At 46.1% G+C, this 132,870-nt stretch overlaps 78 non-coding genes and 20 pseudogenes across 78 annotated transcripts; 1 reads left to right on the plus strand and 97 right to left on the minus strand.

Moving 5' to 3' along the window:
* The first annotated feature begins 24,395 nt into the window (after nt 1–24,395).
* TRNAS-GCU (transfer RNA serine (anticodon GCU)) lies at nt 24,396–24,469 on the plus strand. Its single transcript has one exon. It is a non-coding gene; the product is annotated as a tRNA-Ser (tRNA).
* Nucleotides 24,470–41,794: 17,325 nt separating this feature from the next.
* Nucleotides 41,795–41,957, minus strand: LOC135036468 (U1 spliceosomal RNA). Its single transcript, XR_010231209.1, has one exon. It is a non-coding gene; the product is annotated as a U1 spliceosomal RNA (small nuclear RNA).
* A 152-nt stretch (nt 41,958–42,109) lies between these two features.
* Nucleotides 42,110–42,273, minus strand: LOC135036527 (U1 spliceosomal RNA). The gene has a single exon (XR_010231245.1). It is a non-coding gene; the product is annotated as a U1 spliceosomal RNA (small nuclear RNA).
* A 673-nt stretch (nt 42,274–42,946) lies between these two features.
* On the minus strand, nt 42,947–43,088 carry LOC135036486 (U1 spliceosomal RNA; annotated as a pseudogene).
* A 152-nt stretch (nt 43,089–43,240) lies between these two features.
* Nucleotides 43,241–43,404, minus strand: LOC135036553 (U1 spliceosomal RNA). Its single transcript, XR_010231270.1, has one exon. It is a non-coding gene; the product is annotated as a U1 spliceosomal RNA (small nuclear RNA).
* A 670-nt stretch (nt 43,405–44,074) lies between these two features.
* LOC135036467 (U1 spliceosomal RNA) lies at nt 44,075–44,237 on the minus strand. The gene has a single exon (XR_010231208.1). It is a non-coding gene; the product is annotated as a U1 spliceosomal RNA (small nuclear RNA).
* A 152-nt stretch (nt 44,238–44,389) lies between these two features.
* LOC135036524 (U1 spliceosomal RNA) lies at nt 44,390–44,553 on the minus strand. Its single transcript, XR_010231242.1, has one exon. It is a non-coding gene; the product is annotated as a U1 spliceosomal RNA (small nuclear RNA).
* A 671-nt stretch (nt 44,554–45,224) lies between these two features.
* Nucleotides 45,225–45,387, minus strand: LOC135036462 (U1 spliceosomal RNA). Its single transcript, XR_010231204.1, has one exon. It is a non-coding gene; the product is annotated as a U1 spliceosomal RNA (small nuclear RNA).
* Nucleotides 45,388–45,539: 152 nt separating this feature from the next.
* On the minus strand, nt 45,540–45,704 carry LOC135036519 (U1 spliceosomal RNA). Its single transcript, XR_010231237.1, has one exon. It is a non-coding gene; the product is annotated as a U1 spliceosomal RNA (small nuclear RNA).
* A 695-nt stretch (nt 45,705–46,399) lies between these two features.
* LOC135036498 (U1 spliceosomal RNA) lies at nt 46,400–46,541 on the minus strand (annotated as a pseudogene).
* Nucleotides 46,542–46,693: 152 nt separating this feature from the next.
* On the minus strand, nt 46,694–46,857 carry LOC135036550 (U1 spliceosomal RNA). Its single transcript, XR_010231267.1, has one exon. It is a non-coding gene; the product is annotated as a U1 spliceosomal RNA (small nuclear RNA).
* A 671-nt stretch (nt 46,858–47,528) lies between these two features.
* Nucleotides 47,529–47,691, minus strand: LOC135036499 (U1 spliceosomal RNA). The gene has a single exon (XR_010231222.1). It is a non-coding gene; the product is annotated as a U1 spliceosomal RNA (small nuclear RNA).
* A 152-nt stretch (nt 47,692–47,843) lies between these two features.
* LOC135036532 (U1 spliceosomal RNA) lies at nt 47,844–48,007 on the minus strand. Its single transcript, XR_010231249.1, has one exon. It is a non-coding gene; the product is annotated as a U1 spliceosomal RNA (small nuclear RNA).
* Nucleotides 48,008–48,709: 702 nt separating this feature from the next.
* On the minus strand, nt 48,710–48,844 carry LOC135036506 (U1 spliceosomal RNA; annotated as a pseudogene).
* Nucleotides 48,845–48,996: 152 nt separating this feature from the next.
* On the minus strand, nt 48,997–49,160 carry LOC135036543 (U1 spliceosomal RNA). Its single transcript, XR_010231260.1, has one exon. It is a non-coding gene; the product is annotated as a U1 spliceosomal RNA (small nuclear RNA).
* A 152-nt stretch (nt 49,161–49,312) lies between these two features.
* LOC135036562 (U1 spliceosomal RNA) lies at nt 49,313–49,476 on the minus strand. Its single transcript, XR_010231279.1, has one exon. It is a non-coding gene; the product is annotated as a U1 spliceosomal RNA (small nuclear RNA).
* Nucleotides 49,477–50,146: 670 nt separating this feature from the next.
* Nucleotides 50,147–50,309, minus strand: LOC135036465 (U1 spliceosomal RNA). Its single transcript, XR_010231206.1, has one exon. It is a non-coding gene; the product is annotated as a U1 spliceosomal RNA (small nuclear RNA).
* Nucleotides 50,310–50,462: 153 nt separating this feature from the next.
* Nucleotides 50,463–50,626, minus strand: LOC135036552 (U1 spliceosomal RNA). Its single transcript, XR_010231269.1, has one exon. It is a non-coding gene; the product is annotated as a U1 spliceosomal RNA (small nuclear RNA).
* Nucleotides 50,627–51,297: 671 nt separating this feature from the next.
* Nucleotides 51,298–51,460, minus strand: LOC135036501 (U1 spliceosomal RNA). The gene has a single exon (XR_010231223.1). It is a non-coding gene; the product is annotated as a U1 spliceosomal RNA (small nuclear RNA).
* Nucleotides 51,461–51,612: 152 nt separating this feature from the next.
* On the minus strand, nt 51,613–51,776 carry LOC135036530 (U1 spliceosomal RNA). The gene has a single exon (XR_010231247.1). It is a non-coding gene; the product is annotated as a U1 spliceosomal RNA (small nuclear RNA).
* A 668-nt stretch (nt 51,777–52,444) lies between these two features.
* On the minus strand, nt 52,445–52,607 carry LOC135036488 (U1 spliceosomal RNA). The gene has a single exon (XR_010231217.1). It is a non-coding gene; the product is annotated as a U1 spliceosomal RNA (small nuclear RNA).
* Nucleotides 52,608–52,759: 152 nt separating this feature from the next.
* LOC135036490 (U1 spliceosomal RNA) lies at nt 52,760–52,923 on the minus strand. The gene has a single exon (XR_010231219.1). It is a non-coding gene; the product is annotated as a U1 spliceosomal RNA (small nuclear RNA).
* Nucleotides 52,924–53,614: 691 nt separating this feature from the next.
* LOC135036463 (U1 spliceosomal RNA) lies at nt 53,615–53,756 on the minus strand (annotated as a pseudogene).
* A 152-nt stretch (nt 53,757–53,908) lies between these two features.
* Nucleotides 53,909–54,072, minus strand: LOC135036466 (U1 spliceosomal RNA). The gene has a single exon (XR_010231207.1). It is a non-coding gene; the product is annotated as a U1 spliceosomal RNA (small nuclear RNA).
* A 674-nt stretch (nt 54,073–54,746) lies between these two features.
* LOC135036516 (U1 spliceosomal RNA) lies at nt 54,747–54,909 on the minus strand. The gene has a single exon (XR_010231234.1). It is a non-coding gene; the product is annotated as a U1 spliceosomal RNA (small nuclear RNA).
* A 152-nt stretch (nt 54,910–55,061) lies between these two features.
* On the minus strand, nt 55,062–55,225 carry LOC135036461 (U1 spliceosomal RNA). The gene has a single exon (XR_010231203.1). It is a non-coding gene; the product is annotated as a U1 spliceosomal RNA (small nuclear RNA).
* Nucleotides 55,226–55,917: 692 nt separating this feature from the next.
* On the minus strand, nt 55,918–56,059 carry LOC135036476 (U1 spliceosomal RNA; annotated as a pseudogene).
* Nucleotides 56,060–56,211: 152 nt separating this feature from the next.
* LOC135036548 (U1 spliceosomal RNA) lies at nt 56,212–56,375 on the minus strand. Its single transcript, XR_010231265.1, has one exon. It is a non-coding gene; the product is annotated as a U1 spliceosomal RNA (small nuclear RNA).
* Nucleotides 56,376–57,076: 701 nt separating this feature from the next.
* LOC135036515 (U1 spliceosomal RNA) lies at nt 57,077–57,212 on the minus strand (annotated as a pseudogene).
* Nucleotides 57,213–57,364: 152 nt separating this feature from the next.
* On the minus strand, nt 57,365–57,528 carry LOC135036520 (U1 spliceosomal RNA). The gene has a single exon (XR_010231238.1). It is a non-coding gene; the product is annotated as a U1 spliceosomal RNA (small nuclear RNA).
* A 674-nt stretch (nt 57,529–58,202) lies between these two features.
* On the minus strand, nt 58,203–58,365 carry LOC135036508 (U1 spliceosomal RNA). The gene has a single exon (XR_010231228.1). It is a non-coding gene; the product is annotated as a U1 spliceosomal RNA (small nuclear RNA).
* Nucleotides 58,366–58,517: 152 nt separating this feature from the next.
* On the minus strand, nt 58,518–58,681 carry LOC135036554 (U1 spliceosomal RNA). Its single transcript, XR_010231271.1, has one exon. It is a non-coding gene; the product is annotated as a U1 spliceosomal RNA (small nuclear RNA).
* Nucleotides 58,682–59,373: 692 nt separating this feature from the next.
* On the minus strand, nt 59,374–59,515 carry LOC135036477 (U1 spliceosomal RNA; annotated as a pseudogene).
* Nucleotides 59,516–59,667: 152 nt separating this feature from the next.
* LOC135036536 (U1 spliceosomal RNA) lies at nt 59,668–59,831 on the minus strand. The gene has a single exon (XR_010231253.1). It is a non-coding gene; the product is annotated as a U1 spliceosomal RNA (small nuclear RNA).
* A 674-nt stretch (nt 59,832–60,505) lies between these two features.
* LOC135036509 (U1 spliceosomal RNA) lies at nt 60,506–60,668 on the minus strand. Its single transcript, XR_010231229.1, has one exon. It is a non-coding gene; the product is annotated as a U1 spliceosomal RNA (small nuclear RNA).
* Nucleotides 60,669–60,820: 152 nt separating this feature from the next.
* LOC135036555 (U1 spliceosomal RNA) lies at nt 60,821–60,984 on the minus strand. Its single transcript, XR_010231272.1, has one exon. It is a non-coding gene; the product is annotated as a U1 spliceosomal RNA (small nuclear RNA).
* Nucleotides 60,985–61,676: 692 nt separating this feature from the next.
* Nucleotides 61,677–61,818, minus strand: LOC135036479 (U1 spliceosomal RNA; annotated as a pseudogene).
* Nucleotides 61,819–61,970: 152 nt separating this feature from the next.
* Nucleotides 61,971–62,134, minus strand: LOC135036537 (U1 spliceosomal RNA). Its single transcript, XR_010231254.1, has one exon. It is a non-coding gene; the product is annotated as a U1 spliceosomal RNA (small nuclear RNA).
* A 671-nt stretch (nt 62,135–62,805) lies between these two features.
* LOC135036470 (U1 spliceosomal RNA) lies at nt 62,806–62,968 on the minus strand. Its single transcript, XR_010231211.1, has one exon. It is a non-coding gene; the product is annotated as a U1 spliceosomal RNA (small nuclear RNA).
* Nucleotides 62,969–63,120: 152 nt separating this feature from the next.
* Nucleotides 63,121–63,284, minus strand: LOC135036535 (U1 spliceosomal RNA). The gene has a single exon (XR_010231252.1). It is a non-coding gene; the product is annotated as a U1 spliceosomal RNA (small nuclear RNA).
* A 660-nt stretch (nt 63,285–63,944) lies between these two features.
* Nucleotides 63,945–64,107, minus strand: LOC135036489 (U1 spliceosomal RNA). Its single transcript, XR_010231218.1, has one exon. It is a non-coding gene; the product is annotated as a U1 spliceosomal RNA (small nuclear RNA).
* A 152-nt stretch (nt 64,108–64,259) lies between these two features.
* Nucleotides 64,260–64,423, minus strand: LOC135036502 (U1 spliceosomal RNA). Its single transcript, XR_010231224.1, has one exon. It is a non-coding gene; the product is annotated as a U1 spliceosomal RNA (small nuclear RNA).
* Nucleotides 64,424–65,115: 692 nt separating this feature from the next.
* LOC135036480 (U1 spliceosomal RNA) lies at nt 65,116–65,257 on the minus strand (annotated as a pseudogene).
* Nucleotides 65,258–65,409: 152 nt separating this feature from the next.
* LOC135036538 (U1 spliceosomal RNA) lies at nt 65,410–65,573 on the minus strand. Its single transcript, XR_010231255.1, has one exon. It is a non-coding gene; the product is annotated as a U1 spliceosomal RNA (small nuclear RNA).
* Nucleotides 65,574–66,244: 671 nt separating this feature from the next.
* On the minus strand, nt 66,245–66,407 carry LOC135036471 (U1 spliceosomal RNA). Its single transcript, XR_010231212.1, has one exon. It is a non-coding gene; the product is annotated as a U1 spliceosomal RNA (small nuclear RNA).
* A 152-nt stretch (nt 66,408–66,559) lies between these two features.
* LOC135036546 (U1 spliceosomal RNA) lies at nt 66,560–66,723 on the minus strand. Its single transcript, XR_010231263.1, has one exon. It is a non-coding gene; the product is annotated as a U1 spliceosomal RNA (small nuclear RNA).
* Nucleotides 66,724–67,375: 652 nt separating this feature from the next.
* LOC135036505 (U1 spliceosomal RNA) lies at nt 67,376–67,538 on the minus strand. Its single transcript, XR_010231226.1, has one exon. It is a non-coding gene; the product is annotated as a U1 spliceosomal RNA (small nuclear RNA).
* A 152-nt stretch (nt 67,539–67,690) lies between these two features.
* On the minus strand, nt 67,691–67,854 carry LOC135036531 (U1 spliceosomal RNA). Its single transcript, XR_010231248.1, has one exon. It is a non-coding gene; the product is annotated as a U1 spliceosomal RNA (small nuclear RNA).
* A 693-nt stretch (nt 67,855–68,547) lies between these two features.
* On the minus strand, nt 68,548–68,689 carry LOC135036504 (U1 spliceosomal RNA; annotated as a pseudogene).
* Nucleotides 68,690–68,841: 152 nt separating this feature from the next.
* On the minus strand, nt 68,842–69,005 carry LOC135036514 (U1 spliceosomal RNA). Its single transcript, XR_010231233.1, has one exon. It is a non-coding gene; the product is annotated as a U1 spliceosomal RNA (small nuclear RNA).
* Nucleotides 69,006–69,679: 674 nt separating this feature from the next.
* LOC135036512 (U1 spliceosomal RNA) lies at nt 69,680–69,842 on the minus strand. The gene has a single exon (XR_010231232.1). It is a non-coding gene; the product is annotated as a U1 spliceosomal RNA (small nuclear RNA).
* A 693-nt stretch (nt 69,843–70,535) lies between these two features.
* Nucleotides 70,536–70,677, minus strand: LOC135036473 (U1 spliceosomal RNA; annotated as a pseudogene).
* Nucleotides 70,678–70,829: 152 nt separating this feature from the next.
* LOC135036478 (U1 spliceosomal RNA) lies at nt 70,830–70,993 on the minus strand. The gene has a single exon (XR_010231215.1). It is a non-coding gene; the product is annotated as a U1 spliceosomal RNA (small nuclear RNA).
* Nucleotides 70,994–71,694: 701 nt separating this feature from the next.
* On the minus strand, nt 71,695–71,830 carry LOC135036492 (U1 spliceosomal RNA; annotated as a pseudogene).
* A 152-nt stretch (nt 71,831–71,982) lies between these two features.
* Nucleotides 71,983–72,146, minus strand: LOC135036545 (U1 spliceosomal RNA). The gene has a single exon (XR_010231262.1). It is a non-coding gene; the product is annotated as a U1 spliceosomal RNA (small nuclear RNA).
* Nucleotides 72,147–72,820: 674 nt separating this feature from the next.
* Nucleotides 72,821–72,983, minus strand: LOC135036517 (U1 spliceosomal RNA). Its single transcript, XR_010231235.1, has one exon. It is a non-coding gene; the product is annotated as a U1 spliceosomal RNA (small nuclear RNA).
* Nucleotides 72,984–73,135: 152 nt separating this feature from the next.
* LOC135036561 (U1 spliceosomal RNA) lies at nt 73,136–73,299 on the minus strand. The gene has a single exon (XR_010231278.1). It is a non-coding gene; the product is annotated as a U1 spliceosomal RNA (small nuclear RNA).
* A 692-nt stretch (nt 73,300–73,991) lies between these two features.
* Nucleotides 73,992–74,133, minus strand: LOC135036494 (U1 spliceosomal RNA; annotated as a pseudogene).
* A 152-nt stretch (nt 74,134–74,285) lies between these two features.
* On the minus strand, nt 74,286–74,449 carry LOC135036539 (U1 spliceosomal RNA). The gene has a single exon (XR_010231256.1). It is a non-coding gene; the product is annotated as a U1 spliceosomal RNA (small nuclear RNA).
* Nucleotides 74,450–75,150: 701 nt separating this feature from the next.
* Nucleotides 75,151–75,286, minus strand: LOC135036500 (U1 spliceosomal RNA; annotated as a pseudogene).
* A 152-nt stretch (nt 75,287–75,438) lies between these two features.
* LOC135036521 (U1 spliceosomal RNA) lies at nt 75,439–75,602 on the minus strand. Its single transcript, XR_010231239.1, has one exon. It is a non-coding gene; the product is annotated as a U1 spliceosomal RNA (small nuclear RNA).
* A 674-nt stretch (nt 75,603–76,276) lies between these two features.
* LOC135036496 (U1 spliceosomal RNA) lies at nt 76,277–76,439 on the minus strand. The gene has a single exon (XR_010231221.1). It is a non-coding gene; the product is annotated as a U1 spliceosomal RNA (small nuclear RNA).
* A 152-nt stretch (nt 76,440–76,591) lies between these two features.
* On the minus strand, nt 76,592–76,755 carry LOC135036556 (U1 spliceosomal RNA). The gene has a single exon (XR_010231273.1). It is a non-coding gene; the product is annotated as a U1 spliceosomal RNA (small nuclear RNA).
* A 692-nt stretch (nt 76,756–77,447) lies between these two features.
* On the minus strand, nt 77,448–77,589 carry LOC135036482 (U1 spliceosomal RNA; annotated as a pseudogene).
* A 152-nt stretch (nt 77,590–77,741) lies between these two features.
* On the minus strand, nt 77,742–77,905 carry LOC135036540 (U1 spliceosomal RNA). The gene has a single exon (XR_010231257.1). It is a non-coding gene; the product is annotated as a U1 spliceosomal RNA (small nuclear RNA).
* A 674-nt stretch (nt 77,906–78,579) lies between these two features.
* Nucleotides 78,580–78,742, minus strand: LOC135036518 (U1 spliceosomal RNA). The gene has a single exon (XR_010231236.1). It is a non-coding gene; the product is annotated as a U1 spliceosomal RNA (small nuclear RNA).
* A 152-nt stretch (nt 78,743–78,894) lies between these two features.
* Nucleotides 78,895–79,058, minus strand: LOC135036558 (U1 spliceosomal RNA). The gene has a single exon (XR_010231275.1). It is a non-coding gene; the product is annotated as a U1 spliceosomal RNA (small nuclear RNA).
* A 692-nt stretch (nt 79,059–79,750) lies between these two features.
* On the minus strand, nt 79,751–79,892 carry LOC135036483 (U1 spliceosomal RNA; annotated as a pseudogene).
* Nucleotides 79,893–80,044: 152 nt separating this feature from the next.
* On the minus strand, nt 80,045–80,208 carry LOC135036533 (U1 spliceosomal RNA). Its single transcript, XR_010231250.1, has one exon. It is a non-coding gene; the product is annotated as a U1 spliceosomal RNA (small nuclear RNA).
* Nucleotides 80,209–80,909: 701 nt separating this feature from the next.
* Nucleotides 80,910–81,045, minus strand: LOC135036493 (U1 spliceosomal RNA; annotated as a pseudogene).
* Nucleotides 81,046–81,197: 152 nt separating this feature from the next.
* On the minus strand, nt 81,198–81,361 carry LOC135036522 (U1 spliceosomal RNA). The gene has a single exon (XR_010231240.1). It is a non-coding gene; the product is annotated as a U1 spliceosomal RNA (small nuclear RNA).
* Nucleotides 81,362–82,035: 674 nt separating this feature from the next.
* Nucleotides 82,036–82,198, minus strand: LOC135036510 (U1 spliceosomal RNA). Its single transcript, XR_010231230.1, has one exon. It is a non-coding gene; the product is annotated as a U1 spliceosomal RNA (small nuclear RNA).
* A 152-nt stretch (nt 82,199–82,350) lies between these two features.
* Nucleotides 82,351–82,514, minus strand: LOC135036559 (U1 spliceosomal RNA). The gene has a single exon (XR_010231276.1). It is a non-coding gene; the product is annotated as a U1 spliceosomal RNA (small nuclear RNA).
* A 692-nt stretch (nt 82,515–83,206) lies between these two features.
* LOC135036484 (U1 spliceosomal RNA) lies at nt 83,207–83,348 on the minus strand (annotated as a pseudogene).
* Nucleotides 83,349–83,500: 152 nt separating this feature from the next.
* LOC135036541 (U1 spliceosomal RNA) lies at nt 83,501–83,664 on the minus strand. Its single transcript, XR_010231258.1, has one exon. It is a non-coding gene; the product is annotated as a U1 spliceosomal RNA (small nuclear RNA).
* Nucleotides 83,665–84,338: 674 nt separating this feature from the next.
* LOC135036511 (U1 spliceosomal RNA) lies at nt 84,339–84,501 on the minus strand. The gene has a single exon (XR_010231231.1). It is a non-coding gene; the product is annotated as a U1 spliceosomal RNA (small nuclear RNA).
* Nucleotides 84,502–84,653: 152 nt separating this feature from the next.
* LOC135036560 (U1 spliceosomal RNA) lies at nt 84,654–84,817 on the minus strand. Its single transcript, XR_010231277.1, has one exon. It is a non-coding gene; the product is annotated as a U1 spliceosomal RNA (small nuclear RNA).
* Nucleotides 84,818–85,509: 692 nt separating this feature from the next.
* On the minus strand, nt 85,510–85,651 carry LOC135036485 (U1 spliceosomal RNA; annotated as a pseudogene).
* A 152-nt stretch (nt 85,652–85,803) lies between these two features.
* On the minus strand, nt 85,804–85,967 carry LOC135036542 (U1 spliceosomal RNA). The gene has a single exon (XR_010231259.1). It is a non-coding gene; the product is annotated as a U1 spliceosomal RNA (small nuclear RNA).
* A 671-nt stretch (nt 85,968–86,638) lies between these two features.
* LOC135036472 (U1 spliceosomal RNA) lies at nt 86,639–86,801 on the minus strand. Its single transcript, XR_010231213.1, has one exon. It is a non-coding gene; the product is annotated as a U1 spliceosomal RNA (small nuclear RNA).
* A 152-nt stretch (nt 86,802–86,953) lies between these two features.
* LOC135036557 (U1 spliceosomal RNA) lies at nt 86,954–87,117 on the minus strand. The gene has a single exon (XR_010231274.1). It is a non-coding gene; the product is annotated as a U1 spliceosomal RNA (small nuclear RNA).
* Nucleotides 87,118–87,777: 660 nt separating this feature from the next.
* LOC135036507 (U1 spliceosomal RNA) lies at nt 87,778–87,940 on the minus strand. The gene has a single exon (XR_010231227.1). It is a non-coding gene; the product is annotated as a U1 spliceosomal RNA (small nuclear RNA).
* Nucleotides 87,941–88,092: 152 nt separating this feature from the next.
* LOC135036551 (U1 spliceosomal RNA) lies at nt 88,093–88,256 on the minus strand. Its single transcript, XR_010231268.1, has one exon. It is a non-coding gene; the product is annotated as a U1 spliceosomal RNA (small nuclear RNA).
* A 692-nt stretch (nt 88,257–88,948) lies between these two features.
* Nucleotides 88,949–89,090, minus strand: LOC135036495 (U1 spliceosomal RNA; annotated as a pseudogene).
* Nucleotides 89,091–89,232: 142 nt separating this feature from the next.
* LOC135036523 (U1 spliceosomal RNA) lies at nt 89,233–89,396 on the minus strand. Its single transcript, XR_010231241.1, has one exon. It is a non-coding gene; the product is annotated as a U1 spliceosomal RNA (small nuclear RNA).
* A 661-nt stretch (nt 89,397–90,057) lies between these two features.
* Nucleotides 90,058–90,220, minus strand: LOC135036503 (U1 spliceosomal RNA). The gene has a single exon (XR_010231225.1). It is a non-coding gene; the product is annotated as a U1 spliceosomal RNA (small nuclear RNA).
* Nucleotides 90,221–90,372: 152 nt separating this feature from the next.
* Nucleotides 90,373–90,535, minus strand: LOC135036528 (U1 spliceosomal RNA). The gene has a single exon (XR_010231246.1). It is a non-coding gene; the product is annotated as a U1 spliceosomal RNA (small nuclear RNA).
* Nucleotides 90,536–93,162: 2,627 nt separating this feature from the next.
* Nucleotides 93,163–93,325, minus strand: LOC135036491 (U1 spliceosomal RNA). The gene has a single exon (XR_010231220.1). It is a non-coding gene; the product is annotated as a U1 spliceosomal RNA (small nuclear RNA).
* A 152-nt stretch (nt 93,326–93,477) lies between these two features.
* Nucleotides 93,478–93,641, minus strand: LOC135036549 (U1 spliceosomal RNA). The gene has a single exon (XR_010231266.1). It is a non-coding gene; the product is annotated as a U1 spliceosomal RNA (small nuclear RNA).
* Nucleotides 93,642–94,311: 670 nt separating this feature from the next.
* Nucleotides 94,312–94,474, minus strand: LOC135036487 (U1 spliceosomal RNA). Its single transcript, XR_010231216.1, has one exon. It is a non-coding gene; the product is annotated as a U1 spliceosomal RNA (small nuclear RNA).
* A 152-nt stretch (nt 94,475–94,626) lies between these two features.
* Nucleotides 94,627–94,790, minus strand: LOC135036547 (U1 spliceosomal RNA). The gene has a single exon (XR_010231264.1). It is a non-coding gene; the product is annotated as a U1 spliceosomal RNA (small nuclear RNA).
* Nucleotides 94,791–95,459: 669 nt separating this feature from the next.
* On the minus strand, nt 95,460–95,622 carry LOC135036469 (U1 spliceosomal RNA). Its single transcript, XR_010231210.1, has one exon. It is a non-coding gene; the product is annotated as a U1 spliceosomal RNA (small nuclear RNA).
* A 152-nt stretch (nt 95,623–95,774) lies between these two features.
* Nucleotides 95,775–95,938, minus strand: LOC135036526 (U1 spliceosomal RNA). The gene has a single exon (XR_010231244.1). It is a non-coding gene; the product is annotated as a U1 spliceosomal RNA (small nuclear RNA).
* A 671-nt stretch (nt 95,939–96,609) lies between these two features.
* LOC135036474 (U1 spliceosomal RNA) lies at nt 96,610–96,772 on the minus strand. Its single transcript, XR_010231214.1, has one exon. It is a non-coding gene; the product is annotated as a U1 spliceosomal RNA (small nuclear RNA).
* A 152-nt stretch (nt 96,773–96,924) lies between these two features.
* Nucleotides 96,925–97,087, minus strand: LOC135036534 (U1 spliceosomal RNA). The gene has a single exon (XR_010231251.1). It is a non-coding gene; the product is annotated as a U1 spliceosomal RNA (small nuclear RNA).
* A 152-nt stretch (nt 97,088–97,239) lies between these two features.
* Nucleotides 97,240–97,403, minus strand: LOC135036525 (U1 spliceosomal RNA). The gene has a single exon (XR_010231243.1). It is a non-coding gene; the product is annotated as a U1 spliceosomal RNA (small nuclear RNA).
* A 671-nt stretch (nt 97,404–98,074) lies between these two features.
* Nucleotides 98,075–98,237, minus strand: LOC135036464 (U1 spliceosomal RNA). Its single transcript, XR_010231205.1, has one exon. It is a non-coding gene; the product is annotated as a U1 spliceosomal RNA (small nuclear RNA).
* A 152-nt stretch (nt 98,238–98,389) lies between these two features.
* On the minus strand, nt 98,390–98,553 carry LOC135036544 (U1 spliceosomal RNA). The gene has a single exon (XR_010231261.1). It is a non-coding gene; the product is annotated as a U1 spliceosomal RNA (small nuclear RNA).
* Between the last annotated feature and the right edge of the window lie 34,317 nt (nt 98,554–132,870).

Below are 132,870 nucleotides of genomic sequence, written 5' to 3' on the forward strand. Positions count from 1 at the left end.
AAGAGCTGCGCATTGGAAAATTCAGGGCTATGTCGTGTAGATGATGGTCTAACAGGAGGCTTTAAAATTTTCTTTCTAGTGTCCTTCGTTTGGGAGAAAAATGCAATGGTACAAGAAAGCTTTTCCTTGCCAATATCTCTCTTTTGCAAAGAGCTACGCATTGGAAAATTCAGGGCTATGTCGTGTAGATGATGGTCTAACAGGAGGCTTTAAAATTTTCTTTCTAGTGTCCTTCGTTTGGGAGAAAAATGCAATGGTACAAGACAGCTTTTCCTTGCCAATATCTCTCTTTTGCAAAGAGCTGCGCATTGGAAAATTCAGGGCTATGTCGTGTAGATGATGGTCTAACAGGGGGCTTTAAAATTTTCTTTCTAGTGTCCTTCGTTTGGGAGAAAAATGCAATGGTACAAGACAGCTTTTCCTTGCCAATATCTCTCTTTTGCAAAGAGCTGCGCATTGGAAAATTCAGGGCTATGTCGTGTAGATGATGGCCTAACAGGAGGCTTTAAAATTTTCTTTCTAGTGTCCTTCGATTGGGAGAAAAATGCAAAGGTACAAGACAGCTTTTCCTTGCCAATATCTCTCGTTTGCAAAGAGCTGCGCATTGGAAAATTCAGGGCTATATCGTGTAGATGATGGCCTAACAGGAGGCTTTAAAATTTTAATTCTAGTGTCCTTCGTTTGGGAGAAAAATGCAATGGTACAAGACAGCTTTTCCTTGCCAATATCTCTCTTTTGCAAAGAGCTGCGCATTGGAAAATTCAGGGCTATGTCGTGTAGATGATGGTCTAACAGGAGGCTTTAAAATTTTCTTTCTAGTGTCCTTCGTTTGGGAGAAAAATGCAATGGTACAAGACCGCTTTTCCTTGCCAATATCTCTCTTTTGCAAAGAGCTGCGCATTGGAAAATTCAGGGCTATGTCGTGTAGATGATGGCCTAACAGGAGGCTTTAAAATTTTCTTTCTAGTGTCCTTCGTTTGGGAGAAAAATGCAAAGGTACAAGACAGCTTTTCCTTGCCAATATCTCTCTTTTGCAAAGAGCTGCGCATTGGAAAATTCAGGGCTATATCGTGTAGATGATGGCCTAACAGGAGGCTTTAAAATTTTAATTCTAGTGTCCTTCGTTTGGGAGAAAAATGCAAAGGTACAAGACAGCTTTTCCTTGCCAATATCTCTCTTTTGCAAAGAGCTGCGCATTGGAAAATTCAGGGCTATGTCGTGTAGATGATGGCCTAACAGGAGGCTTTAAAATTTTCTTTCTAGTGTCCTTCGTTTGGGAGAAAAATGCAAAGGTACAAGACAGCTTTTCCTTGCCAATATCTCTCTTTTGCAAAGAGCTGCGCATTGGAAAATTCAGGGCTATATCGTGTAGATGATGGCCTAACAGGAGGCTTTAAAATTTTAATTCTAGTGTCCTTCGTTTGGGAGAAAAATGCAATGGTAGAAGACAGCTTTTCCTTGCCAATATCTCTCTTTTGCAAAGAGCTGCGCATTGGAAAATTCAGGGCTATGTCGTGTAGATGATGGCCTAACAGGAGGCTTTAAAATTTTCTTTCTAGTGTCCTTCGTTTGGGAGAAAAATGCAAGGGTACAAGACAGCTTTTCCTTGCCAATATCTCTCTTTAGCAAAGAGCTGCGCATTGGAAAATTCAGGGCTATATCGTGTAGATGATGGCCTAACAGGAGGCTTTAAAATTTTAATTCTAGTGTCCTTCGTTTGGGAGAAAAATGCAATGGTACAAGACAGCTTTTCCTTGCCAATATCTCTCTTTTGCAAAGAGCTGCGCATTGGAAAATTCAGGGCTATGTCGTGCAGATGATGGTCTAACAGGAGGCTTTAAAATTTTCTTTCTAGTGTCCTTCGTTTGGGAGAAAAATGCAATGGTACAAGACAGCTTTTCCTTGCCAATATCTCTCTTTTGCAAAGAGCTGCGCATTGGAAAATTCAGGGCTATGTCGTGTAGATGATGGCCTAACAGGAGGCTTTAAAATTTTATTTCTAGTGTCCTTCGTTTGGGAGAAAAATGCAAAGGTACAAGACAGCTTTTCCTTGCCAATATCTCTCTTTTGCAAAGAGCTGCGCATTGGAAAATTCAGGGCTATATCGTGTAGATGATGGCCTAACAGGAGGCTTTAAAATTTTAATTCTAGTGTCCTTCGTTTGGGAGAAAAATGCAAAGGTACAAGACAGCTTTTCCTTGCCAATATCTCTCGTTTGCAAAGAGCTGCGCATTGGAAAATTCAGGGCTATATCGTGTAGATGATGGCCTAACAGGAGGCTTTAAAATTTTAATTCTAGTGTCCTTCGTTTGGGAGAAAAATGCAATGGTACAAGACAGCTTTTCCTTGCCAATATCTCTCTTTTGCAAAGAGCTGCGCATTGGAAAATTCAGGGCTATGTCGTGTAGATGATGGTCTAACAGGAGGCTTTAAAATTTTCTTTCTAGTGTCCTTCGTTTGGGAGAAAAATGCAATGGTACAAGACAGCTTTTCCTTGCCAATATCTCTCTTTTGCAAAGAGCTGCGCATTGGAAAATTCAGGGCTATGTCGTGTAGATGATGGCCTAACAGGAGGCTTTAAAATTTTCTTTCTAGTGTCCTTCGTTTGGGAGAAAAATGCAAAGGTACAAGACAGCTTTTCCTTGCCAATATCTCTCTTTTGCAAAGAGCTGCGCATTGGAAAATTCAGGGCTATATCGTGTAGATGATGGCCTAACAGGAGGCTTTAAAATTTTAATTCTAGTGTCCTTCGTTTGCGAGAAAAATGCAATGGTACAAGACAGCTTTTCCTTGCCAATATCTCTCTTTTGCAAAGAGCTGCGCATTGGAAAATTCAGGGCTATGTCGTGTAGATGATGGTCTAACAGGAGGCTTTAAAATTTTCTTTCTAGTGTCCTTCGTTTGGGAGAAAAATGCAATGGTACAAGACAGCTTTTCCTTGCCAATATCTCTCTTTTGCAAAGAGCTGCGCATTGGAAAATTCAGGGCTATGTCGTGTAGATGATGGCCTAACAGGAGGCTTTAAAATTTTCATCTAGTGTCCTTCGTTTGGGAGAAAAATGCAAAGGTACAAGACAGCTTTTCCTTGCCAATATCTCTCTTTTGCAAAGAGCTGCGCATTGGAAAATTCAGGGCTATATCGTGTAGATGATGGCCTAACAGGAGGCTTTAAAATTTTAATTCTAGTGTCCTTCGTTTGGGAGAAAAATGCAAAGGTACAAGACAGCTTTTCCTTGCCAATATCTCTCGTTTGCAAAGAGCTGCGCATTGGAAAATTCAGGGCTATGTCGTGTAGATGATGGCCTAACAGGAGGCTTTAAAATTTTAATTCTAGTGTCCTTCGTTTGGGAGAAAAATGCAATGGTACAAGACAGCTTTTCCTTGCCAATATCTCTCTTTTGCAAAGAGCTGCGCATTGGAAAATTCAGGGCTATGTCGTGTAGATGATGGTCTAACAGGAGGCTTTAAAATTTTATTTCTAGTGTCCTTCGTTTGGGAGAAAAATGCAATGGTACAAGACAGCTTTTCCTTGCCAATATCTCTCTTTTGCAAAGAGCTGCGCATTGGAAAATTCAGGGCTATGTCGTGTAGATGATGGCCTAACAGGAGGCTTTAAAATTTTCTTTCTAGTGTCCTTCGTTTGGGAGAAAAATGCAAAGGTACAAGACAGCTTTTCCTTGCCAATATCTCTCTTTTGCAAAGAGCTGCGCATTGGAAAATTCTGGGCTATGTCGTGTAGATGATGGCCTAACAGGAGGCTTTAAAATTTTCTTTCTAGTGTCCTTCGTTTGGGAGAAAAATGCAAAGGTACAAGACAGCTTTTCCTTGCCAATATCTCTCTTTTGCAAAGACCTGCGCATTGGAAAATTCAGGGCTATATCGTGTAGATGATGGCCTAACAGGAGGATTTAAAATTTTAATTCTAGTGTCCTTCGTTTGGGAGAAAAATGCAATGGTACAAGAAAGCTTTTCCTTGCCAATATCTCTCTTTTGCAAAGAGCTGCGCATTGGAAAATTCAGGGCTATGTCGTGTAGATGATGGCCTAACAGGAGGCTTTAAAATTTTCTTTCTAGTATCCTTCGTTTGGGAGAAAAATGCAAAGGTACAAGACAGCTTTTCCTTGCCAATATCTCTCTTTTGCAAAGAGCTACGCATTGGAAAATTCAGGGCTATGTCGTGTAGATGATGGTCTAACAGGAGGCTTTAAAATTTTCTTTCTAGTGTCCTTCGTTTGGGAGAAAAATGCAATGGTACAAGATAGCTTTTCCTTGCCAATATCTCTCTTTTGCAAAGAGCTGCGCATTGGAAAATTCAGGGCTATGTCGTGTAGATGATGGCCTAACAGGAGGCTTTAAAATTTTCTTTCTAGTGTCCTTCGTTTGGGAGAAAAATGCAAAGGTACAAGACAGCTTTTCCTTGCCAATATCTCTCGTTTGCAAGGAGCTGCGCATTGGAAAATTCAGGGCTATGTCGTGTAGATGATGGTCTAACAGGAGGCTTTAACATTTTCTTTCTAGTGTCCTTCGTTTGGGAGAAAAATGCAATGGTACAAGACAGCTTTTCCTTGCCAATATCTCTCTTTTGCAAAGAGCTGCGCATTGGAAAATTCAGGGCTATGTCGTGTAGATGATGGCCTAACAGGAGGCTTTAAAATTTTCTTTCTAGTGTCCTTCGTTTGGGAGAAAAATGCAAAGGTACAAGACAGCTTTTTCTTGCCAATATCTCTCTTTTGCAAAGAGCTGCGCATTGGAAAATTCAGGGCTATATCGTGTAGATGATGGCCTAACAGGAGGCTTTAAAATTTTAATTCTAGTGTCCTTCGTTTGGGAGAAAAATGCAAAGGTACAAGACAGCTTTTCCTTGCCAATATCTCTCTTTTGCAAAGAGCTGCGCATTGGAAAATTCATGGCTATGCCGTGTAGATGATGGTCTAACAGGAGGCTTTAAAATGTTCTTTCTAGTGTCCTTCGTTTGGGAGAAAAATGCAAAGGTACAAGACAGCTTTTCCTTGCCAATATCTCTCGTTTGCAAAGAGCTGCGCATTGGAAAATTCAGGGCTATATCGTGTAGATGATGGCCTAACAGGAGGCTTTAAAATTTTCTTTCTAGTGTACTTCGTTTGGGAGAAAAATGCAAAGGTACAAGACAGCTTTTCCTTGCCAATATCTCTCTTTTGCAAAGAGATGCGCATTGGAAAATTCAGGGCTATATCGTGTAGATGATGGCCTAACAGGAGGCTTTAAAATTTTAATTCTAGTGTCCTTCGTTTGGGAGAAAAATGCAATGGTACAAGAAAGCTTTTCCTTGCCAATATCTCTCTTTTGCAAAGAGCTGCGCATTGGAAAATTCAGGGCTATGTCGTGTAGATGATGGCCTAACAGGAGGCTTTACAAATTTCTTTCTAGTGTCCTTCGTTTGGGAGAAAAATGCAAAGGTACAAGACAGCTTTTCCTTGCCAATATCTCTCTTTTGCAAAGAGCTACGCATTGGAAAATTCAGGGCTATGTCGTGTAGATGATGGTCTAACAGGAGGCTTTAAAATTTTCTTTCTAGTGTCCTTCGTTTGGGAGAAAAATGCAATGGTACAAGACAGCTTTTCCTTGCCAATATCTCTCTTTTGCAAAGAGCTGCGCATTGGAAAATTCAGGGCTATGTCGTGTAGATGATGGTCTAACAGGGGGCTTTAAAATTTTCTTTCTAGTGTCCTTCGTTTGGGAGAAAAATGCAATGGTACAAGACAGCTTTTCCTTGCCAATATCTCTCTTTTGCAAAGAGCTGCGCATTGGAAAATTCAGGGCTATGTCGTGTAGATGATGGCCTAACAGGAGGCTTTAAAATTTTCTTTCTAGTGTCCTTCGATTGGGAGAAAAATGCAAAGGTACAAGACAGCTTTTCCTTGCCAATATCTCTCGTTTGCAAAGAGCTGCGCATTGGAAAATTCAGGGCTATATCGTGTAGATGATGGCCTAACAGGAGGCTTTAAAATTTTAATTCTAGTGTCCTTCGTTTGGGAGAAAAATGCAATGGTACAAGACAGCTTTTCCTTGCCAATATCTCTCTTTTGCAAAGAGCTGCGCATTGGAAAATTCAGGGCTATGTCGTGTAGATGATGGTCTAACAGGAGGCTTTAAAATTTTCTTTCTAGTGTCCTTCGTTTGGGAGAAAAATGCAATGGTACAAGACCGCTTTTCCTTGCCAATATCTCTCTTTTGCAAAGAGCTGCGCATTGGAAAATTCAGGGCTATGTCGTGTAGATGATGGCCTAACAGGAGGCTTTAAAATTTTCTTTCTAGTGTCCTTCGTTTGGGAGAAAAATGCAAAGGTACAAGACAGCTTTTCCTTGCCAATATCTCTCTTTTGCAAAGAGCTGCGCATTGGAAAATTCAGGGCTATATCGTGTAGATGATGGCCTAACAGGAGGCTTTAAAATTTTAATTCTAGTGTCCTTCGTTTGGGAGAAAAATGCAAAGGTACAAGACAGCTTTTCCTTGCCAATATCTCTCTTTTGCAAAGAGCTGCGCATTGGAAAATTCAGGGCTATGTCGTGTAGATGATGGCCTAACAGGAGGCTTTAAAATTTTCTTTCTAGTGTCCTTCGTTTGGGAGAAAAATGCAAAGGTACAAGACAGCTTTTCCTTGCCAATATCTCTCTTTTGCAAAGAGCTGCGCATTGGAAAATTCAGGGCTATATCGTGTAGATGATGGCCTAACAGGAGGCTTTAAAATTTTAATTCTAGTGTCCTTCGTTTGGGAGAAAAATGCAATGGTAGAAGACAGCTTTTCCTTGCCAATATCTCTCTTTTGCAAAGAGCTGCGCATTGGAAAATTCAGGGCTATGTCGTGTAGATGATGGCCTAACAGGAGGCTTTAAAATTTTCTTTCTAGTGTCCTTCGTTTGGGAGAAAAATGCAAGGGTACAAGACAGCTTTTCCTTGCCAATATCTCTCTTTTGCAAAGAGCTGCGCATTGGAAAATTCAAGGCTATATCGTGTAGATGATGGCCTAACAGGAGGCTTTAAAATTTTAATTCTAGTGTCCTTCGTTTGGGAGAAAAATGCAATGGTACAAGACAGCTTTTCCTTGCCAATATCTCTCTTTTGCAAAGAGCTGCGCATTGGAAAATTCAGGGCTATGTCGTGCAGATGATGGTCTAACAGGAGGCTTTAAAATTTTCTTTCTAGTGTCCTTCGTTTGGGAGAAAAATGCAATGGTACAAGACAGCTTTTCCTTGCCAATATCTCTCTTTTGCAAAGAGCTGCGCATTGGAAAATTCAGGGCTATGTCGTGTAGATGATGGCCTAACAGGAGGCTTTAAAATTTTATTTCTAGTGTCCTTCGTTTGGGAGAAAAATGCAAAGGTACAAGACAGCTTTTCCTTGCCAATATCTCTCTTTTGCAAAGAGCTGCGCATTGGAAAATTCAGGGCTATATCGTGTAGATGATGGCCTAACAGGAGGCTTTAAAATTTTAATTCTAGTGTCCTTCGTTTGGGAGAAAAATGCAAAGGTACAAGACAGCTTTTCCTTGCCAATATCTCTCGTTTGCAAAGAGCTGCGCATTGGAAAATTCAGGGCTATATCGTGTAGATGATGGCCTAACAGGAGGCTTTAAAATTTTAATTCTAGTGTCCTTCGTTTGGGAGAAAAATGCAATGGTACAAGACAGCTTTTCCTTGCCAATATCTCTCTTTTGCAAAGAGCTGCGCATTGGAAAATTCAGGGCTATGTCGTGTAGATGATGGTCTAACAGGAGGCTTTAAAATTTTATTTCTAGTGTCCTTCGTTTGGGAGAAAAATGCAATGGTACAAGACAGCTTTTCCTTGCCAATATCTCTCTTTTGCAAAGAGCTGCGCATTGGAAAATTCAGGGCTATGTCGTGTAGATGATGGCCTAACAGGAGGCTTTAAAATTTTCTTTCTTGTGTCCTTCGTTTGGGAGAAAAATGCAAAGGTACAAGACAGCTTTTCCTTGCCAATATCTCTCGTTTGCAAAGAGCTGCGCATTGGAAAATTCAGGGCTATATCGTGTAGATGATGGCCTAACAGGAGGCTTTAAAATTTTAATTCTAGTGTCCTTCGTTTGGGAGAAAAATTCAATGGTACAAGACAGCTTTTCCTTGCCAATATCTCTCTTTTGCAAAGAGCTGCGCATTGGAAAATTCAGGGCTATGTCGTGTAGATGATGGTCTAACAGGAGGCTTTAAAATTTTCTTTCTAGTGTCCTTCGTTTGGGAGAAAAATGCAATGGTACAATACAGCTTTTCCTTGCCAATATCTCTCTTTTGCAAAGAGCTGCGCATTGGAAAATTCAGGGCTATGTCGTGTAGATGATGGCCTAACAGGAGGCTTTAAAATTTTCTTTCTAGTGTCCTTCGTTTGGGAGAAAAATGCAATGGTACAAGACAGCTTTTCCTTGCCAATATCTCTCTTTTGCAAAGAGCTGCGCATTGGAAAATTCAGGGCTATATCGTGTAGATGATGGCCTAACAGGAGGCTTTAAAATTTTAATTCTAGTGTCCTTCGTTTGGGAGCAAAATGCAAAGGTACAAGACAGCTTTTCCTTGCCAATATCTCTCTTTTGCAAAGAGCTGCGCATTGGAAAATTCAGGGCTATGTCGTGTAGATGATGGCCTAACAGGAGGCTTTAAAATTTTCTTTCTAGTTTCCTTCGTTTGGGAGAAAAATGCAATGGTACAAGAAAGCTTTTCCTTGCCAATATCTCTCTTTTGCAAAGAGCTGCGCATTGGAAAATTCAGGGCTATGTCGTGTAGATGATGGCCTAACAGGAGGCTTTAAAATTTTCTTTCTAGTGTCCTTCGTTTGGGAGAAAAATGCAAAGGTACAAGACAGCTTTTCCTTGCCAATATCTCTCTTTTGCAAAGAGCTACGCATTGGAAAATTCAGGGCTATGTCGTGTAGATGATGGCCTAACAGGAGGCTTTAAAATTTTCTTTCTAGTGTCCTTCGTTTGGGAGAAAAATGCAAAGGTACAAGACAGCTTTTCCTTGCCAATATCTCTCGTTTGCAAAGAGCTGCGCATTGGAAAATTCAGGGCTATGTCGTGTAGATGATGGCCTAACAGGAGGCTTTAAAATTTTCTTTCTAGTGTCCTTCGTTTGGGAGAAAAATGCAAAGGTACAAGACAGCTTTTCCTTGCCAATATCTCTCGTTTGCAAAGAGCTGCGCATTGGAAAATTCAGGGCTATGTCGTGTAGATGATGGCCTAACAGGAGGCTTTAAAATTTTCTTTCTAGTGTCCTTCGTTTGGGAGAAAAATGCAAAGGTACAAGACAGCTTTTCCTTGCCAATATCTCTCTTTTGCAAAGAGCTACGCATTGGAAAATTCAGGGCTATGTCGTGTAGATGATGGCCTAACAGGAGGCTTTACAATTTTCTTTCTAGTGTCCTTCGTTTGGGAGAAAAATGCAAAGGTACAAGACAGCTTTTCCTTGCCAATATCTCTCTTTTGCAAAGAGCTGCGCATTGGAAAATTCAGGGCTATGTCGTGTAGATGATGGCCTAACAGGAGGCTTTAAAATTTTAATTCTAGTGTCCTTCGTTGGGGAGAAAAATGCAAAGGTACAAGACAGCTTTTCCTTGCCAATATCTCTCTTTTGCAAAGAGCTGCGCATTGGAAAATTCAGGGCTATGTCGTGTAGATGATGGCCTAACAGGAGGCTTTAAAATTTTCTTTCTAGTGTCCTTCGTTTGGGAGAAAAATGCAATGGTACAAGACAGCTTTTCCTTGCCAATATCTCTCTTTTGCAAAGAGCTGCGCATTGGAAAATTCAGGGCTATGTCGTGTAGTGATGGTCTAACAGGCGGCTTTAAAATTTTCTTTCTAGTGTCCTTCGTTTGGGAGAAAAATGCAATGGTACAAGACAGCTTTTCCTTGCCAATATCTCTCTTTTGCAAAGAGCTGCGCATTGGAAAATTCAGGGCTATGTCGTGTAGATGATGGCCTAACAGGAGGCTTTAAAATGTTCTTTCTAGTGTCCTTCGTTTGGGAGAAAAATGCAAAGGTACAAGACAGCTTTTCCTTGCCAATATCTCTCGTTTGCAAAGAGCTGCGCATTGGAAAATTCAGGGCTATATCGTGTAGATGATGGCCTGACAGGAGGCTTTAAAATTTTAATTCTAGTGTCCTTCGTTTGGGAGAAAAATGCAATGGTACAAGACAGCTTTTCCTTGCCAATATCTCTCTTTTGCAAAGAGCTGCGCATTGGAAAATTCAGGGCTATGTCGTGTAGATGATGGTCTAACAGGAGGCTTTAAAATTTTCTTTCTAGTGTCCTTCGTTTGGGAGAAAAATGCAAAGGTACAAGACAGCTTTTCCTTGCCAATATCTCTCTTTTGCAAAGAGCTGCGCATTGGAAAATTCAGGGCTATGTCGTGTAGATGATGGCCTAACAGGAGGCTTTAACATTTTCTTTCTAGTGTCCTTCGTTTGGGAGAAAAATGCAATGGTACAAGACAGCTTTTCCTTGCCAATATCTCTCTTTTGCAAAGAGCTGCGCATTGGAAAATTCAGGGCTATGTCGTGTAGATGATGGTCTAACAGGAGGCTTTAAAATTTTCTTTCTAGTGTCCTTCGTTTGGGAGAAAAATGCAATGGTACATGACAGCTTTTCCTTGCCAATATCTCTCTTTTGCAAAGAGCTGCGCATTGGAAAATTCAGGGCTATGTCGTGTAGATGATGGCCTAACAGGAGGCTTTAAAATTTTCTTTCTAGTGTCCTTCGTTTGGGAGAAAAATGCAAAGGTACAAGACAGCTTTTCCTTGCCAATATCTCTCGTTTGCAAAGAGCTGCGCATTGGAAAATTCAGGGCTATATCGTGTAGATGATGGCCTAACAGGAGGCTTTAAAATTTTAATTCTAGTGTCCTTCGTTTGGGAGAAAAATGCAAAGGTACAAGACAGCTTTTCCTTGCCAATATCTCTCTTTTGCAAAGAGCTGCGCATTGGAAAATTCATGGCTATGCCGTGTAGATGATGGTCTAACAGGAGGCTTTAAAATTTTAATTCTAGTGTCCTTCGTTTGGGAGAAAAATGCAATGGTACAAGAATGAAAATTAGACACTAGAATGAAAATTTTAAAGCCTCCTGTTAGTGCTTCATCTACACGGCATAGCCCTGAATTTTGCTATGCGTAGCTCTTTGCAAAAGAGAGATATTGGCAAGGAAAAGCTGTCTTGTACCTTTGCATTTTTCTCCCAAACGAAGGACACTAGAATAAAAATTTTAAAGCCTCCTGTTAGTGCTTCATCTACACGGCATAGCCCTAAATTTTCCAATGCGTAGCTCTTTGCAAAAGAGAGATATTGGCAAGGAAAAGCTGTCTTGTACCTTTGCAGTTTTCTCCCAAACGAAGGACACTAGAATTAAAATTTTAAAGCCTCCTGTTAGGCCATCATCTACACGACATAGCCCTGAATTTTCCAATGCGTAGCTCTTTGCAAAAGAGAGATATTGGCAAGGAAAAGCTGTCTTTTACCTTTGCATTTTTCTCCCAACGAAGGTCACTAGAAAGAAAATTTTAAAGTCTCCTGTTAAGCCATCATCTACACGACATAGCACTGAATTTTCCAATGCGTAGCTCTTTGCAAAAGAGAGATATTGGCAAGGAAAAGCTGTCTTGTACCTTTGCATTTTTCTCCCAAACGAAGGACACTAGAATTAAAATTTTAAAGCCTCCTGTTAGGCCATCATCTACACGACATAGCCCTGAATTTTCCAATGCGCAGCTCTTTGCAAAAGAGAGATATTGGCAAGGAAAAGCTGTCTTGTACCTTTGCATTTTTCTCCCAAACGAAGGTCACTAGAAAGAAAATTTTAAAGCCTCCTGTTAGGCCATCATCTACACGACATAGCCCTGAATTTTCCAATGCGTAGCTCTTTGCAAAAGAGAGATATTGGCAAGGAAAAGCTGTCTTGTACCTTTGCATTTTTCTCCCAAACGAAGGACACTAGAAAGAAAATTTTAAAGCCTCCTGTTAGGCCATCATCTACACGACATAGCCCTGAATTTTCCAATGCGCAGCTCTTTGCAAAAGAGAGATATTGTCAAGGAAAAGCTGTCTTGTACCTTTGCATTTTTCTCCCAAACGAAGGACACTAGAAAGAAAATTTTAAAGTCTCCTGTTAGGCCATCATCTACACGACATAGCTCTGAATTTTCCAATGCGCAGCTCTTTGCAAAAGAGAGATATTGGCAAGGAAAAGCTGTCTTGTACCATTGCATTTTTCTCCCAAACGAAGGACACTAGAATTAAAATTTTAAAGCCTCCTGTTAGGCCATCATCTACACGATATAGCCCTGAATTTTCCAATGCGCAGCTCTTTGCAAACGAGAGATATTGGCAAGGAAAAGCTGTCTTGTACCTTTGCATTTTTCTCCCAAACGAAGGACACAAGAAAGAAAATTTTAAAGCCTCCTGTTAGGCCATCATCTACACGACATAGCCCTGAATTTTCCAATGCGCAGCTCTTTGCAAAAGAGAGATATTGGCAAGGAAAAGCTGTCTTGTACCATTGCATTTTTCTCCCAAACGAAGGACACTAGAAATAAAATTTTAAAGCCTCCTGTTAGACCATCATCTACACGACATAGCCCTGAATTTTCCAATGCGCAGCTCTTTGCAAAAGAGAGATATTGGCAAGGAAAAGCTGTCTTGTACCATTGCATTTTTCTCCCAAACGAAGGACACTAGAATTAAAATTTTAAAGCCTCCTGTTAGGCCATCATCTACACGATATAGCCCTGAATTTTCCAATGCGCAGCTCTTTGCAAACGAGAGATATTGGCAAGGAAAAGCTGTCTTGTACCTTTGCATTTTTCTCCCAAACGAAGGACACTAGAAAGAACATTATAAAGCCTCCTGTTAGACCATCATCTACACGGCATAGCCATGAATTTTCCAATGCGCAGCTCTTTGCAAAAGAGAGATATTGGCAAGGAAAAGCTGTCTTGTACCTTTGCATTTTTCTCCCAAACGAAGGACACTAGAATTAAAATTTTAAAGCCTCCTGTTAGGCCATCATCTACACGATATAGCCCTGAATTTTCCAATGCGCAGCTCTTTGCAAAAGAGAGATATTGGCAAGGAAAAGCTGTCTTGTACCTTTGCATTTTTCTCCCAAACGAAGGACACTAGAAAGAAAATTTTAAAGCCTCCTGTTAGGCCATCATCTACACGACATAGCCCTGAATTTTCCAATGCGCAGCTCTTTGCAAAAGAGAGATATTGGCAAGGAAAAGCTGTCTTGTACCAGTGCATTTTTCTCCCAAACGAAGGACACTAGAAAGAAAATTTTAAAGCCTCCTGTTAGACCATCATCTACACGACATAGCCCTGAATTTTCCAATGCGCAGCTCTTTGCAAAAGAGAGATATTGGCAAGGAAAAGCTGTCTTGTACCATTGCATTTTTCTCCCAAACGAAGGACACTAGAATTAAAATTTTAAAGCCTCCTGTTAGGCCATCATCTACACGATATAGCCCTGAATTTTCCAATGCGCAGCTCTTTGCAAACGAGAGATATTGGCAAGGAAAAGCTGTCTTGTACCTTTGCATTTTTCTCCCAAACGAAGGACACTAGAAAGAAAATTTTAAAGCCTCCTGTTAGGCCATCATCTACACGACATAGCCCTGAATTTTCCAATGCGCAGCTCTTTGCAAAAAAGAGATATTGGCAAGGAAAAGCTGTCTTGTACCATTGCATTTTTCTCCCAAACGAAGGACACTAGAAAGAAAATTTTAAAGCCTCCTGTTAGACCATCATCTACACGACATAGCCCTGAATTTTCCAATGCGCAGCTCTTTGCAAAAGAGAGATATTGGCAAGGAAAAGCTGTCTTGTACCATTGCATTTTTCTCCCAAACGAAGGACACTTGAAAGAAAATTTTAAAGCCTCCTGTTAGGCCATCATCTACACGACATAGCCCTGAATTTTCCAATGCGCAGCTCTTTGCAAAAGAGAGATATTGGCAAGGAAAAGCTGTCTTGTACCTTTGCATTTTTCTCCCAAACGAAGGACACTAGAATTAAAATTTTAAAGCCTCCTGTTAGGCCATCATCTACACGACATAGCCCTGAATTTTCCAATGCGCAGCTCTTTGCAAAAGAGAGATATTGGCAAGGAAAAGCTGTCTTGTACCATTGCATTTTTCTCCCAAACGAGGGTCACTAGAAAGAAAATTTTAAAGCCTCCTGTTAAGCCATCATCTACACGACATAGCCCTGAATTTTCCAATGCGCAGCTCTTTGCAAAAGAGAGATATTGGCAAGGAAAAGCAGTCTTGTACCTTTGCATTTTTCTCCCAAACGAAGGACACTAGAAAGAAAATTTTAAAGCCTCCTGTTAGGCCATCATCTACACGACATAGCCCTGAATTTTCCAATGCGCAGCTCTTTGCAAACGAGAGATATTTGCAAGGAAAAGCTGTCTTGTACCTTTGCATTTTTCTCCCAAACGAAGGACACTAGAAAGAAAATTTTAAAGCCTCCTGTTAGGCCATCATCTACACGACATAGCCCTGAATTTTCCAAAGCGCAGCTCTTTGCAAAAGAGAGATATTGGCAAGGAAAAGCTGTCTTGTACCATTGCATTTTTCTCCCAAACGAAGGACACTAGAAAGAAAATTTTAAAGCCTCCTGTTAGACCATCATCTACACGGCATAGCCATGAATTTTCCAATGCGAAGCTCTTTGCAAAAGAGAGATATTGGCAAGGAAAAGCTATCTTGTACCTTTGCATTTTTCTCCCAAACGAAGGACACTAGAATTAAAATTTTAAAGCCTCCTATTAGGCCATCATCTACACGACATAGCCCTGAATTTTCCAATGCGCAGCTCTTTGCAAAAGAGAGATATTGGCAAGGAAAAGCTGTCTTGTACCTTTGCATTTTTCTCCCAAACGAAGGTCACTAGAAAGAAAATTTTAAAGCCTCCTGTTAGGCCATCATCTACACGACATAGCCCTGAATTTTCCAATGCGTAGCTCTTTGCAAAAGAGAGATATTGGCAAGGAAAAGCTGTCTTGTACCTTTGCATTTTTCTCCCAAACGAAGGACACTAGAAAGAAAATTTTAAAGCCTCCTGTTAGTGCTTTATCTACACGGCATAGCCCTGAATTTTCCAATGCGTAGCTCTTTGCAAAAGAGAGATATTGGCAAGGAAAAGCTGTCTTGCACCTTTGCATTTTTCTCCCAAACAAAGGACACTAGAAAGAAAATTTTAAAGCCTCCTGTTAGGCCATCATCTACACGACATAGCCCTGAATTTTCCAAAGCGCAGCTCTTTGCAAAAGAGAGATATTGGCAAGGAAAAGCTGTCTTGTACCATTGCATTTTTCTCCCAAACGAAGGACACTAGAAAGAAAATTTTAAAGCCTCCTGTTAGGCCATCATCTACACGACATAGCCCTGAATTTTCCAATGCGCAGCTCTTTGCAAAAGAGAGATATTGGCAAGGAAAAGCTGTCTTGTACCATTGCATTTTTCTCCCAAACGAGGGTCACTAGAAAGAAAATTTTAAAGCCTCCTGTTAAGCCATCATCTACACGACATAGCCCTGAATTTTCCAATGCGCAGCTCTTTGCAAAAGAGAGATATTGGCAAGGAAAAGCTGTCTTGTACCTTTGCATTTTTCTCCCAAACGAAGGACACTAGAAAGAAAATTTTAAAGCCTCCTGTTAGGCCATCATCTACACGACATAGCCCTGAATTTTCCAATGCGCAGCTCTTTGCAAACGATAGATATTTGCAAGGAAAAGCTGTCTTGTACCTTTGCATTTTTCTCCCAAACGAAGGACACTAGAAAGAAAATTTTAAAGTCTCCTGTTAGGCCATCATCTACACGACATAGCCCTGAATTTTCCAAAGCGCAGCTCTTTGCAAAAGAGAGATATTGGCAAGGAAAAGCTGTCTTGTACCATTGCATTTTTCTCCCAAACGAAGGACACTAGAAAGAAAATTTTAAAGCCTCCTGTTAGACCATCATCTACACGGCATAGCCATGAATTTTCCAATGCGAAGCTCTTTGCAAAAGAGAGATATTGGCAAGGAAAAGCTATCTTGTACCTTTGCATTTTTCTCCCAAACGAAGGACACTAGAATTAAAATTTTAAAGCCTCCTATTAGGCCATCATCTACACGACATAGCCCTGAATTTTCCAATGCGCAGCTCTTTGCAAAAGAGAGATATTGGCAAGGAAAAGCTGTCTTGTACCATTGCATTTTTCTCCCAAACGAAGGACACTAGAAAGAAAATTTTAAAGCCTCCTGTTATACCATCATCTACACGGCATAGCCATGAATTTTCCAATGCGAAGCTCTTTGCAAAAGAGAGATATTGGCAAGGAAAAGCTATCTTGTACCTTTGCATTTTTCTCCCAAACGAAGTACACTAGAATTAAAATTTTAAAGCCTCCTATTAGGCCATCATCTACACGACATAGCCCTGAATTTTCCAATGCGCAGCTCTTTGCAAAAGAGAGATATTGGCAAGGAAAAGCTGTCTTGTACCTTTGCATTTTGCTCCCAAACGAAGGTCACTAGAAAGAAAATTTTAAAGCCTCCTGTTAGGCCATCATCTACACGACATAGCCCTGAATTTTCCAATGCGTAGCTCTTTGCAAAAGAGAGATATTGGCAAGGAAAAGCTGTCTTGTACCTTTGCATTTTTCTCCCAAACGAAGGACACTAGAAAGAAAATTTTAAAGCCTCCTGTTAGTGCTTTATCTACACGGCATAGCCCTGAATTTTCCAATGCGTAGCTCTTTGCAAAAGAGAGATATTGGCAAGGAAAAGCTGTCTTGCACCTTTGCATTTTTCTCCCAAACGAAGGACACTAGAATTAAAATTTTAAAGCCTCCTGTTAGGCCATCATCTACACGACATAGCCCTGAATTTTCCAATGCGCAGCTCTATGCAAAAGAGAGATATTGGCAAGGAAAAGCTGTCTTGTACCTTTGCATTTTTCTCCCAAACGAAGGTCACTAGAAAGAAAATTTTAAAGCCTCCTGTTAGGCCATCATCTACACGATATAGCCCTGAATTTTCCAATGCGCAGCTCTTTGCAAAAGAGAGATATTGGCAAGGAAAAGCTGTCTTGTACCTTTGCATTTTTCTCCCAAACGAAGGTCACTAGAAAGAAAATTTTAAAGCCTCCTGTTAAGCCATCATCTACACGACATAGCCCTGAATTTTCCAATGCGCAGCTCTTTGCAAAAGAGAGATATTGGCAAGGAAAAGCTGTCTTGTACCTTTGCATTTTTCTCCCAAACGAAGGACACTAGAAAGAAAATTTTAAAGCCTCCTGTTAGGCCATCATCTACACGACATAGCCCTGAATTTTCCAATGCGCAGCTCTTTGCAAACGAGAGATATTGGCAAGGAAAAGCTGTCTTGTACCTTTGCATTTTTCTCCCAAACGAAGGACACTAGAAAGAAAATTTTAAAACCTCCTGTTAGGCCATCATCTACACGACATAGCCCTGATTTTTCCAAAGCGCAGCTCTTTGCAAAAGAGAGATATTGGCAAGGAAAAGCTGTCTTGTACCAAAGCATTTTTCTCCCAAATGAAGGACACTAGAAAGAAAATTGTAAAGCCTCCTGTTAGACCATCATCTACACGGCATAGCCATGAATTTTCCAATGCGCAGCTTTTTGCAAAAGAGAGATATTGTCAAGGAAAAGCTATCTTGTACCTTTGCATTTTTCTCCCAAACGAAGGACACTAGAATTAAAATTTTAAAGCCTCCTGTTAGGCCATCATCTACACGACATAGCCCTGAATTTTCCAATGCGCAGCTCTTTGCAAAAGAGAGATATTGGCAAGGAAAAGCTGTCTTGTACCTTTGCATTTTTCTCCCAAACGAAGGACACTAGAAAGAAAATTTTAAAGCCTCCTGTTTAGACCATCATCTAAACGGCATAGCCATGAATTTTCCAATGCGCAGCTCTTTGCAAAAGAGAGATATTGGCAAGGAAAAGCTGTCTTGCACCTTTGCATTTTTCTCCCAAACGAAGGACACTAGAATTAAAATGTTAAAGCCTCCTGTTAGGCCATCATCTACACGACATAGCCCTGAATTTTCCAATGCGCAGCTCTTTGCAAAAGAGAGATATTGGCAAGGAAAAGCTCTCTTGTACCTTTGCATTTTTCTCCCAAACGAAGGTCACTAGAAAGAATATTTTAAAGCCTCCTGTTAGGCCATCATCTACACGACATAGCCCTGAATTTTCCAATGCATAGCTCTTTGCAAAAGAGAGATATTGGCAAGGAAAAGCTGTCTTGTACCTTTGCATTTTTCTCCCAAACGAAGGACACTAGAAAGAAAATTTTAAAGCCTCCTGTTAGGCCATCATCTACACGACATAGCCCTGAATTTTCCAATGCGCAGCTCTTTGCAAAAGAGAGATATTGGCAAGGAAAAGCTTTCTTGTACCTTTGCATTTTTCTCCCAAACGAAGGACACTAGAATGAAAATTTTAAAGCCTCCTGTTAGTGCTTCATCTACACGGTAACAAAGCAGAATTCCTTTATGTATTTACAACCCTTTATGAAGTCTAAGAACACTGTACGCTGTTTACTTAAGAAGTACCGTAAGGGTACGCTGGTTGCGTAACGATCGCTCAGCCGTAGGCGAGACGCTCAAGCGTCACGTTCGCTCACGGCCCAGAGATTACAGGACAGAATGATTCGCTATGGCGTAGCGGTTCGCTCGAGACCACGAGGAGATCACCAGCGGCGCAGACGCTCACAACGCTATACCTTTATGTCTAAACCTTATACCAATGAAATACACAGAATACCTTAATGTGAATACAGGGTGTAAGTGCAACCTTGTGTAACCTGACTAACTACAAAGCTGCTTGAGCGTTACCGACGCTCAAGTGAACACTTAACACTATAGGAAATACACAGATGCTGGTTTAGGGTCCAAAGCCTATTAACTGTATTATGTCTAATATACTTGTAAAAAGAGAATAACAGTACAAATGATACACTACAATATAACAGAGACTTCCTAACCAAAATACAATACTATCTAATACAATACAATACTAGTCTAGGGGAGATGTGAGAGAAAAGAGAAAGGAGAGAGAGAGAGAGAGAGAAATTGGCTCACAGTAAGACAATGATTACGGAGAGAAACTTACGCACAAGGGGAAACGATCGCAAGCGCCTCTGGACATCCAGCTTCCTGATTATCAGCAATGAGAACCATTTGAAGAGAAGTGAAAGCTGGATGTCACAGACCCGTCTTTTATGCTACTCACACAATGCAATCTAATGGTCCCTACAGTCTCACTGTCCATTGGACGCAGGAACTCGGCTTCGCATTATAACAAAGGTCATAGGTTGATTCATACAGGTAAACTGTATCAGTGGTCTTGGTTATGCAAAACAATGGGTGATAACTAACACATTCCTGTCTTCTGGAGAGCTATTGTTTGGCGAATATAAAACAGAATCCTGTCTGGGTTCTGTTCTATATTCATGATGTCCACTTTCAGTTGAGACAATGACGTCTCAGCCCTTATTTTCCTGTATACAAATCCAGCCCCATTTGTAAACACAGGTGTTGGCCTTCTTCATTGAGTCTCAAAGCTCAGTGTAATTAAAGGCTATTGCACTCCGTCTGCGGGAAAGATACTGATTTGGAGTACAATTGATCTTCAATTACTATTCCTGTGTTTACCTTATGCATGTGTAGATATGAGGCCCTCTTAACATGCAAACTATTGTTTGGGGGATCTCTGAGGTCAAAGAGCCATTTGAGACCCACTGATGCCTGTCTCCAACTGTTCAGATGCATGACTAAGTAAGAACAAATAAAATGGACATAACTTCTTATGTCCATAACTATTCGCACGAGCGATTAATACGCTCCAAACCAACACCGGAATATCGCTAATTAAATACTCTTCCGATGGGTACCAAACACTGCTGTATGATTCCTGTTAGACCCTTCGTACAATACAAAGAGGGATTCCTCTGCTCAGGGACATTCTATATTAACCAAACTTTCAGAATCTATCAAAGGGACCATGATCTACAAACTACATTAATTGTGAAAATATGTAACGAATGAGTCGCACGCTACGACTACATAAACTCTACCGTAAATACGCATACCGTGCGCCCGCGGGTGCACGCTATTGCGGGTATGCGTCTTCACGGGAGAGCGTACGCATGCGCAGCGCGGACCAGTGTGCGGTGCAAATATGGCAACGTGCATAGAGACATTTTTCTGACTTTGACAACGGCATAGCCCTGAATTTTCCAATGCGTAGCTCTTTGCAAAAGAGAGATATTGGCAAGGAAAAGCTGTCTTGTACCTTTGCATTTTTCTCCCAAACGAAGGACACTAGAATTAAAATTTTAAAGCCTCCTGTTAGGCCATCATCTACACGACATAGCCCTGAATTTTCCAATGCGCAGCTCTTTGCAAAAGAGAGATATTGGCAAGGAAAAGCTGTCTTGTACCATTGCATTTTTCTCCCAAACGAAGGACACTAGAAAGAAAATTTTAAAGCCTCCTGTTAGGCCATCATCTACACGACATAGCCCTGAATTTTCCAATGCGCAGCTCTTTGCAAAAGAGAGATATTGGCAAGGAAAAGCTGTCTTGTACCTTTGCATTTTTCTCCCAAACGAAGGACACTAGAATTAAAATTTTAAAGCCTCCTGTTAGGCCATCATCTACATGACATAGCCCTGAATTTTCCAATGCGCAGCTCTTTGCAAAAGAGAGATATTGGCAAGGAAAAGCTGTCTTGTACCATTGCATTTTTCTCCCAAACGAAGGACACTAGAAAGAAAATTTTAAAGCCTCCTGTTAGACCATCATCTACACGGCATAGCCATGAATTTTCCAATGCGTAGCTCTTTGCAAAAGAGAGATATTGGCAAGGAAAAGCTGTCTTGTACCTTTGCATTTTTCTCCCAAACGAAGGACACTAGAATTAAAATTTTAAAGCCTCCTGTTAGGCCATCATCTACACGACATAGCCCTGAATTTTCCAATGCGCAGCTCTTTGCAAAAGAGAGATATTGGCAAGGACAAGCTGTCTTGTACCTTTGCATTTTTCTCCCAAACGAAGGTCACTAGAAAGAAAATTTTAAAGCCTCCTGTTAGTCCATCATCTACACGACATAGTCCTGAATTTTCCAATGCGTATCTCTTTGCAAAAGAGAGATATTGGCAAGGAAAAGCTGTCTTGTACCTTTGCATTTTTCTCCCAAACGAAGGTCACTAGAAAGAAAATTTTAAAGCCTCCTGTTAGGCCATCATCTACACGACATAGCCCTGAATTTTCCAATGCGTAGCTCTTTGCAAAAGAGAGATATTGGCAAGGAAAAGCTGTCTTGTACCTTTGCATTTTTCTCCCAAACGAAGGACACTAGAAAGAAAATTTTAAAGCCTCCTGTTAGGCCATCATCTACACGACATAGCCCTGAATTTTCCAATGCGCAGCTCTTTGCAAAAGAGATATTGGCAAGGAAAAGCTGTCTTGTACCATTGCATTTTTCTCCCAAACGAAGGACACTAGAAATAAAATTTTAAAGCCTCCTGTTAGACCATCATCTACACGACATAGCCCTGCATTTTCCAATGCGCAGCTCTTTGCAAAAGAGAGATATTGGCAAGGAAAAGCTGTCTTGTACCATTGCATTTTTCTCCCAAACGAAGGACACTAGAATTAAAATTTTAAAGCCTCCTGTTAGGCCATCATCTACACGATATAGCCCTGAATTTTCCAATGCGCTGCTCTTTGCAAACGAGAGATATTGGCAAGGAAAAGCTGTCTTGTACCTTTGCATTTTTCTCCCAAACGAAGGACACTAGAAAGAACATTTTAAAGCCTCCTGTTAGACCATCATCTACACGGCATAGCCATGAATTTTCCAATGCGCAGCTCTTTGCAAAAGAGAGATATTGGCAAGGAAAAGCTGTCTTGTACCTTTGCATTTTTCTCCCAAACGAAGGACACTAGAATTAAAATTTTAAAGCCTCCTGTTAGGCCATCATCTACACGATATAGCCCTGAATTTTCCAATGCGCAGCTCTTTGCAAAAGAGAGATATTGGCAAGGAAAAGCTGTCTTGTACCTTTGCATTTTTCTCCCAAACGAAGGACACTAGAAAGAAAATTTTAAAGCCTCCTGTTAGGCCATCATCTACACGACATAGCCCTGAATTTTCCAATGCGCAGCTCTTTGCAAAAGAGAGATATTGGCAAGGAAAAGCTGTCTTGTACCATTGCATTTTTCTCCCAAACGAAGGACACTAGAAAGAAAATTTTAAAGCCTCCTGTTAGACCATCATCTACACGACATAGCCCTGAATTTTCCAATGCGCAGCTCTTTGCAAAAGAGAGATATTGGCAAGGAAAAGCTGTCTTGTTCCATTGCATTTTTCTCCCAAACGAAGGACATCAGAATTAAAATTTTAAAGCCTCCTGTTAGGCCATCATCTACACGATATAGCCCTGAATTTTCCAATGCGCAGCTCTTTGCAAACGAGAGATATTGGCAAGGAAAAGCTGTCTTGTACCTTTGCATTTTTCTCCCAAACGAAGGACACTAGAAAGAAAATTTTAAAGCCTCCTGTTAGGCCATCATCTACACGACATAGCCCTGAATTTTCCAATGCGCAGCTCTTTGCAAAAGAGAGATATTGGCAAGGAAAAGCTGTCTTGTACCATTGCATTTTTCTCCCAAACGAAGGACACTAGAATTAAAATTTTAAAGCCTCCTGTTAGACCATCATCTACACGACATAGCCCAGAATTTTCCAATGCGCAGCTCTTTGCAATAGAGAGATATTGGCAAGGAAAAGCTGTCTTGTACCATTGCATTTTTCTCCCAAACGAAGGACACTAGAAAGAAAATTTTAAAGCCTCCTGTTAGGCCATCATCTACACGACATAGCCCTGAATTTTCCAATGCGCAGCTCTTTGCAAAAGAGAGATATTGGCAAGGAAAAGCTGTCTTGTACCTTTGCATTTTTCTCCCAAACGTAGGACACTAGAATTAAAATTTTAAAGCGTCCTGTTAGGCCATCATCTACACGACATAGCCCTGAATTTTCCAATGCGCAGCTCTTTGCAAAAGAGAGATATTGGCAAGGAAAAGCTGTCTTGTACCTTTGCATTTTGCTCCCAAACGAAGGACACTAGAATTACAATTTTAAAGCCTCCTGTTAGGCCATCATCTACACGATATAGCCCTGAATTTTCCAATGCGCAGCTCTTTGCAAAAGAGAGATATTGGCAAGGAAAAGCTGTCTTGTACCATTGCATTTTTCTCCCAAACGAAGGACACTAGAAAGAAAATTTTAAAGCCTCCTGTTAGACCATCATCTACACGACATAGCCCAGAATTTTCCAATGCGCCGCTCTTTGCAAAAGAGAGATATTGGCAAGGAAAAGCTGTCTTGTACCATTGCATTTTTCTCCCAAACGAAGGACACTAGAAAGAAAATTTTAAAGCCTCCTGTTAGGCCATCATCTACACGACATAGCCCTGAATTTTCCAATGCGCAGCTCTTTGCAAAAGAGAGATATTGGCAAGGAAAAGCTGTCTTGTACCTTTGCATTTTTCTCCCAAACGAAGGACACTAGAATTAAAATTTTAAAGCCTCCTGTTAGGCCATCATCTACACGACATAGCCCTGAATTTTCCAATGCGCAGCTCTTTGCAAAAGAGAGATATTGGCAAGGAAAAGCTGTCTTGTACCATTGCATTTTTCTCCCAAACGAAGGTCACTAGAAAGAAAATTTTAAAGCCTCCTGTTAAGCCATCATCTACACGACATAGCCCTGAATTTCTCACAAAATCGTTGCCCCAATGCATCATTGAAATTCAAGCTGGAAAGATGATTTTAATATATCACTTGTACATTTTGTATTGCTCTTCTGGTGACAATGTAGTTTGTTTTTGTCAATTACCATTTTAATAATAGGGTAAAGAAAATTAAGTGGATTTTTGAAAGAAAACTATACTGTCAATATACTATTAAAACAAATTAAAATGGTAAAAGTTATTGTACTTTAAGTAAAAATAAAAGAGCAAAAATATCAATCCCAGTTTTTATTACTTAAATTAACAAAAAAAAAACTGCATATAGCAAAGGATAGTTTCAATCTGCCTACCTCTGGGTTATGGCCAGCATGCTTCCATTGCAGTACTCTGCTGCACATGTAAGTGCAAGAGATCCTGAAGCACTCACTCTTCATGGGAAAGTACCAATGTGTTTCTTCGTTGGTTTATGGAAGAAACATCTTTCAAAAACTCTCCAGATTATTAACTTTTTAAAGTTTTTTTAATAAACGTTCTAGATGAATGCTTATTAGCCTTTGTCAGTATGCACTTTTGCAAAGTGTCTCTGTGGCGCAATCAGTTAGTGTGTTTGGCTGCTAACCAAAAGGTTGGTGGTTCAATCCCACCCAGGGACGTAATTGACCTTGTGATAAGATTTTGGTGATCTTTAAGTAGTCAAGTCAAAATTTCAAACCCCCTCTTATGGTGTAGGGTACCTGGCCTTCTCTGATTTAATCAGAGTTAGATTTGATTAAGTGATTTTATAAAAAACAGCTAGGAAGCACAATTTAGCAGTGGGTTGCAGAGAAAAAAAAATATGCTTGCAGAAAAATCAAATTGAGTGATTAAACAGCTCTTCATTTTCTGGCTTTATTTTTATGCTAACAAATCTGTTCTCTGAAAAGTGTCCACAAAGCCAAGTCTCTGATTAACACCTTTGTAAGGATGGTTTTTCACCTATTACTAAATTAAACTTGCTTCATTGGAAAGGCAGCAAGATGTATCCTCATTTCAATGTCTACTGAAATAATACGGGTTGACACCAGGAAACATTAACGCCAATGCATCCTTGCTGCTTTCTCATGTGGAAGTCTGTTTAATGTGAAAACAAGGTGATATCTAATTAGCACACAGGTAAGGAATTAAGAAAATCTTTATTTAAGGGGGAAGATGTTTCTCACAAAATCGTTGCCCCAATGCATCATTGAAATTCAAGCTGGAAAGATGATTTTAATATATCACTTGTACATTTTGTATTGCTCTTCTGGTGACAATGTAGTTTGTTTTTGTCAATTACCATTTTAATAATAGGGTAAAGAAAATTAAGTGGATTTTTGAAAGAAAACTATACTGTCAATATACTATTAAAACAAATTAAAATGGTAAAAGTTATTGTACTTTAAGTAAAAATAAAAGAGCAAAAATATCAATCCCAGTTTTTATTACTTAAATTAACAAAAAAAAAACTGCATATAGCAAAGGATAGTTTCAATCTGCCTACCTCTGGGTTATGGGCCCAGCATGCTTCCATTGCAGTACTCTGCTGCACATGTAAGTGCAAGAGATCCTGAAGCACTCACTCATCATGGGAAAGTACCAATGTGTTTCTTCGTTGGTTGATGGAAGAAACATCTTACAAAAACTCTCCAGATTATTGACTTTTTAAAGTTTTTCTAGGAAACGTTTTAGATGAATGCTTATTAGCCTTTGTCAGTATAGACTTTTGCAAAGAGTCTCTGTGGTGCAATCAGTTAGTGTGTACGGCTATTAACCAAAAGGTTGGTGGTTCAATCCCACCCAGGGACGTAATTGACCTTGTTATCAGATTTTGGTGATCTTTAAGTAGACAAGTCAAAATTTCAAACCCCCTGTTATGGTGTAGGGTACCTGGCCTTTTCTGATGTAATCAGTTAGATTTGATTCAGTGATTTTATAAAAACAGCTAGGAAGCACAATTTAGCAGTGGGTTGCAGAGAAAAAGAAATATGCTGGCAAAAAAATCCAATTGAGTGAATAAACAGCTCTTCATTTTCTGGCTTTATTTTTATGCTAACAAATTTGTTCTCTGAAAAGTGTCCACAAAGCCAAGTCTCTGATTAACACCTTTGTAGGGATGGTTTTTCACCTATTACTAAATTAAACTTGCTTCATTGGAAAGGCAGCAAGATGCATCCTCATTTCAATGTCTACTGAAATAATACAGGTTGACACCAGGAAACATTAACGCCAATGCATCCTTGCTGCTTTCTCATGTGGAAGTCTGTTTAATGTGAAAACAAGGTGATATCTAATAAGCACACAGGTAAGGAATTAAGAAAATCTTTATTTAAGGGTGAAGATGTTTCTCACAAAATCGTTGCCCCAATGCATCATTGAAATTCAAGCTGGAAAGATGATTTTAATATATCACTTGTACATTTTGTATTGCTCTTTTGGTGACAATGTAGTTTGTTTTTGTCAATTACCATTTTAATAATAGGGTAAAGAAAATTAAGTGGATTTTTGAAAGAAAACAATACTGTCAATATACTATTAAAACAAATTAAAATGGTAAAAGTTATTGTACTTTAAGTAAAAATAAAAGAGCCAAAATATCAATCCCAGTTTTGGATTACTTTAATTAACAAAAAAAAATGCATATAGCAGAGGATAGTTTCAATCTGCCTACCTCTGGGTTATGGGCCCAGCATGCTTCCATTGCTGTACTCTGCTGCACATGTAAGTGCAAGAGATCCTGAAGCACTCACTCATCATGGGAAAGTACCAATGTGTTTCTTCGTTGGTTGATGGAAGAAACATCTTACAAAAACTCTCCAGATTATTGACTTTTTAAAGTTTTTTTAGGAAACGTTTTAGATGAATGCTTATTAGCCTTTGTCAGTATGGACTTTTGCAAAGTGTCTCTGTGGCGCAATCAGTTAGTGTGTACGGCTATTAACCAAAAGGTTGGTGGTTCAATCCCACCCAGGGACGTAATTGACCTTGTTATCAGATTTTGGTGATCTTTAAGTAGACAAGTCAAAATTTCAAACCCCCTGTTATGGTGTAGGGTACCTGGCCTTCTCTGATGTAATCAGAGTTAGATTTGATTCAGTGATTTTATAAAAACACCTAGGAAGCACAATTTAGCAATGGGTTGCAGAGAAAAAGAAATATGCTGGCAAAAAAATCCAATTGAGTGATTAAACAGCTCTTCATTTTCTGGCTTTACTTCTATGCTAACAAAGTTGTTCTCTGAAAAGTGTCCACAAAGCCAAGTCTCTGATTAACACCTTTGTAGGGATGGTTTTTCACCTATTACTAAATTAAACTTGCTTCATTGGAAAGGCAGCAAGAAATACTAGACTAATTGGAGGTGCGCCCTAAAGCAAATTACAATGTTAGGATTAGGGGGTTCGGAAAGACCTCTAGTGTATACTGTCACGATCCGGGTATCTGGACGCCATTACTTACCTTTTAGATGCCTCCTAAGGCTTGCTCAGCGCTCCAGGACCGGATCCCATCTGTTATTCAGATGTCCTTATTCCTGCCTCCTCTCCTGTCACTCTGAGACGCTGTCACAGCGGCGCCATGTTACATCTTGAATGGCATCTCCCGCGGCCTCCGCCGCCGTCCCTGAGTTTCTGCATGCAGGATGTCAGAGTGGCGCTTATGTCAGCTGCGGCCTCCGCTGTTGCCCGCGTGGTTCAAATGTGCACTCATCAGTCTGGCGTCTCCTGTTTACTGTGGCCGGCGCCGCCATTGCTGTTAAAGTTCCCACATGGATTATCAAACCAATTTTCCCTCCAAGTGTCTGCATGGGCGCAGCCATGTTGGATTCTGTCACCTGTTTATTTCCACCAATCCGCTGTTTCCATTGTAATCTGCATAATTGCCTAGCCAATCCCTTCCTTGCTGCAGGTATAAGTATTCTGTGCCTGAGCAAGGAAGGCGTCAGTGCTTTGGTTGTCAAACCTAGTTCCAGTTTGTCTCTCTCCCGTGGTTGTTTTCCAGGTTCCAGTTACCATCTCCAAACCTCCACTAAAGAGACCCGCTCTAGTCTACCACCTGTGGTGCAGCCTGACTCTCCAGTCCTCTGGGACTCATCTGTTTCCAGTTACAGATTTACCTGCTTCCAGCCTAGCTTCCAGCAGAGATCAGCTCTTCTTAAAGTGCCGGTATCATTTCCGCAGATTACCACTCACCACCGGTACTATTATTTCACCGCTCTCAAACTCCATATATCAATCATATTTCATAGCTCTCAAGCTTCATTTATTATTTGGCTGGTTCCATCCAGCAATCCACTCCGTGCTTACATCAGTCTGGTTTCAGCCAGTACCCACAGCAGCCATTTTATCCACAGCAGCCCAGCTTTTCCTGGAACACCAGCTAGTACGATCCTGGGCTATCTCCATTGCTACAGTCGGGCCTGTTAAGGACTTTCCAACTAGAAGATAAGAACTGTCTCATACTACCAGAGCCCTGTGGTCCTTGCCCTCCTGTAGTACCCAGGAACTGTATTATTTCTCTGCTGATTTTATGTTTCTCTTTTATTACTGCTGTGATGCATGGAGTTTGTCAAAATAAACATCATTGACTTTTATCCTGGTTGTCGTGGGCACGCCTTCGGGCAATTCTTCTTCATTTAACTTACATGTCCAGGGGTCTGATACAACCTCCCAGGTTCCACTACACCTCAGCCCCTACAACTGAGGCTGCCTCCAGTCAGCTCAGGCCCTCAGTTGTAACATATACACTGTATATACATTTTAAGATAGGAAGGTACAAAAAACATATTCACATTGCATCTATGGGCTGGATTCATATGTCCCTTTCCTCCCTCAATCGTGCCCGTCAGCAGCTATTCTATTCTATATAAGGAGCCACGCGTCACCGCCATTTTCACTTGTGCATTGGAGATGATAGGGAGAGGACGTGCAGCGTTTTCTCAGTTTCTGTGTTCAGTGTGCTGCAAATATCTGTGCTCAGTGTGCTTGCAAATATCTGTGCTCAGTGTGCTGAAAATATCTACGTTCTCTGCCTGAAAAATGCTCCATATCTGTGCTGCATTGTAGTATATAGTAGGAGGACAGGGCAGAATTTTGCTGACCACCAGTATATAATATATAGCAGTACGGTACAGTAGGCCACTGCTCTACCTACCTCCGTGTCGTCAAGTATACTATCCATCCATACCTGTGGTGTATTTTAGTAGTTGTGCGCACTATATATAGTAGGAGGACAGTGCAACATTTTGCTGACCACCAGACTTCTACTTAAGTCCAATGGTGTAGGATGTGCAAAGCCGTTTGGCTGTGCATTTATTGATCTAAGCATGCATTTTTATCAAAGCGTGATAAAATTGACACATAACGCAGCGTTCATTCAGCGTTAATTTATCTTCAGCTGATATCGATTGTGAATTGACGTTTCTTCTCTTCTTGTCACCTACAGGTAATTACAATTGACTACAACCACCAATCTATTCTGCTGCACTATATCTATATATGCAAAGCTAATTCTGCTGGGTAATTACAATTGACTACAACCACCAATCTATTCTGCTGCACTATATCTATATATGCAAAGCTAATTCTTATCTTCAGCTGATATCGATTGTGAATTGACGTTTCTTCTCTTCTTGTCGCCTACAGGTAATTACAATTGACTACAACCACCAATATATTCTGCTGCACTATATCTATATATGCAAAGCTAATTCTGCTGGGTAATGCAAATTGAAACATTATTGCATAGTATGTGATTTTGAAGTACTTTTTTAAAGTTTTGAATGATATAGACCCAGTTTAATCTTTGTGGAATGCCTGGTTGTTGTTTTTAAGGTAATTCATTGCCTGGCATTTGAGGGGGTGGGGTGTGGTTACAGATTTCAATTATTGGTTTCACTTGTAATAGTCTTCTACTTAAGTCCAATGGTGTAGGCTGTGCAAAGCCATTTGGCTGTGCATTTATTGATCTAAGCGTGCATTTTTATAAAAGCGTGATAAAATTGACACATAACAGCAGTGTTCAATTAGCGTTCAATCGAAGTGAAAAAGAAGGAAAACAGAAGCACACCAATCTAACAAAACAAAGAAAACTGAAGAACTAATAACAAATGTGAGTCACTTACTCCTCAGATCACTCACCTCCTGATTGTTGCATCTGATTACATAGCACAGAACTACCTTACTTGGACATTTCATAAACCATCCATTTCACCTACAAATGCCTGTATCTGTATTATTGTAATTTTGTTTTTTAAGCACAGCTGCACCAATGCAATTTTACCTGCAAACACTTAAAACATCTAACATAATTACTAGAGATGAGCGGGTTCGGTTTCTCTGAATACGAACCCGCCCGAACTTCATGGTTTTTTTCACGGGTCCGAGCAGACTCGGATCCTCCCGCCTTGCTCGGTTAACCCGAGCGCGCCCGAACGTCATCATGACGCTGTCGGATTCTCGCGAGACTCGGATTCTATATAAGGAGCCGCGCGTCGCCGCCATTTTCACACGTGCATTGAGATTGATAGTGAGAGGACGTGGCAGGCGTCCTCTCCATTTAGATTATAAGAGAGAGAGATTTACTGGAGCTTAGGACTAGGAGGAGTACTGTAGAAGTGTAGAGAGTGCAGAGAGTTTACTAGTGAGTGACCACCAGACAGTGCAGTTTATTTAATATATCCGTTCTCTGCCTGAAAAAAGCGATACACACAGTGACTCAGTCACATACCATATCTGTGTGCACTGCTCAGGCTCAGCCCAGTGTGCTGCATCATCTATATATATTATATATCTGTCTGACTGCTCAGCTCACACAGCTTATAATTGTGGGGGAGACTGGGGAGCACTGCAGTGCCAGTTAAAGGTTATAGCAGGAGCCAGGAGTACATAATATTATATAGTGAGTGACCACCAGACAGTGCAGTTTATTTAATATATCCGTTCTCTGCCTGAAAAAAGCGATACACACAGTGACTCAGTCACATACCATATCTGTGTGCACTGCTCAGGCTCAGCCCAGTGTGCTGCATCATCTATATATATTATATATCTGTCTGACTGCTCAGCTCACACAGCTTATAATTGTGGGGGAGACTGGGGAGCACTGCAGTGCCAGTTATAGGTTATAGCAGGAGCCAGGAGTACATAATATTATATTAAAATTAAACAGTGCACACTTTTGCTGCAGGAGTGCCACTGCCAGTGTGACTGACCAGTGACCTGACCACACTGACTACCAGTATAGTTAGTAGTATACTTATATTGTGATTGCCTGAAAAAGTTAAACACTCGTCGTGTGACTTCACTTGTGTGTTGTTGTTTTTTTTATTCTATAAAAATAAAACTCATTCTGCTGACAGACAGTGTCCAGCAGGTCCGTCATTATATAATATATAATATATACCTGTCCGGCTGCAGTAGTGATATATATATATTTTTTATATCATTTATCATCCAGTCGCAGCAGACACAGTACGGTAGTTCACGGCTGTGGCTACCTCTGTGTCTGCACTCGGCAGGCAGTCCGTCCATAATTGTATACCACCTAACCGTGGTTTTTTTTTCTTCTTTATACATACATACTACTACGACATCTCTTTATCAACCAGTCTATATTAGCAGCAGACACAGTACAGTACGGTAGTTCACGGCTGTGGCTACCTCTGTGTCTGCACTCGGCAGGCAGTCCGTCCATAATTGTATACCACCTAACCTTTTTCTTTGCATCATGTGCTGATTGGGGAGGGTTTTTTGGAAGGGACATCCTGCGTGACACTGCAGTGCCACTCCTAAATGGGCCCGGTGTTTGTGTCGGCCACTAGGGTCGCTAATCTTACTCACACAGTCAGCTACCTCATTGCGCCTCTTTTTTTCTTTGCGTCATGTGCTGTTTGGGGAGGGTTTTTTGGAAGGGACATCCTGCGTGACACTGCAGTGCCACTCCTAGATGGGCCCGGTGTTTGTGTCGGCCACTAGGGTCGCTAATCTTACTCACACAGCTACCTCATTGCGCCTCTTTTTTTCTTTGCGTCATGTGCTGTTTGGGGAGGGTTTTTTGGAAGGGCCATCCTGCGTGACACTGCAGTGCCACTCCTAGATGGGCCCGGTGTTTGTGTCGGCCACTAGGGTCGCTAATCTTACTCACACAGCTACCTCATTGCGCCTCTTTTTTTCTTTGCGTCATGTGCTGTTTGGGGAGGGTTTTTTGGAAGGGACATCCTGCGTGACACTGCAGTGCCACTCCTAGATGGGCCCGGTGTTTGTGTCGGCCACTAGGGTCGCTTATCTTACTCACACAGCGACCTCGGTGCAAATTTTAGGACTAAAAATAATATTGTGAGGTGTGAGGTATTCAGAATAGACTGAAAATGAGTGTAAATTATGGTTTTTGAGGTTAATAATACTTTGGGATCAAAATGACCCCCAAATTCTATGATTTAAGCTGTTTTTTAGTGTTTTTTGAAAAAAACACCCGAATCCAAAACACACCCGAATCCGACAAAAAAAATTCGGTGAGGTTTTGCCAAAACGCGTTCGAACCCAAAACACGGCCGCGGAACCGAACCCAAAACCAAAACACAAAACCCGAAAAATTTCAGGCGCTCATCTCTAATAATTACCATTGCTTCTTAAACCTCTCACAATCCTTTCATTTCTTACACTCCAAATACATTTCTGCACCCACTTTATCTACGCTTTTGACTCATTTCATACTAAATCTACACCCCTTGAGCCTACACTGCTTTTCTCACCTGCATTTCTACAATTCTTCTGCTCGGATTCCCTTACAGTCTCCTCTCCTACTTCCACTTTCCCTCAACCTGTTTACCTACTTAACACTATGTCAATGCTTTCTTATACTCCCCACATCACTCAGTGTATACCTAATAATGTATCTTTATCCTTCCCCCCTAGTCTCCTCCACCTCCTCCTCTGTCTCCCCTCCATCCCTCTGTTTCCTTCCCCCACCTTTCCTGTTACCCCACTTTCATTCACCTCTGCCCCATGGTCCTGCTACCCCACAACTCAGCCCTGCTCCCTCTCTCCCTTCCCTGTCACCTCCCCACACCCCCATCCACATCACACTGACCTCCCTCCCTGCCCACCTCCTGCAGTTTCCCCTCCTAGCTCAGGCACCCGTACCATCACTACTCTCTCATCCCTGCCCTCAAAGTTAATCCCACCTCATCGCTACAGCAACCCTGAAAATCTAATTCACATCTCTCCCACAAACTCATACCCCCTATCCTGCGCCCTCTGGAATGCCAGATCCGTTTGTAACAAACTGGTCCCCACTCATGACCTTTTCATTTCCAACTCCCTACACCTACTAGCCATTACTGAAACTTGGATTACGCCCTCTGACACTACTACTGCTGCTGCTTTCTCTGCTGGGGGCCTTACATTCACACACACCCCCCGACCTGGGGGTCGCCATGGGGGTGGTGTTGGGGTCCTTTTACCTTCTAGTTACTCCTACCAACTCATACCACCAGAACCATCCCTTATATTCTCTACATTTGAGGTCCACTCCATATGTCTCTTCCAACCAGTCCATCTTAGAGTAGCTGTCATTTACCGCCCCCCTGGCACTGCTTCCAAATTCATCGACAACTTTGCTTCCTCACTTCCTCTCTTCTGACATTCCCACCATTATCCTAGGCGATTTCAACATCCCTATTGACATCCCCACACAATCCCCTGCCTCTAAACTCCTTAACCTCACCTCTTCACTTGGTCTCTCCCAGTGGACCTCCTCACCCTCCCATGTGAATGGGAGCTCACTGGATCTGGTCTTCACTCACCGCTGTGATATTTCTGATTTTTCCAACTCCCCATTTCCCCTCTCTGACCACCACCTGCTCTCCTTAAACCTATCTCTCTCGACTTCCCCATCTCTACCTCCTAAGGCTACCATCACTAAGCGTAACATTGAAGCTATTGACACCACATTCCTTTCCTCCCTGTTTGACTCACTTCTCTCTCCTATTCTCTCTCTCTCTCATGCCCTGAACAAGCCACTTCCACATACAATGCTTCCCTTACTTCTGCTCTTGACTCTGTTGCTCCACCAACCACTATTCACCCTCGCAAATTAACACCTCAAACCTGGCACACCAAATGCATCAGATATCTGCAAAAATGCTCACGTACTGCTGAGCGACACTGGAGGAAATCACGCTCTAAGGCAGACTTCCTCCATTTCAAACTTATGCTCTCATCCTTCAGTGCTGCCCTTTCTCTTGCTAAACAGTCATACTTCAAGAACCTCATCTCCTCCCAGTCTTCCAACCCCTGGCGCCTCTTTGCCACTCTCAACTCACTCCTCTGCCCACCTCCACCTCGTCTCCCTTCCTCACTCTCTGCTCTTGACTTTGCCACTTACTTCACATCCAAAATTGACTCCATACGTCAGGACATCACATCACACCAGACTATCAGTAACCAGCCTTCTCCCATCCCTTACCAACCCTCCCCATCCCTCGCACCAACTCTGTCATCTTTCTCCCATGCATCTGGAGAGGAAGTCATGGCCCTCATTCGTTCCTGTCCCCTCACCACCTCCCCACTTGACCCTATCCCCTCCCGCCTCCTCTGCCACATCTCTTCTTCTGCTTGTTCCCAACTTTCCCACCTTCTCAATCTCTCCCTCTCATCAGGCACTGTCCCCTCTGCCTTCAAGCGCGCTCTCATCTCTCCTATTCTTAAAAAACCTACCCTTGATCCAAACACTCTCTCCAACTACCGACCCATCTCTCTTCTCCCTTTTGCCTCCAAACTCCTTGAGCGTATTGTCTACAACCGCCTTACTTCCTTTCTTTCCTCACACTCACTGCTTGACCCATTCCAGTCTGGCTTCCGTCCTCTCCACTCCACTGAAACTGCCCTTACAAAAGTATGCAATGACCTCCATGCTGCTAAATCTAAGGGACACTACTCTCTACTTATTCTACTTGATCTCTCTGCTGCTTTTGACACTGTGGACCACCCTCTCCTACTGCAAATCCTTCACTCCATTGGTCTGCGTAACACTGCCCTCTCTTGGTTGTCGTCCTACCTTTCTGACCGTTCATTCTCTGTCTCCTCTCATGACTCCACCTCCCCCTCACTTCCACTAACTGTAGGGGTACCCCAAGGTTCTGTCCTTGGTCCTCTTCTCTCTCTATACGTCCTCACTAGGTAAGCTCATTAGTTCTTTTGGTTTCCAATATCATCTCTATGCTGATGACACTCAAATCTATCTTTCCTCTCCAGACCTCTCCCCTACTCTCCTCACTCGTATCTCCAACTGTCTCTCTGCTATCTCTTCCTGGATGTCCCAGCGCTTTCTTAAACTTAACATGTCTAAGACCGAGCTGATCATCTTCCCTCCCTCCCGCATAACCTCACCTCCTACAATCTCATTATCTATTGATGGCACTACTATCTCCTCTACCCCCCAAATGTGCTGTCTTGGAGTAATCCTTGACTCCTCCCTCTCCTTCAAACCACACATTCAGCACCTCTCACAAACCTGCCGTTTTCATCTAAAAAATATTTCCAGGATCAGACCCTTTCTGACCCAGGATGCTACTAAGACTCTTATCCACTCACTGGTCATCTCCAGACTGGACTACTGTAATCTCCTCCTGACTGGCATTCCTGACAAATACCTCTCTCCACTCCAATCTATCCTCAATGCTGCTGCCCGGCTCATTTTCCTCACCAAATGCACTACGTCCACCTCTCCTCTCTTACTAGTCCTTCACTGGCTCCCCTTCCCTTTCAGAATCCATTTCAAGCTTCTCACACTTGCTTACAAAACCCTCACCTACTCCTCTCCCATCTACATCTCTGATCTTATCTCGCTTTACACTCCCACCCGTCCTCTTCGCTCTGCTAATGCACGCCGACTCTCCTGCCTACGGATTACTTCCTCCCACTCCTACCTCCAAGATTTTTCACGTGCTGCACCACTTCTCTGGAATTCCCTACCTCTCCCCCTCAGACTCTCCACCTCTCTACAAAATTTCAAATGGGCTCTCAAGACCCACTTCTTCACCAAACCCAGCCAAATCTCATCCTAAACCTCTGTTCCACACTCTCTATGTACCCCATCTGTCTCACCCCTGTCTGTCTACCCCTCCCCTTTAGAATGTAAGCTCTCATGAGCAGGGCCCTCTTCCCTCATGTGCTTACTCTTTTCTTACTTTAATAATCTTCAGCTGCACCAAATCCAGCAGTCTTCTGCCACCTGATACTTATTCCAGTGTCATCTGCTGATGTAGCTATGTTTATTTACCCTGTACTTGTCCTATATTGTCATCAACTGTAAGTTGCTGTTTTCCTGTTTGATTATTTGTTTATGTACTCTGTAATTGGGTGCTGCGGAACCCTTGTGGCGCCATATAAATAAAGGATAATAATAATAAATAATATAATATATAGCAGTACGGTACAATAGGCCACTGCTCTACCTACCTCTGTGTCGTCAAGTATACTATCCATCCATACCTGTGGATTTTAGAAAAAAACATATCTCGGCAGAGCAATCTATAAATCCATCATTTTTCAGACAGCAACAGTGGGTATTGTAATAGTCACCCAATCCATCACTTTTATAGGGTTACATGCATCCACATGCTACAGCCTGTCTCAATAATGCTGCATTCAGACTGCAAATGCCGGATCCTACCCGGTAAGACAAACGTGTACTTACCGGGTGGGATCCGGCATTTGCACTCCGCTGCTGGCTTTCCGACCCGGCAATATACCGGGTCGGTTGCCATAACAACGGAGCGCGCAGCAGCAGCAGGGGCGGGGGTGGAGGCAGCGTCGGGAGATGAGCTCATCTCCAGCGCCGCCTCTCCCTATCTTGTGAATGGGAACCGTGTCGCATCGACACGGCTCCCATTCACACCGCACCTGACCCGGTAATCAACCCGGGTAAAACCCTTCTTTTTTACCGGGTTGATTTACCGGGTCAGGCGACCCGCTAAATCGGCCAGTGTGCTTTCACATCGCACACTGACCCGGTTCGACACGGCAATATGCCGTGTCGGTACCGGGTTATTTGTGCGATGTGAAAGGGGTATAATTTTACTGTCACGGTGTGTGTGTTTGTGTTTTTATTTGGGTATTTTTTGTTGTTGTAGAACTACAGGTACCAGCGAGCCCGTTATTTCCCCGCCTGCTGGTACTTGAGGTTCTCAAAGTACCAGCAAGTGGGGGAGGCTTGCTGGGCCTTGTAGTTCCACAACAAAAAAACAATATTCTTTTTTTACACAGATGGCTATCAGCCCGGCACCCACCACCCAGGGGCTGCCTCGGGCTTCACCCCTGGCCCTTGGGTGCCTCGAAGGGAGGAACCTCTTGATTTAAGGGGTCCCCACTCCTCCAGGGAACCTCGGCCAGGGATGACTAGTTGGAGGGGAAATGCCAGGGCCGCAGGGACCTACATAAAAGTGTCCCCCGGCTGTGGCATTATCTCTCTGGCTAGTGGAGCCCGGTGCTGGTTTTAAAAATATGGGGGACCCCTACATCTTTTGTCCCACGTATTTTTGGAACCAAGACCCGTCTAAGAGCCCGGTGCTGGTTGTCTAAATACGGGGAACCTCTGTCCAATTTTTCCTCCAGTATTTAAATAACCAGGACCGGCTCAAAGAGGCTGGTTATACTAAGGAGGGGGGACCTCACACATTTTTTTTTAACCCATTCAGACCCTTCTCCTTTAAGTTAATGCAGAGAAAGGTAGATTTTGGGAGAAGGAATGTCCTAGCATAACTGTTAATTGCAGTGTAATACTGTAATTCAACTGTGCAGCATTTGTGGCTAAATGTCAAAGAAGCCAGTATTTACCCTGCATGCAAAACAATAAATGTATTTGCACATACCTCCCAACTAACCCAATTTTTGCAGGACAGTCACTTTTTTTGGGAATGTCCAGCTAACCCAAACAACCCCCCCCCCCCCCCAGTGTCCCATAGTCATGGGGAAGGGGGGGGTGGAAGGCTCCCTGTAGCTTGTTGCTCTGCAAATATGCACATTGTGGGTAATTCAGACCTGATCGCTAGGGTGCGTTTTTGCATCCCTGTGATCAGGTGGTTGCCGCCTACAGCGGAAGGGAAAATTTGCTGTGCAGGTGTGTGATCACATGTGCACAAGAGCTGCACAGCTCAGCACTTACTCAGCCATTGAGGTGACGTCACAAATCCTCCCACAAAACGCCGGGTCCCTCCAGTGTTTTTCCGGACACTCCCTAGAAACATTCAGTTGCCACCCACACAAACACCCTCTTCTTGTCAATCTTCTTGTGATCTCCGGACCGTCGCACCTACGCATTGTGGCGCATACGCATGTGCAGTGCAGACCTGATTGCCCGCTGGGTGAAAATAAATTGAAGCGATCTGGTCTGAATAAGCCCCAATGTCTATTCACGGGAGACAGAGGGGCTGGGGCATGGTCAGCAGCTCACAGAGCACCTATAATGACAAAAATGGGAGACATGGCTCATGATCGCGATATACCTGCGAAGGTACGCCCTCTACTGATTGACAGGCAGAGGCATTCGCATTTTCTGCGGGGCACCCGGAGAAAATGTAGGCACATGCACAGGATGGACCCTGCGTATATGTCCCCATCCTCTTCATAGTTTTTGCGGTTGGAACGAGCAGTGTGAAAACATCAATCGATGGGGGTAATTCCAAGTTGATCGCAGCAGGAATTTTGTTAGCAGTTGGGCAAAACCATGTGCACTGCATTTACGAACAGATGATTTTTTATATAAATTTTAAAATGTTAGTAAATGTGTGTGTTTTTTTCAACCTGGAAGCCCAACATCGATTAAGATCGATCTTAAATAGACCCCTGGGTTTTAAGGATAACCATATTGAGTCCAATGGTTAATTTACATTGACCGAAGTTCTAATTAAGTAGTGATGTGCACCGGAAATTTTTCGGGTTTTGGTTTTGGGTTCGGTTCCGCGGCCGTGTTTTGGGTTTGGACGCGTTTTGGCAAAACCTCACCGAAATTTTTTTGTCGGATTCGGGTGTGTTTTGGATTCGGGTGTTTTTTTCAAAAAACCCTAAAAAACAGCTTAAATCATAGAATTTGGGGGTCATTTTGATCCCATAGTATTATTAACCTCAATAACCATAATTTCCACTCATTTTCAGTCTTTTTTGAACACCTAACACCTCACAATATTATTTTAATTGGTATTTGGTACCGGGGACACAGTACCTCAATCAAGTCTATAGTTGGCTCTGAAATCAGCATTAAACTGGATCCACACTTAGATTATCTGTCCAATTTTTTTTTCTAGTTGAAACAAAATTATGCTAATATGTGGCAGCAAATGACAATTGACCATTTGCTCCCAAACACTGGAAAACATCCAAAAATGGTCATTTAGATAAATTGGTTAAATCCATTTCATTTAGCTAATTTATCCAAACTACCTTTATTGTATCTTTGTGGGTGAATGATGTGTGGGTCAGTGTTGAGGGTGGTGGAGGAGATGGGTAATAGGCACAGCAGGGTGTGGACAGTCAAATAGTGTGCTTAGAGGTGCAGATAAATAGGGATATCTAATAATTCACCCACTATTCTATAGAATTATTAGATATCCCTATTTATCTGCATTACTCACCTAACACTCAGCATTTATCTACATGCTGATGCTATTCATAGCACTTAGCTTGCAAGTATTTTACCCATAAGGAGACACATTAGATGTTCCCTCTCTTTTCATTAAAGACGTCCCCAGCAACCATACTGTACTATACTATAACAGGAATAATTACTGTGGGGGATTATACCATTTGATCTGGAATAAAGGGAAAATATTGTGGAAAGAGTTCTGTAAGTGTATTATATGTAGAACTATTGCCAGGTTCTGACATTTGTCAAGTGAATTACTAATATACATTCAACTAATATTACATAGTGTCCAGTAATTCAGTATCAGACTAATTGATATAGTCAATTTGGATCAATAATAAAGACACAACACAGGTAGCGAACCTTGATATTAATAAATGTATTTCCATTTATTATATATGGTAATTACATTATACAAACTTATTGTACTTTATTTCGTGTTTAGACAATTTTAACGAATTTATTAAAAGTTAATTTTTAAATCATCATTTGTGCGCCAGCAAAAGAGACATTCTTTTCTCTTCTCCTTTCCTGCATAACATTACTTGTCTCTGGTAGCACCCCCGAACGTCCTACAATTAATATTTAATATAACTGATGGACATTTATTGGGGCCTCTTCTTACAAATATTTAGAATTTAATAGCTGGTGCAGAACACATCCCCTTCCCCCCATTCCCTGTATATCTGGATTCACCAAGGAAATGCTGATGCTGACTCCAAGAAGAAAGGGAGTCTCTTCCCTATGAAGGTGAAGCCTTGTTTGGCGACGGCCTAGTTAATTTGATCTCGGCAGCTCCCGCAGGTAAGTCAACCTTCTTGCACTATGTTCCCTCTCAACGGATAAAGACGCATCATTATCTGATGCAGTCATTTCGGCCCAATAGATATGCAAGAAGTTAAGATTCCCCTTTCTTTGCAGGTAGAGGAAGGAGAAGAGGGAAGAGGTCTGTAGCCTCTTCAAGATTGCAGGAGCAGAGATTGTCCTCTGCTTCTGCCAAATCCACTGCATGACGCTAGGGCTTTCTTGCAGGAGCCCGCACCAGTGGGGGCACGTCTAAAACTCTTCAGTCAGTTCTGGATTCATTCGGACCTGGACTCGTGGGTTTTATAAATAGTGTCCCAAGGGTACAAACTGGGGTTTCAAGACGTTCCCCCTCACCGATTGTTCAAATCAGCCTTAGTCAGCAGGGAGAAGGTTTTTATTCAAGCCTCTTCGTGGTCCCGAAGCCGGACGGCTCAGTCAGACCAATCTGAAATCTGAAATCCCTTAATTTCTACCTAAAGAAATTCAATTTCAAGATGGAATCTCTCATGGTAGTGATCTCCAGTCCGGAGGAAGGAGATTTCATGGTTTTGGTAAACTTAAAGGATGCCTACTTACATGTTCCCATTTAGCCACTGCATCAAGCTACCTGAGGTTTGCAATTCAGGATTGTCATTACTAATTTCAGATGTTGCCATTTGGTCTGTCCACGGCTCCGAGGATTTTCACCAGGGTGATGGCGGAAATGATGGTTCTCCTTCGCAAGCAAGGAGTCACAATTATCCCGTACTTGGATGTTCTCCTGATAAAGGCGAGATCCAGGGACCAGTTGGTGCAAAACATTGCACTCTCCCTGACAGTTCTTCAACAACATGGTTGGCTCCTAAACTTGCCAAAATCGCAGTTGGTCCCAATGACGCGGTTGTTGTTTTTGGGAGTGATACTGGACACAGAAGAGGTTTTCCTCCAGTGGAAAGGCTATGGAGATCCAGAGTCTGGTCAAACAAATTCTGAAACCAGCAAGAGTGTTAATCCATCAATGCATTCGGTTGCTGGGGAAGATGGTTTTGGCCTACGAGGCCATTCAGTTTGGCAGGTTCCATGCCAGAGTGTTCCAGTGGGACCTGTTGGACAAGTGGTCCGGATCCCACCTACACATGCACCGGAGGATAATCCTGTCTTCCAAGACCAGAATATCACTCCATTGGTGGCTGCACAGTTCTCACCTCCTAGAGGGGCGATGGTTCGGGATCCAGGACTGGATTCTAGGGACCACGGATGCAACCCTTTCGAGGTGGGGAGCAGTCACACAGGGGGAAAACGTCCAAGGAAGATGGTCAAGTCAGGAAAGTTGTCTCCACATAAATGTTCTGGAGTTAAGGGCTGCGGAGCCCGTCTATCCCCATGGTCCTTACGGAGTCCCCAGCATCCTCTAGGACGTAAGGACGTAAGCAGACAGGAGAAGTCAGGATAGTGCGCAAGGGCATAGAAGGGAGCGGCTCAAGAATAGAGAAGTGGAAACAGACAGCAAACTAGGCTGGAGAGAGACCTGAGACAAAGAGATCTGAATTATACGAGAGCCGACCAGGGGAAACACAAATTATGCAGTCAAGTTTCCCACATTTGGGGAAATCGCAGGAGCAGCACACCCAGAGTGCAATGGGTGAGCCTTGCCCTGGGAGAAGCACCTTCATGATCAAAGTATCTCACCTGGCAGGTAAGTAGGAGTTGGGCTAGAGCTGGGGAGGGTCGCTGCTCAGGCACCCCCCTGTCAAGTGAAGGAGATCCAACTGAGGCAGCACAAGGAAACTCTCGAAAGAAGAACAAGGCTAGAGGAAGATCTGAGACAAAGAAATCTGACTTTTACCAGAGCTGACCAGAGGAAAGCACAAACACAGTCCCCCACTACCACAAATAATGCAGTCAAGTTACCCACATTTGGGGAAATCACAGGGGTCAGCATACCCAGAATGCAATGAATGAACCTCACCCTGGGAGAACAATCTTCATGACCATGGTATCTCCTATGCAAAATAAGTATGATTTGGGATAGGGCTGGGGAGGGCCGCTGCTCAGGCACATCTCTGTCAAGTAAAGGAGATTCAACTGAGGCAGCACAAGGGAACTCTCATCTGGGGACAACAACTGCAGGGAGAACACATATTTTCAGATGAACATGGGAGGGCAGAAGGCTGACTAATACTGAAGCACCACTAAACAACAAACCAAATGCAACAACTAGTACAAGCATTCCTGGGGGAAGGTCTGCAGAAGACGGATTTGCATACGGTGATGTCATCCAAGCAGTGTGCCAAAGTTGGCTGGAACCCTCAACTGCATATGAAAAGAGAAAAGGGGTATGCAGGGCATGGCGGCCTTCTGCGGCGCTTGGATGACCCCTAGTTTGCATTAAACACCCCCACCCTCCTTCGGTGTGGGGCTCATGTTGGCCATGCCCCAGCCCCTGAAGCATTCAAGCTGATTTCTTGCAGCAGCTGGGCACTGTAACAGCTCCAGAGCTGCTCTGTAAGGCAAGTAAAAGGGTGTGGGCCCTGCAGCACTACCTGTAGTTTGCATTGTGCATTGTAAGGCACTAAGTAAGCAGATAGGAGGAGAAGTCAGGATAGTGCACAAGGAAAAAAGAAGTGGAAACAGACAGCAAACTAGGCTGGAGAGAGACCTGAGACAAAGAGATCTGAATTATATGAGAGCTGACCAGGGGAAACACAAATTATGCAGTCAAGTTTCCCACATTTGGGGAAATCACAGGGGCAGCACACCCAGAGTGCAATGGGTGATCCTTGCCCTGGGAGAAGCAACTTCATGATCATAGTATCTCACCTGACAGGTAAGTAGGAGTTGAGCTAGAGCTGGGGAGGGTCGCTGCTCGGGCACCCCCCTGTCAAGTGAAGGAGATCCAACTGAGGCAGCACAAGGGAACTCTCGAAAGAAGAACAAGGCTAGAGGAAAATCTGAGACAAAGAAATCTGACTTTTACCAGAGCTGACCAGAGGAAAGCACAAACACAGTCCCCCACTACCACAAATAATGCAGTCGAGTTTGCCACATTTGGGGAAATCACAGGGGTCAGCATACCCAGAATGCAATGAATGAACCTCACCCTGGGAGAACAATCTTCATGACCATGGTATCGGCTATGCAAAATAAGTATGATTTGGGATAGGACTGGGGAGGGCCGCTGCTCAGGCACATCTCTGTCAAGTAAAGGAGATTCAACTGAGGCAGCACAAGGGAACTCTCATCTGGGGACAACAACTGCAGAGAGAACACATATTTTCAGATGAACATGGGAGGGCAGAAGGCTGCCTAATACTGAAGCACCCCCAAACAACAAACCAAATGCAACAACTAGTGCTAGCATTCCTGGGGGAAGGCTGCAGCAGATGGATTTGCATATGGTGATGTCATCCAAGCAGTGGGTCAAAGTTGGCTTCAACCCTCGTCTGCATATGAAAAGAGAAAAGGGGCGTGCAGGGCATGGCAGCCTTTTGCAGCACTTGGATGACCCCTAGTTCGCATTAAACATCTCCACCCTCCTTCGGTGTGGGTCTCATGTTGGCTATGCACCATCCCCTAAAGTATTCAAGCTGATTTCTTGCAGCAGCTGGGCACTGTAACAGCTCCAGAGCTGCTCTGTAAGGCAAATAAAAGGGTGCGGGACCTGCAGCACTACCTGTAGTTTGCATTGTGCATTGGAAGGCACAAAGTTAGCAGACGGGAGAAGTCAGGATAGTGCGCAAGGGCATAGAAGGGAGCGGCTCAAGAAAAGAGAAGTGTAAACAGACAGCAAACTAGGCTGGAGAGAGACCTGAGACAAAGAGATCTGAATTATACGAGAGCCGACCAGAGGAAACACAAATTATGCAGTCAAGTGTCCCACATTTGGGGAAATCACAGGAGCAGCACACCCAGAGTGCAATGGGTGAGCCTTGCCCTGGGAGAAGCACCTTCCTGATCATAGTATCTCACCTGGCAGGTAAGTAGGAGTTGGGCTAGAGCTGGGGAGGGTCGCTGCTCGGGCACCCCCATGTCAAGTGAAGGAGATCCAACTGAGGCAGCACAAGGGAACTCTCGAAAGAAGAACAAGGCTAGAGGAAGATCTGAGACAAAGAAATCTGACTTTTACCAGAGCTGACCAGAGGAAAGCACAAACACAGTCCCCCACTACCACAAATAATGCAGTCGAGTTTCCCACATTTGGGGAAATCACAGGGGTCAGCATACCCAGAATGCAATGAATGAACCTCACCCTGGGAGAACAATCTTCATGACCATGGTATCTTCTATGCAAAATAAGTATGATTTGGGATAGGGCTGGGGAGGGCCGCTGCTCAGGCACATCTCTGTCAAGTAAAGGAGATTCAACTGAGGCAGCACAAGTGAACTCTCATCTGGGGACAACAACTGCAGGGAGAACACATATTTTCAGATGAACATGGGAGGGCAGAAGGCTACCTAATACTGAAGCACCCCCAAACAACAAACCAAATGCAACAACTAGTGCAAGCATTCCTGGGGGAAGGCCTGCAGCAGATGGATTTGCATATGGTGATGTCATCCAAGCAGTGGGTCAAAGTTGGCTTCAACCCTCATCTGCATATGAAAAGAGAAAAGGGGCGTGCAGGGCATGGCAGCCTTTTTCGGCGCTTGGATGACCCCTAGTTCGCATTAAACACCTCCACCCTCCTTCGGTGTGGGGCTCATGTTGGCTATGCCCCAGCCCCTGAAGCATTCAAGCTGATTCCTTGCAGCAGCTGGGCACTGTAAAAGCTCCAGAGCTGCTCTGTAAGGCAAATAAAAGGGTGTGGGACCTGCAGCACTACCTGTAGTTCGCATTGTGCGTTGGAAGGCACAAAGTAAGCAGACGGGAGAAGTCAGGATAGTGCGCAAGGGCATAGAAGGGAGCGGCTCAAGAAAAGAGAAGTGGAAACAGACAGCAAACTAGGCTGGAGAGAGACCTGAGACAAAAAGATCTGAATTATACGAGAGCCGACCAGGGGAAACACAAATTATGCAGTCAAGTTTCCCACATTTGGGGAAATCGCAGGAGCAGCACACCCAGAGTGCAATGGGTGAGCCTTGCCCTGGGAGAAGCACCTTCATGATCATAGTATCTCACCTGGCAGGTAAGTAGGAGTTGGGCTAGAGCTGGGGAGGGTCGCTGCTCGGGCACCCCCCTGTCAAGTGAAGGAGATCCAACTGAGGCAGCACAAGAGAACTCTCGAAAGAAGAACAAGGCTAGAGGAAAATCTGAGACAAAGAAATCTGACTTTTACCAGAGCTGACCAGAGGAAAGCACAAACACAGTCCCCCACTACCACAAATAATGCAGTCGAGTTTCCCCACATTTGGGGAAATCTCAGGGGTAAGCATACCCAGAATGCAATGAATGAACCTCACCCTGGGAGAACAATCTTCATGACCATGGTATCTCCTATGCAAAATAAGTATGATTTGGGATAGGGCTGGGGAGGGCCGCTGCTCAGGCACATCTCTGTCAAGTAAAGGAGATTCAACTGAGGCAGCACAAGGGAACTCTCATCTGGGGACAACAACTGCAGGGAGAACACATATTTTCAGATGAACATGGGAAGGCAGAAGGCTGCCTAATACTGAAGCACCCCCAAACAACAAACCAAATGCAACAACTAGTACAAGCATTCCAGGGGGAAGGTCTGCAGAAGACGGATTTGCATACGGTGATGTCATCCAAGCAGTGGGCCAAAGTTGGCTGGAACCCTCATCTGCATATGAAAAGAGAAAAGGAGTATGCAGGACATGGCGGCCTTTTGCGGCGCTTGGATGACCCCTAGTTTGCATTAAACACCCCCACCCTCCTTCGGTGTGGGGCTCATGTTGGCCATGCCCCAGCCCCTGAAGCATTCAAGCTGATTTCTTGCAGCAGCTGGGCACTGTAACAGCTCCAGAGCTGCTCTGTAAGGCAAGTAAAAGGGTGTGGGCACTGCAGCACTACCTGTAGTTTGCATTGTGAATTGTAAGGCACAAAGTAAGCAGACGGGAGGAGAAGTCAGGATAGTGCACAAGGGTATAGAAGGGAGGGGCTCAAGAAAAAAGAAGTGGAAACAGACAGCAAACTAGGCTGGAGAGAGACCTGAGACAAAGAGATCTGAATTATATGAGAGCCGACCAGGGGAAACACAAATTATGCAGTCAAGTTTCCCACATTTGGGGAAATCACTGGGGTAGCACACCCAGAGTGCAATGGGTGATCCTTGCCCTGGGAGAAGCAACTTCATGATCATAGTATCTCACCTGGCAGGTAAGTAGGAGTTGGGCTACAGCTGGGGAGGGTCGCTGCTCGGGCACCCCCCTGTCAAGTGAAGGAGATCCAACTGAGGCAGCACAAGGAATCTCTCGAAAGAAGAACAAGGCTAGAGGAAGATCTGAGACAAATAAATCTGACTTTTACCAGAGCTGACCAGAGGAAAGAACAAACACAGTCCCCCACTACCACAAATAATGCAGTCGAGTTTCCCACATTTGGGGAAATCATACGGGTCAGCATACCCAGAATGCAATGAATGAACCTCACCCTGGGAGAACAATCTTCATGACCATGGTATCTCCTATGCAAAATAAGTATGATTTGGGATAGGGCTGGGGAGGGCCGCTGCTCAGGCACATCTCTGTCAAGTAAAGGAGATTCAACTGAGGCAGCACAAGGGAACTCTCATCTGGGGACAACAACTGCAGGGAGAACACATATTTTCAGATGAACATGGGAGGGCAGAAGACTACCTAATACTGAAGCACCCCCAAACAACAAACCAAAGGCAACAACTAGTGCAAGCATTCCTGGGGGAAGGCCTGCAGTAGATGGATTTGCATATGGTGATGTCATCCAAGCAGTGGGTCAAAGTTGGCTTCAACCCTCGTCTGCATATGAAAAGAGAAAAGGGGCGTGCAGGGCATGGCAGCCTTTTTCGGGGCTTGGATGACCCCTAGTTCGCATTAAACACCTCCACCCTCCTTCGGTGTGGGGCTCATGTTGGCTATGCCCCAGCCCCTGAAGCATTCAAGCTGATTTCTTGCAGCAGCTGGGCACTGTAACAGCTCCAGAGCTGCTCTGTAAGGCAAGTAAAAGGGTGTGGGCCCTGCAGCACTACCTGTAATTCGCATTGTGCGTTGGAAGGCACAAATTAAGCAGACATGAGAAGTCAGGATAGTGCGCAAGGGCATAGAAGGGAGCGGCTCAAGAAAAGAGAAGTGGAAACAGACAGCAAACTAGGCTGGAGAGAGACCTGAGACAAAAAGATCTGAATTATACGAGAGCCGACCAGGGGAAACACAAATTATGCAGTCAAGTTTCCCACATTTGGGGAAATCACAGGAACAGCAAACCCAGAGTGCAATGGGTGAGCCTTGCCCTGGTAGAAGCACCTTCCTGATCATAGTATCTCACCTGGCAGGTAAGTAGGAGTTGGGCTAGAGCTGGGGAGGGTCGCTGCTCGGGCACCCCCCTGTCAAGTGAAGGAGATCCAACTGAGGCAGCACAAGGGAACTCTCGAAAGAAGAACAAGGCTAGAGGAAGGTCTGAGACAAAGAAATCTGACTTTTACCAGAGCTGACCAGAGGAAAGCACAAACACAGTCCCCCACTACCATAAATAATGCAGTCAAGTTTCCCACATTTGGGGAAATCACTGGGGTCAGCATACCCAGAATGCAATGAATGAACCTCACCCTGGGAGAACAATCTTCATGACCATGGTATCTCCTATGCAAAATAAGTATGATTTGGGATAGGGCTGGGGAGGGCCGCTGCTCAGGCACATCTCTGTCAAGTAAAGGAGATTCAACTGAGGCAGCACAAAGGAACTCTCATCTGGGGACAACAACTGCAGGGAGAACACATATTTTCAGATGAACATGGGAGGGCAGAAGGCTACCTAATACTGAAGCACCCCCAAACAACAAACCAAATGCAACAACTAGTGCAAGCATTCCTGGGGGAAGGTCTGCAGAAGACGGATTTGCATACGGTGATGTCATCCAAGCAGTGGGCCAAAGTTGGCTGGAACCCTCATCTGCATATGAAAAGAGAAAAGGAGTATGCAGGGCATGGCGGCCTTTTGCGGCGCTTGGATGACCCCTAGTTCGCATTAAACACCCCCACCCTCCTTCGGTGTGGGGCTCATGTTGGCCATGCCCCAGCCCCTGAAGCATTCAAGCTGATTTCTTGCAGCAGCTGGGCACTGTAACAGCTCCAGAGCTGCTCTGTAAGGCAAGTAAAAGGGTGTGGGCCCTGCAGCACTACCTGTAGTTTGCATTGTGAATTGTAAGGCACAAAGTAAGCAGACGGGAGGAGAAGTCAGGATAGTGCACAAGGGTATAGAAGGGAGGGGCTCAAGAAAAAAGAAGTGGAAACAGACAGCAAACTAGGCTGGAGAGAGACCTGAGACAAAGAGATCTGAATTATATGAGAGCCGACCAGGGGAAATACAAATTATGCAGTCAAGTTTCCCACATTTGGGGAAATCACTGGGGCAGCACACCCAGAGTGCAATGGGTGATCCTTGCCCTGGGAGAAGCAACTTCATGATCATAGTATCTCACCTGGCAGGTAAGTAGGAGTTGGGCTAGAGCTGGGGAGGGTCGCTGCTCGGGCACCCCCCTGTCAAGTGAAGGAGACCCAACTGAGGCAGCACAAGGGAACTCTCGAAAGAAGAACAAGGCTAGAGGAAAATCTGAGACAAAGAAATCTGACTTTTACCAGAGCTGACCAGAGGAAAGAACAAACACAGTCCCCCACTACCACAAATAATGCAGTCGAGTTTCCCACATTTGGGGAAATCATACGGGTCAGCATACTCAGAATGCAATGAATGAACCTCACCCTGGGAGAACAATCTTCATGACCATGGTATCTCCTATGCAAAATAAGTATGATTTGGGATAGGGCTGGGGAGAGTCGCTGCTCGGGCACCCCCCTGTCAAGTGAAGGAGATCCAACTGAGGCAGCACAAGGAATCTCTCGAAAGAAGAACAAGGCTAGAGGAAGATCTGAGACAAATAAATCTGACTTTTACCAGAGCTGACCAGAGGAAAGAACAAACACAGTCCCCCACTACCACAAACAATGCAGTCGAGTTTCCCACATTTGAGGAAATCATACGGGTCAGCATACCCAGAATGCAATGAATGAACCTCACCCTGGGAGAACAATCTTCATGACCATGGTATCTCCTATGCAAAATAAGTATGATTTGGGATAGGGCTGGGGAGGGCCGCTGCTCAGGCACATCTCTGTCAAGTAAAGGAGATTCAACTGAGGCAGCACAAGGGAACTCTCATCTGGGGACAACAACTGCAGGGAGAACACATATTTTCAGATGAACATGGGAGGGCAGAAGGCTACCTAATACTGAAGCACCCCCAAACAACAAACCAAATGCAACAACTAGTGCAAGCATTCCTGGGGGAAGGCCTGCAGCAGATGGATTTGCATATGGTGATGTCATCCAAGCAGTGGGTCAAAGTTGGCTTCAACCCTCGTCTGCATATGAAAAGAGAAAAGGGGCGTGCAGGGCATGGCAGCCTTTTTCGGCGCTTGGATGACCCCTAGTTCGCATTAAACACCTCCACCCTCCTTTGGTGTGGGGCTCATGTTGGCTATGCCCCAGCCCCGAAGCATTCAAGCTGAGTTCTTGCAGCAGCTGGGCACTGTAACAGCTCCAGAGCTGCTCTGTAAGGCAAATAAAAGGGTATGGGACCTGCAGCACTACCTGTAGTTCGCATTGTGCATTGGAAGGCACAAAGTAAGCAGACGGGAGAAGTCAGGATAGTGCGCAAGGGCATAGAAGGGAGCGGCTCAAGAAAAGAGAAGTGGAAACAGACAGCAAAGTAGGCTGGAGAGAGACCTGAGACAAAGAGATCTGAATTATACGAGAGCCGACCAGGGAAAACACAAATTATGCAGTCAAGTTTCCCACATTTGGGGAAATCACAGGAGCAGCACACCCAGAGTGCAATGGGTGAGCCTTGCCCTGGGAGAAGCACCTTCCTGATCATAGTATCTCACCTGGCAGGTAAGTAGGAGTTGGGCTAGAGCTGGGGAGGGTCGCTGCTCGGGCACCCCCCTGTCAAGTGAAGGAGATCCAACTGAGGCAGCACAAGGGAACTCTCGAAAGAAGAACAAGGCTAGAGGAAGATCTGAGACAAAACAAATCTGACTTTTACCAGAGCTGACCAGAGGAAAGAACAAACACAGTCCCCCACTACCACAAATAATGCAGTCGAGTTTCCCACATTTGGGGAAATCACAGGGGTCAGCATACCCAGAATGCAATGAATGAACCTCACCCTGGGAGAACAATTTTCATGACCATGTTATCTCCAACGCAAAATAAGTATGATTTGGGATAGGGCTGGGGAGGGCCGCTGCTCAGGCACATCTCTGTCAAGTAAAGGAGATTCAACTGAGGCAGCACAAGGGAACTCTCATCTGGGGACAACAACTGCAGGGAGAACACATATTTTCAGATGAACATGGGAGGGCAGAAGGCTACCTAATACTGAAGCACCCCCAAACAACAAACCAAATGCAACAACTATTGCAAGCATTCCTGGGGGAAGGCCTGCAGCAGATGGATTTGCATATGGTGATGTCATCAAAGCAGTGGGTCAAAGTTGGCTTCAACCCTCGTCTGCATATGAAAAGAGAAAAGGGGCGTGCAGGGCATGGCAGCCTTTTTCGGCGCTTGGATGACCCCTAGTTCGCATTAAACACCTCCACCCTCCTTCGGTGTGGGGCTCATGTTGGCTATGCCCCAGCCCCTGAAGCATTCAAGCTGATTTCTTGCAGCAGCTGGGCACTGTAACAGCTCCAGAGCTGCTCTGTAAGGCAAGTAAAAGGGCGTGGGCCCTGCAACACTACCTGTAGTTCGCATTGTGCGTTGGAAGGCACAAATTAAGCAGACGGGAGAAGTCAGGATAGTGCGCAAGGGCATAGAAGGGAGCGGCTCAAGAAAAGAGAAGTGGAAACAGACAGCAAACTAGGCTGGAGAGAGACCTGAGACAAAGAGATCTGAATTATACGAGAGCCGACCAGGGGAAACACAAATTATGCAGTCAAGTTTCCCACATTTGGAGAAATCACAGGAGCAGCACACCCAGAGTGCAATGGGTGAGCCTTGCCCTTGGAGAAGCACCTTCATGATCATAGTATATCACCTGGCAGGTAAGTAGGAGTTGGGCTAGAGCTGGGGAGGGTCGCTGCTCGGGCACCCCCCTGTCAAGTGAAGGAGACCCAACTGAGGCAGCACAAGGGAACTCTCGAAAGAAGAACAAGGCTAGAGGAAAATCTGAGACAAAGAAATCTGACTTTTACCAGAGCTGACCAGAGGAAAGCAAAAACACAGTCCCCCACTACCACAAATAATGCAGTCGAGTTTCCCACATTTGGGGAAATCACAGGGGTCAGCATACCCAGAATGCAATGAATGAACCTCACCCTGGGAGAACAGTCTTCATGACCATGGTATCTCCTATGCAAAATAAGTATGATTTGGTATAGGGCTGGGGAGGGCCGCTGCTCAGGCACATCTCTGTCAAGTAAAGGAGATTCAACTGAGGCAGCACAAGGGAACTCATCTGGGGACAACAACTGCAGGGAGAACACATATTTTCAGATGAACATGGGAGGGCAGAAGGCTACCTAATACTGAAGCACCCCCAAACAACAAACCAAATGCAACAACTAGTGCAAGCATTCCTGGGGGAAGGCCTGCAGCAGATGGATTTGCATATGGTGATGTCATCCAAGCAGTGGGTCAAAGTTGGCTTCAACCCTCGTCTGCATATGAAAAGAGAAAAGGGGCGTGCAGGGCATGGCAGCCTTTTTCGGCGCTTGAATGACCCCTAGTTCGCATTAAACACCCCCACCCTCCTTCGGTGTGGGGCTCATGTTGGCTATGCCCCAGCCCCGAAGCATTCAAGCTGAGTTCTTGCAGCAGCTGGGCACTGTAACAGCTCCAGAGCTGCTCTGTAAGGCAAATAAAAGGGTGTGGGACCTGCAGCACTACCTGTAGTTCGCATTGTGCATTGGAAGGCACAAATTAAGCAGACGGGAGAAGTCAGGATAGTGCGCAAGGGCATAGAAGGGAGCGGCTCAAGAAAAGAGAAGTGGAAACAGACAGCAAACTAGGCTGGAGAGAGACCTGAGACAAAGAGATCTGAATTATACGAGAGCCGACCAGGGGAAACACAAATTATGCAGTCAAGTTTCCCACATTTGGAGAAATCACAGGAGCAGCACACCCAGAGTGCAATGGGTGAGCCTTGCCCTGGGAGAAGCACCTTCATGATCATAGTATATCACCTGGCAGGTAAGTAGGAGTTGGGCTAGAGCTGGGGAGGGTCGCTGCTCGGGCACCCCCCTGTCAAGTGAAGGAGATCCAACTGAGGCAGCATAAGGGAACTCTCGAAAGAAGAACAAGGCTAGAGGAAGATCTGAGACAAAAAAATCTGACTTTTACCAGAGCTGACCAGAGGAAAGAACAAACACAGTCCCCCACTACCACAAATAATGCAGTCGAGTTTCCCACATTTGGGGAAATCACAGGGGTCAGCATACCCAGAATGCAATGAATGAACCTCACCCTGGGAGAACAATCTTCATGACCATGGTATCTCCTATGCAAAATAAGTATGATTTGGGATAGGGCTGGGGAGGGCCACTGCTCAGGCACATCTCTGTCAAGTAAAGGAGATTCAACTGAGGCAGCACAAGGGAACTCTCATCTGGGGACAACAACTGCAGGGAGAACACATATTTTCAGATGAACATGGGAGGGCAGAAGGCTACCTAATACTGAAGCACCCCCAAACAACAAACCAAATGCAACAACTAGTGCAAGCATTCCTGGGGGAAGGCCTGCAGCAGATGGATTTGCATATGGTGATGTCATCCAAGCAGTGGGTCAAAGTTGGCTTCAACCCTCGTCTGCATATGAAAAGAGAAAAGGGGCGTGCAGGGCATGGCAGCCTTTTTCGGCGCTTGGATGACCCCTAGTTCGCATTAAACACCTCCACCCTCCTTCGGTGTGGGGCTCATGTTGGCTATGCCCCAGCCCCGAAGCATTCAAGCTGATTTCTTGCAGCAACTGGGCACTGTAACAGCTCCAGAGCTGCTCTGTAAGGCAAATAAAAGGGTGTGTGACCTGCAGCACTACCTGTAGTTCGCATTGTGCGTTGGAAGGCACAAAGTAAGCAGATGGGAGAAGTCAGGATAGTGCGCAAGGGCATAGAAGTGAGCGGCTCAAGAAAAGAGAAGTGGAAACAGACAGCAAACTAGGCTGGAGAGAGACCCGAGACAAAGAGATCTGAATTATATGAGAGCCGACCAGGGGAAACACAAATTATGCAGTCAAGTTTCCCACATTTGGGGAAATCGCAGGAGCAGCACACCCAGAGTGCAATGGGTGAGCCTTGCCCTGGGAGAAGCACCTTCATGATCATAGTATCTCACCTGGCAGGTAAGTAGGAGTTTGGCTAGAGCTGGGGATGGTCGCTGCTCGGGCACCCCTCTGTCAAGTGAAGGAGATCCAACTGAGGCAGCACAAGGGAACTCTCGAAAGAAGAACAAGGCTAGAGGAAGATCTGAGACAAAGAAATCTGACTTTTACCAGAGCTGACCAGAGGAAAGCACAAACACAGTCCCCCACTACCACAAATAATGCAGTCGAGTTTCCCACAATTGGGGAAATCACAGGGGTCAGCATACCCAGAATGCAATGAATGAACCTCACCCTGGGAGAACAATCTTCATGACCATGGTATCTCCTATGCAAAATAAGTATGATTTGGGATAGGGCTGGGGAGGGCCGCTGCTCAGGCACATCTCTGTCAAGTAAAGGAGATTCAACTGAGGCAGCACAAGGGAACTCTCATCTGGGGACAACAACTCCAGGGAGAACACATATTTTCAGATGAACATGGGAGGGCAGAAGGCTGCCTAATACTGATGCACCCCCAAACAACAAACCAAATGCAACAACTAGTACAAGCATTCCTGGGGGAAGGTCTGCAGAAGACGGATTTGCATACGGTGATGTCATCCAAGCAGTGGGCCAAAGTTGGCTGGAACCCTCATCTGCATATGAAAAGAGAAAAGGGGTATGCAGGGCATGGCGGCCTTTTGCGGCGATTGGATGACCCCTAGTTCGCATTAAACACCCCCACCCTCCTTCGGTGTGGGGCTCATGTTGGCCATGCCCCAGCCCCTGAAGCATTCAAGCTGATTTCTTGCAGCAGCTGGGCACTGTAACAGCTCCAGAGCTGCTCTGTAAGGCAAGTAAAAGGGTGTGGGCCCTGCAGCACTACCTGTAGTTCGCATTGTGCGTTGGAAGGCACAAAGTAAGCAGACGGGAGGAGAAGTCAGGATAGTGCACAACGGTATAGAAGGGAGGGGCTCAAGAAAAAAGAAGTGGAAACAGACAGCAAACTAGGCTGGAGAGAGACCTGAGACAAAGAGATCTGAATTATATGAGAGCCGACCAGGGGTAACACAAATTACGCAGTCAAGCTTCACACATTTGGGGAAATCGCAGGATCAGCACACCCAGAGTGCAATGGGTGATCCTTGCCCTGGGAGAAGCACCTACATGATCATAGTATCTCACCTGGTAGGTAAGTAGGAGTTGGGCTAGAGCTGGGGAGGGTCGCTGCTCGGGCACCCCCCTGTCAAGTGAAGGAGATCCAACTGAGGCAGCACAAGGAAACTCTCGAAAGAAGAACAAGGCTAGAGGAAGATCTGAGACAAAGAAATCTGACTTTTACCAGAGCTGACCAGAGGAAAGAACAAACACAGTCTCCCACTACCACAAATAATGCAGTCGAGTTTCCCACATTTGTGGAAATCACAGGGGTCAGCATACCCAGAATGCAATGAATGAACCTCACCCTGGGAGAACAATCTTCATGACCATGGTATCTCATATGCAAAATAAGTATGATTTGGGATAGGGCTGGGGAGGGCCGCTGCTCAGGCACATCTCTGTCAAGTAAAGGAGATTCAACTGAGGCAGCACAAGGGAACTCTCATCTGGGGACAACAACTGCAGGGAGAACACATATTTTCAGATGAACATGGGAGGGCAGAAGGCTACCTAATACTGATGCACCCCCAAACAACAAACAAAATGCAACAACTAGTGCAAGCATTCCTGGGGGAAGGCCTGCAGCAGATGGATTTGCATATGGTGATGTCATCCAAGCAGTGGGTCAAAGTTGGCTTCAACCCTCGTCTGCATATGAAAAGAGAAAAGGGGCGTGCAGGGCATGGCAGCCTTTTGCGGCGCTTGGATGACCCCTAGTTCGCATTAAACACCTCCACCCTCCTTCGGTGTGGGGCTCATGTTGGCTATGCCCCAGCCCCTGAAGCATTCAAGCTGATTTCTTGCAGCAGCTGGGCACTGTAACAGCTCCAGAGCTGCTCTGTAAGGCAAATAAAAGTGTGTGGGACCTGCAGCACTACCTGTAGTTCGCATTGTGCGTTGGAAGGCACAAAGTAAGCAGACGGGAGAAGTCAGGATAGTGCGCAAGGGCATAGAAGGGAGCGGCTCAAGAAAAGAGAAGTGGAAACAGACAGCAAACTAGGCTGGAGAGAGACCTGAGACAAAGAGATCTGAATTATATGAGAGCTGACCAGGGGAAACACAAATTATGCAGTCAAGTTTCCCACATTTGGGGAAATCGCAGGAGCAGCACACCCAGAGTGCAATGGGTGATCCTTGCCCTGGGAGAAGCAACTTCATGATCATAGTATCTCACCTGGCAGGTAAGTAGGAGTTGGGCTAGAGCTGGGGAGGGTCGCTGCTCGGGCACCCCCCTGTCAAGTGAAGGAGATCCAACTGAGGCAGCACAAGGGAACTCTCGAAAGAAGAACAAGGCTAGAGGAAGATCTGAGACAAAGAAATCTGACTTTTACCAGAGCTGACCAGAGGAAAGCACAAACACAGTCCCTCACTACCACAAATAATGCAGTCCAGTTTCCCACATTTGGGGAAATCACAGGGGTTAGCATACCCAGAATGCAATGAATGAACCTCACCCTGGGAGAACAATCTTCATGACCATGGTATCTCCTATGCAAAATAAGTATGATTTGGGATAGAGCTGGGGAGGGCCGCTGCTCAGGCACATCTCTGTCAAGTAAAGGAGATTCAACTGAGGCAGCACAAGGGAACTCTCATCTGGGGACAACAACTGCAGGGAGAACACATATTTTCAGATGAACATGGGAGGGCAGAAGGCTGCCTAATACTGAAGCACCCCCAAACAACAAACCAAATGCAACAACTAGTGCAAGCATTCCTGGGGGAAGGCCAGCAGCAGATGGTTTTGCATATGGTGATGTCATCCAAGCAGTGGGTCAAAGTTGGCTTCAACCCTCATCTGCATATGAATAGAGAAGAGGGGCGTGCAGGGCATGGCGGCCTTTTGCGGCGCTTGGATGACCCCTAGTTCGCATTAAACACCTCCACCCTCCTTCGGTGTGGGGCTCATGTTGGCTATGCCCCAGCCCCTGAAGCATTCAAGCTGATTTCTTGCAGCAGCTGGGCACTGTAACAGCTCCAGAGCTGCTCTGTAAGGCAAGTAAAAGGGTGTGGGCCCTGCAGCACTACCTGTAGTTCGCATTGTGCGTTGGAAGGCACAAAGTAAGCAGACGGGAGGAGAAGTCAGGATAGTGCACAACGGTATAGAAGGGAGGGGCTCAAGAAAAAAGAAGTGGAAACAGACAGCAAACTAGGCTGGAGAGAGACCCGAGACAAAGAGATCTGAATTATATGAGAGCCGAACAGGGGAAACACAAATTATGCAGTCAAGTTTCCCACATTTGTGGAAATCACAGGGGAAGCACACCCAGAGTGCAATGGGTGATCCTTGCCCTGGGAGAAGCAGCTTCATGATCATAGTATCTCACCTGGCAGGTAAGTAGGAGTTGGGCTAGAGCTGGGGAGGGTCGCTGCTCGGGCACCCCCCTGTCAAGTGAAGGAGATCCAACTGAGGCAGCACAAGGGAACTCTCGAAAGAAGAACAAGGCTAGAGGAAGATCTGAGACAAAGAAATCTGACTTTTACCAGAGCTGACCAGAGGAAAGCACAAACACAGTCCCCCACTACCACAAATAATGCAGTCGAGTTTCCCACATTTGGGGAAATCACAGGGGTCAGCATACCCAGAATGCAATGAATGAACCTCACCCTGGGAGAACAGTCTTCATGACCATGGTATCTCCTATGCAAAATAAGTATGATTTGGGATAGGGCTGGGGAGGGCCGCTGCTCAGGCACATCTCTGTCAAGTAAAGGAGATTCAACTGAGGCAGCACAAGGGAACTCTCATCTGGGGACAACAACTGCAGGGAGAACACATATTTTCAGATGAACATGGGAGGGCAGAAGGCTGCCTAATACTGATGCACCCCCAAACAACAAACCAAATGCAACAACTAGTACAAGCATTCCTGGGGGAAGGTCTGCAGAAGACGGATTTGCATACGGTGATGTCATCCAAGCAGTGGGCCAAAGTTGGCTGGAACCCTCATCTGCATATGAAAAGAGAAAAGGGGTATGCAGGGCATGGCGGCCTTTTGCGGCGATTGGATGACCCCTAGTTCGCATTAAACACCCCCACCCTCCTTCGGTGTGGGGCTCATGTTGGCCATGCCCCAGCCCCTGAAGCATTCAAGCTGATTTCTTGCAGCAGCTGGGCACTGTAACAGCTCCAGAGCTGCTCTGTAAGGCAAGTAAAAGGGTGTGGGCCCTGCAGCACTACCTGTAGTTCGCATTGTGCGTTGGAAGGCACAAAGTAAGCAGACGGGAGGAGAAGTCAGGATAGTGCACAACGGTATAGAAGGGAGGGGCTCAAGAAAAAAGAAGTGGAAACAGACAGCAAACTAGGCTGGAGAGAGACCTGAGACAAAGAGATCTGAATTATATGAGAGCCGACCAGGGGTAACACAAATTACGCAGTCAAGCTTCACACATTTGGGGAAATCGCAGGATCAGCACACCCAGAGTGCAATGGGTGATCCTTGCCCTGGGAGAAGCACCTACATGATCATAGTATCTCACCTGGCAGGTAAGTAGGAGTTGGGCTAGAGCTGGGGAGGGTCGCTGCTCGGGCACCCCCCTGTCAAGTGAAGGAGATCCAACTGAGGCAGCACAAGGAAACTCTCGAAAGAAGAACAAGGCTAGAGGAAGATCTGAGACAAAGAAATCTGACTTTTACCAGAGCTGACCAGAGGAAAGAACAAACACAGTCCCCCACTACCACAAATAATGCAGTCGAGTTTCCCACATTTGTGGAAATCACAGGGGTCAGCATACCCAGAATGCAATGAATGAACCTCACCCTGGGAGAACAATCTTCATGACCATGGTATCTCATATGCAAAATAAGTATGATTTGGGATAGGGCTGGGGAGGGCCGCTGCTCAGGCACATCTCTGTCAAGTAAAGGAGATTCAACTGAGGCAGCACAAGGGAACTCTCACCTGGGGACAACAACTGCAGGGAGAACACATATTTTCAGATGAACATGGGAGGGCAGAAGGCTACCTAATACTGAGGCACCCCCAAACAACAAACAAAATGCAACAACTAGTGCAAGCATTCCTGGGGGAAGGCCTGCAGCAGATGGATTTGCATATGGTGATGTCATCCAAGCAGTTGGTCAAAGTTGGCTTCAACCCTCGTCTGCATATGAAAAGAGAAAAGGGGCGTGCAGGGCATGGCAGCCTTTTGCGGCGCTTGGATGACCCCTAGTTCGCATTAAACACCTCCACCCTCCTTCGGTGTGGGGCTCATGTTGGCTATGCCCCAGCCCCTGAAGCATTCAAGCTGATTTCTTGCAGCAGCTGGGCACTGTAACAGCTCCAGAGCTGCTCTGTAAGGCAAATAAAAGTGTGTGGGACCTGCAGCACTACCTGTAGTTCGCATTGTGCGTTGGAAGGCACAAAGTAAGCAGACGGGAGAAGTCAGGATAGTGCGCAAGGGCATAGAAGGGAGCGGCTCAAGAAAAGAGAAGTGGAAACAGACAGCAAACTAGGCTGGAGAGAGACCTGAGACAAAGAGATCTGAATTATATGAGAGCTGACCAGGGGAAACACAAATTATGCAGTCAAGTTTCCCACATTTGGGGAAATCGCAGGAGCAGCACACCCAGAGTGCAATGGGTGATCCTTGCCCTGGGAGAAGCAACTTCATGATCATAGTATCTCACCTGGCAGGTAAGTAGGAGTTGGGCTAGAGCTGGGGAGGGTCGCTGCTCGGGCACCCCCCTGTCAAGTGAAGGAGATCCAACTGAGGCAGCACAAGGGAACTCTCGAAAGAAGAACAAGGCTAGAGGAAGATCTGAGACAAAGAAATCTGACTTTTACCAGAGCTGACCAGAGGAAAGCACAAACACAGTCCCTCACTACCACAAATAATGCAGTCCAGTTTCCCACATTTGGGGAAATCACAGGGGTCAGCATACCCAGAATGCAATGAATGAACCTCACCCTGGGAGAACAATCTTCATGACCATGGTATCTCCTATGCAAAATAAGTATGATTTGGGATAGAGCTGGGGAGGGCCGCTGCTCAGGCACATCTCTGTCAAGTAAAGGAGATTCAACTGAGGCAGCACAAGGGAACTCTCATCTGGGGACAACAACTGCAGGGAGAACACATATTTTCAGATGAACATGGGAGGGCAGAAGGCTGCCTAATACTGAAGCACCCCCAAACAACAAACCAAATGCAACAACTAGTGCAAGCATTCCTGGGGGAAGGCCAGCAGCAGATGGATTTGCATATGGTGATGTCATCCAAGCAGTGGGTCAAAGTTGGCTTCAACCCTCATCTGCATATGAATAGAGAAGAGGGGCGTGCAGGGCATGGCGGCCTTTTGCGGCGCTTGGATGACCCCTAGTTCGCATTAAACACCTCCACCCTCCTTCGGTGTGGGGCTCATGTTGGCTATGCCCCAGCCCCTGAAGCATTCAAGCTGATTTCTTGCAGCAGCTGGGCACTGTAACAGCTCCAGAGCTGCTCTGTAAGGCAAGTAAAAGGGTGTGGGCCCTGCAGCACTACCTGTAGTTCGCATTGTGCGTTGGAAGGCACAAAGTAAGCAGACGGGAGGAGAAGTCAGGATAGTGCACAACGGTATAGAAGGGAGGGGCTCAAGAAAAAAGAAGTGGAAACAGACAGCAAACTAGGCTGGAGAGAGACCTGAGACAAAGAGATCTGAATTATATGAGAGCCGACCAGGGGTAACACAAATTACGCAGTCAAGCTTCACACATTTGGGGAAATCGCAGGATCAGCACACCCAGAGTGCAATGGGTGATCCTTGCCCTGGGAGAAGCACCTACATGATCATAGTATCTCACCTGGCAGGTAAGTAGGAGTTGGGCTAGAGCTGGGGAGGGTCACTGCTCGGGCACCCCCCTGTCAAGTGAAGGAGATCCAACTGAGGCAGCACAAGGAAACTCTCGAAAGAAGAACAAGGCTAGAGGAAGATCTGAGACAAAGAAATCTGACTTTTACCAGAGCTGACCAGAGGAAAGAACAAACACAGTCCCCCACTACCACAAATAATGCAGTCGAGTTTCCCACATTTGTGGAAATCACAGGGGTCAGCATACCCAGAATGCAATGAATGAACCTCACCCTGGGAGAACAATCTTCATGACCATGGTATCTCATATGCAAAATAAGTATGATTTGGGATAGGGCTGGGGAGGGCCGCTGCTCAGGCACATCTCTGTCAAGTAAAGGAGATTCAACTGAGGCAGCACAAGGGAACTCTCATCTGGGGACAACAACTGCAGGGAGAACACATATTTTCAGATGAACATGGGAGGGCAGAAGGCTACCTAATACTGAAGCACCCCCAAACAACAAACAAAATGCAACAACTAGTGCAAGCATTCCTTGGGGAAGGCCTGCAGCAGATGGATTTGCATATGGTGATGTCATCCAAGCAGTGGGTCAAAGTTGGCTTCAACCCTCGTCTGCATATGAAAAGAGAAAAGGGGCGTGCAGGGCATGGCGGCCTTTTGCGGCGCTTGGATGACCCCTAGTTCGCATTAAACACCTCCACCCTCCTTCGGTGTGGGGCTCATGTTGGCTATGCCCCAGCCCCTGAAGCATTCAAGCTGATTTCTTGCAGCAGCTGGGCACTGTAAAAGCTCCAGAGCTGCTCTGTAAGGCAAATAAAAGTGTGTGGGACCTGCAGCACTACCTGTAGTTCGCATTGTGCGTTGGAAGGCACAAAGTAAGCAGACGGGAGAAGTCAGGATAGTGCGCAAGGGCATAGAAGGGAGCGGCTCAAGAAAAGAGAAGTGGAAACAGACAGCAAACTAGGCTGGAGAGAGACCTGAGACAAAGAGATCTGAATTATATGAGAGCTGACCAGGGGAAACACAAATTATGCAGTCAAGTTTCCCACATTTGGGGAAATCGCAGGAGCAGCACACCCAGAGTGCAATGGGTGATCCTTGCCCTGGGAGAAGCAACTTCATGATCATAGTATCTCACCTGGCAGGTAAGTAGGAATTGGGCTAGAGCTGGGGAGGGTCGCTGCTCGGGCACCCCCCTGTCAAGTGAAGGAGATCCAACTGAGGCAGCACAAGGGAACTCTCGAAAGAAGAACAAGGCTAGAGGAAGATCTGAGACAAAGAAATCTGACTTTTACCAGAGCTGACCAGAGGAAAGCACAAACACAGTCCCTCACTACCACAAATAATGCAGTCCAGTTTCCCACATTTGGGGAAATCACAGGGGTCAGCATACCCAGAATGCAATGAATGAACCTCACCCTGGGAGAACAATCTTCATGACCATGGTATCTCCTATGCAAAATAAGTATGATTTGGGATAGAGCTGGGGAGGGCCGCTGCTCAGGCACATCTCTGTCAAGTAAAGGAGATTCAACTGAGGCAGCACAAGGGAATTCTCATCTGGGGACAACAACTGCAGGGAGAACACATATTTTCAGATGAACATGGGAGGGCAGAAGGCTGCCTAATACTGAAGCACCCCCAAACAACAAACCAAATGCAACAACTAGTGCAAGCATTCCTGGGGGAAGGCCAGCAGCAGAAGGATTTGCATATGGTGATGTCATCCAAGCAGTGGGTCAAAGTTGGCTTCAACCCTCATCTGCATATGAATAGAGAAGAGGGGCGTGCAGGGCATGGCGGCCTTTTGCGGCGCTTGGATGACCCCTAGTTCGCATTAAACACCTCCACCCTCCTTCGGTGTGGGGCTCATGTTGGCTATGCCCCAGCCCCTGAAGCATTCAAGCTGATTTCTTGCAGCAGCTGGGCACTGTAACAGCTCCAGAGCTGCTCTGTAAGGCAAGTAAAAGGGTGTGGGCCCTGCAGCACTACCTGTAGTTCGCATTGTGCGTTGGAAGGCACAAAGTAAGCAGACGGTAGAAGTCAGGATAGTGCGCAAGGGCATAGAAGGGAGCGGCTCAAGAAAAGAAAAGTGGAAACAGACAGCAAACTAGGCTGGAGAGAGACCTGAGACAAAGACATCTGAATTATACGAGAGCCGACCAGGGGAAACACAAATTATGCAGTCAAGTTTCCCACATTTGGGGAAATCACAGGGGCAGCACACCCAGAGTGCAATGGGTGAGCCTTGCCCTGGGAGAAGCACCTACATGATCATAGTATCTCACCTGGCAGGTAAGTAGGAGTTGGGCTAGAGCTGGGGAGGGTCGCTGCTCGGGCACCCCCCTGTCAAGTGAAGGAGATCCAACTGAGGCAGCACAAGGGAACTCTCGAAAGAAGAACAAGGCTAGAGGAAGATCTGAGACAAAGAAATCTGACTTTTACCAGAGCTGACCAGAGGAAAGCACAAACACAGTCCCCCACTACCACAAATAATGCAGTCGAGTTTCCAACATTTGGGGAAATCACAGGGGTCAGCATACCCAGAATGCAATGAATAAACCTCACCCTGGGAGAACAATCTTCATGACCATGGTATCTCCTATGCAAAATAAGTATGATTTGGGGATGGCCGCTGCTCATGCACATCTCTGTCAAGTAAATGCGATTCAACTGAGGCAGCACAAGGGAACTCTCATCTGGGGACAACAACTCCAGGGAGAACACAAATTTTCAGATGAACATGGGAGGGCAGAAGGCTGCCTAATACTGAAGCACCCCCAAACAACAAACCAAATGCAACAACTAGTGCAAGCATTCCTGGGGGAAGGCCTGCAGCAGATGGATTTGCATATGGTGATGACTTCCAAGCAGTGAGTCAAAGTTGGCTTCAACCCTCGTCTGCATATGAAAAGAGAAAAGGGGCGTGCAGGGCATGGCGGCCTTTTGCGGCGCTTGGATGACCCCTAGTTCGCATTAAACGCCTCCACCCTCCTTCGGTTTGGGGCTCATGTTGGCTATGCCCCAGCCCCTGAAGCATTCAAGCTGATTTCTTGCAGCAGCTGGGCACTGTAACAGCTCCAGAGCTGCTCTGTAAGGCAAGTAAAAGGGTGTGGGCCCTGCAGCACTACCTGTAGTTCGCATTGTGCGTTGGAAGGCACAAATTAAGCAGACGGGAGAAGTCAGGATAGTGCGCAAGGGCATAGAAGGGAGCGGCTCAAGAAAAGAGAAGTGGAAACAGACAGCAAACTAGGCTGGAGAGAGACCTGAGACAAAGAGATCTGAATTATACGAGAGCCGACCAGGGGAAACACAAATTATGCAGTCAAGTTTCCCACATTTGGAGAAATCACAGGAGCAGCACACCCAGAGTGCAATGGGTGAGCCTTGCCCTGGGAGAAGCACCTTCATGATCATAGTATATCACCTGGCAGGTAAGTAGGAGTTGGGCTAGAGCTGGGGAGGGTCGCTGCTCGGGCACCCCCCTGTCAAGTGAAGGAGATCCAACTGAGGCAGCATAAGGGAACTCTCGAAAGAAGAACAAGGCTAGAGGAAGATCTGAGACAAAAAAATCTGACTTTTACCAGAGCTGACCAGAGGAAAGAACAAACACAGTCCCCCACTACCACAAATAATGCAGTCGAGTTTCCCACATTTGGGGAAATCACAGGGGTCAGCATACCCAGAATGCAATGAATGAACCTCACCCTGGGAGAACAATCTTCATGACCATGGTATCTCCTATGCAAAATAAGTATGATTTGGGATAGGGCTGGGGAGGGCCGCTGCTCAGGCACATCTCTGTCAAGAAAAGGAGATTCAACTGAGGCAGCACAAGGGAACTCTCACCTGGGGACAACAACTGCAGGGAGAACACATATTTTCAGATGAACATGGGAGGGCAGAAGGCTACCTAATACTGAAGCACCCCCAAACAACAAACAAAATGCAACAACTAGTGCAAGCATTCCTTGGGGAAGGCCTGCAGCAGATGGATTTGCATATGGTGATGTCATCCAAGCAGTGGGTCAAAGTTGGCTTCAACCCTCGTCTGCATATGAAAAGAGAAAAGGGGCGTGCAGGGCATGGCGGCCTTTTGCGGCGCTTGGATGACCCCTAGTTCGCATTAAACACCTCCACCCTCCTTCGGTGTGGGGCTCATGTTGGCTATGCCCCAGCCCCTGAAGCATTCAAGCTGATTTCTTGCAGCAGCTGGGCACTGTAAAAGCTCCAGAGCTGCTCTGTAAGGCAAATAAAAGTGTGTGGGACCTGCAGCACTACCTGTAGTTCGCATTGTGCGTTGGAAGGCACAAAGTAAGCAGACGGGAGAAGTCAGGATAGTGCGCAAGGGCATAGAAGGGAGCGGCTCAAGAAAAGAGAAGTGGAAACAGACAGCAAACTAGGCTGGAGAGAGACCTGAGACAAAGAGATCTGAATTATATGAGAGCTGACCAGGGGAAACACAAATTATGCAGTCAAGTTTCCCACATTTGGGGAAATCGCAGGAGCAGCACACCCAGAGTGCAATGGGTGATCCTTGCCCTGGGAGAAGCAACTTCATGATCATAGTATCTCACCTGGCAGGTAAGTAGGAATTGGGCTAGAGCTGGGGAGGGTCGCTGCTCGGGCACCCCCCTGTCAAGTGAAGGAGATCCAACTGAGGCAGCACAAGGGAACTCTCGAAAGAAGAACAAGGCTAGAGGAAGATCTGAGACAAAGAAATCTGACTTTTACCAGAGCTGACCAGAGGAAAGCACAAACACAGTCCCTCACTACCACAAATAATGCAGTCCAGTTTCCCACATTTGGGGAAATCACAGGGGTCAGCATACCCAGAATGCAATGAATGAACCTCACCCTGGGAGAACAATCTTCATGACCATGGTATCTCCTATGCAAAATAAGTATGATTTGGGATAGAGCTGGGGAGGGCCGCTGCTCAGGCACATCTCTGTCAAGTAAAGGAGATTCAACTGAGGCAGCACAAGGGAATTCTCATCTGGGGACAACAACTGCAGGGAGAACACATATTTTCAGATGAACATGGGAGGGCAGAAGGCTGCCTAATACTGAAGCACCCCCAAACAACAAACCAAATGCAACAACTAGTGCAAGCATTCCTGGGGGAAGGCCAGCAGCAGAAGGATTTGCATATGGTGATGTCATCCAAGCAGTGGGTCAAAGTTGGCTTCAACCCTCATCTGCATATGAATAGAGAAGAGGGGCGTGCAGGGCATGGCGGCCTTTTGCGGCGCTTGGATGACCCCTAGTTCGCATTAAACACCTCCACCCTCCTTCGGTGTGGGGCTCATGTTGGCTATGCCCCAGCCCCTGAAGCATTCAAGCTGATTTCTTGCAGCAGCTGGGCACTGTAACAGCTCCAGAGCTGCTCTGTAAGGCAAGTAAAAGGGTGTGGGCCCTGCAGCACTACCTGTAGTTCGCATTGTGCGTTGGAAGGCACAAAGTAAGCAGACGGTAGAAGTCAGGATAGTGCGCAAGGGCATAGAAGGGAGCGGCTCAAGAAAAGAAAAGTGGAAACAGACAGCAAACTAGGCTGGAGAGAGACCTGAGACAAAGACATCTGAATTATACGAGAGCCGACCAGGGGAAACACAAATTATGCAGTCAAGTTTCCCACATTTGGGGAAATCACAGGGGCAGCACACCCAGAGTGCAATGGGTGAGCCTTGCCCTGGGAGAAGCACCTACATGATCATAGTATCTCACCTGGCAGGTAAGTAGGAGTTGGGCTAGAGCTGGGGAGGGTCGCTGCTCGGGCACCCCCCTGTCAAGTGAAGGAGATCCAACTGAGGCAGCACAAGGGAACTCTCGAAAGAAGAACAAGGCTAGAGGAAGATCTGAGACAAAGAAATCTGACTTTTACCAGAGCTGACCAGAGGAAAGCACAAACACAGTCCCCCACTACCACAAATAATGCAGTCGAGTTTCCAACATTTGGGGAAATCACAGGGGTCAGCATACCCAGAATGCAATGAATAAACCTCACCCTGGGAGAACAATCTTCATGACCATGGTATCTCCTATGCAAAATAAGTATGATTTGGGGATGGCCGCTGCTCATGCACATCTCTGTCAAGTAAATGCGATTCAACTGAGGCAGCACAAGGGAACTCTCATCTGGGGACAACAACTGCAGGGAGAACACATATTTTCAGATGAACATGGGAGGGCAGAAGGCTACCTAATACTGAAGCACCCCCAAACAACAAACCAAATGCAACAACTAGTGCAATCATTCCTGGGGGAAGGCCTGCAGCAGATGGATTTGCATATGGTGATGTCATCCAAGCAGTGGGTCAAAGTTGGCTTCAACCCTCGTCTGCATATGAAAAGAGAAAAGGGGCGTGCAGGGCATGGCAGCCTTTTTCGGATGACCCCTAGTTCGCATTAAACACCTCCACCCTCCTTCGGTGTGGGGCTCATGTTGGCTATGCCCCAGCCCCGAAGCATTAAAGCTGATTTCTTGCAGCAGCTGGGTACTGTAACAGCTCCAGAGCTGCTCTGTAAGGCAAGTAAAAGGGCGTGGGCCCTGCAGCACTACCTGTAGTTTGCATTGTGCGTTGGAAGGCACAAATGAAGCAGACGGGAGAAGTCATGATAGTGCGCAAGGGCATAGAAGGGAGCGGCTCAAGAAAAGAGAAGTGGAAACAGACAGCAAACTAGGCTGGAGAGAGACCTGAGACAAAGAGATCTGAATTATACGAGAGCCGACCAGGGGAAACACAAATTATGCAGTCAAGTCTCACACATTTTGAGAAATCACAGGAGCAGCACACCCAGAGTGCAATGGGTGAGCCTTGCCCTGGGAGAAGCACCTTCATGATCATAGTATATCACCTGGCAGGTAAGTAGGAGATGGGCTAGAGCTGGGGAGGGTCGCTGCTCGGGCACCCCCCTGTCAAGTGAAGGAGATCCAACTGAGGCAGCACAAGTGAACTCTCGAAAGAAGAACAAGGCTAGAGGAAGATCTGAGACAAAGAAATCTGACTTTTACCAGAGCTGACCAGAGGAAAGCAAAAACACAGTCCCCCACTACCACAAATAATGCAGTCGAGTTTCCCACATTTGGGGAAATCACAGGGGTCAGCATACCCAGAATGCAATGAATGAACCTCACCCTGGGAGAACAGTCTTCATGACCATGGTATCTCCTATGCAAAATAAGTATGATTTGGGATAGGGCTGGGGAGGGCCGCTGCTCAGGCACATCTCTGTCAAGTAAAGGAGATTCAACTGAGGCAGCACAAGGGAACTCATCTGGGGACAACAACTGCAGGGAGAACACATATTTTCAGATGAACATGGGAGGGCAGAAGGCTACCTAATACTGAAGCACCCCCAAACAACAAACCAAATGCAACAACTAGTGCAAGCATTCCTGGGGGAAGGCCTGCAGCAGATGGATTTGCATATGGTGATGTCATCCAAGCAGTGGGTCAAAGTTGGCTTCAACCCTCGTCTGCATATGAAAAGAGAAAAGGGGCGTGCAGGGCATGGCAGCCTTTTTCGGCGCTTGAATGACCCCTAGTTCGCATTAAACACCCCCACCCTCCTTCGGTGTGGGGCTCATGTTGGCTAAGCCCCAGCCCCTGAAGCATTCAAGCTGATTTCTTGCAGCAGCTGGGCACTGTAACAGCTCCAGAGCTGCTCTGTAAGGCAAGTAAAAGGGTGTGGGCCCTGCAGCACTACCTGTAGTTTGCATTGTGCATTGTAAGGCACTAAGTAAGCAGACGGGAGGAGAAGTCAGGATAGTGCACAAGGGTATAGAAGGGAGTGGCTCAAGAAAAAAGAAGTGGAAACAGACAGCAAACTAGGCTGGAGAGAGACCTGAGACAAAGAGATCTGAATTATATGAGAGCTGACCAGGGGAAACACAAATTATGCAGTCAAGTTCCCCACATTTGGGGAAATCGCAGGAGCAGCACACCCAGAGTGCAATGGGTGATCCTTGCCCTGGGAGAAGCAACTTCATAATCATAGTATCTCACCTGGCAGGTAAATAGGAGTTGGGCTAGAGCTGGGGAGGGTCGCTGCTCGGGCACCCCCCTGTCAAGTGAAGGAGATCCAACTGAGGCAGCACAAGGGAACTCTCGAAAGAAGAACAAGGCTAGAGGAAAATCTGAGACAAATAAATCTGACTTTTACCAGAGCTGACCAGAGGAAAGCACAAACACAGTCCCCCCCTACCACAAATAATGCAGTCGAGTTTCCCACATTTGGGGAAATCACAGGGGTCAGCATACCCAGAATGCAATGAATGAACCTAACCCTGGGAGAACAATCTTCATGACCATGGTATCTCCTATGCAAAATAAGTATGATTTGGGATAGGGCTGGGGAGGGCCGCTGCTCAGAAACATCTCTGTCAAGTAAAGGAGATTCAACTGAGGCAGCACAAGGGAACTCTCATCTGGGGACAACAACTCCAGGGAGAACACACATTTTCAGATGAAAATGGGAGGGCAGAAGGCTGCCTAATACTGAAGCACCCCCAAACAACAAACCAAATGCAACAACTAGTGCAAGCATTCCTGGGGGAAGGCCTGCAGCAGATGGATTTGCATATGGTGATGTCATCCAAGCAGTGGGTCAAAGTTGGCTTCAACCCTCGTCTGCATATGAAAAGAGAAAAGGGGCGTGCAGGGCATGGCAGCCTTTTGCAGCACTTGGATGACCCCTAGTTTGCATTAAACATCTCCACCCTCCTTCGGTGTGGGGCTCATGTTGGCCATGCCCCAGCCCCTGAAGCATTCAAGCTGATTTCTTGCAGCAGCTGGGCACTGTAACAGCTCCAGAGCTGCTCTGTAAGGCAAGTAAAAGGGTGTGGGCCCTGCAGCACTACCTGTAGTTTGCATTGTGCATTGGAAGGCACAATGTAAGCAGACGGGAGGAGAAGTCAGGATAGTGCACAAGGGTATAGAAGGGAGGGGCTCAAGAAAAAAGAAGTGGAAACAGACAGCAAACTAGGCTGGAGAGTGACCTGAGACAAAGAGATCTGAATTATACGAGAGCCGACCAGGGGAAACACAAATTATGCAGTCAAGTTTCCCACATTTGCGGAAATCGCAGGGGCAGCACACCCAGAGTGCAATGGGTGAGAATTGCCCTGGGAGAAGCAACTTCATGATCATAGTATCTCACCTGGCAGGTAAGTAGGAGTTGGGCTAGAGCTGGGGAGGGTCGCTGCTCAGGCACATCTCTGTCAAGTAAAGGAGATTCAACTGAGGCAGCACAAGGGAACTCTCATCTGGGGACAACAACTGCAGGGAGAACACATATTTTCAGATGAACATGGGAGGGCAGAAGGCTACCTAATACTGAAGCACCACCAAGCAACAAACCAAATGCAACAACTAGTGCAAGCATTCCTGGGGGAAGGCCTGCAGCAGATGGATTTGCATATGGTGATGTCATCCAAGCAGTGGGTCAAAGTTGGCTTCAACCCTCGTCTGCATATGAAAAGAGAAAAGGGGCATGCAGGGCATGGCAGCCTTTTTCGGCGCTTGGATGACCCCTAGTTCGCATTAAACACCTCCACCCTCCTTCGGTGTGGGGCTCATGTTGGCTATGCCCCAGCCCCTCGAAGCATTCAAGCTGATTTCTTGCAGCAACTGGGCACTGTAACAGCTCCAGAGCTGCTCTGTAAGGCAAATAAAAGGGTGTGTGACCTGCAGCACTACCTGTAGTTCGCATTGTGCGTTGGAAGGCACAAAGTAAGCAGATGGGAGAAGTCAGGATAGTGCGCAAGGGCATAGAAGTGAGCGGCTCAAGAAAAGAGAAGTGGAAACAGACAGCAAACTAGGCTGGAGAGAGACCCGAGACAAAGAGATCTGAATTATATGAGAGCCGACCAGGGGAAACACAAATTATGCAGTCAAGTTTCCCACATTTGGGGAAATCGCAGGAGCAGCACACCCAGAGTGCAATGGGTGAGCCTTGCCCTGGGAGAAGCACCTTCATGATCATAGTATCTCACCTGGAAGGTAAGTAGGAGTTTGGCAAGAGCTGGGGATGGTCGCTGCTCGGGCACCCCTCTGTCAAGTGAAGGAGATCCAACTGAGGCAGCACAAGGGAACTCTCGAAAGAAGAACAAGGCTAGAGGAAGATCTGAGACAAAGAAATCTGACTTTTACCAGAGCTGTCCAGAGGAAAGCACAAACACAGTCCCCCACTACCACAAATAATGCAGTCGAGTTTCCCACAATTGGGGAAATCACAGGGGTCAGCATACCCAGAATGCAATGAATGAACCTCACCCTGGGAGAACAATCTTCATGACCATGGTATCTCCTATGCAAAATAAGTATGATTTGGGATAGGGCTGGGGAGGGCCGCTGCTCAGGCACATCTCTGTCAAGTAAAGGAGATTCAACTGAGGCAGCACAAGGGAACTCTCATCTGGGGACAACAACTCCAGGGAGAACACATATTTTCAGATGAACATGGGAGGGCAGAAGGCTGCCTAATACTGATGCACCCCCAAACAACAAACCAAATGCAACAACTAGTACAAGCATTCCTGGGGGAAGGTCTGCAGAAGACGGATTTGCATACGGTGATGTCATCCAAGCAGTGGGCCAAAGTTGGCTGGAACCCTCATCTGCATATGAAAAGAGAAAAGGGGTATGCAGGGCATGGCGGCCTTTTGCGGCGATTGGATGACCCCTAGTTCGCATTAAACACCCCCACCCTCCTTCGGTGTGGGGCTCATGTTGGCCATGCCCCAGCCCCTGAAGCATTCAAGCTGATTTCTTGCAGCAGCTGGGCACTGTAACAGCTCCAGAGCTGCTCTGTAAGGCAAGTAAAAGGGTGTGGGCCCTGCAGCACTACCTGTAGTTCGCATTGTGCGTTGGAAGGCACAAAGTAAGCAGACGGGAGGAGAAGTCAGGATAGTGCACAACGGTATAGAAGGGAGGGGCTCAAGAAAAAAGAAGTGGAAACAGACAGCAAACTAGGCTGGAGAGAGACCCGAGACAAAGAGATCTGAATTATATGAGAGCCGAACAGGGGAAACACAAATTATGCAGTCAAGTTTCCCACATTTGGGGAAATCACAGGGGCAGCACACCCAGAGTGCAATGGGTGATCCTTGCCCTGGGAGAAGCAGCTTCATGATCATAGTATCTCACCTGGCAGGTAAGTAGGAGTTGGGCTAGAGCTGGGGAGGGTCGCTGCTCGGGCACCCCCCTGTCAAGTGAAGGAGATCCAACTGAGGCAGCACAAGGGAACTCTCGAAAGAAGAACAAGGCTAGAGGAAGATCTGAGACAAAGAAATCTGAATTTTACCAGAGCTGACCAGAGGAAAGCACAAACACAGTCCCCCACTACCACAAATAATGCAGTCGAGTTTCCCACATTTGGGGAAATCACAGGGGTCAGCATACCCAGAATGCAATGAATGAACCTCACCCTATGAGAACAGTCTTCATGACCATGGTATCTCCTATGCAAAATAAGTATGATTTGGGATAGGGCTGGGGAGGGCCGCTGCTCAGGCACATCTCTGTCAAGTAAAGGAGATTCAACTGAGGCAGCACAAGGGAACTCTCATCTGGGGACAACAACTGCAGGGAGAACACATATTTTCAGATGAACATGGGAGGGCAGAAGGCTGCCTAATACTGATGCACCCCCAAACAACAAACCAAATGCAACAACTAGTACAAGCATTCCTGGGGGAAGGTCTGCAGAAGACGGATTTGCATACGGTGATGTCATCCAAGCAGTGGGCCAAAGTTGGCTGGAACCCTCATCTGCATATGAAAAGAGAAAAGGGGTATGCAGGGCATGGCGGCCTTTTGCGGCGATTGGATGACCCCTAGTTCGCATTAAACACCCCCACCCTCCTTCGGTGTGGGGCTCATGTTGGCCATGCCCCAGCCCCTGAAGCATTCAAGCTGATTTCTTGCAGCAGCTGGGCACTGTAACAGCTCCAGAGCTGCTCTGTAAGGCAAGTAAAAGGGTGTGGGCCCTGCAGCACTACCTGTAGTTCGCATTGTGCGTTGGAAGGCACAAAGTAAGCAGACGGGAGGAGAAGTCAGGATAGTGCACAACGGTATAGAAGGGAGGGGCTCAAGAAAAAAGAAGTGGAAACAGACAGCAAACTAGGCTGGAGAGAGACCTGAGACAAAGAGATCTGAATTATATGAGAGCCGACCAGGGGTAACACAAATTACGCAGTCAAGCTTCACACATTTGGGGAAATCGCAGGATCAGCACACCCAGAGTGCAATGGGTGATCCTTGCCCTGGGAGAAGCACCTACATGATCATAGTATCTCACCTGGTAGGTAAGTAGGAGTTGGGCTAGAGCTGGGGAGGGTCGCTGCTCGGGCACCCCCCTGTCAAGTGAAGGAGATCCAACTGAGGCAGCACAAGGAAACTCTCGAAAGAAGAACAAGGCTAGAGGAAGATCTGAGACAAAGAAATCTGACTTTTACCTGAGCTGACCAGAGGAAAGAACAAACACAGTCTCCCACTACCACAAATAATGCAGTCGAGTTTCCCACATTTGGGGAAATCACAGGGGTCAGCATACCCAGAATGCAATGAATGAACCTCACCCTGGGAGAACAATCTTCATGACCATGGTATCTCATATGCAAAATAAGTATGATTTGGGATAGGGCTGGGGAGGGCCGCTGCTCAGGCACATCTCTGTCAAGTAAAGGAGATTCAACTGAGGCAGCACAAGGGAACTCTCATCTGGGGACAACAACTGCAGGGAGAACACATATTTTCAGATGAACATGGGAGGGCAGAAGGCTACCTAATACTGATGCACCCCCAAACAACAAACAAAATGCAACAACTAGTGCAAGCATTCCTGGGGGAAGGCCTGCAGCAGATGGATTTGCATATGGTGATGTCATCCAAGCAGTGGGTCAAAGTTGGCTTCAACCCTCGTCTGCATATGAAAAGAGAAAAGGGGCGTGCAGGGCATGGCAGCCTTTTGCGGCGCTTGGATGACCCCTAGTTCGCATTAAACACCTCCACCCTCCTTCGGTGTGGGGCTCATGTTGGCTATGCCCCAGCCCCTGAAGCATTCAAGCTGATTTCTTGCAGCAGCTGGGCACTGTAACAGCTCCAGAGCTGCTCTGTAAGGCAAATAAAAGTGTGTGGGACCTGCAGCACTACCTGTAGTTCGCATTGTGCGTTGGAAGGCACAAAGTAAGCAGACGGGAGAAGTCAGGATAGTGCGCAAGGGCATAGAAGGGAGCGGCTCAAGAAAAGAGAAGTGGAAACAGACAGCAAACTAGGCTGGAGAGAGACCTGAGACAAAGAGATCTGAATTATATGAGAGCTGACCAGGGGAAACACAAATTATGCAGTCAAGTTTCCCACATTTGGGGAAATCGCAGGAGCAGCACACCCAGAGTGCAATGGGTGATCCTTGCCCTGGGAGAAGCAACTTCATGATCATAGTATCTCACCTGGCAGGTAACTAGGAGTTGGGCTAGAGCTGGGGAGGGTCGCTGCTCGGGCACCCCCCTGTCAAGTGAAGGAGATCCAACTGAGGCAGCACAAGGGAACTCTCGAAAGAAGAACAAGGCTAGAGGAAGATCTGAGACAAAGAAATCTGACTTTTACCAGAGCTGACCAGAGGAAAGCACAAACACAGTCCCTCACTACCACAAATAATGCAGTCCAGTTTCCCACATTTGGGGAAATCACAGGGGTCAGCATACCCAGAATGCAATGAATGAACCTCACCCTGGGAGAACAATCTTCATGACCATGGTATCTCCTATGCAAAATAAGTATGATTTGGGATAGAGCTGGGGAGGGCCGCTGCTCAGGCACATCTCTGTCAAGTAAAGGAGATTCAACTGAGGCAGCACAAGGGAACTCTCATCTGGGGACAACAACTGCAGGGAGAACACATATTTTCAGATGAACATGGGAGGGCAGAAGGCTGCCTAATACTGAAGCACCCCCAAACAACAAACCAAATGCAACAACTAGTGCAAGCATTCCTGGGGGAAGGCCAGCAGCAGATGGATTTGCATATGGTGATGTCATCCAAGCAGTGGGTCAAAGTTGGCTTCAACCCTCATCTGCATATGAATAGAGAAGAGGGGCGTGCAGGGCATGGCGGCCTTTTGCGGCGCTTGGATGACCCCTAGTTCGCATTAAACACCTCCACCCTCCTTCGGTGTGGGGCTCATGTTGGCTATGCCCCAGCCCCTGAAGCATTCAAGCTGATTTCTTGCAGCAGCTGGGCACTGTAACAGCTCCAGAGCTGCTCTGTAAGGCAAGTAAAAGGGTGTGGGCCCTGCAGCACTACCTGTAGTTCGCATTGTGCGTTGGAAGGCACAAAGTAAGCAGACGGGAGGAGAAGTCAGGATAGTGCACAACGGTATAGAAGGGAGGGGCTCAAGAAAAAAGAAGTGGAAACAGACAGCAAACTAGGCTGGAGAGAGACCCGAGACAAAGAGATCTGAATTATATGAGAGCCGAACAGGGGAAACACAAATTATGCAGTCAAGTATCCCACATTTGGGGAAATCACAGGGGCAGCACACCCAGAGTGCAATGGGTGATCCTTGCCCTGGGAGAAGCAGCTTCATGATCATAGTATCTCACCTGGCAGGTAAGTAGGAGTTGGGCTAGAGCTGGGGAGGGTCGCTGCTCGGGCACCCCCCTGTCAAGTGAAGGAGATCCAACTGAGGCAGCACAAGGGAACTCTCGAAAGAAGAACAAGGCTAGAGGAAGATCTGAGACAAAGAAATCTGACTTTTACCAGAGCTGACCAGAGGAAAGCACAAACACAGTCCCCCACTACCACAAATAATGCAGTCGAGTTTCCCACATTTGGGGAAATCACAGGGGTCAGCATACCCAGAATGCAATGAATGAACCTCACCCTGGGAGAACAGTCTTCATGACCATGGTATCTCCTATGCAAAATAAGTATGATTTGGGATAGGGCTGGGGAGGGCCGCTGCTCAGGCACATCTCTGTCAAGTAAAGGAGATTCAACTGAGGCAGCACAAGGGAACTCTCATCTGGGGACAACAACTGCAGGGAGAACACATATTTTCAGATGAACATGGGAGGGCAGAAGGCTGCCTAATACTGATGCACCCCCAAACAACAAACCAAATGCAACAACTAGTACAAGCATTCCTGGGGGAAGGTCTGCAGAAGACGGATTTGCATACGGTGATGTCATCCAAGCAGTGGGCCAAAGTTGGCTGGAACCCTCATCTGCATATGAAAAGAGAAAAGGGGTATGCAGGGCATGGCGGCCTTTTGCGGCGATTGGATGACCCCTAGTTCGCATTAAACACCCCCACCCTCCTTCGGTGTGGGGCTCATGTTGGCCATGCCCCAGCCCCTGAAGCATTCAAGCTGATTTCTTGCAGCAGCTGGGCACTGTAACAGCTCCAGAGCTGCTCTGTAAGGCAAGTAAAAGGGTGTGGGCCCTGCAGCACTACCTGTAGTTCGCATTGTGCGTTGGAAGGCACAAAGTAAGCAGACGGGAGGAGAAGTCAGGATAGTGCACAACGGTATAGAAGGGAGGGGCTCAAGAAAAAAGAAGTGGAAACAGACAGCAAACTAGGCTGAAGAGAGACCTGAGACAAAGAGATCTGAATTATATGAGAGCCGACCAGGGGTAACACAAATTACGCAGTCAAGCTTCACACATTTGGGGAAATCGCAGGATCAGCACACCCAGAGTGCAATGGGTGATCCTTGCCCTGGGAGAAGCACCTTCGTGATCATAGTATCTCACCTGGCAGGTAAGTAGGAGTTGGGCTAGAGCTGGGGAGGGTCACTGCTCGGGCACCCCCCTGTCAAGTGAAGGAGATCCAACTGAGGCAGCACAAGGAAACTCTCGAAAGAAGAACAAGGCTAGAGGAAGATCTGAGACAAAGAAATCTGACTTTTACCAGAGCTGACCAGAGGAAAGAACAAACACAGTCCCCCACTACCACAAATAATGCAGTCGAGTTTCCCACATTTGTGGAAATCACAGGGGTCAGCATACCCAGAATGCAATGAATGAACCTCACCCTGGGAGAACAATCTTCATGACCATGGTATCTCATATGCAAAATAAGTATGATTTGGGATAGGGCTGGGGAGGGCCGCTGCTCAGGCACATCTCTGTCAAGTAAAGGAGATTCAACTGAGGCAGCACAAGGGAACTCTCACCTGGGGACAACAACTGCAGGGAGAACACATATTTTCAGATGAACATGGGAGGGCAGAAGGCTACCTAATACTGAAGCACCCCCAAACAACAAACAAAATGCAACAACTAGTGCAAGCATTCCTGGGGGAAGGCCTGCAGCAGATGGATTTGCATATGGTGATGTCATCCAAGCAGTTGGTCAAAGTTGGCTTCAACCCTCGTCTGCATATGAAAAGAGAAAAGGGGCGTGCAGGGCATGGCAGCCTTTTGCGGCGCTTGGATGACCCCTAGTTCGCATTAAACACCTCCACCCTCCTTCGGTGTGGGGCTCATGTTGGCTATGCCCCAGCCCCTGAAGCATTCAAGCTGATTTCTTGCAGCAGCTGGGCACTGTAACAGCTCCAGAGCTGCTCTGTAAGGCAAATAAAAGTGTGTGGGACCTGCAGCACTACCTGTAGTTCGCATTGTGCGTTGGAAGGCACAAATTAAGCAGACGGGAGAAGTCAGGATAGTGCGCAAGGGCATAGAAGGGAGCGGCTCAAGAAAAGAGAAGTGGAAACAGACAGCAAACTAGGCTGGAGAGAGACCTGAGACAAAGAGATCTGAATTATATGAGAGCTGACCAGGGGAAACACAAATTATGCAGTCAAGTTTCCCACATTTGGGGAAATCGCAGGAGCAGCACACCCAGAGTGCAATGGGTGATCCTTGCCCTGGGAGAAGCAACTTCATGATCATAGTATCTCACCTGGCAGGTAAGTAGGAGTTGGGCTAGAGCTGGGGAGGGTCGCTGCTCGGGCACCCCCCTGTCAAGTGAAGGAGATCCAACTGAGGCAGCACAAGGGAACTCTCGAAAGAAGAACAAGGCTAGAGGAAGATCTGAGACAAAGAAATCTGACTTTTACCAGAGCTGACCAGAGGAAAGCACAAACACAGTCCCTCACTACCACAAATAATGCAGTCCAGTTTCCCACATTTGGGGAAATCACAGGGGTCAGCATACCCAGAATGCAATGAATGAACCTCACCCTGGGAGAACAATCTTCATGACCATGGTATCTCCTATGCAAAATAAGTATGATTTGGGATAGAGCTGGGGAGGGCCGCTGCTCAGGCACATCTCTGTCAAGTAAAGGAGATTCAACTGAGGCAGCACAAGGGAACTCTCATCTGGGGACAACAACTGCAGGGAGAACACATATTTTCAGATGAACATGGGAGGGCAGAAGGCTGCCTAATACTAAAGCACCCCCAAACAACAAACCAAATGCAACAACTAGTGCAAGCATTCCTGGGGGAAGGCCAGCAGCAGATGGATTTGCATATGGTGATGTCATCCAAGCAGTGGGTCAAAGTTGGCTTCAACCCTCATCTGCATATGAATAGAGAAGAGGGGCGTGCAGGGCATGGCGGCCTTTTGCGGCGCTTGGATGACCCCTAGTTCGCATTAAACACCTCCACCCTCCTTCGGTGTGGGGCTCATGTTGGCTATGCCCTAGCCCCTGAAGCATTCAAGCTGATTTCTTGCAGCAGCTGGGCACTGTAACAGCTCCAGAGCTGCTCTGTAAGGCAAGTAAAAGGGTGTGGGCCCTGCAGCACTACCTGTAGTGCGCATTGTGCGTTGGAAGGCACAAAGTAAGCAGACGGGAGGAGAAGTCAGGATAGTGCACAACGGTATAGAAGGGAGGGGCTCAAGAAAAAAGAAGTGGAAACAGACAGCAAACTAGGCTGGAGAGAGACCTGAGACAAAGAGATCTGAATTATATGAGAGCCGACCAGGGGTAACACAAATTACGCATTCAAGCTTCACACATTTGGGGAAATCGCAGGATCAGCACACCCAGAGTGCAATGGGTGATCCTTGCCCTGGGAGAAGCACCTACATGATCATAGTATCTCACCTGGCAGGTAAGTAGGAGTTGGGCTAGAGCTGGGGAGGGTCGCTGCTCGGGCACCCCCCTGTCAAGTGAAGGAGATCCAACTGAGGCAGCACAAGGAAACTCTCGAAAGAAGAACAAGGCTAGAGGAAGATCTGAGACAAAGAAATCTGACTTTTACCAGAGCTGACCAGAGGAAAGAACAAACACAGTCCCCCACTACCACAAATAATGCAGTCGAGTTTCCCACATTTGTGGAAATCACAGGGGTCAGCATACCCAGAATGCAATGAATGAACCTCACCCTGGGAGAACAATCTTCATGACCATGGTATCTCATATGCAAAATAAGTATGATTTGGGATAGGGCTGGGGAGGGCCGCTGCTCAGGCACATCTCTGTCAAGTAAAGGAAATTCAACTGAGGCAGCACAAGGGAACTCTCATCTGGGGACAACAACTGCAGGGAGAACACATATTTTCAGATGAACATGGGAGGGCAGAAGGCTACCTAATACTGAAGCACCCCCAAACAACAAACAAAATGCAACAACTAGTGCAAGCATTCCTTGGGGAAGGCCTGCAGCAGATGGATTTGCATATGGTGATGTCATCCAAGCAGTGGGTCAAAGTTGGCTTCAACCCTCGTCTGCATATGAAAAGAGAAAAGGGGCGTGCAGGGCATGGCGGCCTTTTGCGGCGCTTGGATGACCCCTAGTTCGCATTAAACACCTCCACCCTCCTTCGGTGTGGGGCTCATGTTGGCTATGCCCCAGCCCCTGAAGCATTCAAGCTGATTTCTTGCAGCAGCTGGGCACTGTAAAAGCTCCAGAGCTGCTCTGTAAGGCAAATAAAAGTGTGTGGGACCTGCAGCACTACCTGTAGTTCGCATTGTGCGTTGGAAGGCACAAAGTAAGCAGACGGGAGAAGTCAGGATAGTGCGCAAGGGCATAGAAGGGAGCGGCTCAAGAAAAGAGAAGTGGAAACAGACAGCAAACTAGGCTGGAGAGAGACCTGAGACAAAGAGATCTGAATTATATGAGAGCTGACCAGGGGAAACACAAATTATGCAGTCAAGTTTCCCACATTTGGGGAAATCGCAGGAGCAGCACACCCAGAGTGCAATGGGTGATCCTTGCCCTGGGAGAAGCAACTTCATGATCATAGTATCTCACCTGGCAGGTAAGTAGGAGTTGGGCTAGAGCTGGGGAGGGTCGCTGCTCGGGCACCCCCCTGTCAAGTGAAGGAGATCCAACTGAGGCAGCACAAGGGAACTCTCGAAAGAAGAACAAGGCTAGAGGAAGATCTGAGACAAAGAAATCTGACTTTTACCAGAGCTGACCAGAGGAAAGCACAAACACAGTCCCTCACTACCACAAATAATGCAGTCCAGTTTCCCACATTTGGGGAAATCACAGGGGTCAGCATACCCAGAATGCAATGAATGAGCCTCACCCTGGGAGAACAATCTTCATGACCATGGTATCTCCTATGCAAAATAAGTATGATTTGGGATAGAGCTGGGGAGGGCCGCTGCTCAGGCACATCTCTGTCAAGTAAAGGAGATTCAACTGAGGCAGCACAAGGGAACTCTCATCTGGGGACAACAACTGCAGGGAGAACACATATTTTCAGATGAACATGGGAGGGCAGAAGGCTGCCTAATACTGAAGCACCCCCAAACAACAAACCAAATGCAACAACTAGTGCAAGCATTCCTGGGGGAAGGCCAGCAGCAGATGGATTTGCATATGGTGATGTCATCCAAGCAGTGGGTCAAAGTTGGCTTCAACCCTCATCTGCATATGAATAGAGAAGAGGGGCGTGCAGGGCATGGCGGCCTTTTGCGGCGCTTGGATGACCCCTAGTTCGCATTAAACACCTCCACCCTCCTTCGGTGTGGGGCTCATGTTGGCTATGCCCCAGCCCCTGAAGCATTCAAGCTGATTTCTTGCAGCAGCTGGGCACTGTAACAGCTCCAGAGCTGCTCTGTAAGGCAAGTAAAAGGGTGTGGGCCCTGCAGCACTACCTGTAGTTCGCATTGTGCGTTGGAAGGCACAAAGTAAGCAGACGGGAGGAGAAGTCAGGATAGTGCACAACGGTATAGAAGGGAGGGGCTCAAGAAAAAAGAAGTGGAAACAGACAGCAAACTAGGCTGGAGAGAGACCCGAGACAAAGAGATCTGAATTATATGAGAGCCGAACAGGGGAAACACAAATTATGCAGTCAAGTTTCCCACATTTGGGGAAATCACAGGGGCAGCACACCCAGAGTGCAATGGGTGATCCTTGCCCTGGGAGAAGCAGCTTCATGATCATAGTATCTCACCTGGCAGGTAAGTAGGAGTTGGGCTAGAGCTGGGGAGGGTCGCTGCTCGGGCACCCCCCTGTCAAGTGAAGGAGATCCAACTGAGGCAGCACAAGGGAACTCTCGAAAGAAGAACAAGGCTAGAGGAAGATCTGAGACAAAGAAATCTGACTTTTACCAGAGCTGACCAGAGGAAAGCACAAACACAGTCCCCCACTACCACAAATAATGCAGTCGAGTTTCCCACATTTGGGGAAATCACAGGGGTCAGCATACCCAGAATGCAATGAATGAACCTCACCCTGGGAGAACAGTCTTCATGACCATGGTATCTCCTATGCAAAATAAGTATGATTTGGGATAGGGCTGGGGAGGGCCGCTGCTCAGGCACATCTCTGTCAAGTAAAGGAGATTCAACTGAGGCAGCACAAGGGAACTCTCATCTGGGGACAACAACTGCAGGGAGAACACATATTTTCAGATGAACATGGGAGGGCAGAAGGCTGCCTAATACTGATGCACCCCCAAACAACAAACCAAATGCAACAACTAGTACAAGCATTCCTGGGGGAAGGTCTGCAGAAGACGGATTTGCATACGGTGATGTCATCCAAGCAGTGGGCCAAAGTTGGCTGGAACCCTCATCTGCATATGAAAAGAGAAAAGGGGTATGCAGGGCATGGCGGCCTTTTGCGGCGATTGGATGACCCCTAGTTCGCATTAAACACCCCCACCCTCCTTCGGTGTGGGGCTCATGTTGGCCATGCCCCAGCCCCTGAAGCATTCAAGCTGATTTCTTGCAGCAGCTGGGCACTGTAACAGCTCCAGAGCTGCTCTGTAAGGCAAGTAAAAGGGTGTGGGCCCTGCAGCACTACCTGTAGTTCGCATTGTGCGTTGGAAGGCACAAAGTAAGCAGACGGGAGGAGAAGTCAGGATAGTGCACAACGGTATAGAAGGGAGGGGCTCAAGAAAAAAGAAGTGGAAACAGACAGCAAACTAGGCTGGAGAGAGACCTGAGACAAAGAGATCTGAATTATATGAGAGCCGACCAGGGGTAACACAAATTACGCAGTCAAGCTTCACACATTTGGGGAAATCGCAGGATCAGCACACCCAGAGTGCAATGGGTGATCCTTGCCCTGGGAGAAGCACCTACATGATCATAGTATCTCACCTGGCAGGTAAGTAGGAGTTGGGCTAGAGCTGGGGAGGGTCGCTGCTCGGGCACCCCCCTGTCAAGTGAAGGAGATCCAACTGAGGCAGCACAAGGAAACTCTCGAAAGAAGAACAAGGCTAGAGGAAGATCTGAGACAAAGAAATCTGACTTTTACCAGAGCTGACCAGAGGAAAGAACAAACACAGTCCCCCACTACCACAAATAATGCAGTCGAGTTTCCCACATTTGTGGAAATCACAGGGGTCAGCATACCCAGAATGCAATGAATGAACCTCACCCTGGGAGAACAATCTTCATGACCATGGTATCTCATATGCAAAATAAGTATGATTTGGGATAGGGCTGGGGAGGGCCGCTGCTCAGGCACATCTCTGTCAAGTAAAGGAGATTCAACTGAGGCAGCACAAGGGAACTCTCACCTGGGGACAACAACTGCAGGGAGAACACATATTTTCAGATGAACATGGGAGGGCAGAAGGCTACCTAATACTGAAGCACCCCCAAACAACAAACAAAATGCAACAACTAGTGCAAGCATTCCTGGGGGAAGGCCTGCAGCAGATGGATTTGCATATGGTGATGTCATCCAAGCAGTTGGTCAAAGTTGGCTTCAACCCTCGTCTGCATATGAAAAGAGAAAAGGGGCGTGCAGGGCATGGCAGCCTTTTGCGGCGCTTGGATGACCCCTAGTTCGCATTAAACACCTCCACCCTCCTTCGGTGTGGGGCTCATGTTGGCTATGCCCCAGCCCCTGAAGCATTCAAGCTGATTTCTTGCAGCAGCTGGGCACTGTAACAGCTCAAGAGCTGCTCTGTAAGGCAAATAAAAGTGTGTGGGACCTGCAGCACTACCTGTAGTTCGCATTGTGCGTTGGAAGGCACAAAGTAAGCAGACGGGAGAAGTCAGGATAGTGCGCAAGGGCATAGAAGGGAGCGGCTCAAGAAAAGAGAAGTGGAAACAGACAGCAAACTAGGCTGGAGAGAGACCTGAGACAAAGAGATCTGAATTATATGAGAGCTGACCAGGGGAAACACAAATTATGCAGTCAAGTTTCCCACATTTGGGGAAATCGCAGGAGCAGCACACCCAGAGTGCAATGGGTGATCCTTGCCCTGGGAGAAGCAACTTCATGATCATAGTATCTCACCTGGCAGGTAAGTAGGAGTTGGGCTAGAGCTGGGGAGGGTCGCTGCTCGGGCACCCCCCTGTCAAGTGAAGGAGATCCAACTGAGGCAGCACAAGGGAACTCTCGAAAGAAGAACAAGGCTAGAGGAAGATCTGAGACAAAGAAATCTGACTTTTACCAGAGCTGACCAGAGGAAAGCACAAACACAGTCCCTCACTACCACAAATAATGCAGTCCAGTTTCCCACATTTGGGGAAATCACAGGGGTCAGCATACCCAGAATGCAATGAATGAACCTCACCCTGGGAGAACAATCTTCATGACCATGGTATCTCCTATGCAAAATAAGTATGATTTGGGATAGAGCTGGGGAGGGCCGCTGCTCAGGCACATCTCTGTCAAGTAAAGGAGATTCAACTGAGGCAGCACAAGGGAACTCTCATCTGGGGACAACAACTGCAGGGAGAACACATATTTTCAGATGAACATGGGAGGGCAGAAGGCTGCCTAATACTAAAGCACCCCCAAACAACAAACCAAATGCAACAACTAGTGCAAGCATTCCTGGGGGAAGGCCAGCAGCAGATGGATTTGCATATGGTGATGTCATCCAAGCAGTGGGTCAAAGTTGGCTTCAACCCTCATCTGCATATGAATAGAGAAGAGGGGCGTGCAGGGCATGGCGGCCTTTTGCGGCGCTTGGATGACCCCTAGTTCGCATTAAACACCTCCACCCTCCTTCGGTGTGGGGCTCATGTTGGCTATGCCCCAGCCCCTGAAGCATTCAAGCTGATTTCTTGCAGCAGCTGGGCACTGTAACAGCTCCAGAGCTGCTCTGTAAGGCAAGTAAAAGAGTGTGGGCCCTGCAGCACTACCTGTAGTTCGCATTGTGCGTTGGAAGGCACAAAGTAAGCAGACGGGAGGAGAAGTCAGGATAGTGCACAACGGTATAGAAGGGAGGGGCTCAAGAAAAAAGAAGTGGAAACAGACAGCAAACTAGGCTGGAGAGAGACCTGAGACAAAGAGATCTGAATTATATGAGAGCCGACCAGGGGTAACACAAATTACGCAGTCAAGCTTCACACATTTGGGGAAATCGCAGGATCAGCACACCCAGAGTGCAATGGGTGATCCTTGCCCTGGGAGAAGCACCTACATGATCATAGTATCTCACCTGGCAGGTAAGTAGGAGTTGGGCTAGAGCTGGGGAGGGTCGCTGCTCGGGCACCCCCCTGTCAAGTGAAGGAGATCCAACTGAGGCAGCACAAGGAAACTCTCGAAAGAAGAACAAGGCTAGAGGAAGATCTGAGACAAAGAAATCTGACTTTTACCAGAGCTGACCAGAGGAAAGAACAAACACAGTCCCCCACTACCACAAATAATGCAGTCGAGTTTCCCACATTTGTGGAAATCACAGGGGTCAGCATACCCAGAATGCAATGAATGAACCTCACCCTGGGAGAACAATCTTCATGACCATGGTATCTCATATGCAAAATAAGTATGATTTGGGATAGGGCTGGGGAGGGCCGCTGCTCAGGCACATCTCTGTCAAGTAAAGGAGATTCAACTGAGGCAGCACAAGGGAACTCTCATCTGGGGACAACAACTGCAGGGAGAACACATATTTTCAGATGAACATGGGAGGGCAGAAGGCTACCTAATACTGAAGCACCCCCAAACAACAAACAAAATGCAACAACTAGTGCAAGCATTCCTTGGGGAAGGCCTGCAGCAGATGGATTTGCATATGGTGATGTCATCCAAGCAGTGGGTCAAAGTTGGCTTCAACCCTCGTCTGCATATGAAAAGAGAAAAGGGGCGTGCAGGGCATGGCGGCCTTTTGCGGCGCTTGGATGACCCCTAGTTCGCATTAAACACCTCCACCCTCCTTCGGTGTGGGGCTCATGTTGGCTATGCCCCAGCCCCTGAAGCATTCAAGCTGATTTCTTGCAGCAGCTGGGCACTGTAAAAGCTCCAGAGCTGCTCTGTAAGGCAAATAAAAGTGTGTGGGACCTGCAGCACTACCTGTAGTTCGCATTGTGCGTTGGAAGGCACAAAGTAAGCAGACGGGAGAAGTCAGGATAGTGCGCAAGGGCATAGAAGGGAGCGGCTCAAGAAAAGAGAAGTGGAAACAGACAGCAAACTAGGCTGGAGAGAGACCTGAGACAAAGAGATCTGAATTATATGAGAGCTGACCAGGGGAAACACAAATTATGCAGTCAAGTTTCCCACATTTGGGGAAATCGCAGGAGCAGCACACCCAGAGTGCAATGGGTGATCCTTGCCCTGGGAGAAGCAACTTCATGATCATAGTATCTCACCTGGCAGGTAAGTAGGAATTGGGCTAGAGCTGGGGAGGGTCGCTGCTCGGGCACCCCCCTGTCAAGTGAAGGAGATCCAACTGAGGCAGCACAAGGGAACTCTCGAAAGAAGAACAAGGCTAGAGGAAGATCTGAGACAAAGAAATCTGACTTTTACCAGAGCTGACCAGAGGAAAGCACAAACACAGTCCCTCACTACCACAAATAATGCAGTCCAGTTTCCCACATTTGGGGAAATCACAGGGGTCAGCATACCCAGAATGCAATGAATGAACCTCACCCTGGGAGAACAATCTTCATGACCATGGTATCTCCTATGCAAAATAAGTATGATTTGGGATAGAGCTGGGGAGGGCCGCTGCTCAGGCACATCTCTGTCAAGTAAAGGAGATTCAACTGAGGCAGCACAAGGGAATTCTCATCTGGGGACAACAACTGCAGGGAGAACACATATTTTCAGATGAACATGGGAGGGCAGAAGGCTGCCTAATACTGAAGCACCCCCAAACAACAAACCAAATGCAACAACTAGTGCAAGCATTCCTGGGGGAAGGCCAGCAGCAGAAGGATTTGCATATGGTGATGTCATCCAAGCAGTGGGTCAAAGTTGGCTTCAACCCTCATCTGCATATGAATAGAGAAGAGGGGCGTGCAGGGCATGGCGGCCTTTTGCGGCGCTTGGATGACCCCTAGTTCGCATTAAACACCTCCACCCTCCTTCGGTGTGGGGCTCATGTTGGCTATGCCCCAGCCCCTGAAGCATTCAAGCTGATTTCTTGCAGCAGCTGGGCACTGTAACAGCTCCAGAGCTGCTCTGTAAGGCAAGTAAAAGGGTGTGGGCCCTGCAGCACTACCTGTAGTTCGCATTGTGCGTTGGAAGGCACAAAGTAAGCAGACGGTAGAAGTCAGGATAGTGCGCAAGGGCATAGAAGGGAGCGGCTCAAGAAAAGAAAAGTGGAAACAGACAGCAAACTAGGCTGGAGAGAGACCTGAGACAAAGACATCTGAATTATACGAGAGCCGACCAGGGGAAACACAAATTATGCAGTCAAGTTTCCCACATTTGGGGAAATCACAGGGGCAGCACACCCAGAGTGCAATGGGTGAGCCTTGCCCTGGGAGAAGCACCTACATGATCATAGTATCTCACCTGGCAGGTAAGTAGGAGTTGGGCTAGAGCTGGGGAGGGTCGCTGCTCGGGCACCCCCCTGTCAAGTGAAGGAGATCCAACTGAGGCAGCACAAGGGAACTCTCGAAAGAAGAACAAGGCTAGAGGAAGATCTGAGACAAAGAAATCTGACTTTTACCAGAGCTGACCAGAGGAAAGCACAAACACAGTCCCCCACTACCACAAATAATGCAGTCGAGTTTCCAACATTTGGGGAAATCACAGGGGTCAGCATACCCAGAATGCAATGAATAAACCTCACCCTGGGAGAACAATCTTCATGACCATGGTATCTCCTATGCAAAATAAGTATGATTTGGGGAGGGCCGCTGCTCATGCACATCTCTGTCAAGTAAATGCGATTCAACTGAGGCAGCACAAGGGAACTCTCATCTGGGGACAACAACTCCAGGGAGAACACAAATTTTCAGATGAACATGGGAGGGCAGAAGGCTGCCTAATACTGAAGCACCCCCAAACAACAAACCAAATGCAACAACTAGTGCAAGCATTCCTGGGGGAAGGCCTGCAGCAGATGGATTTGCATATGGTGATGTCATCCAAGCAGTGAGTCAAAGTTGGCTTCAACCCTCGTCTGCATATGAAAAGAGAAAAGGGGCGTGCAGGGCATGGCGGCCTTTTGCGGCGCTTGGATGACCCCTAGTTCGCATTAAACGCCTCCACCCTCCTTCGGTGTGGGGCTCATGTTGGCTATGCCCCAGCCCCTGAAGCATTCAAGCTGATTTCTTGCAGCAGCTGGGCACTGTAACAGCTCCAGAGCTGCTCTGTAAGGCAAGTAAAAGGGTGTGGGCCCTGCAGCACTACCTGTAGTTCGCATTGTGCGTTGGAAGGCACAAATTAAGCAGACGGGAGAAGTCAGGATAGTGCGCAAGGGCATAGAAGGGAGCGGCTCAAGAAAAGAGAAGTAGAAACAGACAGCAAACTAGGCTGGAGAGAGACCTGAGACAAAGAGATCTGAATTATACGAGAGCCGACCAGGGGAAACACAAATTATGCAGTCAAGTTTGCCACATTTGGAATAATCACAGGAGCAGCACACCCAGAGTGCAATGAGTGAGCCTTGCCCTGGGAGAAGCACCTTCATGATCATAGTATATCACCTGGCAGGTAAGTAGGAGTTGGGCTAGAGCTGGGGAGGGTCGCTGCTCGGGCACCCCCCTGTCAAGTGAAGGAGATCCAACTGAGGCAGCACAAGGAATCTCTCGAAAGAAGAACAACGCTAGAGGAAGATCTGAGACAAATAAATCTGACTTTTACCAGAGCTGACCAGAGGAAAGAACAAACACAGTCCCCCACTACCACAAATAATGCAGTCGAGTTTCCCACATTTGGGGAAATCATACGGGTCAGCATACCCAGAATGCAATGAATGAACCTCACCCTGGGAGAACAATCTTCATGACCATGGTATCTCCTATGCAAAATAAGTATGATTTGGGATAGGGCTGGGGAGGGCCGCTGCTCAGGCACATCTCTGTCAAGTAAAGGAGATTCAACTGAGGCAGCACAAGGGAACTCTCATCTGGGGACAACAACTGCAGGGAGAACACATTTTCAGATGAACATGGGAGGGCAGAAGGCTACCTAATACTGAAGCACCCCCAAACAACAAACCAAATGCAACAACTAGTGCAAGCATTACTGGGGGAAGGCCTGCAGCAGATGGATTTGCATATGGTGATGTCATCCAAGCAGTGGGTCAAAGTTGGCTTCAACCCTCGTCTGCATATGAAAAGAGAAAAGGGGCGTGCAGGGCATGGCAGCATTTTTCGGCGCTTGGATGACCCCTAGTTCGCATTAAACACCTCCACCCTCCTTCGGTGTGGGGCTTATGTTGGCTATGTCCCAGCCCCGAAGCATTCAAGCTGATTTCTTGCAGCAGCTGGGCACTGTAACAGCTCCAGAGCTGCTCTGTAAGGCAAGTAAAAGGGTGTGGGCCCTGCAGCACTACCTGTAGTTTGCATTGTTCATTGTAAGGCACTAAGTAAGCAGACGGGAGGAGAAGTCAGGATAGTGCACAAGGGTATAGAATGGAGGGGCTCAAGAAAAAAGAAGTGGAAACAGACAGCAAACTAGGCTGGAGAGAGACCTGAGACAAAGAGATCTGAATTATATGAGAGCTGACCAGGGGAAACACAAATTATGCAGTCAAGTTTCCCACATTTGGGGAAATTGCAGGAGCAGCACACCCAGAGTGCAATGGGTGAAACTTTCCCTGGGAGAAGCACCTTCGTGATCATAGTATCTCACCTCGCAGGTAAGTAGGATTTGGGATAGAGCTGGGGAGGGTCGCTGCTCGGGCACCCCCCTGTCAAGTGAAGGAGATCCAACTGAGGCAGCACAAGGAAACTCTCGATAGAAGAACAAGGCTAGAGGAAGATCTGAGACAAATAAATCTGACTTTTACCAGAGGAAAGAACAAACACAGTCCCCCACTACCACAAATAATGCAGTCGAGTTTCCCACATTTGGGGAAATCATAGGGGTCAGCATACCCAGAATGCAATGAATGAACCTCACCCTGGGAGAACAATCTTCATGACCATGGTATCTCCTATGCAAAATAAGTATGATTTGGGATAGGGCTGGGGAGGGCCGCTGCTCAGGCACATCTCTGTCAAGTAAAGGAGATTCAACTGAGGCAGCACAAGGGAACTCTCATCTGGGGACAACAACTGCAGGGAGAACACATATTTTCAGATGAACATGGTAGGGCAGAAGGCTGCCTAATACTGAAGCACCCCCAAACAACAAACCAAATGCAACAACTAGTGCAAGCATTCCTGGGGGAAGGCCTGCAGCAGATGGATTTGCATATGGTGATGTCATCCAAGCAGTGGGTCAAAGTTGGCTTCAACCCTCGTCTGCATATGAAAAGAGAAAAGGGGCGTGCAGGGCATGGCGGCCTTTTGCGGCGCTTGGATGACCCCTAGTTCGCATTAAACACCTCCACCCTCCTTCGGTGTGGGGCTATGCCCCAGCCCCTGAAGCATTCAAGCTGATTTCTTGCAGCAGCTGGGCACTGTAACAGCTCCAGAGCTGCTCTGTAAGGCAAGTAAAAGGGTGTGGGCCCTGCAGCACTACCTGTAGTTTGCATTGTGCGTTGGAAGGCACAAAGTAAGCAGACGAGAGAAGTCAGGATAGTGCGCAAGGGCATAGAAGGGAGCAACTCAAGAAAAGAGAAGTGGAAACAGACAGCAAACTAGGCTGGAGAGAGACCTGAGACAAAGAGATCTGAATTATACGAGAGCCGACCAGGGGAAACACAAATTATGCTGTCAAGTGTCCAACATTTGGGGAAACCGCAGGAGCAGCACACCCAGAGTGCAATGGGTGAGCCTTGCCCTGGGAGAAGCACCTTCATGATCATAGTATCTCACCTGGCAGGTAAGTAGGAGTTGGGCTAGAGCTGGGGAGGGTCGCTGCTCGGGCACCCCCCTGTCAAGTGAAGGAGATCCAACTGAGGCAGCACATGGAAACTCTCGAAAGAAGAACAAGGCTAGAGGAAGATCTGAGACAAATAAATCTGACTTTTACCAGAGCTGACCAGAGGAAAGCACAAACACAGTCCCCCACTACCACAAATAATGCAGTCGAGTTCCCACATTTGGTGAAATCACAGGGGTCAGCATACCCAGAATGCAATGAATGAACCTCACCCTGGGAGAACAATCTTCATGACCATGGTATCTCCTATGCAAAATAAGTATGATTTGGGATAGGGCTGGGAAGGGCCGCTGCTCAGGCACATCTCTGTCAAGAATTTATAAAGTCTATACATATATATAACCAAATGTCAATATATATATATATATAGAACCCAGCGCTCCTATCAAAACTTATCTATTTCACCAATTTGTTGCTTATTTAATCTTTATACATCTATTAATTTTCACCATATATTATAAAATGCTGCTCCCATAGGTAGTACTGTTCTACCAATAATAAACCAAATTTTAAAGATAATCACACTTGTTATCAAGGGAGCGCAAAAAATAAAATATACAAGCTCTTTATTTTTAAAAAATATATATAGACAGAAGAAACCCATATTCAATAAAATACAATGGAGTCAACATATATAGGCACCACTATCCATATCTAAATGTAATCAGGATCTATTTCATATTGCCCTTGATGAAAACGGAATGTTTATTAAAGTGTCGAAAAAATCCTCCTGGATACAGCTGTTGTTATTTAATCGTTACTTTCCAATTGTAATTGATACATTAAATTCCTTCTTGTGGATGAACAGCAACAGTTGTAACCAACGCCTCTTATTTACTGCAGTTAAAGTTCATATGTAACTCACGTGAGTAATGAAAGAAAACAGGGGGAGAGCGCTGTGATGGTTGGTGAAACACAGCGGTATGCTACGACCCCCGTTAACCGTGGCTGGATCTTATTGGCACTCGCGGTCGGGATATTTCTCCCTGCCGTGGGGTAGAGACCTCCTTTTGCTCGGTCTCAAATTGCTTTTTCCCCTTCACCGCTGCCTTTACATCAGACGTCCGCCATGATGTAGCTCGTTCATGAACGGGCTTATATCTCAGCAATCAGAGTGTCCGGTAATCACCTTTCTTACGCGTTTCTCCGCTGTTATCCAAGAGCGGTTTCGTCAGAGGATACATCAGCAGCCTAGCAGGCTCTTTTTAAAATGCACCGGACCAATAGCATTACTAATTAGTTGATTGGATACATACATGTACTAATTGGATGCATACATGTAATGACTCACATATGGAACAACTTTCTAATTGCAATTGCACATATAAAGGCATTTCATAATATAAAAATAAGCAACATGGTGATTAAAAATAATAATAAAATAAGCAACAAGGTGGTTTAAAAAATAACAGAAAATATATAATCTATATACAGATTAACCTATAATCTTTCAATCAATACCTCATATCTATAATCACATATACATAATTCAGAGACTCAGCACTAAGGATCCCCATTTACTTAGATAAAACCTTTTAGGGTAACATAAATCCATGCCACTACTAAAGCAGTTCTTGTGGCGCAGGGGAAACATCACCTGCACTCTATGCAGCTAGTCCCATGTTCGAATCCAACCCGCTCAGCTTAACATCCATATTATTTATTTACTTTTAATGGGATCATTCGATCAATTCATTTTTACCTTTAATTTTTGTTAATATTATTTCTATATTTCATTATTTTAACCCCTGGAATAATTACATTGCTGTTTAAACAACAAAAAGAATTGAAGAAAAAATAAATATTAAACAGACAATTTAAGGATTCGAAGATTTAAAGATTTGAAGATTTTAAAATTTAAAACAGGGAGGGGGGGAGGGAGGGGGGCCTTTTGGGAGAATGAGGGGAAAAAAATAAAAGTAGAAAAAAAAAATATATATATAGAACCAAGAGAAAGTGTAAAAAGAGGATGGAGGAAGAAATCTGATGTTCATCATTACTAGTGGATTTTACTAAAGAACTTTAAAGGAACACACACAACAGGATTATACAGTTTCATCCTAAGAGGAAAGCTGTTTCCAAAATAGCTACTTCTAATAATTTTGTTTATTTATTAAACATACAATAAATGGATATTCAATAAATAATATATTAGGTAAATCAATAGATAAAATCTTCAGAGACTGCCAATGTTGTTCCGTTCGATGCTCTCATTCAGACCATCAGGTGTAAGGGTACCCAATGAAAAAATCCAAAATGCCTCCCTTGTCAAGTAAAGGAGATTCAACTGAGGCAGCACAAGGGAACTCTCATCTGGGGACAACAACTGCAGGGAGAACACATATTTTCAGATGAACATGGGAGGGCAGAAGGCTGCCTAATACTGAAGCACCCCCAAACAACAAACCAAATGCAACAACTAGTACAAGCATTCCTGGGGGAAGGCCTGCAGCAGATGGATTTGCATATGGTGATGTCATCCAAGCAGTGGGTCAAAGTTGGCTTCAACCCTCGTCTGCATATGAAAAGAGAAAAGGGGCGTGCAGGGCATGGCGGCCTTTTGCGGCGCTTGGATGACCCCTAGTTCGCATTAAACACCTCCACCCTACTTCGGTGTGGGGCTCATGTTGGCTATGCCCCAGCCCCTGAAGCATTCAAGCTGATTACTTGCAGCTGGGCACTGTAATAGCTCCAGAGCTGCTCTGTAAGGCAACTAAAAGGGTGTGGGCCCTGCAGCACTACCTGTAGTTCGCATTGTGCGTTGGAAGGCACAAAGTAAGCAGACGGGAGAAGTCAAGATAGTGCGCAAGGGCATAGAAGGGAGTGGCTCAAGAAAAGAGAAGTGTAAACAGACAGCAAACTAGGCTGGAGAGAGACATGAGACAAAGAGATCTGAATTATACGAGAGCCGACCAGGGGAAACACAAATTTTGCAGTCAAGTTTCCCACATTAGGGGAAATCACAGGGGCAGCACACCCAGAGTGCAATGGGTGAGCCTTGCCCTGGGAGTAGCACCTACATGATCATAGTATCTCACCTGGCAGGTAAGTAGGAGTTGGGCTAGAGCTGGGGAGGGTCGCTGCTCGGGCACCCCCCTGTCAAGTGAAGGAGATCCAACTGAGGCAGCACAAGGGAACTCTCGAAAGAAGAACAAGGCTAGAGGAAGATCTGAGACAAAGAAATCTGACTTTTACCAGAGCTGACCAGAGGAAAGCACAAACACAGTCCCCCACTACCACAAATAATGCTGTCAAGTTTACCACATTTGGGGAAATAACAGGGGTCAGCATACCCAGAATGCAATGAATGAACCTCACCCTGGGAGAACAATCTTCATGACCATGGTATCTCCTATGCAAAATAAGTATGATTTGGGATAGGGCTGGAGAGGGCCGCTGCTCAGGCACATCTCTGTCAAGTAAAGGAGATTCAACTGAGGCAGCACAAGGGAACTCTCATCTGGGGACAACAACTGCAGGAGGTACACATATTTTCAGATGAACATGGGAGGGCAGAACGCTGCCTAATATGGAAGCACCCCCAAACAACAAACCAAATGCATCAACTAGTACAAGCATTCCTGGGGAAGGCCTGCAGCAGATGGATTTGCATATGGTGATGTCATCCAAGCAGTGGGTCAAAGTTGGCTTCAACCCTCGTCTGCATATGAAAAGAGAAAATTGGCATGCAGGGCATGGCGGCCTTTTGCGGTGCTTGGATGACCCCTAGTTCGCATTAAACACCTCCACCCTCCTTCGGTGTGGGGCTCATGATGGCTATGCCCCAGCCCCTGAAGCATTCAAGCTGATTTCTTGCAGCAGCTGGGCACTGTAACAGCTCCAGAGCTGCTCTGTAAGGCAAGAAAAAGGGTGTGGGCCCTGCAGCACTACCTGTAGTTTGCATTGTGCGTTGGAAGGCACAAAGTAAGCAGACGGGAGAAGTCATGATAGTGCGCAAGGGCATAGAAGGGAGCAACTCAAGAAAAGAGAAGTGGAAACAGACTGCAAACTACGCTGGAGAGAGACCTGAGACAAAGAGATCTGAATTATACGAGAGCCGACCAGGTGAAACACAAATTTTGCAGTCAAGTTTCCCACATTTGGGGAAATCACAGGGGCAGCACACCCAGAGTGCAATGGGTGAGCCTTGCCCTGGGAGTATCACCTACATGATCATAGTATCTCACCTGGCAGGTAAGTAGGAGTTGGGCTAGAGCTGGGGAGGGTCGCTGCTCGGGCACCCCCCTGTCAAGTGAAGGAGATCCAACTGAGGCAGCACAAGGGAACTCTCGAAAGAAGAACAAGGCTAGAGGAAGATCTGAGACAAAGAAATCTGACTTTTACCAGAGCTGACCAGAGGAAAGCACAAACACAGTCCCCCACTACCACAAATAATGCAGTCGAGTTTCCAACATTTGGGGAAATCACAGAGGTCAGCATACACAGAATGCAATGAATGAACCTCACCCTGGGAGAACAATCTTCATGACCATGGTATCTCCTATGCAAAATAAGTATGATTTGGGATAGGGCTGGGGAGGGCCGCTGCTCAGGCACATCTCTGTCAAGTAAAGGCGATTCAACTGAGGCAGCACAAGGGAACTCTCATCTGGGGACAACAACTGCAGGGAGAACACATATTTTCAGATGAACATGGGAGGGCAGAAGGCTGCCTAATACTGAAGCACCCCAAACAACAAACCAAATGCAACAACTAGTGCAAGCATTCCTGGGGAAGGCCTGCAGCAGATGGATTTGCATATGGTGATGTCATCCAAGCAGTGGGTCAAAGTTGGCTTCAACCCTCGTCTGCATATGAAAAGAAAAAAGGGATGTGCAGGGCATGGCGGCCTTTTGCGGCGCTTGGATGACCCCTAATTCGCATTAAACATCTCCACCCTCCTTCGGTGTGGGGATCATGTTGGCTATGCCCCAGCCCCTGAAGCATTCAAGCTGATTTCTTGCAGCAGCTGGGCACTGTAACAGCTCCAGAGCTGCTCTGTAAAGCATGTAAAAGGGTGTGGGCCCTGCAGCACTACCTGTAGTTTGCATTGTGCGTTGGAAGGCACAAAGTAAGCAGACAGGAGAGGTCAGAATAGTGTGCAAGGGCATAGAAGGGAGCGGCTCAAGAAAAGAGAAGTGGAAACAGACAGCAAACTAGGCTGGAGAGAGACCTGAGACAAAGAGATCTGAATTATACGAGAGCCGACCAGGGGAAACACAAATTATGCAGTCAAGTTTCCCACATTTGGGGAAATCACAGGGGCAGCACACCCAGAGTGCAATGGGTGAGCCTTGCCCTGGGAGAAGCACCTACATGATCATAGTATCTCACCTGGCAGGTAAGTAGGAGTTGGGCTAGAGCTGGGGAGGGTCGCTGCTCGGGCACCCCCCTGTCAAGTGAAGGAGATCCAACTGAGGCAGCACAAGGGAACTCTCGAAAGAAGAACAAGGCTAGAGGAAGATCTGAGACAAAGAAATCTGACTTTTACCAGAGCTGACCAGAGGAGAGCACAAACACAGTCCCCCACTACCACAAATAATACAGTCAAGTTTCCCACATTTGGGGAAATCACAGGGGTCAGCATACCCAGAATGCAATGAATGAACCTCACCCTGGGAGAACAATCTTCATGACCATGGTATCTCCTATGCAAAATAAGTATGATTTGGGATAGGGCTGGGGAGGGCCGCTGCTCAGGCACATCTCTGTCAAGTAAAGAAGATTCAACTGAGGCAGCACAAGGGAACTCTCATCTGGGGACAACAACTGCATGGAGAACACATATTTTCAGATGAACATGGGAGGGCAGAAGGCTGCCTAATACTGAAGCACCCCCAAACAACAAACCAAATGCAACAACTAGTGCAAGCATTCCTGGGGGAAGGCCTGCAGCAGATGGATTTGCATATGGTGATGTCATCCAAGCAGTGGGTCAAAGTTGGCTTCAACCCTCGTCTGCATATGAAAAGATAAAAGGGGCATGCAGGGCATGGCGGCCTTTTGCGGCGCTTGGATGACCCCTAGTTCGCATTAAACACCTCCACCCTCCTTCGGTGTGGGGCTCATGTTGGCTATGCCCCAGCCCCTGAAGCATTCAAGCTGATTTCTTGCAGTAGCTGGGCACTGTAACAGCTCCAGAGCTGCTCTGTAAGGCAAGTAAAAGGGTGTGGGCCCTGCAGCACTACCTGTAGTTCGCATTGTGCGTTGCAAGGCACAAAGTAAGCAGATGGGAGAAGTCAGAATAGTGCGCAAGGGCATAGAAGGGAGCGGCTCAAGAAAAGAGAAGTGGAAACAGACAGCAAACTAGGCTGGAAAGATACCTGAGACAAAGAGATCTGAATTATACGAGAGCCGACCAGGGGAAACACAAATTATGCAGTCAAGTGTCCCACATTTGGGGAAATCGCAGGAGCAGCACACCCAGAGTGCAATGGGTGAGTCTTGCCCTGGGAGAAGCACCTTCATGATCATAGTATCTCACCTGGCAGGTAAGTAGGAGTTGGGCTAGAGCTGGGGGGGATCGCTGCTCAAGCACCCCCCTGTCAAGTGAAGGAGATCCAACTGAGGCAGCACAAGGGAACTCTCAAAAGAAGAATAAGACTAGAGGAAGAAATGAGACAAAGAAATCTGACTTTTACCAGAGCTGACCAGAGGAAAGCACAAACACAGTCCCCCACTACTACAAATCATGCAGTCAAGTTTCCCACATTTGGGGAAATCACAGGGGCAGCACACCCAGAGTGCAATGGGTGAGCCTTGCCCTGGGAGAAGCACCTACATGATCATAGTATCTCACCTGGCAGGTAAGTAGGAGTTGGGCTAGAGCTGGGGAGGGTCGCTGCTCGGGCACCCCCCTGTCAAGTGAAGGAGATCCAACTGAGGCAGCACAAGGGAACTCTCGAAAGAAGAACAAGGCTAGAGGAAGATCTGAGACAAAGAAATCTGACTTTTACCAGAGCTGACCAGAGGAAAGCACAAACACAGTCCCCCACTACCACAAATAATACAGTCAAGTTTCCCACATTTGGGGAAATCACAGGGGTCAGCATACCCAGAATGCAATGAATGAACCTCACCCTGGGAGAACAATCTTCATGACCATGGTATCTCCTATGCAAAATAAGTATGATTTGGGATAGGGCTGGGGAGGGCCGCTGCTCAGGCACATCTCTGTCAAGTAAAGAAGATTCAACTGAGGCAGCACAAGGGAACTCTCATCTGGGGACAACAACTGCATGGAGAACACATATTTTCAGATGAACATGGGAGGGCAGAAGGCTGCCTAATACTGAAGCACCCCCAAACAACAAACCAAATGCAACAACTAGTGCAAGCATTCCTGGGGGAAGGCCTGCAGCAGATGGATTTGCATATGGTGATGTCATCCAAGCAGTGGGTCAAAGTTGGCTTCAACCCTCGTCTGCATATGAAAAGATAAAAGGGGCGTGCAGGGCATGGCGGCCTTTTGCGGCGCTTGGATGACCCCTAGTTCGCATTAAACACCTCCACCCTCCTTCGGTGTGGGGCTCATGTTGGCTATGCCCCAGCCCCTGAAGCATTCAAGCTGATTTCTTGCAGTAGCTGGGCACTGTAACAGCTCCAGAGCTGCTCTGTAAGGCAAGTAAAAGGGTGTGGGCCCTGCAGCACTACCTGTAGTTCGCATTGTGCGTTGCAAGGCACAAAGTAAGCAGATGGGAGAAGTCAGAATAGTGCGCAAGGGCATAGAAGGGAGCGGCTCAAGAAAAGAGAAGTGGAAACAGACAGCAAACTAGGCTGGAAAGAGACCTGAGACAAAGAGATCTGAATTATACGAGAGCCGACCAGGGGAAACACAAATTATGCAGTCAAGTGTCCCACATTTGGGGAAATCGCAGGAGCAGCACACCCAGAGTGCAATGGGTGAGCCTTGCCCTGGGAGAAGCACCTTCATGATCATAGTATCTCACCTGGCAGGTAAGTAGGAGTTGGGCTAGAGCTGGGGGGGATCGCTGCTCAAGCACCCCCCTGTCAAGTGAAGGAGATCCAACTGAGGCAGCACAAGGGAACTCTCAAAAGAAGAATAAGACTAGAGGAAGAAATGAGACAAAGAAATCTGACTTTTAACAGAGCTGACCAGAGGAAAGCACAAACACAGTCCCCCACTACTACAAATCATGCAGTCAAGTTTCCCACATTTGGGGAAATCACAGGGGTCAGCATACCCAGAATGCAATGAATGAACCTCACCCTGGGAGAACAATCTTAATGACCATGGAATCTCCTATGCAAGATAAGTATGATTTGGGATAGGGCTGGAGAGGGCCGCTGCTCAGGCACATCTCTGTCAAGTAAAGGAGATTCAACTGAGGCAGCACAAGGGAACTCTCATCTGGGGACAACAACTGCAGGGAGAACACATATTTTCAGATGAACATGGGAGGGCAGAAGGCTGCCTAATACTGAAGCACCCCCAAACAACAAACCAAATGCAACAACTAGTGCAAGCATTCCTGGGGGAAGGCCTGCAGCAGATTGATTTGCATATGGTAATGCCATCCAAGCAGTGGGTCAAAGTTGGCTTTAACCCTCGTCTGCATATGAAAAGAGAAAAGGGGCGTGCAGGGCATGGCGGCCTTTTGCGGCGCTTGGATGACCCCTAGTTCGCATTAAACACCTCCACCCTCCTTCGGTGTGGGGCTCATGTTGGCTATGCCCCAGCCCCTGAAGCATTCAAGCTGATTTCTTGCAGCAGCTGGGCACTGTAACAGCTCCAGAGCTGCTCTGTAAGGCAAGAAAAAGGGTGTGGGCCCTGCAGCACTACCTGCAGTTTGCATTGTGCATTGGAAGGCACAAAGTAAGCAGACGGGAGAAGTCAGGATAGTGCGCAAGGGCATAGAAGGGAGCGGCTCAAGAAAAGAGAAGTGGAAACAGACAGCAAACTAGGCTGGAGAGCTCTTCTGTCTATATTTTGCAAACCTGCTCTTGTCCTCTCCAGCTGCTCCATGTAGATTTGACGTCTGGAAAGGTGCATAGCCCACTGACAAGCAAACACACTCCTGCATGAGTTTTCTCTCTCACTAGCTGGATGATACACAATCATTTGCATGTGCTCCACCTCCGACACACCACCCACCCAACCACCCAGTGACCAGAGCCACCCACAAGCCAACTGGCTACGTGATTTAATTTGCACAGTGTAGTCATCCAGGCAGCATGTCCTTCTCAATGGAAGGATCTCTGGTTCCATGGAATCTTCCACATTGGAATGCTGCGGAACAAAAAGGATTTAAATATTCAGCTTGCTAGCATTCAATGTACCTGCGGCTTGGCTCTAGCACATGGGTCTTCATCCTGTGGCCCTCCAGCTGCTGTGAAACTACACATCCCAGCATGCCCTGCCACAATTTTGCTATTAAGGTATGCTAAAACTGAGGCAGGGCATGCTGGCATGTGTAGTTCCACAGCAGCTGGAGGGTCGCAGGTTGAAGACCCATGTTCTAGCATGCCTGTTCTATGATGCATGTACCGTGATGTCACAATCAGCTTGGAATGGGGTGTCTAGCAGGCATTTGCTGACAGCCACTTGAGGGAGACACACATCAGGAGATGCAGCATATCGGAGGTCTTCGATGCCTTTCCAGCAAATGCACACCACCTGCTGCTGGTCTGGACACAAAACAATACCCACAATCGAAGTCCCAAAATGCCCAACTACTGGATTCATGTAAGTAGTGAATTTAGGAATGAATTTAGAAGTAGGAAATTAAGTTAGTTCACAAGTACATTCAAATTCAGATCTAAAGTCTAGGTAGGCCTCACGTCCTGGCAGCCCCCAGCACTTAAAAATGCCTTGATTAGAGGTAGAGAATTAAATGTAGATAAAAAGTAGACACAAAATAAGACTCCACAGAGCAGTTATCAGGTGTCTTTATCAATTGTTGCATTTTAAAAATCAAGCAATTAGGGAACACAATGTTGCAACAATGTAACCCTATTTGCAAAATAGTACTAAATAAGTTTGTCGATGTAAGACATTTGCAAAGGCGCATCCAAAACACGCTGGAAAATGCAACTGAATCTGTTTTTGGAGGCTAGAATAGGAAATGTGCATCGGTCCTACAAGTACTGAAAGCTCTTCTACCATCTCCCTTTTCTGAAAAGCCATTTAATATATGGTTCCCAGATAGGGGACATATCAGATATTGCCTTTCAAAAGCAGCAAATATCATACCACTTCTATTGCCATCAAAGATAAAAATTGATTGTTTTCAGATATTGGATTGAAAAAGCAGTCTTTATTGACATAAAGAAGCAAAAAAACATACATAAACATTACACACATAAGTACTGTGTTGCAGCACAGATAAAACACAATACAAATGCTGTCGGTATAGTACAGTTCAAGAACTACAGCACAGGCCAGCCTACACTATAAATCATGAACTGCACTATACATTTAAACAATACAATAATACAACAGTTAATAAGGCTATGGGTGTGGAATGTAAGAGGGTGAGGGAATCACAAGCCCGAAGCTTTATTGAAAGACAGACACATATAAAGGGAGGATTAATAAATACAAAGATATCCTTTACTATAGAATGTAGTCCAATCCGGTCTTTCAACTCTTCCACAACTTAAAAACGGATAGTGTTCCCAAGCCTTGTATCCTGGAATATCTTCAGTCTCTCGCCAATGAAGAAAACAATCCCTCCAGCAGACTCTTCAACCACGATACAAGATCGCAGCCAAAAGGGCGAGAAGCAACTACACTTGCGTTTAACCAAAATAGCTAAAACTTAGTGGAGGAAAGTGCAGTGCACCAAAACATAAGCTGACACAATCATGGAGAATGCGCCAGCATATATGCTCTTCTATCTATATTTTGCAAACCTGCTCTTGTCCCCTCCAGCTGCTCCATGTAGATTTGACGTCTGGCAAGGTGCATAACCCACTGACAAGCAGGCACACTCCTGCATGAGTTTTCACTCTCACTAGCTGGATGATACACATTCATTTGCATGTGCTCCACCTCCGACACACCGCCCACCCAACCACCCAGTCACCAGAGCCACCCACAAGCCAACTGGCTCCGTGATTTTATTTGCACAGTGCAGTCATCCAGGCAGCATGTCCTTCTCAATGGAATAATCTCTGGTTCCATGGAATCTTCCGCATTGGAATGCTGCGGAACAAAAAGGATTTAGACATTCAGCTTGCTAGCATTCAATGTACCTGCGGCTTGGCTCTAGCACATGGGTCTTCATCCTGTGGCCCTCCAGCTGCTGTGAAACTACACATCCCAGCATGCCCTGCCACAGTTTTGCTATTAAGGTATGCTAAAACTGAGGCAGGGCATGTTGGGATGTGTAGTTCCACAGCAGCTGGAGGGTCGCAGGTTGAAGACCCATGTTCTAGCATGCCTGTTCTATGATGTATGTTCCGTGATGTCACAATCAGCTTGGAATGGGGTATCTAGCAGGCATTTGCTGACAGCCACTTGAGGGAGACACACATCAGGAGATGCAGCATATCGGAGGTCTTCGATGCCTTTCCAGCAAATGCACACCACCTGCTGCTGGTCTGGACACAAAACAATGCCCACAATCGAAGTCCCAAAATGCCCAGCTACAGGATTCATGTAAGTAGTGAATTTAGGAATGAATTTAGAAGTAGGAAATTCAGTTAGTTCACAAGTACATTCAAATTCAGATCTAAAGTCTAGGTAGGCCTCACGTCCTGGCAGCCCCCAGCATTTAAAAATGCCTTGATTAGAGGTAGGGAATTAAATGTAGATAAGAAGTAGACGCAAAATAAGACTCCACAGAGCAGTTATCAGGTGTCTTTATCAATTGTTACATTTAAAAAATCAAGCAATTAGGGAACACAATGTTGCAACAATGTAACCCTATTTGCAAAATAGTACTAAATAAGTTTGTCGGTGTAAGACATTTGCAAAGGCGCATCCAAAACACGCTGGAAAATGCAACTGAATCTGTTTTTGGAGGCTAGAATAGGAAATGTGCATCGGTCCTACAAGTACTGAAAGCTCTTCTACCATCTTCCTTTTCTGAAAAGCCATTTAATATATGGTTCCCAGATAGGGGACATATCAGATATTGCCTTTCAAAAGCAGCAAATATCATACCACTTCTATTGCCATCAAAGATAAACATTGATTGTTTTCAGATATTGGATTGAAAAAGCAGTCTTTATTGACATAAAGAAGCAAAAAAACATACATAAACATTACACACATAAGTACTGTGTTGCAGCACAGCCAAAACACAATACAAATGCTGTCGGTATAGTACAGTTCAAGAACTACAGCACAGGCCAGCCTACACTATAAATCATGAACTGCACTATACATTTAAACTATACAATAATACAACAGTTAATAAGGCTATGTGTGTGGAGTGTAAGAGTGTGAGGGAATCACAAGACCGAAGCTTTATTGTAACACAGACACATATAAGGGGAGGGGCAATAAATAGAAAGTGTAACACTGTAGGGGTGCAAGGCGCCTTTTCCTGGGGAATATGGTAGCACGCAGCAGCTGAGGAACAACACAAGTCCAGTTTCTGGTACAACTGACCCCGGCCAGTTTTATTGAAACAGAAAATAAAACAAACCCCAAAATAATAATACCTTGCCTGTCCGGCACTAACTAAACATAAGATATTCCTAACTGTCACTAAACAAAACACAGAGTTCTTCAGTACATACTGTATAGCTTACTTGCATCAGAAAACGTGTCTCTCACACACAGATCCCTCAGCCTTCCCAGGCAGTCTGCCCATACTAATCAGGTTAGCAGCACTATAACACACTTACACAGCTGAAACCCTGATTAGCCCTCTGTGAGGCCAAAGACCCGAACTGGGCCCAATGTCTAGAACTCGCCTTATCTCTCTCTCAGAGCCTTTACCCAGCTTTTACAGCAAACTGAAAAGGTTCAGACAAAACAAAAAGCATTTTTCCTAGAAGTTAACATTTTCTAAAACATGTAAGACAAGAACCTGGGACAAATATACCTGCCCTCAAACACTATCCCAGTGTTCTTGTCACATATCCCCCTCCCCTGTTTCGACCTAGGGGCCGGAACACTTGTAGCCCCCAAACAGAAGATGCGAGACAATGCATCTGCGTTGGCCAATTGTGTTCCCGGTCTATGTTCGACAGTAAACTTAAAGTCCTGCAACGCTAGAAACCATCTAGTTACACGAGCATTCTTGCCTCTATTTACATACATCCATTTTAAAGGGGCATGGTCTGTCACTAGTCTGAATTGTCTACCCAAGAGGTAATATCTCAAGGTATCTAGTGCCCACTTAATGGCCAAAGCCTCCTTTTCCACAATGGCATACCTTTTTTCATGCTCATTGAGTTTCCTACTCAAATAAATGATAGGGTGTTCGTCCCCATCTCTGGTTTGGGACAGCACAGCACCTATCCCTACCTCTGAGGCATCTGTCTGTACCACAAATTCTTTTGAAAAAATCTGGTGTTATCAACACCGGTTGTGAACACAAAGCCACTTTTAACGCTTGGAACGCCTTTTCTGCATCAGGGTTCCATTTCACCACATTTGACTGCTTCCCTTTGGTAAGGTCTGACAACGGCACCGCTGTGGTCGCAAAATTAGGAATAAACCGTCTATAGTACCCAGTAATTCCCAAAAAAGCCCTTACCTGTTTTTTATTCACTGGACGAGGCCAGTTTTGAATAGCATCAACTTTATTCAATTGGGGCCTAATCAGACCTCTGCCTATGGTGAAGCCCAAGTATTTGACCTCCTCCATTGCGAGGCAGCACTTCTTTGGGTTAGCAGTTAACCCTGCCTCTCTGATTGAGTCCAGTACTGCTTGTACTTTAACCAAATGGGACCCCCAGTCTGTACTGTGAATTACCACATCATCCAAATAGGCAGCTGCATATTTTCTATGGGGCCTCAAAATTGTATCCATCGCCCGTTGAAAGGTTGCTGGAGCCCCATGCAACCCAAAGGGTAACATCTTATACTGGTACAGCCCCTCCGGAACCGAAAAGGCTGTTTTTTCTTTGGCGCTATCAGATAAAGGTATTTGCCAGTAACCTTTGGTCAGGTCCAATGTGGTGAGAAACCTGGCTGTTCCCAGCCTTTCTACAAGCTCATCCACACGGGGCATGGGGTATGCGTCAAACTTGGACACCTCATTTAACTTACGAAAGTCATTACAGAAGCGTATGCTACCGTCGGGCTTCGGGATGAGCACTATGGGACTGGACCACTCACTGTTAGACTCCTCTATGACTCCAAGTTCTAACATGGTTTTAACTTCCTTAGAAATAGCTTCTCGCTGAGCTTCAGGAATCCTATATGGCTTTAAATGAACCCTGACCCCTGGTTCTGTGACAATGTCATGTTTTATTATGGTCGTTCGGCCAGGCAGCTCTGAAAATACCTCCCTATTTTGGATGAGAAATTCTTTAACCTGATTGTTCTGATCAGCTGATAATGTCTCTGACACCTTCACTGCGGGAAGCAACCGGGGTGAAGACACCGAAGGGCAAGGCTCCGCTGACAGAGACAACCTATCTTTCCAGGGTTTGATTAAGTTAACATGGTAAATCTGTTCGGGTTTTCTCTTTCCCGGCTGGTATACTTTGTAATTAACCTCATTCACTTTTTCCCTAATCTCAAATGGACCCTGCCATTTAGCTAGGAATTTGCTTTCCACAGTGGGTACCAAAACAAGAACTCTATCTCCAGGAGCAAATTCCCGTATCTTGGCACTCCGGTTATAGACCCTCTGTTGAGCACTTTGGGCCTGTTCCATGTGCTCTCTGACAACAGGTACCACGGCTGCAATCCTATCCTGCATTTGTGTTACATGCTCAATAACGCTTCTATAAGGAGTGGGCTGTCCTTCTCACGTCTCTTTGGCAATATCCAACAACCCTCTGGGGTGTCTACCATACAACAAATCAAACGGAGAAAACCCCGTAGAGGACTGAGGAACTTCTCTGATGGCCATTAACAAGTAGGGCAACAAACAATCCCAGTTTTTCCCATCTCTCTCAACAACCTTTTTTAACATACTTTTTAATGTTTTATTAAACCTTTCCACCAACCCGTCAGTTTGGGGATGGTAGATGGACGTCCTGAGGTGAGTGACCTTAAATAACTTGCACAATTCTTTCATGATCCTTGACATAAATGGAGTACCTTGGTCAGTCAAAATTTCTTTTGGTATTCCCACTCTACTAAATACCTGCACCAGCTCCTTAGCTATCGCCTTGGTTGTGATAGTGCGTAAAGGGACAGCCTCAGGATATCGAGTGGCATAGTCCATAATTACCAGGATATACTGATGGCCCCGAGCAGACTTTAACAAGGGCCCCACGAGATCCATGGCTATTCTGTCAAACGGGACCTCTATAATAGGCATGGGAACTAGTGGGCTCCTGAAATGGGGTCTAGGGGCATGATACTGGCATTCAGGACAGGAAGAACAATATTCAGACACTTCTTTATAAACCCCTGGCCAAAAGAACCTTTGTAAAACTCTTTCAGTGGTTTTTTCTGCCCCTAAATGTCCTGCGGTAACGTGACTATGAGCTAAATCTAGTACCGTTCTCCGATAAGGCTGGGGAACTACCAGCTGTTCTACCACATCCTCACCCCTTTTGACAATGTGGTACAAGAGCTCATTACAGATGGCCATGTGGGGATACGTAACCCTGTCACCTGGTACCACAGGTTCCCCATTAACAATCTTAACATTCTCTCTAGCCTTTATTAAGGTAGGATCCTTTAACTGTTCAGACGCAAACAGATCCTTCTTTACCTCCAGGTCAGGCACGCTTTCAGTTCTAACTACTATGTCTCTGTTCCCGGCAAGAGGGTCCTCACTGGACTCCCCATCTGTCACTTCCCCAGCCAAACTAGCAAAAGGCAAAGGGCCAGAAAGTTCCGAAGACCCACGTACATCCATAAAATCACCGGTATTATCAACTGGCTTTTTACTTCTCACATCTGTTGATAACCGTGATTCCCACAGTTTCCAAAAATGAGGAAAATCCCTCCCTATTATGGCCTCATGCACCAAGGTAGGGACCAGTCCCACTTTAACCATTGCTGACCCACAACAAGTTTCTATATTCACCTCAGCAGTGGCATAATGTTGGGTATCCCCATGTATGCAAGTTACCCCAATAGGTATTTGCTGGACCTTTAAGGGGTTCACTAACCCAGCTTTCACGAGGGTAACTAAACTTCCTGAATCTAGCAAGGCCTCTACCCGGTTACCCTCTAAGAACACATCACACATTTGTTTTTCCAGCTCAGGTGAAGGTACCACAGTACAGGCTAACCTAGCAAAGAAAGACATTCTGCGACATTCAAAGGCAGCATCACATTGCATGGGTTCTTGCATGACTGGGCAATTGGCAACAACATGACCTGGCATACCACATCTAAAACATTTAACCACACGATTATCAACCCGTTTGGGCAACATAGACCGTTCTAGCCCCATTGGCCTGTCTCCAGGGCCAGTGTTTACAGTCTCTCCAGCCTTGCGTTCTCTTAACCGCCCAGCAACATTTTCCCACGGAACAGTCTTACCAGTCTTTACTGAAGGGCGCTGTCGAGGATCTATGGGTTGCTGGGTGGTCATCAGTAGTTCCTCTGCTGCCAAATACCGCTCTACCATGTCTACTAATTGGTCAGCAGTACCCGGGTTTCCATGGCTCACCCACTTGCGCAGGACCATGGGCAAAGATCTCAAGTAGCGGTCCATGACGACTCTTTCAACCATCTGGGGACCAGTTAATGTCTCTGGCTGTAGCCATTTTTTTGTTAGCTGAATAAGGTCGTGCATCTGAGAGCGCGGAGGCTTCTCCATGGCGTACACCCAACGGTGCACCCGTTGTGCTCGTACTGACAGCGTGACTCCCAGGCGGGTCAGGATCTCAGTCTTTAGTTTATCATAGTCCCGAGCCTCAGCAGGGCTTAAATCAAAGTACGCTTTTTGGGGCTCACCTGACAGAAAAGGTGCCAGCAGACTGGCCCACTGTGCTTTTGGCCAGTTCTCACGCTCTGCAGTCCTTTCAAACGTGGTCAAGTAGGCCTCCACATCGTCAGCCTCTGTCATTTTCTGCAAGAAGTGACTGGCCCGTATAGAACTAGAGCTGGTCGGAGCACTGACGGCCACATCTCCAATCCGGGCTGCAAGGCTCTGCACCACTTCTGTTAAGGCCTCTCTATCCTGACGCTGTTGCCGGTAAAGTTCGTCAATAGCCACCTGCTGCTGTCTCCTATTTTCCTCCATTGCCACCTGCTGCTGTCGGTTGGCCTCCTGCTGAGCCGCTGTAGCTTGCAGCAAGGCTTTATGCAGATCCTCCATGTCGACAGATTTTTCAGGCGGCTTTGTAGCTGCTTTCACCCAAGACATATATCAAACCCTCAGGGGTGAGTCTCAGTAACTTCACACTGGGCTGTATCTGCATAAACCACCGTTTTCTGCAGGCCTCACAAAGCTGCTGCTTTCACTTATGCGCAGAACGGGGTTGCTCGCATTCTCCACCAAGTTGTAACACTGTAGGGGTGCAAGGCGCCTTTTCCTGGGGAATATGGTAGCACGCAGCAGCTGAGGAACAACACAAGTCCAGTTTATGGTACAACTGACCCCGGCCAGTTTTATTGAAACAGAAAATAAAACAAACCCCAAAATAAAAATACCTTGCCTGTCCGGCACTAACTAAACATAAGATATTCCTAACTGTCACTAAACAAAACACAGAGTTCTTCAGTACATACTGTATAGCTTACTTGCATCAGAAAACGTGTCTCTCACACACAGATCCCTCAGCCTTCCCAGGCAGTCTGCCCATACTAATCAGGTTAGCAGCACTATAACACACTTACACAGCTGAAACCCTGATTAGCCCTCTGTGAGGCCAAAGACCCGAACTGGGCCCAATGTCTAGAACTCGCCTTATCTCTCTCTCAGAGCCTTTACCCAGCTTTTACAGCAAACTGAAAAGGTTCAGACAAAACAAAAAGCATTTTTCCTAGAAGTTAACATTTTCTAAAACATGTAAGACAAGAACCTGGGACAAATATACCTGCCCTCAAACACTATCCCAGTGTTCTTGTCACAAAAGGTATCCTTTACTATAGAATGTAGTCCAATCCGACCTCTGTGCTCTTGCACAACTGAAAAACGGATAGTGTTCCCAAGCCTTCCATCCTGGAATATCTTTGGTCTTTCGCCAATGAAGAAAACAATCCCTCCCTCCAGCAGACCCTTCAACCACGATACAAGATCACAGCCAAAAGGCTGAGAAGCAACTACACTTGAGCTTAACAAAAATGGCTAAAACTTAGTGGAGGAAAGTGCAGTGCACCAAAACATAAGGTGACACAATCATGGAGAATGTGCCAGCATATATGCTCTTCTATCTGTATTTTGCAAACCTGCTCTTTTCCCCTCCAGCTGCTCCTCCGACACACCGCCCACCCAACCACCCAGTCACCAGAGCCACCCACAAGCCAACTGGCTCCGTGATTTTATTTGCACAGTGCAGTCATCCAGGCAGCATGTCCTTCTCAATGGAATAATCTCTGGTTCCATGGAATCTTCCGCATTGGAATGCTGCGGAACAAAAAGGATTTAAACATTCAGCTTGCTAGCATTCAATGTACCTGCGGCTTGGCTCTAGCACATGGGTCTTCATCCTGTGGCCCTCCAGCTGCTGTGAAACTACACATCCCAGCATGCCCTGCCACAGTTTTGCTATTAAGGTATGCTAAAACTGAGGCAGGGCATGTTGGGATGTGTAGTTCCACAGCAGCTGGAGGGTCGCAGGTTGAAGACCCATGTTCTAGCATGCCTGTTCTATGATGTATGTTCCGTGATGTCACAATCAGCTTGGAATGGGGTATCTAGCAGGCATTTGCTGACAGCCACTTGAGGGAGACACACATCAGGAGATGCAGCATATCGGAGGTCTTCGATGCCTTTCCAGCAAATGCACACCACCTGCTGCTGGTCTGGACACAAAACAATGCCCACAATCGAAGTCCCAAAATGCCCAACTACAGGATTCATGTAAGTAGTGAATTTAGGAATAAATTTAGAAGTAGGAAATTAAGTTAGTTCACAAGTACATTTAAATTCAGATCTAAAGTCTAGGTAGGCCTCACGTCCTGGCAGCCCCCAGCATTTAAAAATGCCTTGATTAGAGGTAGGGAATTAAATGTAGATAAGAAGTAGACGCAAAATAAGACTCCACAGAGCAGTTATCAGGTGTCTTTATCAATTGTTGCATTTAAAAAATCAAGCAATTAGGGAACACAATGTTGCAACAATGTAACCCTATTTGCAAAATAGTACTAAATAAGTTTGTCGGTGTAAGACATTTGCAAAGGCGCATCCAAAACACGTTGGAAAATGCAACTGAATCTGTTTTTGGAGGCTAGAATAGGAAATGTGCATCGGTCCTACAAGTACTGAAAGCTCTTCTACCATCTTCCTTTTCTGAAAAGCCATTTAATATATGGTTCCCAGATAGGGGACATATCAGATATTGCCTTTCAAAAGCAGCAAATATCATACCACTTCTATTGCCATCAAAGATAAACATTGATTGTTTTCAGATATTGGATTGAAAAAGCAGTCTTTATTGACATAAAGAAGCAAAAAAACATACATAAACATTACACACATAAGTACTGTGTTGCAGCACAGCCAAAACACAATACAAATGCTGTCGGTATAGTACAGTTCAAGAACTACAGCACAGGCCAGCCTACACTATAAATCATGAACTGCACTATACATTTAAACTATACAATAATACAACAGTTAATAAGGCTATGTGTGTGGAGTGTAAGAGTGTGAGGGAATCACAAGACCGAAGCTTTATTGTAACATAGACATATATAAGGGGAGGGGCAATAAATAGAAAGGTATCCTTTACTATAGAATGTAGTCCAATCCGACCTCTGTGCTCTTGCACAACTGAAAAACGGATAGTGTTCCCAAGCCTTCCATCCTGGAATATCTTTGGTCTTTCGCCAATGAAGAAAACAATCCCTCCCTCCAGCAGACCCTTCAACCACGATACAAGATCACAGCCAAAAGGCCGAGAAGCAACTACACTTGAGCTTAACAAAAATGGCTAAAACTTAGTGGAGGAAAGTGCAGTGCACCAAAACATAAGCTGACACAATCATGGAGAATGTGCCAGCATATATGCTCTTCTATATATATTTTGCAAACCTGCTCTTGTCCCCTCCAGCTGCTCTATGTAGATTTGACGTCTGGCAAGGTGCATAACCCACTGACAAGCAGGCACACTCCTGCATGAGTTTTCTCTCTCACTAGCTGGATGATACACAATCATTTGCATGTGCTTCACCTCTAACACACCACCCACCCAACCACCCAGTCACCAGAGCCACCCACAAACCAACTGGCTCCGTGATTTAATTTGCACAGTGTAGTCATCCAGGCAGCATGTCCTTCTCAATGGAAGGATCTCTGGTTCCATGGAATCTTCCGCATTGGAATGCTGCGGAACAAAAAGGATTTAAATATTCAGCTTGCTAGCATTCAATGTACCTGCGACTTGGCTCTAGCACATGGGTCTTCATCCTGTGGCCCTCCAGCTGCTGTGAAACTACACATCCCAGCATGCCCTGCCACAGTTTTGCTATTAAGGTATGCTAAAACTGAGGCAGGGCATGCTGGGATGTGTAGTTCCACAGCAGCTGGAGGGTCGCAGGTTGAAGACCCATGTTCTAGCATGCCTGTTCTATGATGTATGTTCCGTGATTTCACAATCAGCTTGGAATGGGGTATCTAGCAGGCATTTGCTGACAGCCACTTGAGGGAGACACACATCAGGAGATGCAGCATATCGGAGGTCTTCGATGCCTTTCCAGCAAATGCACACCACCTGCTGCTGGTCTGGACACAAAACAATGCCCACAATCGAAGTCCCAAAATGCCCAACTACAGGATTCATGTAAGTAGTGAATTTAGGAATGAATTTAGAAGTAGGAAATTCAGTTAGTTCACAAGTACATTCAAATTCAGATCTAAAGTCTAGGTAGGCCTCACGTCCTGGCAGCCCCCAGCATTTAAAAATGCCTTGATTAGAGGTAGGGAATTAAATGTAGATAAGAAGTAGACGCAAAATAAGACTCCACAGAGCAGTTATCAGGTGTCTTTATCAATTGTTGCATTTAAAAAATCAAGCAATTAGGGAACACAATGTTGCAACAATGTAACCCTATTTGCAAAATAGTACTAAATAAGTTTGTCGATGTAAGACATTTGCAAAGGCGCATTTAAAACACGCTGGAAAATGCAACTGAATCTGTTTTTGGAGGCTAGAATAGGAAATGTGCATCGGTCCTACAAGTACTGAAAGCTCTTCTACCATCTTCCTTTTCTGAAAAGCCATTTAATATATGGTTCCCAGATAGGGGACATATCAGATATTGCCTTTCAAAAGCAGCAAATATCATACCACTTCTATTGCCATCAAAGATAAACATTGATTGTTTTCAGATATTGGATTGAAAAAGCAGTCTTTATTGACATAAAGAAGCAAAAAAACATACATAAACATTACACACATAAGTACTGTGTTGCAGCACAGCCAAAGCACAATACAAATGCTGTCGGTATAGTACAGTTCAAGAACTACAGCACAGGCCAGCCTACACTATAAATCATGAACTGCACTATACATTTAAACTATACAATAATACAACAGTTAATAAGGCTATGTGTGTGGAGTGTAAGAGTGTGAGGGAATCACAAGACCGAAGCTTTATTGTAACACAGACACATATAAGGGGAGGGGCAATAAATAGAAAGGTATCCTTTACTATAGAATGTAGTCCAATCCGACCTCTGTGCTCTTGCACAACTGAAAAACGGATAGTGTTCCCAAGCCTTCCATCCTGGAATATCTTTGGTCTTTCGCCAATGAAGAAAACAATCCCTCCCTCCAGCAGACCCTTCAACCACGATACAAGATCACAGCCAAAAGGCTGAGAAGTAACTACACTTGAGCTTAACAAAAATGGCTAAAACTTAGTGGAGGAAAGTGCAGTGCACCAAAACATAAGCTGACACAATCATGGAGAATGTGCCAGCATATATGCTCTTCTATCTGTATTTTGCAAACCTGCTCTTTTCCCCTCCAGCTGCTCTATGTAGATTTTACGTCTGGCAAGGTGCATAACCCACTGACAAGCAGGCACACTCCTGCATGAGTTTTCTCTCTCACTAGCTGGATGATACACAATCATTTGCATGTGCTTCACCTCCGACACACCACCCACCCAACCACCCAGTCACCAGAGCCACCCACAAACCATCTGGCTCCGTGATTTAATTTGCACAGTGTAGTCATCCAGGCAGCATGTCCTTCTCAATGGAAGGATCTCTGGTTCCATGGAATCTTCCACATTGGAATGCTGCGGAACAAAAAGGATTTAAATATTCAGCTTGCTAGCATTCAATGTACCTGCGGCTTGGCTCTAGCACATGGGTCTTCATCCTGTGGCCCTCCAGCTGCTGTGAAACTACACATCCCAGCATGCCCTGCCACAGTTTTGCTATTAAGGTATGCTAAAACTGAGGCAGGGCATGCTGGGATATGTAGTTCCACAGCAGCTGGAGGGTCGCAGGTTGAAGACCCATGTTCTAGCATGCCTGTTCTATGATGCATGTACCGTAATGTCACAATCAGCTTGGAATGGGGTGTCTAGCAGGCATTTGCTGACAGACACTTGAGGGAGACACACATCAGGAGATGCAGCATATCGGAGGTCTTCGAAGCCTTTCCAGCAAATGCACACCACCTGCTGCTGGTCTGGACACAAAACAATGCCCACAATCGAAGTCCCAAAATGCCCAACTACAGGATTCATGTAAGTAGTGAATTTAGGAATGAATTTAGAAGTAGGAAATTAAGTTAGTTCACAAGTACATTCAAATTCAGATCTAAAGTCTAGGTAGGCCTCACGTCCTGGCAGCCCCCAGCATTTAAAAATGCATTGATTAGAGGTAGAGAATTAAATGTAGATAAGAAGTAGACACAAAATAAGACTCCACAGAGCAGTTATCAGGTGTCTTTATCAATTGTTGCATTTAAAAAATCAAGCAATTAGGGAACACAATGTTGCAACAATGTAACCCTATTTGCAAAATAGTACTAAATAAGTTTGTCGGTGTAAGACATTTGCAAAGGCGCATCCAAAACACGCTGGAAAATGCAACTGAATCTGTTTTTGGAGGCTAGAATAGGAAATGTGCATCGGTCCTACAAGTACTGAAAGCTCTTCTCCCATCTCCCTTTTCTGAAAAGCCATTTAATATATGGTTCCCAGATAGGGGACATATCAGATATTGCCTTTCAAAAGCAGCAAATATCATACCACTTCTATTGCCATCAAAGATAAACATTGATTGTTTTCAGATATTGGATTGAAAAAGCAGTCTTTATTGACATAAAGAAGCAAAAAAACATACATAAACATTACACACATAAGTACCGTGTTGCAGCACAGCCAAAACACAATACAAATGCTGTCGGTATAGTACAGTTCAAGAACTACAGTACAGGCCAGCCTACACTATAAATCATGAACTGCACTATACATTTAAACAATACAATAATACAACAGTTAATAAGGCTATGGGTGTGGAGTGTAAGAGGGTGAGGGAATCACAAGCCCGAAGCTTTATTGAAAGACAGACACATATAAAGGGAGGATTAATAAATACAAAGACTTTACTATAGAATGTAGTCCAATCCGGTCTTTCAACTCTTCCACAACTGAAAAACGGATAGTGTTCCCAAGCCTTCCATCCTGGAATATCTTCAATCTCTCGCCAATGAAGAAAACAATCCCTCCAGCAGACTCTTCAACCACGATACAAGATCACAGCCAAAAGGGCGAGAAGCAACTACACTTGCGTTTAACCAAAATGGCTAAAACTTAGTGAAGGAAAGTGCAGTGCACCAAAACATAAGCTGACACAATCATGGAAAATGCGCCAGCATATATGCTCTTCTATCTATATTTTGCAAACCTGCTCTTGTCCCCTCCAGCTGCTCCATGTAGATTTGACGCCTGGCAAGGTGCATAACCCACTGACAAGCAGGCACACTCCTGCATGAGTTTTCACTCTCACTAGCTGGATGATACACATTCATTTGCATGTGCTCCACCTCCGACACACCGCCCACCCAACCACCCAGTCACCAGAGCCACCCACAAGCCAACTGGCTCCGTGATTTAATTTGCACAGTGCAGTCATCCAGGCAGCATGTCCTTCTCAATGGAATAATCTCTGGTTCCATGGAATCTTCCGCATTGGAATGCTGCGGAACAAAAATGATTTAAACATTCAGCTTGCTAGCATTCAATGTACCTGCGGCTTGGCTCTAGCACATGGGTCTTCATCCTGTGGCCCTCCAGCTGCTGTGAAACTACACATCCCAGCATGCCCTGCCACAGTTTTGCTATTAAGGTATGCTAAAACTGAGGCTGGGCATGCTGGGATGTGTAGTTCCACAGCAGCTGGAGGGTCGCAGGTTGAAGACCCATATTCTAGCATGCCTGTTCTATGATGCATGTTCCGTGATGTCACAATCAGCTTGGAATGGGGTGTCTAGCATGCATTTGCTGACAGCCACTTGAGGGAGACACACATCAGGAGATGCAGCATATCGGAGGTCTTCGATGCCTTTCCAGCAAATGCACACCACCAGCTGCTGGTCTGGACACAAAACAATGCCCACAATTGAAGGCTCAAAATGCCCAACCACAGGATTAATGTAAGTAGTGAATTTAGGAATGAATTTAGAAGTAGGAAATTAAGTTAGTTCACAAGTACATTCAAATTCAGATCTAAAGTCTAGGTAGGCCTCACGTCCTGGCAGCCCCCAGCATTTAAAAATGCCTTGATTAGAGGTAGGGAATTAAATGTAGATAAGAAGTAGACACAAAATAAGACTCCACAGAGCAATTATCAGGTGTCTTTATCAATTGTTGCATTTAAAAAATCAAGCAATTAGGGAACACAATGTTGCGACAATGTAACCCTATTTGCAAAATAGTACTAAATAAGTTTGTCGATGTAAGACATTTGCAAAGGCGCAAACAAAACACGCTGGAAAATGCAACTGAATCTGTTTTTGGAGGTTAGAATAGATGCAGGATCAAGTAGCTCAATGGGTAGGGTGTTTGATTAGAATTCAACAGGTTATAGGTTTGAATCCTGGGTATGATAGTTTGAGGTGTTATTTAATAAAGTATGTTTATACAGGTTGAGTATCCCATATCCAAATATTCCGAAATACGGAATATTCCGAAATACGGACTTTTTTGAGTGAGAGTGAGATAGTGAAACCTTTGTTTTTTGATGGCTCAATGTACACAAACTTTATTAAAACACAGTAGTGTAAATTCCTGGCGCAAAAAGTTGTCAGCCCAATCTAAATCCTCTGCAGATCAGTCCAAATAACAGATCAAAACAATATTCAATGAAAAACAGATGAGAGGATAGATCAAAGGCGATAACAAATAAATACTTTTGATATACGTCACATAATATGGTGTCCTTTTGGATATTCAATCTCTCAATTTTCCCATGATATCCAGATGTCAAACATGCAAAAAAGAGAGATAATACACATGCATGGGTGGTATTGCTTTCAACAATTAATATAAGCAACCAATGAGTGTCCAGAAAATGAAGCCTGAAGTGCTGGACCCAACTTGATAGTAGATGAGAATAGTATCTCGCCACCAATTTATCAATATTTTACCACGTGATGTAACACAGAAAAAGAGCTATTTTAAGAGGGCGTACCCCACTCACTTTGGAGGGGGATTAATTCCACATATAAAGGTATCTTTCAGGTGAAAACCAGGTAGTGAGTTTTTCATTCTTTTTAGTTATATTTTTTACCTTTTGTTTTTATGAGATACCACTTTTGGAGTATATTCAACGTGACAGTACTGGTGTAAAACCGGATTACATCAGTTTTTTTGTCTACTACATCTGACCTGCATGTTTTGTACCAGAGAGTGGAAACTACTTAGAAAAACATCAGATTGCTGTTTTATGAACTTTTAATAAAAACCCTTTGATTAATTTTTTGATGTCATTCCTGATCCTGGCTTGAAAGATACCTTTATATGTGGAATTAATCCCCCTCCAAAGTGAGTGGGGTACGCCCTCTTAAAATAGCTCTTTTTCTGTGTTACATCACGTGGTAAATAGCAGTTTAAAGATACCTTTATACACCTGTTCCTACACATTTTAATGTGAGTTTCGGTACGTCCACAAAATATTGATAAATTGGTGGCGAGATACTATTCTCATCTACTATCAAGTTGGGTCCAGCACTTCAGGCTTCATTTTCTGGACACTCATTGGTTGCTTATATTAATTGTTGAAAGCAATACCACCCATGCATGTGTATTATCTCTCTTTTTTGCATGTTTGACATCTGGATATCATGGGAAAATTGAGAGATTGAATATCCAAAAGGACACCATATTATGTGACGTATATCAAAAGTATTTATTTGTTATCGCCTTTGATCTATCCTCTCATCTGTTTTTCATTGTACACAAACTTTGTTTAATACACAAAGTTATTAATAATATTGTATTAAATGACCTTCAGGCTGTGTATATAAGGTGTATATGAAACATAAATGAATTGTGTGAATGTAGACACACTTTGTTTAATGCACAAAGTTATAAAAAATATTGGCTAAAATTACCTTCATGCTGTGTGTATGAGGTGTATATGTAACATAAATGCATTCTGTGCTTAGATTTAGGTCCCATCACCATGATATCTCATTATGGTATGCAATTATTCCAAAATACGGAAAAATCCCATATCCAAAATACCTCTGGTCCCAAGCATTTTGGATAAGGGATACTCAACCTGTATATTAGTCACACATGGCTTACTTGTACAAATGGCATGTCACCAGTTAGTGCTGACTGCTGATATGCCATTTGCACAAACACGCCATGTGTGACTGTATATGCATTTAAGGAGGGCACCCCGGCAATACCACAAACCATTGAGTGTCAAGTATACTAGATATATCTTCATATCTCATGTGCTTTCTCTGAGACCAATCTTGTTATGCCCCTTCCCCACAAGGCATGCGCCTTTTGTCCATATTGCACAAATGGGGTGGGTGGGGGCATATAATTCTCTGTCACAGGGCACCAAAAAGTCTAGTTATGGCTCTGGTATGCATTATGTAATCTGGCAGACCATATCTCCAACACTGGCTGGTTGGAATAGAAATCCGGTTATCTATGTGAGCAAATGACCATCAACGATTTACTCTCAAACACTAGAAAATGGACAAAAATGGTCCCCTAAACAAATTGGTTAAATTTTGGGTTTAACCAATTTGTGTAATGACCATTTTTGACCACTTTTCTAGTGTTTGGGAGCAAATGGTTAATTGACATTTGCTACTATACATTACCAGATTTTCATTCCATCCATCCAGACTGGATAGATAGCCTGACAGATAATTGTGTAGTGTACGCCCAGGATAACTGTCAGTTGTGCTTTCTTTTATGACGGCACATAAATGGGTGGGCAGATCCAGAGCAAGCACTGCCCACTCATGCATAGTTGTCAACTGATGTGAAGTTCCAGGGGGCAATCTCAGTTATAAAGAAAAGTATCTGGAAATTGTCCCTAGTTTAAAAAAAAAATAAAAATTGATCAACTCCATTTATTTAGTATGATATCCCAGGTGATAGGATGCCGGCAGTCAGAACAACATACTTTATTAAATAACACATCTCAAACTACCATACCCAGGATTCAAACCTATAACCTGTTGAATTCTAATCAAACACCCTACCAATTGAACTATTTGATCCTGCATAAAAATTGTGAACATTATATGAAGCTATTGGTACTTTGAAAAAAAAAAGTATCAGCATTACAACGCAGCAGATCCATGCAGTTTGCAGCCACACACTACATGTATCTGCTCAGCCACAATGCTGACTATTTCTTCACAAAGTACAAGGTGAGCTCCAAACAGAATTCTCTAGCTTAGAATTATGCCAAACCTAGAAGTCGGGCCCCCCACCCTGGGATCCCCCAGAGGGTGGCCTGCACCGTCATGCGGCAGGCTTGTCCGTTTTGGAAGCAGGCTGATGGGCAGCCCAGGCTTGCTTCAGTCTGGGCTTGGCAGGTCTGGAAGCATGAGCTTGCTTTGGGTATGCCTGACCTTGGGTACGCTTTACCTTGAGGATGAAAGGGCCAAGGGAAAGTACTTTTAGCCTTCTGCGTGGTAGGAGTCATACTAGGTAGGCAAGCTGTTTTAGCAGTAGCCAGATCAGCTACAATCTTATTGAGGTCTTCTCCAAAGAGAGTGTCTCCCTTGAAAGGAAGCACCTCCAGGGTTTTCTTGGAATCCATATCCACCGACCAGGATCTCAACCAGCTGTATAAAGTATTACCTTGGAACTGGCTCTCCACTCCCCATTATCTGGTTATCATGGCTTCCTCCGCCAGTGTCCAGACTCGCTTGCTGAAGCTCGGCCACTTCTTCCTAGCAGCAGGCTCCTGGATCACTGGGCAGCAGAGGTGCTTGGGAGCCGGAAGGGGGTGGAGCAATCAGGCAGGCAGTTGCAGTGCTGCCCAGCTATCTGTGGTGTGAGAAGAAGCAGGGGCACCCCACCGCTGGCAGTGCTGCAGCTAGCGGTGGTGGCAGCGGCGAGGCTGCTGGGCTGGGTCTTGAAAAAGGTGGAAAGAAGGGTGTTACGGCATGGAATGTACAAACTGCGAGACCCTGCTGGTAGCGCCTTTGTCTATTTAGTAGGAAGGGCACGTAACAGCCGGAGGGCAATGGAGGAAGCCCCTTTAGGGCTGGAGCCCGGCGGCAACTGACTCCGTTGTCTCTGGCAGTTCCGCCCCAGGACTAGAGGAATGGTCAAGAACATGGCAACATTTAATGCCAAAAAATGCAAAATCATACACGTCTCAAAAATACAAAGGCTAACTATAATATTAAGGGCATTATAATGGCAAGAGGAAAGCTATCTAAGTATTACTATTTCAGGTGAGCAATGTAACAAAGCAATAGGAAAGGCAAGTCAGATGCTTGTTTGCATAGGTTAAAGAACCAGTAGCAGAAAAAAGTAATACAGGTTGAGTATCCCATATCCAAATATTCCGAAATACGGAATATTCCGAAATACGGACTTTTTTGAGTGAGACTGAGATAGTGAAACCTTATTGTATTAAATGAACTTCAGACTGTGTGTATAAGGTGTATATGACACATTAATGAATTCTGTGAATGTACACACACTTTGTTTAATGCACAAAGTTATAAAAAATATTGGCTAAAATGACCTTCAGGCTGTGTGTATATGGTATATATGAAACATAAATGCATTCTGTGCTTAGATTTAGGTCCCATCACCATAATATCTCGTTATGGTATGCAATTATTTCAAAATACAGAAAAATCCGATATCCAAAATTCCTCTGGTCCCAAGCATTTTGGATAAGGGATACTCAACCTGTAATGCCACTGTATAGGTCCTTGGTACAGCCACATTTAGAATCCTGTGTTCAGTTCCAGAAGCCATATCTCAAGCGCCTTGAGTCCTGTTGGAGAAAGAGCACTATATAAATAAATAGTATCAAAATTTGTTTCACGGCACCCCTAGGCCAAAGTTTTTTTTATTGAGAAATTCAGAAAAAAATATAAAATTAAGTAAATTGTGTTTATAGCATGTCATCCTCAGGTTCAGTTATGTTGTGAGGGAATGGTTTTGCCAATTTAATAAAGTATAAATAATTTTAATTGGTCCTGGACCACCAAACTATGCTACCAGTGCAAGAACCCCAGTTTGGAAACTACTGCCATAAAATAAACCTTTTTTGGTTTTTTTTAAACTACATGTAATACACCTTAGATCTCAGTTCCTAAAAGGTTTTAAACCCTTGCATACAGTAAACTACACATATTTAAAAATCCTACACCGGGCACAAGTGCTCACGGGCCAATTTCATGGCAGTCTCGGATAGGAGGGCATTGTGGATTCACCAAGGGAATGCTGATGCTGACTCCAAGAAGAAAGGGAGTCTCTTCCCTATGAAGGTAAAGCCTTGTTTGGCGACGGCCTAGTTAATTTGATCTCGGCAGCTCCCGCAGGTAAGTCAGCCTTCTTGCCCTATGTTCCCTCTCAACGGATGAAGACGCATCATTATCTGACGCAGTCATTTCGGCCCAATAGATATACAAGAAGTTAAGATTCCCCTTTCTTTGCAGGTAGAGGAAGGAAAAGAGGGAAGAGGTCTGTAGCCTCTTCAAGATCGCAGGAGCAGAGATCGTCCTCTGCTTCTGCCAAATCCACTGCATGACGCTGGGGCTCTCTTGCAGGAGCCCACACCAGTGGGGGGCACCAGGGGCGGAACTACTGGCAGGGCAGGCAGTGCATTGCACTGGGGCCCCGCCGCACTCAAGGGCCCACAGCCGCCGGCATTACAATGAGTCACAATGACTCATTGTATCATGCCGCAGCCGCACACCAGCGCTCCCGTCGGGTCTGCGTCCTGCGACTCCCGCCGCCCGCCCGTCGTAACGAACAGATCAGGCCAGGGCACTACGGGCAGCAGCCGCAGCACCAGACACGCTGCCGCCTCTGTAACACACGAAGAGGGAGGAGGGTCGCTTGGAGATGAGAGGAGCAGCGGCACGGGGGGGAGGAGGAGGAGGAGGGAGGTGAAGGAAGGAGCCGCAGCAGCGCTTTGTTACTGGTGGAGGCGCTGCTGTTGCTGCCCCTCTGCTTCACTATAGGCTGTCTTCCGAGAACAGCCTATAGTGAAGCAGAGGGGCAGCAGCAGCAGCGCCTCCACCAATAACACAGCGCTGCTGCGGCTCCCTCCTCCACCTCCCTCCTCCTCCTTCTCTACTGCCCGGGAATCGTCAAGCTGCACGAGGAGCCTGAGCCAGCGGAGAGGGTAAGTATAATTCTTCTTTCTTTCTTTCTTTCTTTCTTTCTTTCTTTCTTTCTTTCTTTCTTTCTTTCTTTCTTTCTTTCTTTCTTTCTTTCTTTCTTTCTTTCTTTCGTTCTTTCTTTCATCTCTTTCTTTCTTTGTTGGGACTGCCTGCCGCTATGTGTAAAAAGGGGGAATCTGCCTGCCGCTATGTGTAAAAAGGGGGAATCTGCCTGCCGCTATGTGTAAAAAGGGGGAATCTGCCTGCCGCTATGTGTAAAAGGGGGGAATCTGCCTGCAGCTATGTGTTAAAAGGGGGACTGCCTGCCGCAATGTGTAAAAAGGGGGAATCTGCCTGCCGCTATGTGTAAAAAGGGGGAATCTGCCTGCAGCTATGTGTAAAAAGGGGGACTGCCTGCCGCAATGTGTAAAAAGGGGGAATCTGCCTGCCGCAATGTGTAAAAAAGGGGGAAGCTGCTTGCCGCAATGTGTAAAAAGGGGGAATCTGCTTTCCGCAATGTGTAACAAGGGGGAATCTGCCTGCCGTAATGTGTAACAAGGGGGATGCTGTCTGCCGTAATGTGTAACAAGGGCACGCTGTCTGCCATAATGTGTAACAAGGGCAAGCTGTCTGCTGTAATGTGTAACAAGGGCAAGCTGTCTGCTGTAATGTGTAAAAAGTGTACGATGTCTGCCATTATGTGTAACAAGGGCAGGCTGACTGCTGTTATGTGAAAAAAGTGTACGCTGTCTGCCGCTATGTTTAACAAGGGCAGGCTGTCTGCCGTTATGTGTAAAAAGTGTACGCTGTCTGCCGCTATGTTTAACAAGGGCAGGCTGTCTGCCGTTATGTGAAAAAAATGTACGCTGTCTGCCGCTATGTGTAACAAGGGCACGCTGTCTGCCGTTGTGTAAAAAAGGGGGATGCTGTCTGCCGTAATGTGTAAAAAGGGGACGTTGTCTGCTGTAATGTGTAAAAAGAGGACGCTGTCTGCTGTAATGTGTAAAAAGAGGAATCTGTCCGCCGTAAGGTGTAAAAGGGTCTCTACCTGGTGTAGTGGTGCTACTGTGCGGCGTAATTTGAATAATGGAGACTACTGTGCACCGTTTATGAATTGGTATTATTTTGTGGCCACACCCCTTAACCACGAAGCCACACCACTATGTATTTTTGCGCGCGCCTACGGCGCGCACTGCCCCTGTTTTGCATGCAGGGGTGGAGCTCCAATGCCGTTTCTTGTACACACTGCTAAAATGTCTAGTTACGGCACTGTTGCTAGGTATCCACTTCCCTGAGCAGGCGCCCCTCACCAGATCCTCTCCAGGGGTGAGGGGGTGGACTTGGATGGGATGGGATGGGGGGGGGCCCAAGCCATTTTGTCGCACATGGGCCCACTGCTCGCTAGTTCCGCCACTGGGGGGCACGTCTAAAACTCTTCAGTCAGTTCTGGATTAATTCGGACCTGGACTCGTGGGTTTTACAAATAGTGTCCCAAGGGTACAAACTGGGGTTTCAAGAAGTTCCCCCTCACCGATTGTTCAAATCCGCCTTAGTCAGCAGGGAGAAGGTTTTTATTCAAGCCTCTTCGTGGTCCCGAAGCCGGACGGCTCAGTCAGACCAATCTGAAATCTGAAATCCCTTAATTTCTACCTAAAGAAATTCAATTTCAAGATGGAATCTCTCAGGGTAGTGATCTCCAGTCCGGGGGATAAAGGAGATTTCATGGTTTTGGTAGACATAAAGGATGCCTACTTACATGGTCCCATTTAGCCACTGCATCAAGCTACCTGAGGTTTGCAATTCAGGATTGTCATTACCAATTTCAGACGTTGCCGTTTGGTCTGTCCACGGCTCCGAGGATTTTCACCAGGGTGATGGCGGAAATGATGGTTCTCCTTCGCAAGCAAGGAGTCACAATTATCCCGTACTTCGATGATCTCCTGATAAAGGCGAGATCCAGGTACCAGTTGGTGCAAAACATCTACTCTCCCTGACAGTTCTTTAACAACATGGTTGGCTCCTAAACTTGCCAAAATCGCAGTTGGTCCTAATGACGCGGTTGTTGTTTTTGGGAGTGATACTGGACACAGAAGAGGTTTTCTTCTAGTCGAATGGCTCTGGAGATCCAGAGTCTGGTCAAACAAATTCTGAAACCAGCAAGAGTGTTAATCCATCAATGCATTCGGTTGCTGGGGAAGATGGTTGCGGCCTACGAGGCCATTCAGTTTGGCAGGCTCCATGCCAGAGTGTTCCAGTGGGACCTGTTGGACAAGTGGTCCGGATTCCACCTACACATGCACCGGAGGATAATCCTGTCTTCCAAGACCAGAATCTCACTCCATTGGTGGCTGCACAGTTCTCACCACCTAGAGGGGCGATGGTTTGGGATCCAGGACGGGATCCTAGGGACCACGGATGCAACCCTCCGAGGCTGGGGAGCAGTCACACAGGGGGAAAACATCCAAGGAAGATGGTCAAGTCAGGAAAGTTTTCTCCACATAAATGTTCTGGAGTTAAGGGCCATTTAATAACTGCAGACACAGTACGCACTGGGACGGGTGCCCAGCATCCTCTACGGACTAAGAGAAAAGGATTTACCAGTAGGTATTAAAATCCTAGTTTCTCTAACGTCCTAGAGGATGCTGGGGACTCCGTAAGGACCATGGGGATAGACGGGCTCCGCAGGAGACATGGGCACTTTAAGAAAGACTTTAGTTCTGGGTGTGCACTGGCTCCTCCCTCTATGCCCCTCCTACAGACCTCAGTTTGATACTGTGCCCAGTGGAGACTGGGTGCTTTTCAGGAGCACTGCTGGCAACAGACTCCCTCATCGAGGGACTGAGGGGAGAGAAGCAGCCCTACTCTCTGAGTTGCAAGGTCCTGCTTCTTAGGCTACTGGACACCATTAGCTCCAGAGGGATTGGTACGCAGGATCTCACCCTCGCCGTCCGTCCCAGAGCCGCGCCGCCGTCCCCCTCGCAGAGCCGGAAGATAGAAGCCGGGTGAGTATGAGAAGAAAAGAAGACTTCAGAGGCGGCAGAAGACTTCATGATCTTCACTGAGGTAACGCACAGCACTGCAGCTGTGCGCCTTTGCTCCCATACACCTCACATACTCCGGTCACTGTAAGGGTGCAGGGCGCAGGGGGGGCGCCCTGGGCAGCAATATAAACCTCTTTCGCAAAAATATAACATATATACAGCTGGGCACTGTATATATGTATGAGCCCCCACCAATTTTACAGTTTAAGCGGGACAGAAGCCCGCCTCCGAGGGGGCGGGGCTTCTCCCTCAGCACTCACCAGCGCCATTTTTTCTCCACAGCACCGCTGAGAGGAAGCTCCCCGGACTCTACCCTGCTTATACCACGTCAGACAAGAGGGTTGAAAAGAGGGGGGCACATAATTCGCAAATTACATACAGCAGCACTACTGGGCAAACATTAAGTTACTGTTTTATTCCTGGGTTATATAGCGCTGGGGTGTGTGCTGGCATACTCTCTCTCTGTCTCTTCAAAGGGCCTTGTGGGGAAACTGTCTTCAGAAAAAGCATTCCCTGTGTGTGTGGTGTGTCGGTACACGTGTGTCGACATGTCTGAGGAAGAAGGCTATATTAGAGAGGAGCGGGAGCAAATGAATGTGGTGTCTCCACCGACAGCTGATTGGATGGATATGTGGAATGTTTTAAATGCTAGTGTAAACTCATTGCACAAAAGATTAGACAAGGCAGAAGCCTTGGGACAGTCAGGGTCTCAACCCATGCCTGATCCTATGTTGCAGGGACTGTCAGGGTCTCATAAGCGCCCACTATCCCAGTTTGTTGACACAGATACCGACACGGATTCTGACTCCAGTGTCGATTACGATGATGCAAAGTTACAGCCAAAATTGGCAAAATCCATTAGATTTATGATTATGGCAATAAAAGATGTTTTGCACATCACAGAGTAACCCCCTGTCGCTGACAAGAGGGTACATATGTACAAGGGAAAGAAGCCTGAGGTAACCTTTCCCCCCTCACACGAGCTGAACGAGTTATGTGAAAAAGCTTGGAAATCTCCAGATAAAAGACTGCAGATTTCCAAAAGGATTCTTATGGCGTATCCTTTCCCATCAATGGATAGGTTACGATGGGAATCCTCCCCTAGGGTGGACAAAGCATTAACACGCTTATCCAAGAAGGTAGCCCTCCCGTCCCAGGATACGGCTACCCTCAAAGAGTGTGCTGACCGCAAACAGGAGATTACCCTGAAGTCCATTTATACACATTCAGGTACCTTACTCAGACCGGCAATTGCGTCGACCTGGGTGTGTAGTGCTGTAGCGGCATGGATAAATGCCTTATTTGAGGGGATGGATAGCCTAGACAAGGATACTATTTTATTGACCCTGGGGCATATAAGAGATGCTGTCCTATATATTAGAGATGAGCGGGTTCGGTTTCTTTGAATCCGAACCCGCACGAACTTCACTTTTTTTTTCACGGGTCCGAGCGACTCGGATCTTCCCGCCTTGCTCGGTTAACCCGAGCGCGCCCGAACGTCATCATGACGCTGTCGGATTCTCGCGAGACTCGGATTCTATATAAGGAGCCGCGCGTCGCCGCCATTTTCACTCGTGCATTGAGATTGATAGGGAGAGGACGTGTCTGGCGTCCTCTCCATTAGAATAGAGATAGATAGATTAGATAGAGAGAGATTGTGCAGAGTCGCAGACAGAGTTAGTTTACCACAGTCAGTGACCAGTGCAGTTGCTAGTTAACTTTTATTTAATATAATATATCCGTTCACTTCTCTCTGCTATATCCGTTCTCTGCCTGAAAAAAAAAACGATACACAGCACAGTCAGTCACACAGTGTGACTCAGTCTGTGTGTCATCAATGTATAAATTAAAAGCTTATAATTAATTGTGGGGGAGACTGGGGAGCACTGCAGGTTGTTAGCAGGAGCCAGGAGTACAATTATATTAATTAACAGTGCACACTTTTGCTGCAGGAGTGGTGACCAGTGCCTGACCACCAGTATAGTATTGTTGTATACTACTAATATCTCTTTAAATATCAACCAGTCTATATTAGCAGCAGACACAGTACAGTGCGGTAGTTCACGGCTGTGGCTACCTCTGTGTCGGCACACGGCAGGCAGTCCGTCCGACCAGAATTGTATTATTTATTATTATATACCTACCACCTAACCGTGGTTTTTTTTTCATTCTTTATACCGTCATAGTGTCATCCTAATTGTTACGAGTATACTACTATCTCTTTATCAACCAGTGTACAGTGCGGTAGTTCACGGCTGTGGCTACCTCTGTGTCGGCACACGGCAGGCAGTCCGTCCGACCAGAATTGTATTATTTATTATTATATACCTACCACCTAACCGTGGTTTTTTTTTCATTCTTTATACCGTCATAGTGTCATCCTAATTGTTACGAGTATACTACTATCTCTTTATCAACCAGTGTACAGTGCGGTAGTTCACGGCTGTGGCTACCTCTGTGTCGGCACACGGCAGGCAGTCCGTCCGACCAGAATTGTATTATTTATTATTATATACCTACCACCTAACCGTGGTTTTTTTTTCATTCTTTATACCGTCATAGTGTCATCCTAATTGTTACGAGTATACTACTATCTCTTTATCAACCAGTGTACAGTGCGGTAGTTCACGGCTGTGGCTACCTCTGTGTCGGCACACGGCAGGCAGTCCGTCCGACCAGAATTGTATTATTTATTATTATATACCTACCACCTAACCGTGGTTTTTTTTTCATTCTTTATACCGTCATAGTGTCATCCTAATTGTTACGAGTATACTACTATCTCTTTATCAACCAGTGTACAGTGCGGTAGTTCACGGCTGTGGCTACCTCTGTGTCGGCACACGGCAGGCAGTCCGTCCGACCAGAATTGTATTATTTATTATTATATACCTACCACCTAACCGTGGTTTTTTTTTCATTCTTTATACCGTCATAGTGTCATCCTAATTGTTACGAGTATACTACTATCTCTTTATCAACCAGTGTACAGTGCGGTAGTTCACGGCTGTGGCTACCTCTGTGTCGGCACACGGCAGGCAGTCCGTCCGACCAGAATTGTATTATTTATTATTATATACCTACCACCTAACCGTGGTTTTTTTTTCATTCTTTATACCGTCATAGTGTCATCCTAATTGTTACGAGTATACTACTATCTCTTTATCAACCAGTGTACAGTGCGGTAGTTCACGGCTGTGGCTACCTCTGTGTCGGCACACGGCAGGCAGTCCGTCCGACCAGAATTGTATTATTTATTATTATATACCTACCACCTAACCGTGGTTTTTTTTTCATTCTTTATACCGTCATAGTGTCATCCTAATTGTTACGAGTATACTACTATCTCTTTATCAACCAGTGTACAGTGCGGTTTTTTTATACCGTGGTTTTTTTATACCGTGGTTTTTATACCGTGGTTTTTTTATACCGTGGTTTTTTTATACCACCTAACCGTGGCAGTCCGTCCATAATTGTATATATAGTATACTAGTATCCAATCCATCCATCTCCATTGTTTACCTGAGGTGCCTTTTAGTTCTGCCTATAAAATATGGAGAACAAAAAAGTTGAGGTTCCAAAATTAGGGAAAGATCAAGATCCACTTCCACCTCGTGCTGAAGCTGCTGCCACTAGTCATGGCCGAGACGATGAAATGCCAGCAACGTCGTCTGCCAAGGCCGATGCCCAATGTCATAGTACAGAGCATGTCAAATCCAAAACACCAAATATCAGAAAAAAAAAGACTCCAAAACCTAAAATAAAATTGTCGGAGGAGAAGCGTAAACTTGCCAATATGCCATTTACCACACGGAGTGGCAAGGAACGGCTGAGGCCCTGGCCTATGTTCATGGCTAGTGGTTCAGCTTCACATGAGGATGGAAGCACTCAGCCTCTCGCTAGAAAAATGAAACGACTCAAGCTGGCAAAAGCACAGCAAAGAACTGTGCGTTCTTCGAAATCCCAAATCCACAAGGAGAGTCCAATTGTGTCGGTTGCGATGCCTGACCTTCCCAACACTGGATGTGAAGAGCATGCGCCTTCCACCATTTGCACGCCCCCTGCAAGTGCTGGAAGGAGCACCCGCAGTCCAGTTCCTGATAGTGAGATTGAAGATGTCAGTGTTGAAGTCCACCAGGATGCGGAGGATATGGGTGTTGCTGGCGCTGGGGAGGAAATTGACCAGGAGGATTCTGATGGTGAGGTGGTTTGTTTAAGTCAGGCACCCGGGGAGACACCTGTTGTCCGTGGGAGGAATATGGCCGTTGACATGCCAGGAGAAAATACCAAAAAAATCAGCTCTTCGGTGTGGAGGTATTTCACCAGAAATGCGGACAACAGGTGTCAAGCCGTGTGCTCCCTTTGTCAAGCTGTAATAAGTAGGGGTAAGGACGTTAACCACCTCGGAACATCCTCCCTTATACGTCACCTGCAGCGCATTCATAATAAGTCAGTGACAAGTTCAAAAACTTTGGGTGACAGCGGAAGCACTCCACTGACCAGTAAATCCCTTCCTCTTGTAACCAAGCTCACGCAAACCACCCCACCAACTCCCTCAGTGTCAATTTCCTCCTTCCCCAGGAATGCCAATAGTCCTGCAGGCCATGTCACTGGCAATTCTGACGAGTCCTCTCCTGCCTGGGATTCCTCCGATGCATCCTTGCGTGTAACGCCTACTGCTGCTGGCGCTGCTGTTGTTGCTGCTGGGAGTCGATGGTCATCCCAGAGGGGAAGTCGTAAGACCACTTTTACTACTTCCACCAAGCAATTGACTGTCCAACAGTCATTTGCGAGGAAGATTAAATATCACAGCAGTCATCCTACTGCAAAGCGGATAACTGAGGCCTTGACATCCTGGGTGGTGAGAAACGTGGTTCCGGTATCCATCATTACTGCAGAGCCAACTAGAGACTTGTTGGAGGTACTGTGTCCCCGGTACCAAATACCATCTAGGTTCCATTTCTCTAGGGTTGCGATACCGAAAATGTACACAGACCTCAGAAAAAGAGTCACCAGTGTCCTAAAAAATGCAGCTGTACCCAATGTCCACTTAACCACGGACATGTGGACAAGTGGAGCAGGGCAGGGTCAGGACTATATGACTGTGACAGCCCACTGGGTAGATGTATGGACTCCCGCCGCAAGAACAGCAGCGGCGGCACCAGTAGCAGCATCTCGCAAACGCCAACTCGTTCCTAGGCAGGCTACGCTTTGTATCACCGGTTTCCAGAATACGCACACAGCTGAAAACCTCTTACGGCAACTGAGGAAGATCATCGCGGAATGGCTTACCCCAATTGGACTCTCCTGTGGATTTGTGGCATCGGACAACGCCAGCAATATTGTGCGTGCATTACATCTGGGCAAATTCCAGCACGTCCCATGTTTTGCACATACCTTGAATTTGGTGGTGCAGAATTTTTTAAAAAACGACAGGGGCGTGCAAGAGATGCTGGCGGTGGCCAGAAAAATTGCGGGACACTTTCGGCGTACAGGCAGCACGTACAGAAGACTGGAGCACCACCAAAAACGCCTGAACCTGCCCTGCCATCATCTGAAGCAGGAGGTGGTAACGAGGTGGAATTCAACCCTCTATATGCTTCAGAGGTTGGAGGAGCAGCAAAAGGCCATTCAAGCCTATACAACTGACCACGATATAGGAGGTGGAATGCACCTGTCTCAAGCGCAGTGGAGAATGATTTCAACGTTGTGCAAAGTTCTGATGCCCTTTGAACTTGCCACACGTGAAGTCAGTTCAGACACTGCCAGCCTGAGTCAGGTCATTCCCCTCATCAGGCTTTTGCAGAAGAAGCTGGAGACATTGAAGGAGGAGCTAAGACAGAGCGATTCCGCTAGGCATGTGGGACTTGTGGATGGAGCCCTTAATTCGCTTAACAAGGATTCACGGGTGGTCAATCTGTTGAAATCAGAGCACTACATTTTGGCCACCGTGCTCGATCCTAGATTTAAAACCTACCTTGGATCTCTCTTTCCGGCGCACACAAGTCTGCTGGGTTTAAAAGACCTGCTGGTGAGAAAATTGTCAAGTCAAGCGGAACGCGACCTGTCAACATCTCCTCCTTCACATTCTCCCGCAACTGGGGGTGCGAGGAAAAGGCTCAGAATTCCGAGCCCACCCGCTGGCGGTGATGCAGGGCAGTCTGGAGCGACTGCTGATGCTGACATCTGGTCCGGACTGAAGGACCTGACAACCATTACGGACATGTCGTCTACTGTCACTGCATATGATTCTATCACCATTGATAGAATGGTGGAGGATTATATGAGTGACCGCATCCAAGTAGGCACGTCACACAGTCCGTACTTATACTGGCAGGAAAAAGAGGCAATTTGGAGGCCCTTGCACAAACTGGCTTTATTCTACCTAAGTTGCCCTCCCACAAGTGTGTACTCCGAAAGAGTGTTTAGTGCCGCCGCTCACCTTGTCAGCAATCGGCGTACGAGGTTACATCCAGAAAATGTGGAGAAGATGATGTTCATTAAAATGAATTATAATCAATTCCTCCGCGGAGACATTGACCAGCAGCAATTGCCTCCACAAAGTACACAGGGAGCTGACATGGTGGATTCCAGTGGGGACGAATTGATAATCTGTGAGGAGGGGGATGTACACGGTGATATATCGGAGGATGATGATGAGGTGGACATCTTGCCTCTGTAGAGCCAGTTTGTGCAAGGAGAGATTAATTGCTTCTTTTTGGGTGGGGGTCCAAACCAACCCGTCATTTCAGTCACAGTCGTGTGGCAGACCCTGTCACTGAAATGATGGGTTGGTTAAAGTGTGCATGTCCTGTTTTGTTTATAGTTACAACATAAGGGTGGGTGGGAAGGGCCCAAGGACAATTCCATCTTGCACCTCTTTTTTCTTTTATTTTTCTTTGCGTCATGTGCTGTTTGGGGAGGGTTTTTTGGAAGGGACATCCTGCGTGACACTGCAGTGCCACTCCTAGATGGGCCCGGTGTTTGTGTCGGCCACTAGGGTCGCTTATCTTTCTCACACAGTCAGCTACCTCATTGCGCCTCTTTTTTTCTTTGCGTCATGTGCTGTTTGGGGAGGGTTTTTTGGAAGGGACATCCTGCGTGACACTGCAGTGCCACTCCTAGATGGGCACGGTGTTTGTGTCGGCCACTAGGGTCGCTTATCTTTCTCACACACACAGTCAGCTACCTCATTGTGCCTCTTTTTTTCTTTGCGTCATGTGCTGTTTGGGGAGGGTTTTTTGGAAGGGACATCCTGCGTGACACTGCAGTGCCACTCCTAGATGGGCCCGGTGTTTGTGTCGGCCACTAGGGTCGCTTATCTTTCTCACACAGTCAGCTACCTCATTGCGCCTCTTTTTTTCTTTGCGTCATGTGCTGTTTGGGGAGGGTTTTTTGGAAGGGACATCCTGCGTGACACTGCAGTGCCACTCCTAGATGGGCACGGTGTTTGTGTCGGCCACTAGGGTCGCTTATCTTTCTCACACACACAGTCAGCTACCTCATTGTGCCTCTTTTTTTCTTTGCGTCATGTGCTGTTTGGGGAGGGTTTTTTGGAAGGGACATCCTGCGTGACACTGCAGTGCCACTCCTAGATGGGCACGGTGTTTGTGTCGGCCACTAGGGTCGCTTATCTTACTCACACAGCGACCTCGGTGCAAATTTTAGGACTAAAAATAATATTGTGAGGTGTGAGGTGTTCAGAATAGGCTGAAAATGAGTGGAAATTATGTTTTTTGAGGTTAATAATACTTTGGGATTAAAATTACCCCCAAATTCTATGATTTAAGCTGTTTTTTAGTGTTTTTTGAAAAAAACACCCGAATCCAAAACACACCCGAATCCGACAAAAAAAACCCGGTGAGGTTTTGCCAAAACGCGGTCGAACCCAAAACACGGCCGCGGAACCGAACCCAAAACCAAAACACAAAACCCGAAAAATTTCCGGCGCTCATCACTACTGTATATGTGTGTATGCAAACTACCGGTGGTGCTGCAGGGCCCACACCCTTTTACTTGTCTTGTAGAGCAGCTCTGAAGCTGTTACAGTGCCCAGCTGCTGCAAGAAATCAGCTTGAATGCTTCAGGGGCTTGGGCATGGCCAACATGAGCCCCACACCGAAGGAGGGTGGGGGTGTTTAATGCAAACTTGGGGTTATCCAAGCGCCGCAAAAGACCGCCATGCCCCGCATGCCCCTTTTCTCTTTTCATATACAGATGAGGGTTCCAGCCAACTTTGGCCCACTGCTTGGATGACATCACCGTATGCAAATCCGTCTGCTGCAGACCTTCCCCCAGGAATGCTTGCAATAGTTGTTGCATATGGTTTAATGTCTGAGGGTGCTTCAGTATTAGGCAGCCTTCCGCCCTCCCATGTTCATCTGAAAAGATGTGGTCTCCCTGCAGTTGTTGTCCCCAGACGAGAGTTCCCTTGTGCTTCCTCAGTTAAATCTCCTTAACTTGACGGGGGTGTGCCCGAGCAGCCACCCTCCCCAGCCCTATCCCAACACATACTTATCTTGCATATGAGATCTCTTGATCA

Source organism: Pseudophryne corroboree, unplaced genomic scaffold, assembly GCF_028390025.1.
Source record: "Pseudophryne corroboree isolate aPseCor3 unplaced genomic scaffold, aPseCor3.hap2 scaffold_648, whole genome shotgun sequence".
NCBI classification, from domain to species: Eukaryota; Metazoa; Chordata; class Amphibia; order Anura; family Myobatrachidae; genus Pseudophryne; species Pseudophryne corroboree.